Raw genomic sequence first — 133,424 nt, forward strand, 5'->3', positions numbered from 1 at the left:
CTGAGGCAGGCACACGTGAGTAAGCAGTGCCCCTGCGGCTGCATGCACTGAGCTACCTGCTCAGCTAGGCCACATGCCTCTGGCATCGATCCTAACTTAGCTCAGACGGAAACAGGTACACAGGCCTGCATCATTCCTGCCTTACCTCATCAGAGATGGGATGAGTTGACTGGTACCCGATACTCACCTAAAGGTCTACTACATCTTCACAGGTGCTGATACCACACCTTTCAGAAGTCCTCAGATCAGTTTAACACAGTCTGACCTGATCATGTAAACAGTCTTTAAGGCACTGCTCAGACTCTCTTGAGTGAAAATTCCTTGGTCTCTCAGATCGCTGCCTCTCCCCTGCTTCTCTGCCTGAGATGGATCTGGATGGAGGAGGGGAAGCAGGAAAGAGCTGAACTTGAGCAAGTGGTGCTCTGGCCTCCTATACCCAGGGCAATGTGTGCCCTGTTTGCTGCTCACACTGCTGGCAATCATGGCCCGGCTCTGTAGCTGGAATAACTCTAGGAGCCCTCTCAGGCTAAAAACAGCCTGAGTGGTGCCCTGTGGTAGAATACATTGCACTGTCTTCCCCTGGCATTATTTTTCTGAGTCTGGTCGTGATGCCCATCACACCTCTCCGACGTCTGTGTACTGAGCACATACGCAACAGAAACTGTTCCTGTAGTCTCTGCACCAAGGGCTTCCCCGGTGCATGTGAAAATGCCCCACATCTTGGCCTCCAGGGTCAGACATTTTCAAGAAGTCTCACCGATGCCTCTTTCAAAATATCTCTCCACTTAAAGTCTACATTTTCCTCCTATATCTAGTTCCAGGCTTACCAGTCTGTGCCCATGCTCAGCAATAATGAGTGCATGATCAACTAATAATGTCTGCTCTGGATAGATGATAGGGGAGCCACCCCAGGAATAATCGTTAATTTCTTCTTTCTCAAATCCATCCATCCAAATTAATCTGCCCTCTTTATTTGTATCTACCAAAATCCTACTCATCTCTCAGAATTAGTTCAAGCTTTATTTCTTCTATGAAAGTCACCTAGGCTATAGAGGTCTTACCCTGCTCTGAATTAACATCATTTACCTGGTTACTTAATATTAATACTGGTTTATCAAGATTCATAGTAAGTAGCACTTATTACTGATACTTGACGCGGCTTGATGAAAGGTGGTATCACTAACACAGAGCATGACTTGTTCTAAAGAAAATGTGAATGGTTAGCTATAGAGATAGCTGGTGCTCTGGCCACCAGAAAAGAGGTCTAGCTGTTCTCTGAAGATACTATCAGTGAACTCTTTTGGCAAAAAAAAATAAAGAAAGAAAAAAAAAAGATATCAAAAATGGGACTGGACCAAAAAACAAATTGTTTTTGCTTAATTAAAGAAGAGAGTATTGCCCTAGCCAGTTTGGCTCAGTGGACAGAGCAACGGCCTGCAGACCAAAGGGTCCTGAGTTCGATTCCAAGGGCACACACCTTGATTGCAGGCTCCCTCCCCGCCCGAGCCCTCGGGGCTCGTGTAGGAGGCAACCAATCGATGTTCTTCTCTCACATCGATATATCTGTCTTTCCCTCTCTTCCACTCTCCCTAAAAAAAAAGCAAATATGAAATATTGGTGGAGCCCAGCTGGTGTGGCTCTGTGGTTGAGCGTCCACCTATGAACTAGGAGGTGGTGGTTCGACTCCCAGGCAGGGCACATGCCTGGGTTGCAGGCTCGATCCGCAGTCGGGTGTGTGCAGGAGGCAGACGATCAATGATTCTCTCTCATCATTGATGTTTCTATCTTTCTCTCCCTCTTCCTTCTTCTCTGAAATTAATAGAAAGTTTTTTGTTTGTCTTAAAGAAGAGAGCATTAAGGCTGGTCACTATTCCTCAACAGTAACAGAAGCATGAGCTCACTTACTATGACTTTCCACCCTGTTCTATGATGCCACTCCCCACATTGCACTGTAGCTGACTATATGTAGCCTGAGTCCCTTTTCTCAACAAATCAGTGACCCTTTGTGGAAAAAGGTTCTTCCTGCTCTGTCGTACAGGAAGATAAAGTCGTTTGCCAAGGAACTGAAATTCTTCCTTCAATTGAGGAATCACAATAATATTTTCTTGACTTTGCCAATCATACAATGGGATGTTCACTAAAACACAACCACTCCCATTACAATGTAAACTCCACGGAGCAAGGACATTGTCTAGTGTTTTCATCACTGTATTGCCAGCGCCTGATCCAGTAGGTGACTGATATATATTTTACTAACGAATCGTTAATACTCAATAAATAGTAGATGAAGACAATACACAGAAAAGGCTAATGTTTACTAGTATACCCTACTATGTCTGTTTTGAGAGAGGTAATCTTCATTTCAGATTCGTCTTTTCCTATTGCACCTGTTGTGCTGCGAGGAGGAAGTTAAGAAAATGATCAAAATGAATCATAAACATAAAAAGACTCACACATAAAAGCTAAAACTTCTAGATATAGAAGAAAACAGAGGAGAAAACCTTTGTCACTTTGGTGTAAGCAAATATTTCTTATGTAGGGCACAAAAAGCAATAGCCATACAAAAAAGAAGGAAAAAATTAGATTTCACAAAAATTTGAAACTTATGCTCTTCAAAAGACACCATAAAGAAAATAAAAAGGCAATATAGAAGCCATGATGAGACTGAAATATTCACTTTTTAAAAATCATTAAAAATAAAAAGCCGCCCTGACCGGTTTGGCTCAGTGGATAGAGCGTCGGCCTGCGGACTGAGGGGTCCCGGGTTCGATTCTGGTCGGGGGCGTGTGCCTTGGTTGCGGGCGCATCCCCAGTGGGGGGTGTGCAGGAGGCAGCTGATCGATGTTTCTCTCTCATCGATGCTTCTGACTCTCTGTCCCTCTCCCTTCCTCTCTGTAAAAAATCAATAAAATATATTTAAAAAAAATAAATAAAAAGCCAAGCCATAGACTGGAAGAAATATTTTTTTAAATATATGTTTTATTCCTCCTCATCCCCTTTCCTTTCTCAATCCACCTCATCAAAGTTAAGGTCTGTTATCAATTTGGTGTGTTTTCTTCAAATTTCTATACATCTCATTCTTGGTGTTTTTTAAAAATGTATGTTATGTATGTGTACTATAAATAGGATTATATAAAACATTGTTATGCAACTTCTTTTTATGAGATCTGATCTATTTTTTTTTCTAGTCTTCTATTTCTTTGGTATCTTCTCATCACCCCTGATTAAAACTGTACACATAAAAATTCTGCCAAAGTTAGAGTCTAGAGATAGGGTGGGGCTCAATTAATCTCACTATTAGTTGGCCCATTAATTACCCATAATAGGATGGATTTGGGCTCAGCTTAGCTGAACAATGAAGATCCTAAAGAATGTTAACAATGTGTCAGGCTGAAAAGTTCTTTTCAGCAATATGGAGAAGGTTCTTAAAGCAGGAAAATCTCATGATGAAGACAATGTTTCATGAAGAATAACATGGCAACAGTGTATATGATATAGACCAGAAGAAGGAGAGACTGGGTAACAGGGAGACTTGCTCAGTGATGAATAGGAAATAGTAGAGCTGAAGAAATAAAATTCTGGACTGTAGTTGTGGCCAGTGAAATGAAGAGAAACTTTTACTGAATTATAAGAAGGTAGACTAGTAGAGGGGGGAAAAAACAACAAATGATTGGAATTAGAAAAGCTGGATTTGAATTCCAACTGTGAAATTTATTAGCTATGTGACCTTTTGGCAAGGCACTTCTCTGCCCCATATCTCAGTTTGCCTGTCAATAAAATGAAGAACTACTGGGGCCTCTAAGATTATTTTTCAGAACTCTTTTTTTTTTTCTGGAAAAATCTTTTCAAAGCAAGATTGTTCTTACAGAAGCATGGCTAAGCGGCTAATAGCGCCAGCTATCCTTAATTTCACCTCTCAGCCGCCCTTGAGGCATTCCTGAGGAATCGCCAGAGGACTACATTTGATAAATCTCTAAAGACTCCACTCTCAGCTCTAATATTCAATGACTCAAGGGGGTCAAATTAGCAAAGAGAGGTACCCCAGAAAACAGTAATGACTTTAACAGCTGCCACAAAATCATATAATAGAAAGGATGAACTGACTTCCAATAAATTTGCCCACTTCCCTTTATAGACCAAACTCAAATTAATGTCCAAAATCTCATCCAAACCTTGTGCAAATGATAATCTAACCTCTATATAAACAATTCAGTCACAAATAATTCATTGCCTGACATCAGCTCATTCCAATTTGAGGTCCTCTAACTAAAATGTTCTTCCTTATTAAGCCAAATTCTGTCCCCCATCACTATCATCTGAAATAAAGGTCTGTATTCCACCTCTGGAACCAAACCAAATAAATCTAACCCCTTCCACAGGACAGTCTTTCAACTGTTTGAAAAGAGCTATCAAGTGTGCCTTATCAACCTGGATTCTCTCTTGCTCTGACCTGCCATGCCTGGTCCACGCCTACTCCGGTTTTGGATCAATTCAACAGTTTCTAAGCATCTAAATGCAAGTAGATTTTCATTTACTTGTGGATTTAACCAGTTAACTGCCACAATATTTTGAATTCATTTTAAAAAGGTCTGCCGCTTGCATCTATAGACGCTTATGACGTATTAAATAGAGAATATTCCTTTAAATGTCTAGTTTTGTAATGAAAAGTAAATAGAACCCAAATTCATTATACGTTGACTATTCTTTTCTTGCTAAACATACACTGCTCCCAGTGTATCAGAAGTAGATTGCTAAATCTTTGACCCAAAGCAAATTGTAAAAACATCTAGCCAGGAATGCAAAGAGATCCAAGACTCAAGGTCCAATGAAGCAAGTACAAGTGACTCTACAGCTCATAATCTTATCAACTTTCAGGGGAATATAATTCTAACCAGTACAAAACTCAATTATCATCAAGGTAACATGGACTATCAATGTGAAAAAGCTTCATTCACCTTTTTTTTTATTGTCTAAAGTTTTACATAAGTCTTCTTTTCCCCAATTGACCTCGCCACCCCCCAGCCATTCCGACCCCGGGCAAGTCCCCACCGCCCCAGTGTCTGTGTCCATTGGTTATGCTAATATGCATGCATACAAGTCCTTTGGTTGCTCTCTAACCCCTCCCCTCCCCTGCCATTTGTCTCTGGATCTACTCTTGTTCATCAAATTATGTTGATCATTATATCCCACATATGAGTGAGATCACGTGATATTTATTTATCTTTCATTCACCTTTCTTCATCCCATTCATTCCATATTCCACTACCAGGTCTGCAAAATCAGGGTTTGTGACTTGGGCCTAGGTGTCTGCCATACTGTGTAGTTGGAGGATGGAGTAGGAAGTATGACCGAGTCCCCACGGTGAAAGCAAGCGGGAATGGCCACAGCCTGATTCCTTGTGGGAGGGCTGCACTTTTACGGTTTCCTGTGCTCCAGTTGTCCGGGTAACCTGAGGCCTCCCTATTTGTGTTGGCATCATGAGGCCAAGAGCGGAAGCAAAGCTGGAGCACCAGGAAGACCTGCAGGAAAAAAATGTGGGTAATGCAGCAGTTATACCACAGGAGGGTCAAGCCCAGGGCATAAGAATTACCTGTTTGGGAAGGGCCTGGGGGTACTGTCTTGTAAAAATTTTATTTCCAGATTCCACTTCCAGAATTTCTGATTCAGTAGGCCTCGGATGAGATCAGGAACCTGCAATTTTAAGCGGCTCCCTCCTACCAAGTAAGACAAAGACCACACTTTTAAAAATCTAGGCTAAGCAAACAAATCACAAATTGGGAAGAAAAAATATAACCCTTCATCAACTTCAGAAAGGTGATACTCTAGAACAGTAGTTCTCAACAAGAGGTGAGGGTGGGGAAATGTTGCCCTCCAGGGCACATCTGGCAATGTGTGGAGATACTTTGGGTTGTCACAATGGAGAGGGAACCTCTGATGTCTAGTGGGTAGAGGCTGGGGTGCTGCTAAACATCCTGCAGTGCACAGGATAGTCTCCCCTCCCCAACCAAAGATTATCCAGCCCACAACATTATGCCGTGGTTGAGAGGATATTCTGTCCCTCAATCCCATCACCCCCAAGCCACAGAGATCAATGCTACATGCGGTTTTATGTCGCAGTACAGAGACTTATGAGAGATCCCCTGGAAAAAAATGAGGACTCAAAAATGATTTTTTAAAAACAGTGAACATTATAAAAAACATGGACAAGGAGGAGATGAGAAGAACAGACCATAAGGGGGGGTGCATGGACAACAATGGTGAGCAGAGAAGGGAATCAAGGGAAGGAGGGCACTGGGTGGCAGCGGTGGGAAATGAATGCTGCTCCCCCGGTGGAGGCAGCCTAAGCAATGTAGAAGGCTGGTCAAGAGGTGATAAGCTTATTAAAAATAATATATAAACAAAATAATTTTAAAAGACAAATGGATAAAGGAACTGTGAAGAAATAGCTTTAGGACCTGTTAAGCAAAGATCTGGAATGAAAAGATGTTAGAGAAACTTCTGCAAAAGAATGCTGAATAAGAAAAGAAAATGAGAGGACTTCTAGAAGGAGATCAAGAATTATGTGAGAAAGAAAAAGAAGTTATTTACCGTAGGACCTTCTAGCCACAATCGCCCCCAAGAAAGACGAGTCCACACGTTCCCTGGATTTACTGAGATAATAAAAGGGAAGAGGAGCTGGAGAAACACCTAAGGGCTCTCCTCGAAAGGGAAGAGGGCAGACGGGTGCTCACAGAGAATGGAGGAGTAAGGTTCAAAGAGGAGCGAAGTTGTTTGTGAGAAAAAAGAGAAAAGAGAAGGGAGGGATTTGGCAGCCATTATAGAGAGGAACTTTAGGGGCTCTTTCTCTTAGGGAAATAGAGAGATTGAATAAGGAATTTTTAAAATTTTGCTTTGAGTTATGGAAGATGACATAAAACCTTCATCTTTTACCCCTCCTAAGAAAGCGTCAATAAAAAGTGACACTATCGCCCGTCGGCATGGCTCAGGGGTTGAACGTCGACCTGTGAACCAGGTGGTCACGGTTCGATTCCCGATCAGGACACATGCCTGTGTTGCAGGCTCGATCCCTAGCTGGGAGTGCAGGAGGCAGCCATTCCATGCTTCTCTCTTATCACTGATGTTTCTATCTCTCTCTCTCTCCCTCTCCCTTCCTCTCTGAAATCAATAAAAATATATATTTTTTTAAAAAACTGATACTATCAGGACTCTAGAGGTTAGGTTTGTGTTTTTTTCTAGGTTGTGACAACATGTAAGACTGGCCTCCAAACAGAACAAGAGCCCAGTTTTGCGTGTTTTCCCTGTGTTTGAGGTGACCATAAGATTTTTTGGAACAGCCAAAAGACAGCCATGTGACAAAGTACTAAGTTCCAGAGTTTTTAGAGCTGGCTAACACAAGAGTCACTCACCTCATCTAGCTATTTAAATTTAAATAACTAAAATTAAGTAAAATTAGAATTTTCGTAGTCACATCACGCTAGCCACATTTCCAAGGGGCTGGTGGCTAATGATTAGACAGGACGGGCAGGGAACATTTCCATCAATGCAGAAAATTCTACTGGACATGCTGGAGCGGAAAAAAACACAGACAAAATACAAACCCCTTTCAAATCTTTAAAGAGTTGCCACACCGAAAAGAAAGACTTCTATATTTTTTCAAAAAGCAAAACTAAGGGAAAATATGAGATAACTGAAGCTAGGTAGCAGTAGAACTGGCAGCCCCCACTGCAGGAGCAAGTAACGCATTCCTTTCAGGGGAGACAATCAAGCAAAACCTACTTGGTCATCTTTCAGTGATAAGAACTAGACGCATTCTGTCTATTTAGTTTGAGTCTATAACTTTAAGAGCAATTTATAAATGAGATAAAAGTGAGAGTCTCATAAATGGGATTTTAAAAGTCACTACTGCAATAAGCAGATTGTGGAGGAGACAGGCAAAATAAAAGCAAATAGGAAATTCAGTTAAATTAGGGGGCGGTTAATTATGAATGCAAGCAGAAAAAAAAAAAAAACCAAACAGAAAAATTTGGTGAGAATGGTTCCAGTGGTAAGAGGTGGGGTAGGAAAACTTCAATATGGGTCATTAATAGAAACGTAACTATAGTCAAAATCCAAACTACAACCATAGCATCTTTTTATGTTCTCTGCCAGAGAGAACACTGGGCTGTTTGGGTATAGCAACTGTATGTTCTTGAAACTCTGGCCCCTCCATCCCATCCAGCTACCATTCATCACAGCCTTACAAGTCTCTCTCGGCTCCTGAAACACAGCCTCTTTCATGAAGTCTCTTCATCTTCACAGGAATGACTCTTCTCTCATCCTTCTCCAGTCTGAATACAGAATGCCAAACGATGCTCTCTTAAACTTCTACCCCAGCTATAAACTTACCCATCCTCATCTTTCACCCTAAAATACATTTGATCTGATTATAATGTAATATACTAAACACATATTCATAGTCTTTTTTTTTTTTAAATAGAGTCTCTGGAGATGGCCAGACACCACTATTTTTTTTTTTTTTTAATGATTTGAGAGGGAGAGGAAGAGAGAGAAATACTCATCAGCTACCTTCTGCAGGACCCCCACGGGGGATCATGCTCGGACTGGGAATCACACCAGTGACCTCTTGGTGCACAGGATGACGCCCAACCAACTGAGCCACACCAGCCAGGGCCGTATTCATATACTTATATTGACTTACGGTTCTATTATCTGTGCATTTTAGTCTGTGTGTGTGTACATGAGAACGTTTATTCACACACATCAAAACATCTATTATTGGCAAGCATTTAGGAATCTGACACTAAGATTATGAAGTTCATTATACAGTGCCCTGCCCAACATCAGGCTTCAGTCGATTTTACAATAATGGCCATGCTTCTGGATGCAGAATGTGGGGAAAAGAGACTGAAGTAGATGTGAATTTGAAAACTTTTTTTCTTATAGGAAAAACAGGAAACATAAGCATCTTTTGCTATATCTAGAAGACCGTTTAATCACAAAGGGAAAGCCGAAGCCTTGGTGAAAGCAAGCATGATGGAATTTACAAACAATCCAGAATAAGAAGAAAGTGATAGAAGAGCAAAGAAGATAGAAATGGATCATGCAGAATAAATAAAGCATTACCTTTTAAAAATCTGAAGTCTTCCCAAAGAGAAAGGAGGAAAAAAGAGATTTCAACAAGAGTGTTAAAGCTGGAAAAGAGCCAGAAAGGGCTGTAGCTTAAAAAAAAATTCACTGAAGAAGCGGTGGTGTATGTTGGCAAAGAGAAGTGTAGAGGTGAGGGGAGGGAGAATTTATAGTAGAGGAAGTTGGTGTGAAGTTTTCCTTTAAAGATGCCCAGCAGAGCAAAGAAGGAATGAAGGCAAAGGCCACTGGGAATAAGGTAGGGCTGGAGCTGAAACAGCACAGGAGAAAGCAACTGGGCTCGAAGTGGGATTTTTTTTTTTTTTTTAATTAACTGACCCAGATTTTCTTGTTTGGGGCCAAAGGCAACTGCAGGGTTTAAGAATCTTAAAAATAAATTATAAAGATCCTAATCCTTATAATTGCCATTGGCCCAAGATAACGTAAATTATAAAGACCATAATAGAATTAGAATGAGTTTCTGAGACAAACTCCAAATACCATTTTAGAAGAGAAATTGGACTTTATTGCTATGCGGTAGAAATACTGTCATGAATAAGACTGCTTTAGGTCCTAGCCACTTTGGCTCAGTGCATAGAGCACAGCCTGGGGACTGATGGGTCCCGGGTTCGATTCCGGTCAAGGGCACATGCCTGGTAGTGGGCGTGCAGGAGGAAGCCAATTAATGATACTCTCTCATCATTGATGTTTCTCTCTCCCCCCTCCCTTCCTATTTGAAATCAATAAAAATACATATATTTTTAAAAACTGCTTTAGCTTTCTCTCTTTATCAGCCACAGGGAAAATATAGAAACTTTGTAGCAACATACAAAGGCACAGAAGATAGTATGTAACCTAACATAAATGGTAAAGCTGAGTTACTTGTCTTTGTACATTGCAGTCCAGTGCCTCCATCCCAAGAAATGTCTTACTTGGTTCAGGATACATAGGGCAGGTTAAAGGACTGAACAGAAAAAGAAAAAAAATTAAGGTTAAAAATAAAGACCATAATATGAGGGAGAGGAAAACTAGAAGGGCTATGCTACTGATATAGAAAATGGAGACATTGAAGACATGGAATTCAGTCAAATCAGCCAGGGGGAATTGGAGGCAAGACAAAGGAAGACTCAACACTATATAACATCTTGATAGCTTCACTTTGGATTTCAAAACAAATACTGAGTCAAATTTTTCAATTATTAAAAAAATTCAACAGATTTAAATTGTTTGATAAATATAGTCATGTAATTTAAAGTAACTATAAAAAGTTGCAAACCAATGTCTTTTTTTTTTTACAAGGTTATTTGTATCTAGCAGGCAATAAAGCTAGATACAAATAACCGTGCCTTTAAGCCGCTCACTACTCTTCCTACTCAGAGAACAAAACCAAATTCCTCACACCTGCATTCAAAGCCTTTAGTGAGCTGGGCTGGCCTGGCTCAGAGGTTGAGCATTGACCTATGAACCAGGAGGTCACCATTGGATTCCTGGTAGGTGCACATGCCGATCAGTGATTCTCTCTCATCATTGATGTTCCTATCTCTCTCTCCCTCTCTGAAATCAATAAAAGTGTGTGTGTGTGTATTTATTTTTTTAAGCCTTTAATGACCTAGCCACAACGGTACCCAAATAACCTTAACTCCCTACTCCCTAAACCGGCTCTTCACTCTCCCAGTGCACAGGCCTCCTGACCAATCTCTCTCTAGGGGTTGGCCATCCCCACCTGCCTACCGGACATGGCAGTCTCCTTCCACCTACAGGCTCTGGCTGGCCAGGCCTACACTGGCGAGGTGTCGTCCTGCAGCTCGCCCGTCCTCACTGCGCCTCCGCAGCCCTGCAACCCTCCCTACCTTTCCGGGCCTCCCGGACGCGGATCCTCCGATTTGCCCGGGCCCCTTCCCTCCCCACGCGGGGCCTTCTCCCTGTTCCAGGACGTTCTCCCGGGGGCTCGCTCCTGCCTGCCTCCACTCAGGCACAAGCTCTGCGCTCGGCCTCCATGAGGACTTTCCCACCTGGGGCGAAACCGGACCTGGACGTTCAGCACCCCCTCCCCACCCCCCAACTCTCTCGGGTGCTCCCCGCAGCCACCCCTCTGGAACTCCGGTTCCCCAAATCTCCCCGCGGCCGCAGCCAATCCCTCCTATCCGGCCAAGGCGGTGGGGGTCAGCGGTGACTCACCGGAGGGCTGGCCGGCGGCTGGGGGCCGGAATGCGCTCACTTCCTCACCGCGCGCACCTGCCCGGTGCTGCTGGAGCGCCGCCCGGCCGGGCCTCCGGCGGATGTTTTCTGTCCCCGCGCAGGCGGCGCGCGCCAAACGCCCTCGCGCCAACCGAGGCGCCCCCTCAACTGGCATCTCCGAGGCCGCAGGAATCGCGGGGTTGAGCCCTAATTACTAACACTCCTACACACACACACACACACACACCCTCAGAAGCTGGGCCTCCAGCCCCAAGAACCTACACAGATGCGCACGCACACACACCCCAATAGACATGCAAATGGATTCAACCAACACCTCCCCCGCCGCTCCTCAACTCTAGGAGAGGGATCTTGGCTCCGCCCCAGCCTTTCTTCCCAGAAGCCCCCTACTCCTACCTCATCTTCATTACACAGTTCTCACTTCTGTCCGCATGACACCCCATCAATGCCAATCCCCACGGGCCCCCTTCGCCTTCCAGCATCACCGCCACCACCTGCATGCTCTCTAGCTCTCCACTAGTGCGGCCCCTATTAGGCTGGCTGCAGGCTGCAGGAGCGGAAGGTGGTCTATGGCCCAGACTTCAGGTGTCAGCTAGTGTCCCTCCCGCAGAAAGGCAGCAGCAGAGCTCTTGACCACTGACCAGGCTGCTGGGCCCTGTGGTAGACAGGCCTTCTAAGGCACCTGCTCCAGCCAAGGGAGCAGTCCAAGGCCATGCCTCCCACCCGTCAGCCTACATCAGGGCACCCTGCTTCAACCATGAGGCTCCTCCTGTCTCTTGGCACTCCTCTAAAGTGGAAAGGCTATCAGCCCTGACGAGGGTGGATGTGTGTACAGTCTGTATCTCCTTCCACTTAAGCTGTCTCCTTGGAAGAGGACAGAGAGGGAGTTTGAGGTGGACTGATGAGTTGCTTCTGAATAGTGAAGAGGTGAGAGGCAGGGTAACCTTCTACAAACGTCAGCCAGAGTAGTTGTATCTGACCCACTGGGTGACGGGGAGTCTTGGGAGTAAATGGGACTGGAGACTTGGATGGAAAAATAAAATACATGCCAAAGTGATTGGCCCTGTAGGTAGGAGCGGAATACCTGGAATAGGAGCCTGTGGCGTGTAGAAAAATGAAAGAAATCTAGTTTAGCCAGAGGACATTAGTACCAAAGAGATAGCCAGCATTAGAGTGATCAGAAAGGAGAACGTGAGAGTTTGCATGAGTGAGGATGCGAAGAAATGGATCAAAATCCATAAGAGAAAGCAGGAGTACTAAGTAAGCTGGTAGGATAAGAAAAGATCTCTTCCCAGGGTACAAGTGAGGGTACTGAACCAGGGAAAAGAGTTTTATCAGCAACACTGTTGCTCAAACCAAACACTTAGAATTTCAAAGATACAAAGACAAAAACCAAAAACCAAAATGCTCCTGGAGGTAGTTTTTGAAGGAGGTGGTAGGGATGACATGGAGCATGAGTGTGAAAGGGACACAAGTCTATGCCTGCTGATAGCAGAAGCTCAATGTCATTTAGAGGAATATCTACCCATTTTGTCTCTGAGCTCGAGCACCAACCTCAGTAGCTAATATTTTCTGAGAGCTATGTGCTGGGGACAGATAATATGCATTATCTCATTTAATATTCTTAGCCACCCTATGAGTAGTACTATCCCAATTTATAGATAAGGAAACAGGTTTAGAGAGGTGAAGTAACTTGCCCAAAGTCACATAGTTCTTAAGTGGAGTCAGGATCTGAATCCAAGTAGTCTGACTCTGCAACCTTTGCTCTTAATCACCCATCTTGGGTTCTCCACAACCTGCAGGAAACCCAAAAGAGGATGTCAAGGGATGAATCCCCAAGTCCTCACTCCATAACATACAGGAGACTGGGGTGGCTCATACGTTAGAGCACTTGGAGGAAATGTTCCTCTGAAAGAACCATCCCAGTCGGGGAGATCGCGTATCTGCTGTATGTTTGGGTGATGAACAATGGAGAACCCATCTCCGGATGCCTGTGGAAAAGAGACAACCTACCCCCTGACCCCCATCTCTGAGGGGCAGCCATGTCTCTAGGATACTTCAGGGGGACCCTGCCCTAGGGTCTGAGAGAAACATTCTCCACTCCAGGTGCCTGTTTGCTCTCCTGGAGCCTCTGGCCGTCGCACCCTACAGCAGCTCCTCGGTTTGGCTGGGGCACAGGATTAGCCATCCCCAGGAAATGCCTCCCTCCGGTCCAGGCAGGGATCCCAGCATATCCACCCCTGGAGAGAGTGTGTGTGGTATTGTGGGGTGGGGTGGGAGATGGTGGAATGCTTCCTTCTCTCCAGGTCAGAGAAGAGATCTGGGGACCACCTGGGGGCCCTCACCCCTCCCACCTCCTTGTTGGGGGAGTGCCCAGTCCAGTGCCCCTTCCATGGCCACCTCCCTCCCCCTAGCTGTGCAGGGGCATGAATCAGCTCTCACAGCTTGTTAAAGCTGGACCTCTTGTTTTCATGCCCTCACCCCAGGAAACAGAGTTACAGCTTTTCCAGCTCTCCTCAGCAGGGGGCCAGGGTCCTCACTTTATAAACATCTCCAAGCCTGTGAGAGCAGAGGGCACGGAGATGGTGTGAGGCAGGAGCCCAGGGGAAAGACAGACACTAAGACTCAAGGAGAGAAACAAAGAAAAGCCAAGGAGACAAGACCGGAGTAGCCTGACCAGAAGCCAAGAGGGTCCAAAAGGGCTGTGCTCCAGGAATGGCCCTAAGGATGCTCTGGGATGGGCAGGCTAAGGGGGTCCTGCGAGGCTGGGGGATCATCTGCTTGGTGATATCTCTGCTCCTTCAGCACCCAGGAGTCCACAGCAAATGCTACTTCCAAGCTCAAGGTAACGCTGGGTGAGGCATGAGGAAAGGAAAAGGAGCAGAGGGCATTCCCTGGCTGGAGGGGGGCTTAGAGATGATCCGGGGTCACTCAGAAACAGGAGAGACTAAATATGGGGAGGGTGTGCCCTTAGCTCTCTCCTACTCCAGGATGATTCTATCTGCCGCCACCGCTCCCCTGTACGCTGACGTTTCCTGTTCTTCCCTAGCCCCCTGCCACTATGAAGGGAAATATTTCACCCTGGGCGAGTCTTGGCTCCGCAAGGACTGTTTCCACTGCACCTGCCTGCATCCTGTCGGTGTGGGCTGCTGTGACACGTGAGTGACCACACATGGCCAGAGAGAATGGCTCTGATGTGAGAGATGGCCAGGGCGCGGCTAGAGTCTGTCATGTTAGAATGAACAGAACAGCAGTCTGAGGCTGGCTGAACCTGAAGGGAACAACAAGCGTGTGGGAGAGAAAGCTTCAGGCTACAAAGTGAGGGAGGGAGGGGTGGATCTAGAAGGAAAATATTGCTGCTATGAAATGGAAAAAATCCAACTATGGTAGGTGAGAATTTAGTTAGGGGGACCAGAGGGGCCCTAAGGGAGGATGTGGGAGGACTGCTGGGAGAAAGGGAATGTGGGGAGGGAAAGGTGGCCCTTCACGTGCTCACTCCTTCCCCATCCTTTGGGTCCCCAGGTCCCAGCATCCCATCGACTTCCCTGCTGAGTGTGAGGTACGACAGGAGGCAGGAACCTGCCAATTCTCCCTGGTACAAAAATCTGACCCTCGGCTGCCCTGCAAAGGGGGAGGGCCTGACCCAGAGTGGGGCTCGGCTAATACCCCTGTTGCTGGGGCTCCTGCTCCCCACTCCGGCTAAACTCAACTGATCACCCTTCTGCTGACTGCCCACTGCTGCTGCCACTTCCAGGGAAACCACTAGCAGCTGCCAATTTATTCTGAATAAATAAATTAATGCTACAGCTGGAAGCCTGCTTCTCATTGTCCGTGCCATTGGGCCCCAGGTGGGAAAAATGGGCCCTACTAGAGTCCAGGTGCCGAGTTCTCAGGATCCTGAAGAAAGGAGTGCTGCGGTGGGCCGGTCTCAGATGGTTATGGTGCTGGTACTGGGGCCTGGGGCTGCATATGAGGCCAAGGTCGGGCTTGTGGGCAGCACCTTGATGGGGAGGTCCCAGCTGAAGGTGTCCACAGGCACTTGTTCGGGCCCTGTCCAGGTGACAGGCTCGGGCTGTCCCACAGGAGGCAGGAGCGCCAAACCTGGTTCTCGGGATGTTACAAATTCAAAATGCAATCGCCACTTCAGGGACACTGGAATAAAGACATAGACAGAGGCATTAGAAGCTAGAATTAAAAGCCAATGACAGGGTATGGCTAGCAAATTAGCAAAAACCTGTATTTGGGAGGAGGGGGAGAAATCACAGGACAGGGAGCTAGGATGGAGGGGGTTTTTTTTGAAGTAAGCTAGTGTGTTAACCAGAGCATGACAATAAGGACAGCAATGTCAAGAATCTAATAGTCCAAATGTGAGACAGTCAAGATTTGATAGCCTTAAGTAAAGGGACTAGGGAATCAGCGATCAGTGAATCACAGGTCCCGTGAGAATGGGTAGGGAAGGAGAGCTCCAAAGCTGTTAAGCGTTTAGGAGTCAGTGCATCCAGGAAACAGGCTGAAGAGCTAATAGAGCGTTAAGGGTCAGAAATTGGATGCAGGGCATGTCTGAGTGTTAGGAATCAGGATCCATTACATTGTACCTAAGAACAGTATTTTGCTCCCTCTCCCCACCTCCGATAATGGTCAGGGTCTCACCAATGGCAGTGCAGAAGCCTGGGGTGGAGCTGAGAGGGATGGGGAGGGAGAAGCTGGTTCTGGTTGTATGTAGGCAGGACTCCTGGTGCCGGGCATGAGTCACATGGGACACAGAGGGGGCACCCCCTGCCCCGCGGCGCCGCTGGTACTCGGGCTGTACACGCTCCTCGGTCTGCAAACTTACTGAAAACTGGGAGCAAGAAAAGTGTGTGCTAGCAGGCATTGGGAACTGATGACTCCAGGTGAGAGGGCAGCCCAACCTCAACCTGCTTTACCAGAGACCCCACTATCCACTTACACATACCACCCCTCTTTATGCAGGCCCTTCTGCTACCCTAGCCCTTCAGGCCCAGCGTCCCATAAGCCCCTCTCCCTTCTCACCTGCAAACAAGCTACAGTTCCTTCCCCTAAGTTTAAGGTTCCCACCACGTCCTCGCCAAGTCTGTATACAGATTTGAAGATGCCAAATGTCCCGACTTTTCCTCGGCCATCACTGATATTGTATAGATCTGGGGAAACAGGACACTGTAAGCCTGGAGTCCACACTGGAGAATGTCTAGAACTTGGAGCCAGAAGCCAAAAGGTGGGGCTCTTCTTTATAATCTGGGTGAGATATCAGTGGATCCTAGAAGCATGTGGCAGTTAGGAGGACTCGCCCCTGAGACAGGAATACTATGAGGGGAGGAGGGGGTGGGACAATTTTGAAAGGACTCTCACGGAGGCTGCGGCAGGATGTGGCAGCCATGAGGCGCTCCCCAGCCAGCTCAGCGAGCCATGTATCCTTCTTCCCACCTTCATCCTCCTCCAAGAATGGACTGGATGGGGCTACAGCCTCATCCTGGGGAAACCGGACATCCTGAAGGCCTAGAAAGAAAATGAGCAGAGAAGTAGTGCTGGGAGGGAACAGAGGTAAGAGCAGACGTTGGGTTTTGGACTCCAACCTGAGAGGGCTGAAGGTAAGGGGAGACATGGCTGGGGTACACATCTAAACCTCTTCTCCAGAGCCCTCCCGCTACAACCCCCTCGCACCTCCCCTGAGACCAGGAAGCTTCCCTCCAGCCCCTCTCACAAGCTCTCCGAACCCCATTTCTGCTTTGGGGAGGCTCTTCCCTAGCCCTTCCCCCCAGGAACCCTTACTTACCGGTCAGCACAAGAACCCTCAGAGGGACCCTGAGTAAAGTGATGGGTGAGTTGACACGCTGGCAGCCAATGGTCAATTTGTAGACATACTTAACTGACTGACCTCGGAAGGAGGGCGGTCCCTCTATGGGCAGCACCTCGCTGTAGGAGTCTGGTTGGGAAGGAGTAGTCAGGGCAGCCAGAGGCAGCCAGGGAAGTCCTCCCTCCGGGAACCTCAAAACGATGGGAGACAGTCACTTACATGATTTGGACTCGCCAGGGTCTAGCCTCAGGTCACAGAAGAGGATTTTTGGTGGAGTGGAAAGGATACACTGACCCCTCTCACCTAAAAAAGATCAAGACTGCCGTTGAATGACCCCATTGTCCAGTACTGGACGAGGCTAGCACATCAGGTGGGGGCAGTAAGCACTGCCAATAAATGATAGCTCACAGTAAGCTACCCTCTTTTCTTGTTGGGAGATAGCAACAGTCTAACATCCCCAAAGCAACAACTGCATCCCTCCATTCCCCCAAGGCACGGAGACTATAATGACCCACCGGAACAAGTTAAAAGTCACCCTTCGGAGACAATCACCCCATTCCCTCCAAATGCCCCACCTCTAACCTCGGTGTGGTAGAAAGACAGTCTGGCTCTCAGGCTGAACATCTGGCTGACTGGAGTCTGGGGGAGGCAGAGCTACGCGACTCTCGCTGGCATGGAACTGGCAGTGGATTTGTGCACTGGCCCAGGCCAGAGCCTCACTATGGGAGGAAGGAAGGGAGGCATCAGCGGGGAGTTCCTGACCTCACCAAAGCTCTCCCAAAGCCCTACCACACTGTCTAGAGACCAACATGGTTAGGTGCTGTCTTAGGGCCAGGAAATCCAGGACCCCCAAAAGAAACCATTATTACCAGAAGGAAGAGGGGTGGGGAAGGCAGAAGAGGGCAAAGAGCGGATAAATGGTGGCAGAAGGAGACTTGACGTTGGGCAGTGAGCACACTGTACAATATACAGATGATATTGTAGAACTGCATACTTGAAACCTATATAATTTTATTAACCAATATATTCAATAAAAAGAAAAAGAGACCACTAAATAGAGAAGTGCACTGTGGGTAAAAGGGAACGGGGGAGGAGGGAGAACAGGAGAGTGGAGGGCTATGTCAACCCCAGGGGTTAAACAGCCCCTGCTGCAATGACAGCACAATGAGCAGGAAGGTGTGGTGCAGCTACAGGACACCCTGAGCTCTGGCTTCCTCCCAGAGGACCACTTCTTCAGAACCAGCACTCCCACCTGGAGGCTGAGGTGGCGGTGGGGGGCAGGGGGTTGGTGACAGTCACCACGCACTCCAGCGCCTCCCCCGCCAGAAACACAGGACCTCGGCTCAGCTCCGCCACTACTTCGATCATGTCAGCTCCTGAGTCGGACCTAGGAGGAAACAAAGCGGGTCAGAAGTCAGCCCCACGGCAGGGAGGGGTGCCTGCGTGGAGCCCGGGGGTGAGGACGGAAAAGACCGGCGGCCAGCACCACGGGGTCGGGGGGCAGCGCCTGCCTTTGGGTGCGGGAGGCGGATGGGAGGCAGGGGCCAGCTGGCTCAGGCTGCCCAGGCGGAGGGCGTCGCTCCGGGTCCCAGCTGCCCTCCCTTCTCTCAGTACCTGGCTAGTCCCCCGCCTCCCTGAACCCCCAGCCCGGCCTCTGCCCCCCTTCCCTCAAGGCTCCGCGTCCCGGCCCCAGACCACGGACACCCGTCACCTGGCGCCCGCAGCCCCGGCACCTCGCCAGGTGGAAACCGGGGGTCTCGGCGCACGGAGGCCCTCACCTGTCCGCCCCTCCCGGCCCGGCCCGGCCCCGTGAGTGACGGCGTCCGCGGTAGAGGCGGGACTTCCCTTCGGCCCCCTCCCGGGACCGAGCCCCTTCCTGCCGGAAGCACCCGGCGGGCCGGACCGGAAGGGGTTCGTGCCCTGCCGCCGTGGGTCACCTTCCCACGGCCTGGCACCTGGGCGCGGGCGCGGTCCAGTCCCCGGCCGGCGGGACCCGGCGCCCAACCGGGGGGACCTGGGGCCGCGGCCCGGGGACGAGGCGGAGGCGGCCGCGCGCGCCCAGGCCTCCCGGGGGCGGTGCCTCGCGGGCCGGCCCCTCCCCTTCCCGCTGGCCCAGTAGTCGCCCTTTGGCCGGGCTAGCTCATCATCGCGGCCCAATGACGACGAGGCCCGACCCTTCCCGCCCAGGCCCCGGAGAGACGACGACGGGGAGCTCGAGGTGGCTTCACTGCTGTCGCCGCCGCCGCAGCTGCCGCCGCCGCTCCCGGGTTACACGGAGACACCTGCTCACCGCAGCTTCCCCCAGCGGCCCACCCTCCAGGACGGCACCTAACCACAATCGGCACCCGCTTCTGCACTTGTTTGGCGAGATACTTTGTATCCGAAGGCGCGGGACCTGGGGCCACCGAGGTCGTGGGGACCCAGGATCCAGGGAGCATGGGAACCGGAGTCCCCGCCTCGGAGCAGACCAGCTGTGCCAAAGGGGATCCACGGGTTTACTGCCCTAAAGATACCCGAGACGCTGAGGCTGTGCAGGTTACTGACTGCGAGAGCCCCGAGGACAGTCCATCCCAAAATGAGTTGGGCTCCAGCAACCCGGAGGACCCTGGGCAGCTGATGGCTTCCTACGAGGGGAAAGCTAAGGGCTACCAGGTGCCTTCCTTTGGCTGGCGCATCTGCTTGGCTCACGAGTTTGCTGAGAAGAGGAAACCCTTTAATGCCAATGACATCTCCCTAAGCAACCTGATAAAGCATCTGGGCATGGGCTTGAGGTGAGTAGATCTCACTGCCTGGAGCACCGCAGGCTTCACTTTGTTCCAGCACAAGACTTCCAGCAGAAGGGGGAAGGGGTGAGAAAGCAGGTATGTGCCTTGTCCCAGTCAAGTGGCCTTTATCCCCAACATATTCTAAGCCTTGATTTTGAAGAGTAAGACCAGGTCACATCTTGTTGCAACCCTTTACTCCCAGTAACCCGCCTTTTAGTAGGAACGAGCAGAAACATCTAGGCCTGCAGCCAGCCTTTCCCGTTCAGCTCCCTCTCACATACTCCCTCCTTTCCAATGATTGGTCTTTGGAGTTAGCTCTCTGTTGTGGTAGGATAGGAAAGGATAGTGTGGCTGCTGAGGTGCTGACACAATGTTGTTTTATTTGGCAGGGGGTGGGTCTCAGAAGCCCCTGAGCAGCTGAGTATTCTCAGTACCTCACTTAGGCACACCACATTACAGTCCAGCACCCAGCACGCTTTAGTTCCAAAGCTGCCTGCTCTCTCAGTCCTGAGAGGGTGATGAGGGGTGCTGTTCACTCCACTCTGAGGTAGGCTGGCCCTGTGATCAGAGAGGCACTGCCATAGGTGTCCCCAGAGCTCTTAGGAATAGCCCTCCAGAGCCTGCCCTGGTGTCTCTCTCGCCCCCGCACTCCCTACCCACGGATTGCAGACATCCGAAGAGCTTACTCTGGCTGTAGAACTCCTCTAGATCCCTCCATATACCCACCGAATTAAAAAACTAGAGATGAGAGACCAAGACCTATTAACAGGAACAGGTGGATGTGAGGGCAAAAAGCAGGTCATCCTGAGTCATTCTACAGTAAACACAGAGCCATGGAGGGAGGCTTGAAGGCTGTGAAACCCAGCCCTGACATGCTTCCCTACCCTGGCTGGTTTGCTCAATGGTTAGAGTGACGACCCGTTCACCGAAAGGTCGAGGGTTGAATTCCCAGTCAGGGCCCGTGCATGAGGCAACTGATGGATGTTTCTCTCACATCGATGTGTTGTTTTTTCTCTCCCCCTCTCTCCCTCCCTTCCTCCATCCCCCATCCTTTCCTCTTTCTCTAGAATCAATGAAAAAATATATCCTCAGGTGAGGATTTTAATAAATAAATAAATAAATAAATGGATCCTTTCCTTTCCCATTCAGTGCTTTGGGGTTGGGGTGGGGAGTCCATTTACCTAACCCCAGCCCTGGGTAGTGGGAAGGGTCTGCCGTCTAGGTATGCCTCTCCTTTGCTAGTAACTGTGGGTGGTAAGCACCAGAGAACAATCATCCCTAGCTCAACCTTTGTGTCAAAATAGAATGTAGACACAATGTTGTTTTATTTGGGAGGGGGTGGGTCTCCGAGCTAAGGTGCTAAGAGAAGCACTTTGGGGTGCATGTGGTGGGGACATTGAGGTCAAGAACAGATGGTGGCTCAGTGGTTGGAGTATTTATCCTATACACCAAAAGGGTGCAGGTTCAATTCCCAGTCAGGGTACATACTTAGTCGGGACACATATAGCATTGATGTTTCTCCCACTCTCTCTTTCTCTTCCTCTCTCTTTAAAGATGTTTCTCATCGATGTTTCTATCTCTTTATCTCTCCTTTCCCCTTTAAAATCAATAAAAACATATCCTCAGGTGAGGATTTAAAAAAAGAGCAGGTGGGTATCCTACCCCTCTGTCCCTATGTATGAGCTGAATCAGAGGCCTGACGCTATGCTCAGGCCCCTGGACCTTGGCTTCCCATGTCAGGATAGGGTGCAGGCCATTGACACAGGCTTTTGGAATGGGATGAGGTCTTGCACTGGGGAGAATGCAGGGGTGAGACAAGGAAGAATTCTGAGTGATAATTCTTAAGTTGGGGCTGAAATTATGGAAAAGGCCAAATAGGTCAAGAATGGTCGGCTGCTAAATTCAGGGAATGGGAGAAACCTAGGAGATAAATATTTGAGTGCCAGTCCTATACTAGATACTCCTTTGTGCTGCCTATCCTCACATCTTGCATTTCTTCCTCATTGCCCTAATGCCCACTGCACTCTCTTTCCCTTCACCAATCCTTTCTGGCCTCTAGTTTCAGAGTCCAGTTTCCTCTAAGTTTTCAGGAAGGATCATCTGCCTTCCCATCATCTCATCCTTTGTCTTCCCTCCCTTTCCTCCTACCCCCCGGAATGTAGCTTCCCTATTCTTTATGCACATTTCTCCTCCCCTTGCTCCTGTCTGTGTTCATCTCTCTTATGCCTCACTGTTTGTACAATCATATGTAAATTCAGCAAATATTCATTGACTGCAGACCATGTGCCCTGCCCTGTGCTTGAAGCAATGAATAATAATCAACTAGTCTTTGTCACTGTCCCTTTCCCCAAGGAACTTAGAAGTATGTGAGACTCACGTGAGGAACACTGAAATAACAAGACAGCATCTGATTGGGAATTGAGATAGTGTATGTACAAGTAATGATCATACCTGACACAGGTATTCCACTTTATGGCTTTCCTACCTAGTATGTCATTTGCTCATTCCATGAGGTGGGTAGTTTGGTAGGGCAGGCAGATGAGGCAACTGAGGCTCAGAAGGGTTACTTACACAAGTGCATGGTTGTAAGTGTTGCGCTTGAATAGTGAATATAAAATGGCTGGGTAGGGAGTAGAATTGGGAGAGAGACTTGCAGGGCAGGGGTTGCAAGAAAGTAAGATTAGAAGATGGTCTAGGACAGATGTCATTGAATCTCAAACAGAATCATTTGCCTATGGGACACAGAGCTGTGACAAGCCCAGGGAAATGTGGAGGTTTTTTTAAGACTTTACTGGGATATTACAAGAGAGCAAAACCACAAAGCTTACAGCTTAGAAATCATAACTGGCCCTTTCAACACCTCGGACAAAAGCTGCCGGGGTAAGTAAAGCAGTGGCAGTGGAGTTAGAGGTGAGGAAAGATCAGAAAGCTCCTGAGGAGAAGAGAGAAAAGAAACAAAGACAGTCCCACACTGTAAGCTGGGGACTGGGAAGATGAGGGGACCTTGTTCTGTAGAGTTGAAAGGAGGAGGTTTGGGAGCAAAGGTGTTGGATCCCTAGAACATGTGATGGGAAATCACAGCTGGGTGTCCAGAAAGAGGTAGGTGACTGCAGCCAGGAAGGCACTGCCCACAACCCTTCCATTCACACTGCCTCTTGCTCCTCAGGTACTTGCAGTGGTGGTACCGGAAGACTCAGGTGGAGAAGAAGAAACCTTTCATCGACCTCATCAACTGTGTACCCCTGAGACAGATCTATGGTGAGCCCCACCCCAGCTCTGCCCTGTTCAGAGCGGGCGCAGCCTCCAGAGAGGGCACAGAGTGAGGCAAAGATGTTTCCACTTAGGCAAGCTTCACTGCCCCATCCCTTAGGGCCCCCCCCCCAGCTTTATTGATATAATTGACATATAACATTGTGTAAGTTAAAGTGTACATGTTGATTTCATATTCCCATGGTTTTTAGAGGAACCCATCTCCATAGTCTAGAAAGTGAGAAATGGGCTTGCTTCCCTCTACCCATTACCCTAGTAATGGTCCTGATTCTCTTTCTAGGTTGTCCCTTGGGTGGCATCGGGGGAGGCACTATAACCCGAGGCTGGAGAGGCCAGTTCTGTCGTTGGCAGCTTAATCCTGGAATGTACCAGCACCGGACAGTCATTGCTGACCAAGTAAGAGCCAGGTGGTGGAGGAGAGGGCCAAGACAGTACCTCCCCACGCCAGGAAGGGCCTCTTGGCCAGTGTAGGATGTGGCAGGCAGATGTGTAAATGGTTCAGTCCAATAAGTCCTTTTAGGATGCTTTCTGTGTGCCCAGCCCTGTGTACTATAGGAATGAGACACTCACAGAGTACACGTTCCTTGAAAGAGTTGACAGCCCTGGCACCTCTGTGCCCTCCATTTCTCTAATAATGCCTCCTGCCTACGTGCTGCCCAGCTCCACTAGCTGAGCCAGTACTCAGCGACAGAGTGCAGAGAATTCCCAGAGCACTTCACCTGGTTGAAAGAACACATGGTAGGACCAGAAGGGAAAACAAAACCAATGTCTGCAAATGCATGAGGAAAACAGATGCATAGAAAGCACCAGCTGCTCACCCTGATTTGCCAGCCCTCAGCCAGAGGCCAGCTCCTCTGCTGGTGATCACTCTTCTGGTCTCTCTGGCTGAGGGCCTGGGAAGCCCCTCATCTCCCAACGCAGATTTCTAGCCTTCTTCCCTTTTCTGAAGCTTTGCTTCTTTTCCCTCTGTTCCTTCCTGGGCTGAGATTGCCAGAGGCATGTGATCTACTTTTCATCATCTCTCTCTAGTGACCTCTCATGTTGAGTTGTCCACCAAGTTCCTATTTCCTGTCTAAGGGATGCCTTCAGCTTCAGCTCATCTTCAAAGGAGAAATGACTAGCAGACGTTGAGTCCAATTAATGACAGTGCCCTTCCTAGTTAGTTTTACCAACCCTGCCCAATGGTCCCAAGCTTCCTTTCTGGCTCATCACTCAGGTATCCCAAGGGGAATGCCTTCCAGAATCATGACTCTACAGTTAAAGTAATTATTGCATGCTTAACATGTGTTAGAATTTTTGTGTAATATTTAATACTTAAAGACAATCCTATAAGGTCAGTGTATTATTATACCCGTTTACAAAAGAGGAAACTAAGATCTAAAGAAGTTTAGTAACGTGCCCAAGATCATATGGGCTGGTAAAGGGAAGCACTGGATTCAGTTCCCTCTGTGGTTAAGAGCCCGTGGTCTTGCCCAGCCTTTGTGGTTCAGTGTTTGAGTGCCGAACCTATGAACCTATGAAACAGGAGGTCATGGTTCGATTCCTGATCAGGGCACATGCCCGGGTTGCAGATTTGATCCCCAGTGTGGGACGTGTAGAAGGCAGCCTATCGATTATTCTCTCTCATCATTGATGCTTCTATCTCTCTCTCTGTCTCCCTCTCCCTTCCTCTCTGACATCAATAAAAATACATATTTTTTAAAAAGAGCCATGGTCTTAACCATTATCTACTATTACAAAAAAACATAAAACTATTTTATATATATGCTTAAAAATATCAGACATACTCTGCACCAAGGGAAGAGCGATCAACCCTTCATAGCCCTAACCTCCAGAAGCTTAAATCTTTTTTTTTTCCAAGTTCTCACCTGAGGGCATATTTTTATTGATTTTTTTAGAGAAAAGGGTACAGGGAGAGAAACATTGATTGGTTGTCTCCTATATGTGCCAACCAGAGATTGAACTGGTGACCTAGGTATGTGCCCTGACTGAATTGAACCTGCAACCTTTTTGGTGTATGGGATGCTACCCCTACTAACTGAACCACCCGGCCAGGCAAAGCTTAAATTTAAAAAATATATATATATATTATTGATTTTATAGAGGAAGGGAGAGGGAGAGAAAGAGATAGAAACATCAATAATGAGAGAGCACTGATCAGCTGCCTCCTGCATACCCCACACTGGGGATCAAGCCCGCAACCCAGGTTTGTGCCCTGACTAGGAATTGAACCATGACCGCCTGGTTCATAGGTTGACACTCAACCACTGAGCCACACCGGCCGGGCAAGCTTAAATTTTTACTAGGGGAATTTTTATTAGGGGCCTTTGAGGAAATAGACACTGGGAGACCACATCAATGCCAAAATGAGAGAGACACTGAGCACAAAGGGACACTGCTGCAGGCTTTGCCCTTCTCTTCCTACTCATGCCACCTCTGCCTGCCTGACTGGGAGTCAGAGCTGGAGAAGGGGACCTCAGGGAACTAGAGGGTCCCTGCCCTCAACCCATGGAGCAGTCAGAGTCAGAATGTCAATGAACACATTGTCACGTCTTAGAGGCATAGGGGGATACACAGAATGACTCAACGATTGAAGAGAAGAGATGGCATTTGGCCTCAGCCTAAAAGGACGGGGGCGTTTCACCAGATTTAGAATGAGCATGGGCAAAGGCATGGAGGAAATGTAGTGTGCTCCAGGCATAGAGTATTTGATATGACCAGAATATAGGCGCTTCAACGGGTAGTGAGTCTAATGAGCAGGGACAGGCCAGATCAAGGTCTTGAAATCCAGGTAGAAGAGTTTAGTCTGAAGGCCATGGGGAGTCACTGGAACATAAACACGGACTAACATATCTTGATTTGTCTATAAGAAAGATCATGATACCCAGATGAGTAGGGATAGAGGGTAAAAGCAGAGATGGTGAGGGCCTGGCTTACGGCAAGAAGACCACAGTGGTGAGAAGGGAGAGGAAGTCTGGGAGATAGGTGGAGAAGGAGGCCAGACTTGGTGGTGACTCACTGAGCTTGGGGGAAAGGCCTGGGGGTGAGTGAGGCTGTGACGCAATGGTAACCATTGCAGGCTCTGGAAACAGAGGAGCTACTTTGAAGAGAGGGAGACTAGTGTGAAGTGCCTGTGGATCACCAGGTTCTAGCCTCTCTTCTTTCTTGGTTTAGTTCACAGTGTGCTTGCGTCGGGAAGGACAGACTGTGTACCAGCAAGTCCTGTCCGTGGAGCGCCCCAGTGTCTTGCGCAGCTGGAACTGGGGCCTGTGTGGGTTCTTCGCATTCTACCATGCCCTCTATCCCCGAGCCTGGACTGTCTATCAGCTTCCTGGCCAGAATGTCACCCTCACCTGCCGCCAGATCACACCCATCTTGCCCCATGACTACCAGGTGAGATTCCCCCTCTGTGTTTCCTCCATTGTCCTCCCTTCCCTGGGATCTGTCTCTGCTGGAAATTCCATGACCTGTGAAAGGGGTTGGAGCATGAACATCATACTGGGTTTCCAGGACCACTGCCCAACTGGTCTTCTGTCTCCTGGTAGATTGCCTGCCTGGGAATATGGGGAGATGTTAGTGGAAATCAAGAATATTTTGGGAGGCCCAGGCGATGTGGCTCAGTAAGTTCAGCATCGCCCATGCAGCAGGAGTCCACTGGTTGGATTCCCAGTCAGGGCACATGCCCAAGTTGCAGGCTTGATCCCTGGTAGGGGGCATGCAGGAGGCAGCTGATTGATGTTTCTCTCTTATCAATGGTTCTATCTCCCTCTCCTCTCCTTTCTTTGAAATCAATTTAAAAAAAAACATTTTAAAAAAAGAATATATTGGGAGTATTTGAGTCAGGTCCTTGGTACGAGGCTTGATCATGGGGAGTGGGCCCAGGAGGAGCCACACTCGGACCATCTGAGTCTGATCTCTTGCTCCCAGGACAGCAGTCTGCCTGTAGGAGTCTTTGTGTGGGATGTGGAAAATGAAGGCGATGAAGCCCTGGATGTGTCCATCATGTTCTCCATGCGGAATGGACTGGGAGGTGGGGACGATGCCTCAGGGGGTTTGTGGAATGAGCCCTTCTGTCTGGAGCGTAATGGGGAGACCATACGGGGGCTGCTGCTGCATCATCCAACCCTTCCAAATCCCTACACGATGGCTGTGGCTGCACGACTCACGGTATGGAGCAGCCTGTCCTGTACTATACCTTAACCCAAACCCCTACTCCCAGCCGGCCCCAGAGCCCACCCCATCCCACCATGGTCTTCATTTCCTAAACTCCTGAGTCCCACTCTCACCACAGCCCATAAGCCTGTGGAACTTGGAGGAGGTGGGAATATGTAACAAGAGCTAGAGCAATTTGGAAGCCAGCATTCTTTAGAGCTTCCCTTCACAGCGTTTGGCCCTTTAACAGGCAGACACGACGGTAACCCACATCACAGCTTTTGACCCTGACGGCACTGGGCAGCAGGTGTGGCAGGATCTACTTCAGGATGGACAGCTGGACTCCCCTGCTGGTAATGGGGGGGTCTAACAGGGAGGTGGTGGGAAAGAGGTTGTCCCTGTCTTGAGAGCAGGGTGGGAGGCCTGGTAATGAATTGGCCTTGCTCCCATCTTTGGGATCCTTGGGGATGAAGGAGGTTTCTGTGCTTCTCTCAGGTCGAAGCACCCTCTCGCAGAAAGGGGTAGGCATCGCTGGGGCTGTGTGTGTTACGAGTAAGCTGCCACCTCGAGGCCGGTGCCGCCTGGAGTTCTCACTGGCCTGGGACATGCCCAGAATCATGTTTGGAGCTCAGGGCCAGGTCTACTACAGGTGAGGGGACAGAGAGAGTATAGGGATCCAAGGTGGTAGGGTCTGACCTGGAGCCCATGTTCTTATCCCTCCCCTTTCTTCTCACCCCAGGCGATACACAAGGTTCTTTGGCTCAGATGGTGATGCAGCACCCGCCCTCAGTCACTATGCACTGTGCCAATACGCAGACTGGGAAGAGAGGATCGCAGCTTGGCAGAGCCCAGTATTGGATGACAGGTGTCAATGGGGCCCATCCCTCCCCTTTCTCCCAGGCACTCACACTCCAATTAGGACTCCTTAATTCACTCTCCACCCACCAAAGGCAGCAGAGTTGAGCTGGGCTTCACTTGGTGCCCCCACTCAACTGAACCCCAGAGTCCTTCCTTTCCTGGGAGGGCCACACTTACTAGACCACTCCCTCCTGACTCCCCAGGTCCTTGCCTGCCTGGTACAAATCTGCACTCTTCAATGAACTATACTTCCTGGCTGATGGAGGCACAGTATGGCTGGAAGTTCCTGAGGACTCCCTACCGGAGGAGCTGGGAGGGAGCATGTGTCAGCTCCGCCCCCTCCTCACGGAGTATGGTCGATTTGGCTACCTTGAAGGTACGGGCTGCTGGTGGCCATAGTATGGCAGGCCGTATCTGTGAGGCCAGTTAGTGCCCTACCACCAGGCAGGACGGTAAGTGTTGCCTGGCCAGGTCATTGGTTGGGATGAGGGGTAACTGGCAGGTATAGAGCGTGACAGTGCCCCACCCCCAACTCCAGAGGACAAGCTAAGTAGGGAGGGGAATACCAAGAGGAATTCTGGCAACAGTGTGTATCCCTCATTCCTCCAGGACAGGAATATCGCATGTACAACACATATGATGTCCACTTCTACGCTTCCTTCGCCCTCATCATGCTATGGCCCAAACTCGAGCTCAGCCTGCAGTATGACATGGGTGAGGGTCTCTTTTGTGCCTCTTCTGCGACCCTTGAACCTTTGTGGTCCCTCACATTGTCTTTTCGCCCCAAAATATACCTATACCCTGTTTACTGGTTTCCTTCTGGGGTCACACCCACAGCTCTACACCACCCCACGACTGCCCATTCTCTCCCCCGCACAACTTGTATGTTTGCTCCCCCAGCTCTGGCCACACTTGGGGAAGACCTGACATGTCGACAGTACCTGATGAGTGGGGTAATGGCACCTGTGAAAAGGAGGAACGTCATCCCCCATGATATTGGGGACCCAGGTAAAAGTCCTTCCCCCTCAAGGTCTGCTTCCCTCAACTTTTGCACCCTCTACCCTACCACCAACGCAGATAAGCCAGGTTCCCTTCCCTCCTGCAGATGACGAGCCATGGCTCCGGGTCAATGCGTATGTGATCCATGACACTGCTGACTGGAAGGACCTGAATTTGAAGTTTGTGCTGCAGGTTTATCGGGACTATTACCTGACGGGGGACCAGGGCTTCCTGAGGGACATGTGGCCTGTGTGTCTGGTAAGGGATACATGTACAGTGGCCAGTCCAGGAGCATGACTGGTTGGGGACAGATAGCTGGCTGCTGTCTTTCCTTAGGCTCTAGGTCTTCCCTATCTTGGTCCCTCTCTAGGCCGTGATGGAGTCTGAAATGAAGTTTGACAAGGACCAAGATGGACTCATTGAAAATGGAGGCTATGCAGACCAGACCTATGATGCTTGGGTCACCACAGGCCCCAGGTTGGGGGACAGGGATTTACAGGGGGCCTGAGATGGCAACTAAGCACTAAGGGATTGTGGGTCCAAGGAAGGGTGACTCGTTGCCTGTTATATAGCATGGGAATGGCTGGAGCTGCCAGTGTGACCCCTGAACCCATTTTCCTGATCAGTGCTTATTGTGGAGGACTGTGGCTGGCAGCTGTGGCTGTGATGGTCCAGATGGCTTCTCTGTGTGGGACAAAGGACATTCAAGATAAGTTTTCTTCCATCCTTAGCCGGGGCCAGCAAGCCTATGAGAGACTGCTATGGAATGGTGAGTTGGGGTATTCCTAAGGAGTCTTAAGGCAGCTATGGGAACACAAAGAGACTTACTTTTGCCCTTCCTCCACTCCAGGCCGCTATTACAATTATGATTGCAGCTCTCAGCCTCAATCCTGTAGCATCATGTCTGACCAGTGTGCTGGCCAGTGGTTCCTGAGGGCTAGTGGCCTAGGAGAAGGAGAAACTGAGGTGAGAGAGACTAGGAAGAGGAACCAGGTGGGTTTTTCTTGGAAGAAGCAAGTTTAAGAGACCGTGTTTCTGCCTTTGCCCCTCTAGGTATTTCCTACCCAACACGTGGTTCGTGCTCTCCAAACTATCTTTGAATTCAATGTCCAGGCCTTTGCAGGAGGGACCATGGGGGCTGTGAATGGGATGCAGCCCCAGGGTGTCCCTGATAGATCCAGTGTCCAGTCTGATGAAGTCTGGGTGGGCGTGGTCTATGGGCTGGCAGCCACCATGATCCAGGAGGTAATGCACTGTCTTCCCCATCTCTCCACCATCTGTCTCATGGCCCTGCACTTCCTTAGCCCTCAGTTATTTGTACTGCCTAACCCATGCCATCTATTCACCTAGAAAGCCTCCATCTTTTCCCTGGCATGCATTCCATCTCTTGCCTTCAGTCACCTGCCTGTGGGTTAAATTTATCTCCCCCATTAGCTGGGAACTGCCTGAGGGCAGAGACCCCATTGCCTCCATCTGTCCAGTTAAAGAGACCATGCAGGGGGTGCCAACTAATGTGACTGCCATCTCTCCCTACAGGGCCTGACTTGGGAGGGCTTCCAGACAGCTGAAGGCTGCTACCGTACTGTGTGGGAGCGCCTGGGCCTGGGCTTCCAGACACCTGAGGCATACTGCCAAAAGCGAGTGTTCCGCTCTCTGGCCTACATGCGGCCACTGAGCATCTGGGCCATGCAGCTGGCCCTGCAGCAGCAACATAAAAAGGCCTCCAGACCAATAGCTGAACAGGGCACAGGACTAAGCACGGGGTCTAAACTCGGACCAAAGGAAGTCATGGCAAACCCAAGTCCAGAGTGAGCCCCCTGAACTATGGGAGGAAGGCGCTAACATAAATCCCACCTGGCATTTGCTCTTCCCTATCACCCAGTCTTCTGCAACCCTGAGCCACTAGGACAATCATGCCCCCTCTCCCTTCTCCCCACCCAACCACACCAGGAAAGGAGTTGAAGGTAACCCAAGCATCAGAATCACTTATTTATTTCCTCATCCCGTCCCCTCACTGCATGAAATGTTCAAGGTCAGTTGATTCCCCCAGGTCCATTCATGGGGGTGATAGACATACATGGGTACAAATAAAGGACCCAGAAAGATGGCAAGTGTGGTGTGTTTGAGCCCTAAGGCATCCTGACAGGGCACAGAAGCTAAAAGTAGCCTTCTCTTATTAATTTTCATCTAGCCTGAGTATCTGCCCTGCAAGATAACAGATACGGGGCTGTGCGCAGGGAGCCATCCCTCTTCTCTTGTGAGATTTGCATGCAGGGGAAGGATGGGACCCAGGCAGGCGAACTTTGAAAAGGGATCGGGGAGTGGCAATTTCAGAGGAGGCTCTGTGCCAGGAGCCTGAGGCATGTGGGAGGGCAGGCAGCAAGAGTTGCCAGGAGCCTGGAGCTCATGGTCTGAGCTATCCTTTGGTACCTCCGACTGCAGGACAGACAGCTCCAGCTGATGAGGGAGGGCACGAAGCTGGCGGGATAATACTGAGAAGAAAAAGACTCTTTAGAAGCAGGCCAGGCTTCTCCCACTAGTTCACCCATAATATTATCCTCAAGCCCCTCACCTCCATGCTCAGCTGGCAGGCTCCCCCTGGTGCCAGAGGAGTACATAGCAGGTGCAAGGGCGAGACAGAAGGAGAACAGTAGGACCTGGAACACAAGAAAAGGAAATGATGAAGAGCTCTGGATTGCACCCATCCCTGCACCTGGAAGAAGGATCTCCTTTCATCACCATCCTTACCAGGACACAGGTGCTGCTGCTGCTGCTGGTTTTGTTAGAGATCTGAATCACCATGGCCTGGAGTCTCCTCAGCTGATCCAGGAGGGACCTAGAAGATGGAACAGTTAGCAGCCCTAGCCTGGCACCTGAGATACAATGAAACCTTTCTGTTAAGGCCACCCCTCCATCTGTGCACTAGATCCTCTAAAAATTTAAATTTAATAACATGTATACCTCCTGAATACATGAGAGCGACTTAAAAACAGTAATTCTCTTTATGTCCTATTTTTGCAAAAGACTTCCTCCTCTCTGTGGACAAAATGACTAAAGTTCCTCATTAAAACAAATAACACACCTCTGCCCTGCCCTGACTTAAACTCCTTAGCAAATAGTCAGTGGTTCTACACTGCCTAATTAGCTACACACATAACACTCACCAGGCAGTCTAGATTCTCTACGTTCTGGCCCAACTCACCTATGTTAGGGTTCCAGCCAAACTGAACTATGCTGTGTTCTCTCCCTAAAATGCTCCTCCCCATTTATACCCCCAACCCCAACTCCCAGAATCTTATCTATTATTAAATGTCATCTGCCCATGAGGTTTTTCTTACTCTCTTTTTAAAAAATATATTCTTACTGATTTCAGAGAGGGAGAGAGAAACATCCATGATGAGAGAGAATCACTGATTGGCTGCCTCCTGTATGCCCCACCCTGGGGATCAAACCCACAACCTGGGAATGTGCCCTGAACAGGTATCAAACTGTGACCTGGTTCATTGGTCGACACTCAACCACTGAACCACTCCAGCCGGGCTCTCTTGTCTTTCTTGATACTTATCCTTTGTTATGTGTGAATTTATTCCCCATTACTGTGAACTTCTTAGAATCAGAAACCAAATAAGGGCAAAGAATCAGACCTTGCATGTGGGAGCTGGCCGGTTGGAAATCAAGTGTGGAGCAGGAAAAATGTGAGACGGCAGGAAAAGGGGGTGATGTTATAGAGAGGTGCTTACAGATTCTGTTCCTCCAGGATCTGTACTTTGTTCTGTAGCTCCAGATTCTGGGCTGTGTATTTCAAGACCCTGAGGGAAGAACAGGGATGTGGGGATATGGCCTGTATCCTCTCTTCAAAAGACCTCCCACTTTCAACTACTTGTTCCCCCAACCCCAGAGTCCCTCTCCCGTTATACCTGCTCTCTAAACCCCCCACATACACCTTCTTCTTCCTGCGGCTCTCCTGAGCAGACTTTTTATTTCGAATCTTCCTCCGCACTCGTTTCAGAACTTGTTCCTCCATCTGAGATAATACAAGGAAAGGGGGTCTCAGATCAAAGAGTTGGAAGGTAACCGAGTTCAATCATCTTCCCAATGCAGGAATCCCTTCTACAGCTTCCCTTACCAATAGGCACTTCAGTTCTGGCTGAATGCCTCCAAGGACCAGCTGTTAACACCCTCACAAGCCAGACCATTTTTAACAATTTTATTAATTAAACATCTCCCTTATCCTGAGCCAACACCTGCCTTCCATCCATTGCACTTACCTAATACCTAGTCTCTGGGGCCATACAGAACAAATTACATGGGCCTTAGCTATTTTGAGGCACTCAATATTTCCTCAGTTAATCTGGGCAAGAATTTAACTCATTTATCTCAGAATAGACCACATCCTTTTAATATCTGGGCTCAAAACTGGACACTAAGAAGTGGTGTGGCCAGTATAATGAAGAACAAGATAGGAACTGCCCTTCTAAAGGCAATACCTCTATGGATATAGCCTCCAAACCCCATTCAACTTCTTAGTAGCCATAATACTACTAATGCACTAACACTTTTGAATTCTCTTTCAAAGAGAACACGGAAATTGGTGTAAGCTCCACAAAACCAGGATCTGCCCCTGCATCTAGCTAGCATATTAACTACATCCCCCAGTTTCCTAATATCAGCAAATTTGCTAAGTTTCTCACTTCAGTCCTTTTTCAAGTTACTGATAAAATTAACAGAACTGGCGAACTTGGGACTCACAACCCCCCTCCAGCCTTTACTGAACCCAATGGAAGTCCTACCTTAGTGAGAGGCAGTGTTTCGGGCAGAGTAAGCCCCTCCTGCTCCAATAGCCTCTTTTCCTCATCTGTCAGTATCAGCCCAACAATCTCCTGGGGTTAGGAAAGGTGGGCAGCAGAGGAGCAAGGGGATGTCAGAGAGGAATGAGGAATCCGGCCCCACCTCTGCAATGTGGGAATAATCCTCCTGTAAATCAAATTCAGTACCTGCTCTGCCGGGTCCTCCACGTGTAGTGGAGTCATCGGGATCCCCTCTTTTCCACAGCTCCCACTAGCTGCAAAGAGGAAAGTGAATAGCCAGGCCCATGAATCCTCTCCTTCCCCCCAAACATTACTCTTTCATGCTCACCTAGATCTATGGAAACATGTTCTTGTGAGAGAGAGTAGGTGTGGTCATGGTGGACAAGACAGGGATTATTAGAGTTGCTGAAAATGTTCAATGCTGTGGGACTCGGCAGGGAGCTCAGGAAATCCTCTACGTCCCAATCGCTCAGTGCCTGCACAGGGTTCAAATGAACAGTCCTTGACCTATCACCACCCACGCCCCATGAACACCCCAACCGGACTCAGAGCCCCCACCCACCTCGGAAAGCGGCAACTCCCAGTCCAGTGGAGCCTCCAAGACCTCATCGGGCGCCGCCCCCAAATCTCCGCTTCCCTCTAGCAGGAAGCCCAGCAGGTCCTGTTCACCCGGGTCCAACGCCAGCTCCATATGGGAAATCTACCGGAAAAAATGGACATAAACACAGGAGTTCACCCCTCCACCGGGCCCCAACCCCGAATCCCATGCACAGTACCCACCGACGGTCGGACGGCCCCACCTATCCGCTACTCCCTCCTCAGCCGGCTTTCCGCCTCCCGGTCTGGATTATCCACAGCTTCCAACACAGCGGAAGTGACGCGCAGAGCCCCGAGGCATTCCGGGACTTGAAGTTCCCGGTAACGCGGAAGTGGGCTCCGTGCGGCGCCACGTCCCGGGAGCTATGCAAATCGAGGGGACGTCCCCGCCGCCTCCTCACACCCCGAGGGCGGGCATTCTGGGCCCCTGGCTCCGCCCTCGCCCCCGGCTAAGGAAACGGAGGATCAGAGACTAAAGGGGAACTCGGGCGCAGTTCGAGCGCTTCCCCCCCGGGTTGCGCCGCACCCTTGCTTCCTGCTGGGAGAGGTGGCCGCTCTTCGGTGGGATCCCGAGCATCGAGAGCTGGAGCCAGAGCAGCTTCCTGCAGCACCCGCAACCATAGAGCGCGGGCCCAGGGCGCCGCCCACGGGTGGGGGACGTTCCGGGGACGGAAGTGGCCTAGAGAGTGCCGAAGGGAGGGCGAGGCCGGATCTCGAGAGTCACCGGGAGATCGAGCCGGCTAGCGGGCCGGCGGGCGGGGCGTAAGCCAGGCAGCGCAGGTACGTCCGACCGGGCCGAGCGGGAGCTCTTGGGTGGGGCCGCGAGGCCAGGCCCGGGAGGCGGGCGGGCGGGGCCCCTGACTCTCCTGCGCCTCCTGTTTCGGGGCTGGGAGAGGTCAGCGTCCAGTCTATTTTGGCTTGGGCTCGGAATTTAAAGGAGACCCTTTTGCGGGAGCCAGGCCCTTCTGGGAGCAATCCTCTGACTCGGATAAGTTTCGGGGAGGATGGCGAGTGGGGTGACAGTGAGGTGCAGGGCGGGGATCGGCTTTGAGGTTTGCTGATAGCGAGTGTGTGGGTAGGAAAGCTTTGGGTGAACCTGGGATTAGGTGGAATTGCGTTTAGGAATCAAGGTTACTTTATAAGTTATAGAGCCCGGGTTAAAAATTTAGAGTTCCTAGTGTGTCAGGTCGGTTGGATGTATGTAAAGTTTGGATTAAGGTCATTATTTTGTTTTCTAGGATGGCCAGCGTAAGTCAGCGTTCAGGGTCAACAACAGGAATTGGCTAGAAATTCAGTTTTTAGGGATTAGAGGACCATTGGCATGGTCAGTTTTAGGACTAAATAGTGGAGGGATGGGTCAGGAAAGGGATGAATGTCAAAGCCGGTTTTGGGAAACAGGAAACAAATGAGGGTCAAGGTTAATGTTAGGAATTAGGGTCAGTTCTAGGGGTTGTGGTTGAGGTCAGGGTAGATGACCTGAGGGAAGTAAAATTTAAGGAATTGACAGTTCCAAATCTGAGCTTTCCCATCATTTCATAGCGCTCTCCCACCATTTGCACTCACTCATTCATCTGCATACTTCTTAGTCATCTGCTGAATACCCGACACCCAGCCCAACAGAACTAGCAAGTAACCCTGGTCCATGCTATGTGCCATCCCCTGATTCTGAGCCTCCTTAATTTCTTGGTCTAGTTGTAGATCCCCTTCCCCCACTCCCCAAACAGAAAAGAGGAAATGAGACCCAAAGAGGAAACTGGGTCTTGCAGATCCCACGCCCAGCCAGGCCACTGACCACACCCCCAAGTCACTCCCAGCATGACCCTGTCACTGACCATAGCACTATCCCTTACTCAGTCTGACCCAGTCCCTGGCTGCATCCCATCCCCCCTCCACAACTCCAGCTTTACTTAGACACTGCCAGTGTCCCTTCACTCTTCCTCCATCCCAGCCTAATTTAGCCACTGACCACAGCCCCATCTCTTCTCAGCCTTCTGTAGCCTGGCCTAGCCTCTGACCTCACTTCATCACTCCCTGATTTAGCCACTGTCCACCAGGGACATAATTATTCTTCCCCTTCTCCCAGCCTGATCCGGTGACTGATTATCCAACTACCCTCTTCCCCAGCCTTCCTCTATACCTTGTCTTCCCCATTTCCAGCCCGATACACTCACTAACCCCATCCCTTCTTTTTTTTTTTTCTTTTTTTAATTTTAAGAGGAGGTATGCACATGCTTTTGATTTTTATTTTAAATTACAGTTGGCATGTATTAATTTCAGGTGTGCAACCGGGTGTTTAGGCATTTATATACCTTGCAAAGTGATCACACCAATAAGTCTAGTACCCATCTGGCACAGTGCACTAACCTTCTGCCCCTACCTAGTACTAACTAACCACATCCCGGTCCCCTTTTCCCCGCAGCCTAACCACATCCCCTAACCACAGCCTCATCTTCACATTCCCAGCTCAGCCTGATCCTTCCTTTCCCCCTTCCCAGTTTCTCACCGAAACTCCAGCTGCCCCAGCTACTGAGTGGCTGGCTTTTAATGACAAGAAGCCAGGCCCTTTGGGTTCTGGTCCCTGGTGGTTGACAGAACATACTGTCATCAGGTCCTGTCTGTTCTGCCTCTTAAACTTTCTAATGAGTGACATCCTTCTCTCCACTATTCTATCTCTGGCTTCATTACATCTCACTTGTGCAAACGCAGTGTCTAGTTTCTAATCTCCAAGGTAACTGCCAGAGTTGTTTTTCTAAAGCCCAGCCCTGCTGTTTCCCTTCTCTACTCACAGCCTCCCTGAGCCGCCTGCTACCCTCCAGTAGGTCACATCCCTCATACTTCTCTCTAGTCCTCCGTGGCCTTGTCATCTAACCCTGACTTCCCCGTCACTGCTCCCTTGCAGGTACCCTGTGCTTCAGCCAGCCTGTCTACTCACTTCCCTGAATGCTCCTACGTGATTTCCTGCTTCTTCACCTTTTGCTTATGCTATTCTCTCTGCCTGGAATGCTACCCCTGACTCATCGGCGGCTGGTATAGTGGAGAGCTTGGGCTTTGGAGTCAGAGAGACCTGGGTTCGGATCGTGGCTTCACAACTTAGGTGTGTGACTTTGGACAAGTAACCTTGAACACGTGTTTCACGTCTTTGAACCTCAGTTTTATAATCTGTAAAAATGGAAATAATGACACCTACCTTGCAGGGTTGTTGTAAGGATTGAATGAAATTATGTATACCAAGCAATGGACATATAGTAAATAAAAAGATAGATCACTGTTATTTTTATATTACCTTTATTTTTTTAAATCCTAACTTCTAAGGACATTTCTCATGGAGTCTTTTTGGTCCTCCTTCCCTAACCTAAAGGCATCCTCCCCTGAGCACACACCTCTTGGCTTTGACCACATCCTGCCCTCTAATAACAATTCTGTGCTTAACTTATCCACTAATCTGACTGGGAGCCCCGTGAGAGCAAAAACTAGGTAGGGCTTACTCTTGGTTCCCAGGGTCTTCCCTACAACGGGACTTCAGAAATGCTTGCTGGGTGAATGGAGGGAGAATATCTACATAATGGGAGAAGAGATGTGGGGCGACAGTTGTGCTTGCTGATAGAGGTGTGTTTGTGGGGAAGCTGTGTGTGTGGCATGAGGTCTTTATGGGAAGATAATGTGGTTGTGATGGGATCTGTGCAGGGGCTGTGTGCTGGAGATAATGTGTGTCTAGAGACAGTGTAAGTAGCTTTGTGGGAGAAAGCTCTGTGCATAGGCTCTTTTGGGGTATATTTGGGGAGAATGAATGTGCCTGGATAAGGGTAAAGGTGAGGAGAGGCTGTGTTGGGAGAGGTCAGGTCCAGACCTTTAGCTGCCCAGTCCAGCCCTAAATGAGCCTCCAGCAACTTGAGGCCGGATATGTCAGTCTCACCCACAACCCTCACCACTCCCCCTCCTCGCGGTTGCGGACTCAGAAGCCAAATTTGGTAACAGACTGAGTGTTACTCCCCCAACCCTCTTCCATTCTGACTCTGTCTTTAGCTTTCTCTCTCCCTTTGTCCCTCTCTGTAACCCCCTCCCTGTCTTTCTGCACGTCTGTTTGTGGGTATCTGCTCGGACTGTATTCTCCATGTGCCCCAAATTCCTTATCCCCAGTATACTTACATTCCATTCCTTGCTGGGATTTGACCTCCTGTCCTCCATTCCCTCCCGCCCCCCCCTCCACTCCAATTGCCCAACTCCTCTGGAATGTATCTTAGGAATGTCTTGAGGGAGGAGGAGTTCCCTGGGAGGGGGACATGAGGAGGAGGGGGTGTTGTTGCTGTTCCTCCATAAAACATGGAAAGGGTAAGAAAGTTCTCAGGCCAGAGCAGGAACTAGGTATACTTCCAGGGGCCTTGTTCTATGCCCTCATCACCCTCAATTCACTCCTCCGTTCCCTTTCCTCCCCACCCTCTTGTAACTATGTGGATGTCCACTCAGGACCAGCCTGAGAGTAGGGGTAGGCATGACTCAACTCCCTTATCGGGGTCTCACCAGAGGTTTCCGTACTTGAGGAAGAAGGGGGTGCCCATATGTCCGGAGGAAATGGGGGGGAGATGTGCAATTTCAGCTTTGGGTGGAGGGTCCTTTCAGTCTTGCCCTCGGCTCCTCTGACTCCTCCACCAGCTTCGCTCCAATCCTCCAGAGACCCCACATCCAGGTCTGTCCACCTACTGGGAGAAGTGCCCGAGGAATGGGGAGGTGGGCAGAGAGCTGGAACTGGGGAGACTGGGAGGGTGCTCTCTTGTTTGGCAGTAAAGAGAGAGCGAGCCGTGGCTTCCTCTCTTTTGAGACTCTCGGCTATTGAGGATGTCAAAATGGTCCATTAGACCCTAACCCAGGCCCTTCCTTGTCTCCTATTTCTACCTAAATTTTCAGTCCCCTACATCCCATCCTTTCTAACTTCTTCACCCCAAAAGATATACCCCTTCCCAACTTCTCTGGTACTCAGCTGTCTTCTGTATCCCAACACCTAATTCTGCTTCCAACTTTGCCCCTAATCCTGCTATCCCACTTGGGGCTAGCCGTTTACCAGGAGGTGACCGGGCAGCCTGGATGTGCTCAGTCAAGAAGCCAATCCCCTCACGGAGCTGGGTCACATCATCAGCTGCCAGGCAGACTTGTCTTCCCTTCCCGTGCACTGTGCGCCACCTGCCGCCTCTAGTGGCTCCTCCAGCCCACTAAGAATTGGTGCCAGGAGGGCGGTGGCGGGCAGGTTGGGACTAGTATCCTGAGAAGCACTGAAAATACCATCGGGGAGGGAGCGGAGACGGAGGGAGAGTCTGAGGAGGACTTGCTGAAGAGGAGAGTGTAGGAGGGGTTGTGAGGATGTGTTGACTTAGAAGGAGCAGAGACTGGATTAGAAGAACCGGGCTCTTTCTCTGACCTGCCTTGAAACTGCCCCCCCCCCCCACCCTTCTTCAACAGGGTCTGATTTTTTCTGCAAAGTTGGAGAGTTGATTAGATAATTTCTGAGATCCCTTTGGATTAGAGGGTCACTATTCTAGCTTGATTGCCAGGGAAGCCAAATATGGGCAAAGCTCCTTGAACATCTCTCGTTAGAGGAAAGCTGGGACAGGAGTGCGTCTAGGTGGCTTGAACAGCCAGTATTTGGTCTTCCTGCCAGACTAGCCAGAGCCAGTGTTTGCAGGCTTCAAAAGCCCTTCGGAATTATCTAATATAACATCTTCACGTTGTAGAGAAGGAAGCTGACGCTGTGAGAGAGAAGGTCACATGATGAGTCAGGGCAGAGCTCTGAAAATCCCAGACAGGGAAAAGCCAGCAAGCAGGATTCCATGTGAGACAGACAGAAAAAGACTGAACCAGGAAAACGATGAAAACAAGGCAGAGTCGGGCTGGGAAAGGAGCAAGAGAGAGACACTTGAAAGAAAGGAGGCACAGATTCTAGTGGTGAGGACAGGGCGCTGTCCCAGGTAACATGGAATTCCAGACCTGCTCTTGCACCTTGCACACCAGCTTCTCCTTCAGATGTCTTAGAGGGTTAGGACTGGTCCTTTTGATATAACTAATCTTTCACTCTTTAAAGTTATTAAATAAAACAAAAACAGCCTCATTACTATCTGTTTTGGTGAGTCCCTTTCAAAAACACCCCTCCCTGGGACTCCATGTGGGAGACCTTCTCTCCTCCTGTGAGGGTGTCCTAACACCCTGATGCCGTGGGCCAGGTGTAGCCAGGCTGGAGAAGAGAAGCTGCCACCATGGTTGCGCTTTCGCTGAAGATCAGCATTGGGAATGTGGTGAAGACGATGCAGTTCGAGCCGTCCACCATGGTGTACGATGCTTGTCGCATGATCCGTGAACGTATTCCAGAGGCACCAGCTGGCCCGCGTGAGTCTGATTACCCATGTGGCCGGGGCAGGATTGCTCGGTCCCTTCTGTGTTCCCAGGCTCTTGGCCTTGAGGGATGACCCTGTTGCTCCCTCAGGCTACTCACCCCTCAGGTCTATGCTCCATGGTTCCCGCCCTCCCCTGTTAGCCCGGAGTCCCTGAGGAAATAGTGAGGGCAACGATGCAGCCATTCAGCCACTTTGGGGTCCTCATAAGTCTGAGGTGATCCATCCTCTCTTTTAGCCAGCGACTTTGGGCTGTTTCTGTCAGATGATGACCCCAAAAAGGGTATATGGCTGGAGGCCGGGAAAGCTTTGGATTACTACATGCTCCGAAATGGGGTGAGTATCACTTCATCAAGGATCACCAACATCCTCTTCCATCAACTTCCTGGTTCCGCCTCCTATTTTCAGCACTCACATCTGTTGTCTCTGATCCCTCCCATGCTTTCTATAACAAGCAGTCATAATACCCTGCTTTTGAGTGAGCCATTCTAGTCCTTCTTGTAATCTTTCCTCCCTCTGGCCGTGTTAAAAGGAAGTAATGCCTCTAGCTTCAAGCGGGCCCCTATCTCCTATTCCTGCCCCAACAGGACACCATGGAGTACAGGAAGAAGCAGAGGCCCCTGAAGATCCGCATGCTGGATGGGACTGTGAAGACTATCATGGTGGATGACTCTAAGACCGTCACGGATATGCTCATGACTATCTGTGCCCGTATCGGTAAGGGGGCTGAGGGCTCAGGAGGGAGGCTCCAACTCTGGCAAAAGACGCAGCTACCTACCCCTCCCTCCTCCTCTCCCTCCTCCAGGCATCACCAACCATGACGAATATTCTCTGGTTCGAGAGCTGATGGAAGAGAAAAAGGAGGAGGTGACAGGCACCTTACGAAAGGACAAGACACTGCTACGAGATGAAAAGAAGATGGAGAAACTAAAGCAGAAATTGCACACAGATGATGAGTGTAAGCAGAAGTAGAAAACAGGGGGCCCTAGAAATGGTCAGGGTGGCAGGGGTCAGCCATTTATTTTTATTTATTGAACACCTGCTTTTGCAAGCACTGTTTTAGACACTGGGGATGCATCAGTAATCAAACAAAGTCCTATACTCACAGAACTTAGCCTATGAGCGAGAGAAAGTAGGAAATGAAGAAATGAACAGACAAAAAGCCAGAGAGAGCACAGGGGCCATGGGGCTCGGCACTGAGCAGACTCTGTGTCCCAGTGAACTGGCTGGACCACGGCCGCACACTGAGGGAACAAGGCGTGGAGGAGAACGAGACGCTTCTGCTGCGGAGGAAGTTCTTCTACTCAGACCAGAACGTGGACTCCCGGGACCCTGTACAGCTGAACCTTCTCTATGTGCAGGTGTGGAGAGGACTTGCCTGGGGCAGTGGAGGGCGGGAGAGGGGACAGTGAGGGGCACACAACATTCACCTCCTTTCCCTCTGCTCGCCAGGCACGAGATGATATCCTGAATGGCTCCCACCCTGTCTCCTTTGACAAGGCCTGCGAGTTTGCTGGTTTCCAATGCCAGATCCAGTTTGGGCCCCACAATGAGCAGAAGCACAAGGCGGGCTTCCTTGAGTGAGTGACTCACATTCCACCCCCCGTCAGCGCCCAGGACTCCCTGCCTTTGTGGCCCCAATAGTCTGTCTCCATCCCAGGCCTTCTCACCCCACTTTCTCTCCTGAGGTGCCAGGGTTTGACCACATGGGTACCCTTTTAGCTTCTATCAGCCATTTGTCTCCTTCCTGGCCCCATGTGGAATATGAATATAGTTCAGATCTCTTCCCCTGCTGTGTATGTCTGAAGTAGGCATATAGCTTTCTTGAGAGTCTCTGGAGAATTCTACTGCAGTAGCCAGAGGGAAACATAGGGTACATTTTTACTCATCGGGAACATTAGCTTTAAAAAGTCTCCAGTCTTCATCCTCTGGTGTTGCCCAGAATGTAGAGTTGGGCGGCGCCTCCTCAGCTTCCTACAGGTATGGTCATCCTAGTGATCGCCTTCTGCTCCTGGCTCCCTGAAATCATGCTCTTGACCCTCTTTCCCTCAGGGACGGAGCCTCCAACTCGAGTTCCCTCAGCCCCTTTCCCTGTAGGGAGAGACACAGGCTGCATTCAAGAGCTAATGCTCCGTCACCTCGATTTCAGGAACAATTCGGACTCTGTTCCCTCAGAGTCTTCCTTCTCCTTAAAGCTAACACTGTCCTAGACATCTCCTCACACCCCTAGGCCCACAGTCATGGCCCTTATGTCCCTGATGCCATCCATTACATGCTGACCCTCCCTTTTCTGGTGTAGCCTGAAGGACTTCCTGCCCAAGGAGTATGTGAAGCAGAAGGGAGAACGTAAGATCTTTCAGGTGAATGGGGAAGGGAAAATGTTTGGGATGATGTGGGAGCTTTGCTGCTTAATCCTACTGACTAAATGGATCCCTGCCCCCTCCCATCTGCTCCCACCTCGCTTCTGCCCACCACGCTGTGCTCCCACCTTTCCTGTGCCAAGAAAGCAGAAGATTTGGGCTTAAAGTCTCAGCTCCATCACTGTATTTGCCGTGGAATTCAATTCAATATTCCTGTTTTCTTTTGTTTACCTCTAACATGGGATAACAGTATCTACCCTGCGTAGGGTTGATAGGCGAATCGTATGAGATAGGATAGCTGAAATCACTGTGAAAAGTATGTCTTTGTACAAATGTAAGGAGTTATCCCCACTCTGAATATTCAGCCCAAAAGGCCATCTAGTTGACCTACTTCCTAACTATCCATTCACGCCTCCAGAATGTCTGCAAGTTCCTTACCTGTATCCCTTGAACTTTGCTCCTGCAGATCCTTTATCAGCCCCAACGCTTCACCCTCTCATTTCTCATACTCTGCACTCCCTCACCTTTCCTTTACCCCCTAATATTCTCCCTTACAGTTAACATCCCAACCTAACTCCTTGTCTGTGATATTATCCTCCCCATAGTTTGCTAAATCTTTTCTCATTTTATGCTCTAAGGCACACAAGAACTGTGGACAGATGAGTGAGATTGAGGCCAAGGTACGCTACGTCAAGCTAGCCCGTTCTCTCAAGACCTATGGTGTCTCCTTCTTCCTGGTTAAGGTGGGTTATGGACCTTCTCACTGCCCTCCTTGCTTCCACTCTTAAGTCTGGTCCTGCCCTCAGTCTCGTTTCCCAGCATCCTCTACCTTGTGAAAGCTTGCCTGTTGTCAGTTCTCCACCACCACGTCCCTCCCTCCCCTTTGTTTTCCCTCCCTTTCCCTTTTCCCTAAAGTAGCCTTGTCCTGGGCCCATCCATACACACCCTAGTTTAGCACTCCTGCCCACCTCAGCACCCCCTTGTGGTCCTGATCTGAACGAACCACTCACTTGTCATTCAACCTGTGACCTATAACACCAACAACAACCTCCGCCTCACAGGAAAAGATGAAAGGAAAGAACAAGCTGGTGCCCAGGCTTCTGGGCATCACTAAGGAGTGTGTGATGCGAGTGGATGAGAAGACCAAAGAGGTGATCCAGGAATGGAATCTCACCAACATCAAACGCTGGGCTGCCTCTCCCAAGAGCTTCACCCTGGTGAGCCTGGGGGGCTCAGAGGGCAGGGCTCTGGAATTTTCGGAGAATGGGCAGCTGGGAGGTCTTCCCACCTCCCTTGGGGCAGGTGAACTGAATGTGACTCCACATAAAAAGGAGAGCTTTGGAACTATTGCAGAATATGGAGGTTAAAGTGAAGGAGAGACTCCTAGAGAGTGAGGTGACGTTTAAGTGAAACGCACTCTTTAAGATAAACAGCAAAGTTGTAAACATTAAACTGGGATCTCAGGAAATGGGGAGCGGGGAGAGAAAGGTGATAGAAACCATGCACTGTAATATCCCCTCTGGCTTTATATTTCGGTGTTAGGAATTGAAACTGATACCAACTTGACCAAGTGCCCTAATGAGAGAAATTAGTAAATGCTAGTTTTCAATTTTCAAAACTAGTGTTAACCTTCAAGTGTGGTCATTTAATGGTAAATGTTAGTGTCCTTCTAATTTTATTACCCTGAGAGAAAAGAGATTTTCTAAATGGCATGTGTAGCATAAAGACCACTCCTCAGAAGTAAAATATTTCCTTCCAATGAGGAATATAGAGAAATAGGAGATTGATGAAGATGGAGAAGTAGAATGAGGTAAGCTTGTCCTAGAGGGCTGTTGGCGTGGGAAGAAACCCCATCAGCTCGACCTTGGGGCTCCCATCTTGCCCTTTTCCATCCAGGATAGATTACCAGGCTTTCCCCCTGAGTACCACCACCCCCCTTGTCACCCTAGGATTTCGGGGACTACCAAGATGGCTACTACTCAGTACAGACAACTGAGGGGGAGCAGATCGCACAGCTCATCGCCGGCTACATAGATATCATCCTTAAGAAGGTGAGCACTGCCCCACCGGCCTTCTCTTTATCTCCTTTACCTTCTCCCCACGCCGCTCTGTTATAAATGGGGCCCAGCTTCTGGATAATGGCTGATTGTGGGGGGAAAGAGTTTGCCTTTTCCTCACCTCCTCCTCTTTAACTCTTGTTCCTTTTTTCCTTTCTACAGAAAAAAAGCAAAGACCACTTTGGGATGGAGGGAGATGAGGAGTCTACTATGCTAGAGGACTCCGTGTCCCCCAAAAAGTACGAAGGGGGCCGGGCTGATCCCATCCTTCAGGGGCGGGGAAGGCAAGCCTTGACCCCACATAGTGTTGCGGGGTGTGGGATACTTAGAGCGGTCCTGTAACAAGTCGAAGGCTGTCAGGAGACCTCACGCACCACCCAGACCGCAGGCCCTGCGAAGGCGGTAGAGCTGGTGGGAAGGGCCTGAGAGGAAGAAGGCCTGAGTGCTCCCCAGCGTGTCCCCTCTCTAGGTCGACAGTCCTTCAGCAGCAGTATAACCGGGTGGGGAAAGTGGAGCATGGCTCTGTGGCCCTGCCTGCCATCATGCGCTCTGGAGCCTCTGGTCCTGAGAACTTCCAGGTGGGCAGCATGCCACCTGCCCAGCAGCAGATTACCAGTGGCCAGATGCACCGAGGACACATGCCTCCTTTGGTGAGAGCGCCCCCACTGCCACCACAGTGCTAGCCCGCCCCCAAACGCAGCTGGGCCTAGCCCCAAGTTAGGCAGTCTCTGCCCCTGTCCCTATGTGTATTCCCCTCCCTGGCCTCAAGTTCTCACATACCTTCTCTTGGCTCTACGTGTTCCCTCATCCTCCTCTCCTTGTAGACCTCGGCCCAGCAGGCACTCACGGGAACCATCAACTCCAGCATGCAGGCTGTGCAGGCCGCTCAGGCCACGCTGGATGACTTCGACACTCTGCCCCCTCTGGGTCAGGATGCTGTGAGTATGGGATGGAGGAGAGGTCAGTGGTACTGAAGCTGGGACTCCAGGGAACAGGGTTGGGGTTCATCAAAACAGAGCAGATCTTGAGGTGTGTTTCTCTTTCTCTCAGGCCTCTAAGGCCTGGCGGAAGAACAAGATGGATGAATCAAAGCATGAGATCCACTCCCAGGTGGATGCCATCACAGCCGGTACTGCCTCCGTGGTGAACCTGACAGCAGGTAGGCTGCACGCCGAGTTCATTGTGTGGTGGGTTCGGAGGAGGGCGCGCGTGTGCAAGCACGACTACGACAGGCTCGGGTGTGACTGCACCTTGACTCATGGAAGGGACAGTGTGTGACGTCTCTCTCAGGACACGTGTGTGACTGCGTGCCTGTGACTGTGCTCCTTCCCAGCCATCGTCTAGTCTGCCCTGCCGCTCACACGTGCTCCCCTTCCTCCTCTCAGGGGACCCTGCGGAGACAGACTATACTGCAGTGGGCTGCGCAGTCACCACCATCTCCTCCAACCTGACGGAGATGTCCCGTGGCGTGAAGCTGCTGGCTGCGCTGCTGGAGGATGAAGGCAGCAGTGGCCGTCCCCTGCTGCAGGCCGCCAAGGGCCTCGCAGGCGCAGTATCAGAACTGCTGCGCAGCGCCCAGCCAGCCAGCGCTGAGGTCAGGGGCCGCGGGATGGAGCTGAGGAGGACAGAGGGTTCGAGCCCAAGGGAGAGGGGCCAGTTCTAGTCACAGGATGGAAGTGCGGGAGCCCTGAGCACGTAGGACCCATGGGCATGTGGGCAGGGACGGGGCAGCTTCTGACTGGTGTTCACTCTCCACAGCCCCGTCAGAACCTGCTGCAAGCAGCTGGGAACGTGGGCCAGGCCAGTGGGGAGCTGTTGCAGCAAATTGGGGAAAGTGATACTGACCCCCACTTCCAGGTTGGTGACTTACCCAACCCCCAGAACCCCAGCTCCTAGGCGGTGACCTCTGATCCTGAGTCCAGTTCCTAGTCCTGCTGCTCTGAATTGACCCCGCAGAGCCAACCTGAACCTGTTTGCAGGAATGATACCGGGAACCTCCAATCCTTTTTTAGGGGATGAGAATTCAGAACCTCTGAATCCAAACCTAACCTACTAACTGGTTCACCCTTGGTCCTAGTTGATGATATATTTTAGCCACCTGTCCTCTTTTCCCTATCTTTCCCATACATAACCCCGGCCCTAACTCGAGGACATCTTAAACCCCTCCAATCCTTTAGGCCTTACCACCTTGAGGACACTATTCCTCTAGCCCCTTCCCCACCCTATGCCAGTTTCCTCAGTTGACTTGTCATCCTGGATTTCCCATGCAGATATGTGCACCCAGAGGGTCTGGGGTTCGATCTCCCCACGATCCCCCCACGGTAACGGCCTCTGGCCTGGGCCTTCCCAGCTTTGTCCTCTGAGCCGCATACACTCGCTTCTGCACCTCTCCCCCAGCCTCCTGGGGAGCAGGACATGATGGGAGACAGGGAGGCAGGCAGGGATTGGGAACGGGGATCAGGGAGGGTAGTGCAGGGACTTGTTCCCAAGACTCCAGGGTGACTGCTCCCAACCAAGATTGAGAAGAAATGAAGAAAAGAAGCTGGGGATGAGAGGGACCCTCAAAAGTGCCTCCTCTGTCCATCCCACTGTAACAGCGCTGCCCTTCCCTCCCATCGCTGACCGAGTGTATCCGCCTCGCACATTTCTCCTGTGGTGTAGGCTCTGTTTCTCTCGGTGTGGGTTCTGTCCTACTGGGTGCTCAAGGCAGGGGCTTGGGGTAGGTTCTGGTTGCTTCTGCATACTGTCCTGTGATTGGAGTCAGTGGGAATAATGAACCAGCTTACGCCTCTGAGAAGGGTCCAGGGATCCAAGCCTGATCTCAGGCCATGCTGACTGCTTTTCTCTCACAGGAGGTGCTGATGCAGCTAGCCAAGGCCGTGGCAAGTGCTGCAGCTGCCCTGGTCCTCAAGGCCAAGAGTGTGGCCCAGCGGACAGAGGACTCAGGTCTTCAGACCCAGGTTATTGCTGCGGCAACTCAGTGTGCCCTGTCCACCTCCCAGCTGGTGGCCTGTACCAAGGTGAGTCCCAAAGGTTGCTGTAGCCCATGCCGAAGGCTGGTGCTGCCACCCACACAAGAGCCTCTTATTTTATCTCTTTGGTTCCCGTGGTCTCATTACCCAACCCAGTGACCAACACCCCACCTCATGACTCCTTTTCCTTGCCTTCATTTCTGATATTCAGTTTGCCCACAGGTGGTGGCACCTACAATCAGCTCACCTGTCTGCCAAGAGCAGCTGGTGGAGGCCGGACGACTGGTAGCCAAAGCTGTGGAGGGCTGTGTGTCCGCTTCCCAGGCAGCAACAGAGGATGGGCAGCTACTGAGGGGGGTTGGGGCGGCAGCCACAGCCGTCACCCAGGCCCTGAATGAACTGCTGCAGCACGTGAGGGCCCATGCCACCGGGGCTGGGCCTGCTGGCCGTTATGACCAGGCCACTGACACCATCCTTACTGTCACCGAGAACATCTTCAGCTCCATGGGTGATGCTGGTAAGGACACTACTCCTGGGAAGACAGAGAACCCCAGTGAGGGTCGCCAAGCCCATTGGACATTCCCTTGCAGACCTGCCACCTCCCCCTAGGGACTCAGCACAGGAGACTGGGTTCCTGTGCTGCAGGAACAGAGCCCCTGCTCTGCCTTCCGAGGCGCATTGAAGAGTATACCAAAGTGTATATAAAAGCAAATGGAAAGTGGCTTTAGGCACTTTACTCCACCCCATCACTCCGTAAAGCCTTTACAACACGTGTCTCATCCTATTTGCTGAAAATACCCATTGAAGACTGTTTCCCCTCCCATCAAAGCCCACTGGGAAATTTGTTTCTCTCCAAGATCCTAAATCCAGAAAATAATAATGCCAAGGAAATCTCTCAATAATTTCTCCCAAGTCTCCTTATGGCCACAAAAAGCTTCATCTCTGCCTTGTCTGCACCATTGTCCTGCACAGGACAGGGTCCTCACCTGATTGTGCCCTGTCCCCTCAGGTGAGATGGTACGACAGGCCCGCATCCTGGCCCAAGCTACCTCCGACCTGGTCAATGCCATCAAGGCTGATGCCGAAGGGGAGAGTGACCTGGAGAACTCCCGCAAGCTATTAAGCGCTGCCAAGATCCTGGCTGATGCCACAGCCAAGATGGTGGAGGCTGCCAAGGTACAGAGACTTCTGTGCAGACTCCCAGACTGGGCCCTGGAGGGAAGTAGACCAGTCCAGACGGTCACCCTCATCTGATGGGGAGACCCAGGTGAAGCAGAAAATACGAGAGAACAAATACAGGAGCTCTTAGGAAGTAAATATGTCCCTAGGCTGCTGGTGGACGGTGGCCCAAGCTTCCAGCCAGTGTGATTCCCAGAGTCCTTGCTGCCTGATTGGCAACTGTACCCTTTTTCTTCCTTTGAGTCCAAGGTCTGCTCTTTCTCCTTTTCCCTACTTTGCTGCCACCATCTGCCTGGATCCTCTGCTCCCTGGTCTCTCCTGTGAATGCACATAGGCCTCAGTCCCAGGGCCTCCGCTGCTAGCACTGCAAAGACAATGCAGTAGGACACGGGAACACGGTGCAGAGGACCATCAGGAAGAAGCCAATGACTCCACAGTCCCCTGGGCTCGGGGGTGTTTCAGTTTGCAGGAGTAATCAGGTCCCCTGCTTTGGTATTCCTGAGGTCCCTGCTCCAAACTGCATTCTTGTCCCAGAGAGTCCTGCTCGCCCCCATTTGCCAGTGGGATTTTGTAGAGAGTGTGGGGAGGAACATGATCCCTTCCCCAAAGAGGAAACGAAACAGTTTCACCTAAAGAAGGGATTTCAGCATCCCCAAGTGAATCCAGGGCCCACCTCAGATTTCCCATCCCCTTGCCTGAGGGCTCCTCTCAGTGGTGATCACTTTCAGTGGGGACATTAGATAGGATTTCAGGAGAAGAAGTCTGAATCTGGAGAGGTCAGAGCAGAGCTTATTGAGGGTGCCGACTGTCTCTCTCCACCTCTCAGGGAGCAGCTGCCAACCCTGACAGTGAGGAGCAGCAGCAGCGGCTACGGGAGGCAGCTGAGGGCCTACGCATGGCGACTAATGCGGCTGCGCAGAATGCCATCAAGAAAAAGCTGGTGCAGCGCCTGGAGGTGAGGCTGGGAAATAAACCAGGAGCAAGAGGATGCATGCAGTGGGAGGACTGAAACTGGGAGGGACATGTGAAGAGAGTCACTTAATACTTCCTTGGCGGATGGCATGGCCAGGGTAGGCCAGGGACTGGGTATGGGAATGCCTGGGGCTTGTCCTGACTACTCCATCCTCACAGCACGCAGCCAAACAGGCTGCAGCCTCGGCTACGCAGACCATCGCTGCGGCCCAACATGCAGCCTCCACCCCCAAGGTCTCTGCTGGCCCCCAGCCTCTGCTGGTGCAGAGCTGCAAGGTGAGACTCCAGGAAGCATGGGGTGGGAGGAGGTGTGGGAGAAGAGGGACTTTCCCCCAGCCTGGGGATGGGGGGTGACTGTCATGACATTTTCACCTACAGGCTGTGGCAGAGCAGATTCCACTGCTGGTGCAAGGCGTCCGAGGGAGCCAAGCCCAGCCTGACAGTCCCAGTGCCCAGCTAGCTCTCATTGCTGCCAGCCAGAGCTTCCTTCAGGCAAGGCACCCTCTCCCCACCTCTCCGACCAGACCCTTCCCACCCTCCTGTGTCCCCTATAGCCCCCACAATTTAAACCTCTGCCCATAGCCTCTGTCCCAGCACTCAGCCCAAATGCTTACCGCGCCCTGACTATCATCAGTCCTTGTACCAAGCCCAGAGGAAGGACGGTGCCCTTAATCTGCTGACCTATTCCCCTACAGCCAGGCGGGAAGATGGTGGCAGCTGCGAAGGCCTCAGTGCCCACAATTCAGGACCAGGCTTCAGCCATGCAGCTGAGTCAGTGCGCCAAAAACCTCGGCACTGCCCTGGCTGAGCTCCGCACCGCTGCCCAGAAGGTATGGGAGCTGGCTGTCTTTTTGGAAGATGAGGGTGGAGTCCTGGGATAATGGGGAATCTGCAGAATAACCTAAAACAGGAATAATTGTGTAACCTGAATCACCAGTGGGACCTAGCGGTACCTCCTCCATCCCAAACCCCCATGTCACTGTAGGCTCAGGAAGCATGTGGGCCTTTGGAGATGGATTCTGCTCTGAGTTTGGTACAGAATCTAGAGAGAGACCTACAGGAGGTGAAGGCAGCCGCTCGAGACGGCAAGCTTAAACCCTTACCTGGGGAGACAGTAAGTATTCTTAAGATCTTATTCTTACTCAAACCCTGAAGTCTTTCTTCCCACCTATGCCCCAGAGCTTCCCAGAATTTCATTTAACTGCTGGCTGTCCCCAAGTAACTTCTCAAGTTCCCTCTTCCCAGTTCCCCTTGTATCTGCTCCCCCACCTCTGAGACTCCCCTTTTATCCCTAGATGGAGAAATGTGCCCAGGACCTGGGCAACAGCACCAAAGCAGTGAGCTCTGCCATCGCCCAGCTGCTGGGGGAGGTTGCCCAGGGCAATGAGAATTATGCAGGTCTGTGGGCAGGGCCAGAATGGGCATATGGTGAGGGGTACGGGAGAGTAGGAGCTGGATCACGGACGGGGCCTGGCAGAGGAGACGACGGGGACCAGGGCCTGGTGATGAAGGGGTTTTTTCCCCCCTTCCTTCCTCTCCTGTCTTCCCAGGTATTGCAGCACGGGATGTGGCAGGTGGACTGCGGTCCCTGGCCCAGGCCGCTAGGGGCGTAGCTGCCCTGACATCGGATCCTGCAGTGCAGGCCATTGTGCTTGACACGGCCAGCGATGTCCTGGACAAGGCCAGCAGCCTCATTGAGGAGGCAAAAAAGGCAACTGGCCATCCAGGAGACCCTGAGAACCAGCAGCGGCTTGCCCAGGTCAGGTATTGGGAAGAGGCTCCTTCCTCCCTCATCCCCAGATCCCAGGAGAAGACCACTCCAATGGGCAAAGCCTCATCTGCACTGACAGGGACAGCTTCTCCGGTCTGCTCTTGAGATCTGGACCCCGCCCTTTCTCCATCCTAGCACAAGTGTCTCAGTTAGGCTGAGGCAGGGGCCAGCTAAACACCAAGTTTGGGGAATTTGATCGCTGTTACTTGATACCCTAACTTCAGCCTACTCAGCTACAACACCCCCGTTCCCCTTTCACTTTCAGAGGCAGTAGAGCAGTTACGTTTTGTGTCCCATGGGTAGAGGAGGGGATCTCCCAAATGGTTTCCATTTTGACACCTCATCTCCTTCCTACCTCAGGTGGCTAAGGCCGTGACCCAGGCACTGAACCGCTGTGTCAGCTGCCTACCTGGCCAGCGAGATGTGGATAACGCCCTGAGAGCAGTGGGAGATGCCAGCAAGCGACTCCTCAGTGACTCGGTAGGAGGCCTGGGGGATTCTCCTTCCATCTCTAGACCTGTCCTTGAGCCTGACTTCCCAGACCTATTCCCTTTCATTGCTCCCAGGCTCTGGGCCCACCTCCTAGCATTCCTTGACCAAGTTCTCCCTCATATTCCTGCATCTGATGTCTCTCTGACCCTGCAGCTTCCTCCCAGCACCGGGACATTTCAAGAAGCTCAGAGCCGGTTGAATGAAGCAGCTGCTGGGCTGAATCAGGCAGCCACAGAGCTGGTGCAGGCCTCTCGGGGGACCCCTCAGGACCTGGCTCGAGCCTCAGGTCGATTTGGACAGGACTTCAGCACCTTCCTCGAAGCTGGCGTGGAGATGGCCGGGCAGGCTCCGGTATGAAGAGGGTTAGATAAGACACCTGTGTGACCACGGAGTCCTTCCCTGCTCCTGGCTCCCTCCCCTCCCCAGTCTCTAGCAGTACTTGAGTGTGGACAGAAGATACCTTTTAGAGACAGGTAAGAAAGGACTGGACAATCTGTTGACTTCCTCACGTTCAACAGAGCCAGGAGGACCGGACCCAGGTTGTGTCCAATTTGAAGGGCATCTCCATGTCTTCAAGCAAACTTCTTCTGGCTGCCAAGGCCCTGTCCACAGACCCGGCTGCCCCCAACCTCAAGAGTCAGCTGGCTGCAGCTGCCCGGTAAGTAGGAGCTGGGAAGCCCAGCCCTAGGACATTGGAGAGACTGGGAAAGGGGCATTTCACGAGATGTCCCTGGCTCAGAAGTGGTTCCATACAGAAGAGAAATAGCTAGAGACTCCCCGTGTATATAGGACCCAGGAATGATGACCTGTGCACCCATTCACTGAACTCTCTGCTCCTCCAGGGCAGTGACTGACAGCATCAACCAGCTCATCACCATGTGCACCCAGCAGGCACCAGGCCAGAAAGAGTGTGACAATGCTCTGCGAGAACTGGAGGTGGGCGCTTGGCAGGGTTGAGGTTGAGGACGGTGTTCCGGGTTTGGGGTGAGAGAGGTGTCTTACTTGGCTCTCCACCTGCACAGACGGTGCGGGAACTCCTAGAGAACCCAGTCCAGCCCATCAGTGACATGTCCTACTTTGGCTGCCTGGACAGCGTAATGGAGAACTCAAAGGTAAGTGCAGCCGGGAACCCCGGAGGGCAGGGCAGGAATTGGAACCAACCAGGGGCCGCTCTGCCCCACTGATGACAACCTGACTCCCCGGATACCCTCTGTTCCTCAGGTACTGGGCGAGGCCATGACTGGCATCTCCCAAAATGCCAAGAATGGGAACCTGCCAGAGTTCGGAGAGGCCATTGCCACAGCTTCCAAGGCCCTCTGTGGGTTCACCGAGGCAGCTGCACAGGTCATTCTCCACGGTTCCTGGGATGCCCCTGCTTTCCCTACCCCGCCTCCTCACAGCCTGACACACGTTCTGTTTACCAAGCCGACTCTATGGACACGGGTTCTTTATCCCTCTTGGAGTACAGAGATTTGTCAGTAATCATAGCACACCAACAGTTCTGATCAGTGTCACCCCGAACCCTGGTGCTTTGGGTTATGATTACACTGTCCAACACTGGGCCTTTTCCAGCCCTCGCTTTCTTGGTATATACTAATTAGCATATGTCCATCATTTTTCACATAATTATTACTTCATTAAAGTACCATTGACTAAATTTCCAGTTATCCAAGTTACCATTTAACTTTGCCTTTTTCTACATTATAAAATATAAAACAACCTGTGGTAGCTGAGAATATTTAGCTTTAGTATATGAATTCTTAATACTAGCTTAAGAGTTCATCATCTTGACTTAAAAGCCTGCCATCCAGCTCCCTCAATCTCCCCTGGCGACTGTTCCCTTTTGTGTTGGGTGGCCTGCTTTAAAAAATATATATATTTTATTGATTTTTTGCAGAGAGGAAAGGAGAGGGATAGAGAGTTAGAAACATTGATGAGAGAGAAACATCAATCCGCTGCCTCCTGCACACCCCCTACTGGGGATGTGCCCGCAACCAAGGTACATGCCCTTGACCGGAATCGAACCCAGGACCCTTCAGTCCGCGGGCCGACGCTCTATCCACTGAGCCAAACCGGCTAGGGCGGGTGGCCTGCTTTAAATGGCTTGACTTATTCTGGAAGAGCATGAAGAGGAAAAAGTAAAGCTATCATGTGTTGGTTGAAGTACAAACCAAGCCTTATGATAGTTTTCCAAGCATACAAAAATTTTGGCAACCATAACACCCTTTCCTCTCTCCAAATCTCTGAAGCTTGGAGGAGTTGTAAATGTTAATTAGCCTAATGACCTCCATAGTTTAAAGAGGCTTTGTATGCAGGGGGTAGGGTGGGAAGCTTTCTATAATGTCACTATAGTTTACACATACCTTTAATTTGTTAATAACTTATTAGTGATGGTTTAACTTGTTAATAACCACTTCATTAATATTGTTTAATAACTTAAGTTGTGAATACCTAATTTTTATAGTTTATTAATATTTCTACTCACATAGAATCCCAGTCACTAAACTTACTCCTACTCTCCTTTGTCCCCACTATCGCTATTTGATTCCTACCTGAGGAGTATTCTTTATTCCTCACCCCGAATTTCTCTCTCCCCAGGCTGCTTATCTGGTTGGTGTCTCTGACCCCAACAGCCAAGCTGGACAGCAAGGGCTGGTGGAGCCCACACAGTTTGCCCGAGCAAACCAGGCAATTCAGATGGCCTGTCAGAGTTTGGGGGAGCCTGGCTGTACCCAAGCCCAGGTAACTCAAGGGAACAGGTACCATGGGCAAGTCTGGGAAAGGATACTGAGCCAGGATGGACTGGCCCCGTGGGGAATGGGGAGATGCAGGGCATGTGGCGAAGGAGAGGGCGGAGAGCCATCTCTCAGCTTCCACACACAGATTCTCTTTGGGTAACTGTCTTTTCCTGCCACATTTCTCATCATTCTTTCAGTTACTGCTGAGTTCACAATTACTCTGTAGATGCTTGAACTTACTCTCCTACGGACCCTATTAGAATTCCTCCATTAGTCTTCCTGTCTTTTATTTCCCCCTCCCTCACACCCTGTTCATTTTGGGTATCTCTGTCTTCCACATCTTTCCTAATTAGACTTCCAAGGGTATTACTCTCATCCCCCAACCCAAAGTGGCTCCTCCATGAGTATGTACCCTTCCCTCCTACCCTCATCATGGCTCTTCCACGTGTCTGTCTCCCCAGGTGCTCTCTGCAGCTACCATTGTGGCCAAACACACCTCGGCACTGTGTAACAGCTGCCGCCTGGCTTCTGCTCGTACCGCCAATCCTACTGCCAAGCGCCAGTTTGTCCAATCAGCCAAGGAGGTTGCCAACAGCACAGCCAATCTTGTCAAGACCATCAAGGTTCAGTTTGAATTCTCAGCCTTTCCCTGACCTGTCCAGTCTTCTCTCCCCAGAGTCCCCCCACCATCATTCCCCCAGGCCTTTACCAGATCCCTTCTTCCTGAGCCCAAGCCCTTTCCTATTCTTACTGGTCATTACCCGCCTGTCCCCACACCTCTAAGCCCAGGAGGGAGACCTGGGCTTCACCTCCTTTGCCTGTAATCCGTCCTGAGGGCCTCTCTGTCACCCACTTGCAGGCGCTAGACGGGGCCTTCACGGACGAGAACCGTGCCCAGTGCCAAGCAGCAACAGCCCCTCTGCTGGAGGCTGTGGACAACCTGAGTGCCTTTGCATCCAACCCTGAGTTTGCCAGCATTCCTGCCCAGATCAGCCCTGAGGTGAGGCAATGTGAAGGGAGGACTGATGGGCCAGCTGCCACCTCATCTCCTTGGGAGTCATGAGACTCACCTCCCTCCTCCTCCTCTTCCCAGGGCCGGGCTGCCATGGAGCCCATTGTGATCTCTGCCAAGACAATGTTGGAGAGTGCTGGGGGACTAATCCAGACAGCTCGAGCCCTGGCAGTCAATCCCCGGGACCCTCCACGCTGGTCAGTGCTGGCTGGCCACTCCCGAACTGTCTCGGACTCCATCAAGAAGCTTATTACAAGCATGAGGTATTGAGGGGATGGAGAACCGGTGTGATGGGGGGACGGGCACTGTGGCAGAATGGAGGGGTGGGTGCTGAGGTGCCATTAGATGGGATAGTGTCAGGGACACCTGCTGTCGGAGTCAGAGGATACGGGGAGAGATCGGCTAGCTTTGTTTTAGGGGATGTTCTTGGTGGCAGAGCCTGTGATGTGTCTACAGGGACAAGGCTCCAGGGCAGCTGGAGTGTGAGGCGGCCATCGCAGCTCTGAACAGCTGTCTGCGGGACCTCGACCAGGCTTCCCTTGCTGCGGTCAGCCAGCAGCTTGCTCCCCGCGAGGGGATCTCTCAGGAGGTAAGGGAAGCGGGTATGTGAAAGGTTGTGTCTGAGAAGAGAGAGGACAGACTTGAAGACAGGGATTCAGGAATGGGCTTCACTGAGACCTCAAGAGGCTGCAACATGCCAAGGGGAGTTAGTTTGGTATGGAAGGAAGCGTGGGATCTGTGCGAGCAGGGGGTCCTAGTCCAGGTCCCAGGCTAACGTCCGCTTCCTCTCCAGGCCTTGCACACTCAGATGCTCACTGCAGTGCAGGAAATCTCCCATCTTATTGAGCCACTGGCCAGTGCTGCCCGGGCTGAAGCCTCCCAGCTGGGACACAAGGTATCTGGGGAGACACGTGGGAGCTCCGGGGGTAAGGTGGAAGAGGGTGCCTGGCCCAGCTGACCACCATCCCAACCCCTGGCCTCAGGTGTCTCAGATGGCGCAGTACTTTGAGCCACTCACCCTGGCTGCAGTGGGTGCTGCCTCCAAGACCCTGAGCCACCCACAGCAGATGGCACTGCTGGACCAGACTAAGACCTTGGCAGAGTCTGCCTTGCAGTTGCTGTACACAGCCAAGGAGGCTGGCGGCAACCCCAAGGTACTGAGGGCTGGGAGGGAGGGGCTGCTAGTTAGTGGTTAAAGCAGCAGGAACAGGACCGCCCTCCACTCACTCCCTCTAACCCACAGCAAGCGGCGCACACCCAGGAAGCCCTGGAGGAGGCTGTGCAGATGATGACAGAGGCTGTGGAGGACCTGACGACAACCCTCAATGAGGCAGCCAGTGCTGCTGGGGTGGTTGGTGGCATGGTGGACTCCATCAGCCAGGCCATCAACCAGGTTAGCGTCTTGGGGTGCCTGTGGGCCCTGAGGCTACCCTGGGCCAGGGTTCCTGAGCACAGTGGCAGAGACCCTGACAATCTTTCCCCTTCCCTCATTCTCCCCCTCAGCTAGATGAAGGACCAATGGGTGAGCCAGAAGGTTCCTTCGTGGATTACCAGACAACTATGGTGCGGACAGCCAAAGCCATCGCTGTCACCGTTCAAGAGATGGTGAGTTTGGAAGAGTATAAGAGGACTGCCCTCGGGGAGCTGAGTGTGGACATAACTTCACCCTTTCCATTATCACCAGGTAACTAAGTCCAACACCAGCCCTGAGGAGCTGGGCCCTCTCGCTAACCAGCTGACCAGTGACTATGGACGTCTGGCCTCACAGGCCAAGCCTGCAGCAGTTGCTGCTGAAAACGAAGAGGTAAACATGGAAGCAGCTGTGACCTTCCCCCTGCTCCTCACAGAGAACCCCACTGGCATGTCCATGGTCCCCGTCACGTCAGCCTTTGTGGCTGTCGCGCCCACAACTCCCTCTAGTCTTTCATAGAACGATGAACACACCCTCAGGGCCATTTCGCTCAAGAGTCATCAGAGCTTTGTGTGGGGACAGGTTCAGAGCCTTCAGGTACAGGGATGAGGGAGACAGCCTGGGATGTAGGATTTCCCAGTCTGCTGTTGTTGCCTCTGCCAACCCTCTTCTGGGCCTATGGCTGCTGCTCTGTTCTGCTGCAAGTCTGTATGCCCTTCTCAGTTCTTCCTTGTTGCAGAGCCATGAAGCCCTTCCTTCCCTAAGCTCCTGGCTTTCCAAGAAAGCTAGTAATTGGATCTCAGCAAGACACACCTAATCCCCACCCCAAAACCCTCCACAACCACATAGGCCAAGTTGTAATCCATGGCCCTGTGATTTCAAATGCCCAGCATAAAGTGCTTCTCCACTCCTCTTCACTGCTTAACACCATCCTCACCAGCCGGTACCCACGTGCTATTATTATCCATGTGTAGGAGGTGACCTCCTGTCGAAAGGATATGAAACAGGAAAAGTCTGTGCTGCGATGCGTGTTTTCTTAGGTACTTGGTGACTCTTCCAAGCACAGTGGAAATGTCTGTGCCTCTGGTAAAACCCATCTCCCTTCTCCATCTGCTCACAGATAGGTGCCCACATCAAGCACCGGGTACAGGAGCTGGGGCACGGCTGTTCTGCTCTGGTCACCAAGGCAGGCGCCCTGCAGTGTAGCCCCAGTGACGCCTACACCAAAAAGGAACTCATCGAGTGTGCCCGGAGAGTCTCAGAAAAGGTGACAGCGCTCATCCATGCAGATTGGGGACTGGCCTCCAACCCTGCAGCCTTTCCCAGCCCTCTCTGTGCCTTCTCCCAGCACCCAGTGACCTACCACAGTCACCATGTGACACCCCTCCCCTAGGTCTCCCACGTGCTGGCTGCACTCCAAGCCGGGAATCGTGGCACCCAGGCCTGCATCACAGCAGCCAGTGCTGTGTCCGGCATCATTGCCGACCTGGACACCACCATCATGTTTGCTACAGCCGGCACACTCAATCGCGAGGGTGCTGAAACTTTTGCTGACCACCGGTGAGGAGGGAATGGGGTCTCAGGGAGGTAAGGTGGGATGAGGCCTGAAGAGGCTCGAGGGCAGGGGACCTGAGGAGAGCTGACTGGGCTGGGCCTCCCTCAGGGAGGGCATTCTGAAGACCGCAAAGATGCTGGTGGAGGACACCAAGGTCCTGGTGCAGAATGCCGCTGGGAGCCAGGAGAAGTTGGCACAGGCCGCCCAGTCCTCTGTGTCCACCATCACCCGCCTCGCTGATGTGGTCAAGCTGGGTGCAGCCAGCCTGGGAGCCGAGGACCCTGAGACCCAGGTATCCACCTAGCACCCCTAATTCTGGTCAGATCCACTTCCCATTCCCCCTTTTCCTCCCACAGACCAGACCCTCTGTTCTCCCCACAGGTGGTGCTCATCAACGCAGTGAAAGATGTGGCCAAGGCCCTGGGAGACCTCATCAGTGCAACAAAGGCTGCAGCCGGCAAAGTTGGGGATGACCCTGCTGTGTGGCAGCTCAAGAACTCTGCCAAGGTTGGAGAGAATGAGCACAACCTCAGGAGAGGGAATGGATCAAAGTGCTTCCTCCTGTTCCTTAAAATGATCCCCTCCCCACTCCTCTGACACCCCTAGGTGATGGTGACCAATGTGACATCATTGCTCAAGACTGTGAAAGCCGTGGAAGATGAGGCTACCAAAGGCACACGGGCCCTGGAGGCAACCACAGAACACATACGGCAGGAACTGGCGGTGAGCACGCGTCCGGGGCTGCAGGGCCTCCAGTCAGAGAGGGATCGTGCGAGACTGAAGCTGTACCTCACATGCATTCACAGAAATGTAAACAGTCACACACATTCCCCTCGCTCATCGCCAGACTTCTCAAGTGAGCTACCCTCAGGGCTTCCCCTCCTCACCTTTGTACTCAGCATTTTACACCTGTCTTCTTTCACCACCATCCTCCCGCTTTCTCCCGTCACAGTGGCCTATTTGCTGCATTTGAGTGTGGTAATGAGCCTCTCTTTACAATTCCTTCTTCCTTTGGCTTTCGGGACGCTAGTTTTTCTCTTGCCTCTAACATCTCTTCTGTAGTCGTCATTGCATCACCTTCAGCCTAGTGAACGAAGAGGCTGTCCCCACATTGTACAGATAGCCTTCCTCCTCTGTTCTCCTTGGCAAATTCAACCGCTTTCATTATTGTTCTCTAAGAAGTTGACTTCCAATTCTGAGGTTGGTTATTTCAACGGCCTGGTTGACATTGGCACCGGGGAGCAGTGCCTTCCAGCCAGCTCTTCTTCCTGACATGCTGCTTCCTTCCTGTTTGTGGTGGTAACAGCCTCCCAGGCATAAGATTCCCCCAGGCATCTTTGACTTCACTGCCTTAGTCACCATATCAGCCATTGCCAAGTCCTTCCAGCTACCCTTCTCCATTCTTTCTTCTCCAGGCCCAGTCAGCACTCACTCAGCTTCCTGCTCGCCCTCCCTCACTGGGGCTGCTCCATCGGTCTTCACGGTCTCCCTGCCTGTAGTCTCTGGCAGTTTCACCTCTCCTACTCATCTTTCTCGCGTCTGAATTCATCCTTCTGATACTCTGTTTTCATCTTAATTGGAGATGTCCAAATTGAAACTTTTCCCTTCCTGCCTCCCAGACCTGATGATTCCCTTGTCCTTCCCATCTCAGGAAATGTCACCTGTTAGTAACTCAGTTCCTAAAGCCAGAAACCCAGCTTTAATGTTTTTTCTCTTGTTCCCCACATCTAAGCCCATTAGCAAGTCCTGTTAATGCTCCCTCCAGGTCTCATTGTCTCTTTTCCTCATCTCTACCACCACCACCTCATCCAAACCATCATCAATCCTTAGTTATATTTATGCTATAGCCTCAGTCTCATCGCCCTGCTTCTTTACTCACCACCACCCCCCCCCACACACACACACACACACAAGTTCATTTTCTCTACACAGCAGTCAGAATTATCTTTTTAAAATATAAATGTTATCATGTCACTTTACTACTGAAAGCCTTTAGTGACTTCCCTGGCTTCTGTGGTAGATTCACACCCCTGGCTCCTGCTGACTTCCCCAAGCCCATCCTGTCCCGCTCTTCTGTTCTGCACCCCACTTCCACTCTAGGCCCTTGCACTTGCTTCTCTCCAGCTTTTTGAACATTTGGCTCCTTTCAATCCTTCAGGCTTCAGCTTCAATGTCTGTTCTTGAGAGAGGCCTTCCCTGATCACCTATCTGCAATAGGACCTCTTTATTTTTTAAATCATATTTCTAAAAAATACGTTTTTATTGGTTTCAGAGAAGGGAGAGGGAGAGAGAAATAGAAACATCAGTGATGAGAGAGAAGCATCAAGTGGCTGTTTCCTGCACACCCCACACTGGGGATCAAGCCGGCAACCCGGACATGAGCCCTGACCAGGAATCGAACTGTGACCTCCTGGTTCATAGGTCAATGCTCAACCACTGAGCCACACTGGCTAGACAGGACCTCATTTTTATTTCTCATCACAGCATCCGCCTCCTTTCCTTCACAACCCAAATCACAGTCTTTAGCATTTCTGCTTATTTACTTACTTTTCATCTGTATCCAGAACTAGAATATAAGCTGCATAATAATAAGGACCTTGTCTATCTTTTTCCCCATTGCATCCCTAGCACCTCACACAGAATCTGCCACCTAGCTGATCTTTAATAATTGTTGGAGGGACACATAATCAAAATATTTCTTATTACTTTTACATATTATGTAAGATTCTAAGTTCCTTGGTCTGATATTCAAGGCCCCAACACCCTTTTCTCCACCATCTATATAGTCTAGACCAGCAGTTGCCAACCGGTGGTGGTCCGCAGACCACTGGTGGTCCATGAGGTCCGAAAGGTTGGCGACCGCTGGTCTTAATACTGTCCCACTTGATAGCCTGGGTATTCACAGGCTACCATTTACCTAAAATACTCTTTTGTCAGAGAAAATGGGGCCTTTGAGACAGGTTCAAGGAGTTTGCCTGGAACAAACTGCCACTGCCCATTTCTGCTCTGGCTGCAAGCCTCATGGGGTTCCTTAAAGTTTAGTAGATGCATGCCTGTGGGGGGAAGGAGAGGGAGAGGGGGAGGGGAAGGTGCGGGCATGCTCCCAGGAGGGAGAGCGTGCACCTCTGGTACCTGTATCTCTTAAGACCCCAGTTTCTTCTTGCCCTACCTCAGCCACACGCCTTCAAGGTTTCTCTGTAGTTTAGGAATAAAAACCCACCTCAAAAGCTGCTTCCTTAATTTCAAGCAAACCCTCCCCAATCACTCCAGTCAGAAATGATGACCAGCTGCCTGCTATTATATTAGCTATGAATGTGTGAACTTCTCCCAGGACTTGACCTACAATAAGTACTCAGCGATGCTTGTTGAGTGTACACAGGGATGAATGAACCAGATTACCTAAGTAGTACATTGTCTTACAGTCTCTCTGTAAACTTTTTCTTCTTGTTCTGCTCCAACAGGTCTTCTGTTCCCCAGAGCCACCTGCCAAGACCTCTACCCCAGAAGATTTCATCCGAATGACCAAGGGCATCACCATGGCAACAGCCAAAGCTGTTGCTGCTGGCAACTCCTGTCGCCAGGAGGATGTCATTGCCACAGCCAATCTGAGTCGTCGTGCTATTGCAGATATGCTTCGGGCTTGCAAGGTAGTAACCCTGGCAGTGAGGCAGCTTTAGGGCAGAGCATGGTAGGGGAGAAACTACAGGGGTTTGGGGGACCTGAAGCCCTTTGGGATCCTAAAGTTACCATATTACTCTGTGGTATAGGAAGCTGCTTACCACCCAGAAGTGGCCCCTGATGTGCGGCTTCGAGCCCTGCACTATGGCCGGGAATGCGCCAATGGCTACCTGGAACTGCTGGACCATGTGCTCCTGGTAAGGAGGAAGTTTCCTGCTCCTCACACCAGCTTCCCTGAATGCACAGTCCTCGCCATATGTCTCAGTCCCAGCTCTCTAATCTCCTCCCACCCCATCATCCTGTTTCCCAAACCTGTTCTTATTTCCAAGCCTCCATTCCACCGGGGCCCCATCATTCTTAGCATCTGTGGTTCTCCCACTCACCTCTTCCTATTTTTTTTCCTTATCTCCTTTGTTCCCATCTGACTTCCTCCTTCTCTACCTTCATCATCTCTTCTTTCTCCTCATTTCATCATTCTCCTGCTCCTTGCCAGCCGGTGAGTGACATGCAGCCTCTGTCTTTACCTCGTGTGCAGAGCGCACCTGGGTAGGCAGTGTGGTGTTTGAGGGCTGTGGTGTGGAGTGGTTTAGGGATGGTGTTGGGAGGCCACGGTCTGCCCATTTTTAGGTCGGAGTAGAAGCTAAAATCTGATGCTCTCTGCTCCCTGTCCCTTTCTTCCCCAGACCCTGCAGAAGCAAAGCCCAGATTTGAAGCAGCAATTGACAGGCCACTCCAAGCGTGTAGCTGGTTCAGTCACCGAGCTCATTCAGGCTGCTGAGGCCATGAAAGGTGAGGGGTGACCAGGGGCAGGAGGAAAGGGAGACCTTTGTCGTGGGAGAGCCTTGCTCCCGGTTGGACTGCTCTGCGCTAGCCTCTGCCACTAGTCCCCACAGGTACCAGGGCCTGGTGATGCTAACCGTGCTGCCCTGTGCCTCTGGCTTCCCCCTTCCTTCCCCCTTCATCCCTCCAGGAACAGAGTGGGTGGACCCAGAGGACCCCACGGTCATTGCTGAGAATGAGCTCCTGGGAGCTGCAGCCGCCATTGAGGCTGCAGCAAAAAAGCTGGAGCAGCTGAAGCCCCGGGCCAAACCCAAGGTCAGTCCCGCTCCCTCCCTCTGCCCTACCCTCCTAATGGCATAATGTCCCCACCTTCTGCCCTCTCTGACTTTGCATCTCTCTCTGAAACCTTTGTCTCCATTGCAGGAGGCGGATGAGTCCTTGAACTTTGAGGAGCAGATACTGGAAGCTGCCAAGTCCATTGCAGCAGCCACCAGTGCCCTGGTAAAGGCCGCGTCAGCTGCCCAGAGGGAACTGGTAGCCCAAGGGAAGGTAGGTACTTGGATACCTGGAAGTACAGGGATAGCGGCAGCTTTGTAACGGGAGGCTTTTACAGGCCTGGGGAGCACAGGTCTCAGCAGGCTCTCCTCCTTCCTCCACAGGTGGGCGCCATTCCTGCCAACGCACTGGATGATGGGCAGTGGTCCCAGGGCCTCATTTCTGCTGTGAGTGTACAACACCCACTAGGTCTCTCTGAGCTGGAGAGGCTTGACAAGGCTAGAGAGGGGGTGGACCAGGGCAAGAGGCACATTTTAATCCTATCTCCTCACTTTAGGCTCGGATGGTAGCTGCAGCCACTAACAATCTGTGTGAGGCAGCCAATGCCGCTGTACAAGGCCACGCCAGCCAGGAGAAGCTCATCTCATCAGCCAAGCAGGTCGCCGCCTCCACAGCCCAGCTCCTTGTGGCCTGCAAGGTCAAGGCTGACCAGGACTCTGAGGCAATGAAACGGCTTCAGGTGAGGAACCTTAACCCATCCCATTGTACCTTGGGCTGTGCTCCTTTAAATTGCACCCTGAAGACATGCTTTTCTGTGGAGTGACTCTCGGTTGGGAACACTACCTGAATTCTCAACCTCATGCTGCCCAGGTTGCCGGCAATGCAGTGAAGCGAGCCTCGGACAACCTGGTGAAGGCAGCACAGAAGGCAGCAGCCTTTGAAGACCAGGAGAACGAGACAGTGGTGGTGAAGGAGAAGATGGTCGGGGGCATTGCCCAGGTGAGCTCTGCCCCGGGCGCTGTGAGGGACACCGTCAGCAGGGCAGTAACGTTGCCTGTGCTGGTCCCAGCTACCCCATACCCTACGGCACATACTCGCTGAACTGAGTTCCTGATCTCCATCCCTCAGATCATTGCTGCCCAGGAAGAGATGCTCCGGAAGGAACGGGAGCTGGAAGAGGCGCGGAAGAAGCTGGCCCAGATCCGACAGCAACAGTACAAGTTCCTGCCTTCAGAGCTTCGAGATGAGCACTAACGCAGTTGCTTCTATTTAACGCAGACCCAGCCCAGAGACTGTGCCTGCCACTACCAAAGCCTTCTGGGCTGTCGGGCCCGACCTGCCCAACCCCAGCACTCCCCAAAGTGCCTGCCAAACCCCGGGCCTGGCCCTGCCTGGTCCTGCTGCACATCCCCTGTCCCCTCCCAACTCCAAGTGCCTTCATGCCCTAAGGCCCCCTAAGTGCCTGCCCCTCCCCAGAGTATTAACGCTCTAAGAGTATTATTAACGCTGCTGTACCTCAATCTGAACCTGCCAAGGCCCCAGCCCGTTCCACCCTGCCAGCAGCTTCTGGCAAGTCCCCATAGCCTCAGCTCTACTCATCTTTTTTTTGATACTATCCTCCTTCTTGCACCCCAGCTACCTATGGGGGCTGTGGGGTCAGAAGCCTCAAACAGGTCATGCTCCAATAAAGGTGATTCTGCCTGCGACTCTGCCTGGCTTCATGAGGAGATGGGAGTTTCCCCCGAACGCGGGGAGAGAATGGGATTGAGTTCTGTCCCCAGCTTGATCTGACTCGGGAATGGAGTGGGACAGACTATGGCGATCTGCCCTGTGAGGCCCCTCCCTCCTCCTTGCACCCAGATCCCTAAAGCCATCCTAGTCGGGAAGCTGTCCCTGAGAAGTCATACTCCTGTTGTCCCCTATTTCACTGGCCAGCGCCTGTGCCTCCCCAAGTGTCTGTCTTCTGTGGCAGGGACAGCAGCTGCCACTGTGCTTTGTGGCTACCAGGGACACTCTGTCCTTCATAACTGCTCAGAGTATGTGAACAAATCCAGCCTTGGCCAAATCTGAATTTTCAAAAGCTAAAAATAATAAGCCTATAAAATACAAGTATCTGAGCCTAAGAGAATTATGGCCACAGGTTGGGTTGAGGCATTTAACAAACAAAAAAATCCAATGGGGCTGCCTTAGGTAGGTTCTGTTGACTGGGTTGGGGCACTTCTAGCCCCTCCGAGGTCTTGTCCTACTGCCTAGATTAGAACACCAGAAGAAAAGGGTCTGGAAAAGCTTGACCCAGGTGTGAGGCTGTCTAGTTAGGAGCAGAGCTCCCCTAGTGGCCAGGCCGGTGCTGGTAGCCCTGTTCCAGCTGCCTGCTGATCTGGAGGTTCAGTGGAGGAGGTGGTCCAGGAGGAGGGAGGTGAGAGATGGGAGCTTCCACTTCCTTCTGCACTCGCCCCCTCTGCCCACACTGCCTGGACTACCTGGCAGATCCTGTGGGAGTGCCACTGTTCTCATGCATGATTCTGGAACCAACCCTGCTGCCCCATATGTTCCCTTGCTTCTCCTTCCAAATAGAACACAGATCCCACCCAGCTGCTGCTCCTCGGGGCACCTTTCGCCTTCCTGAGGCCCTGGCATCTATTCCCACCCGTTAGAGTCAGTATAAAGAAGACAGAATCACTTTGTCCTCCCCAGGGCAGCCCGTTAAGGAAGGTGCCAACTTCCTACCCTTGCTCCTGTCACCTGTGATTAATTCATTCAATATTTACTAAGCCATGCCCGTGCTAAGCACTGGAAAATAGAGATGTATTATCACCTCCCTGACGCAGGGGACTGGCAACTCCAGTACACACCGCTGTGGCCCTCTAAGCCCAGATTCAATGTCCTAGCATAGTGAGTGGAGGATCTTTGAGCTCAAATCCCTTCTCCAACCTCCCCAGCAAGTGGCAGTCCAGACTGGGAACTCCAGCTATGAGCCCAGGACAGCTGTTCACTCCTGCTACCACTTCCCTGTCATGTTTCCACGTCCCCAATCACACACTCTCACTAGTGATGCCTTGGGGAGTGAATAGCGTACCCATTAAACCAGCAGTTCTTAAAATGTGGTCCTCAGGCATAGGGGTCCCCAAGACCCTTTCAGGGATCCATAAGGTCAAGATTATTTTCATAGTAATACTAAGACATTATTTTCCTTTTTCAGTGTCAACATTTGTACTGATGTTGTAAAAACCTTAGTGGGTAAACTGCCGTAGCACAAATCAAGACAGTGTACTAATAGTCATTGTATTCTCACCACCATGCACTAGCAACTTAACAAATAAATGCTAGTTTCACTTAAGAACGTCTTTAATGAAACAGTGAGACCTTATTAATTTTATTAAATCTTATTCCTGGAGTAACAAGTCTTCAATATTCTCTGTGATGAGCTGGGAAGTGGGCATAGAGCTTCTGCTAGACACAAGAGTATGACGGTGTCTTGAGGAAAGCACTTAGTTTGTTGAGCTGTGAGCTGAACCAACTGCTTTTTTTCATGGAACTCCCCATTGACTTGAAAGAATGACTGATTATGATTATCAGACTTGGGTAGCAGGCCGACCTTTTCTCAAAAAGGAACAAAGTGACTCTGCCAATTCAGAGAAAAACCTGACAGTATTTAGTGCCAATGATAGAATTGGAGCTTTCAAGTAAAAATTCGAATTTTGAAAACCTGTATCTGCTACCATGAGCTTCACAACATCCCAAAACTTGAAAGATACTTTCCTGTTGAAACCACTCCTGATATTCAGAAATGTGATTTAAAAAAAAAATAACATATACTCAAATGTGTCAACATTTGGAACATTTGCATAGCTCAATGAATCAATATTTTCCACATGACCGATGCATGATGTTACAAAATTATCCCTGGGTAAAACCACCCAAGTGCAATACAGACCACTGGACTTTAATGTAAAATAGGAAAAAAGGCTATTGATATGGTTTCAGGCTCCACATTGCACCTAACCTTTGAGAAACTACCATTTGTCAAGTGTTGGTGTGAGAGCAAGAATATCCACAATTACCTGAAAATGCTATATATATACACCACTCTCTTTCTCACTGTGTTTCTGAGACTAGATTTTCTTCATATATAGTACTTCAAACAAACCAAAGTATAGCAACAGACAGAAAGCCTAGTAGATTCTGACAATGCAGCTGTCCTCTATTAAGCCAAAGACTGAGGAGATTTGCAAAAATGTAAAATAACTGCCATCTTCACTAATTTGGGGAGGTGAATATAGTTATTTTTCACGAGAAACATGTTAACATGATTTATTTCTATGAAGTAATACTTAAAATTGTTCTCAGTTCCCATTTTTAATACGGTAAATATTGATAGATGTAACCTACTTCAACGAACGCTTTTTGGATCTTCAAATGCCACTCCACGTCTAAGAGTGTAAGGGGTTCTAAGCCCAATCCACATAGTACTGGTATTTTTGGGTATCTGGGACCCAGTGCATAAAAAAATTCACCTGGCAAATGCTGACCAAGTGCCAACTCTATGCCTGATGCTCTGCTAGGCATGGGGGATTCAGAATGGGAGGACTCACAGACCAGGGGAGGAGACAAACAGGTAGGAGAAGAGTTATAAGAGGGACTTTGATGAGAAGCAAGGAGCCTGCCCCGGGAGCATATACCCATCACCCGGAGGACGTGAAAGAGGAAGGAGCCAGAAGAGCAGACACTCCACCTGAGTCTTGAAGGCCAGCTAAGGGGAGGGCATTTTAGGGAGAGGGAGCAGAATGCACAGAAGGTAGAGGCTTTAAGAAAAGTGTGGCTATTCCCAGCGCCTACGGAGGCTCAATAGGAATGCAGCATGAAGTACAAGCCTCCCCTTTGGTGTGTTGGAGGTGAGGCTGGGGGTGAACAGGGGCCCAGAGGAGTCCTCCCTGGGTTTGGGAGAGCAGGGAGGTGGAGGGAGTTAACAGTAGAGGTCGAGTTGAGCAGCAGGCAGCTACACAGACCGAAATACACTGACGTTCCCCTCCTCCCGCCCCCAGCCCCGGCCCAGGCCGGGCCCGCGGTTCCCACGGTTCCCACCGCCCCTGCGCCCCCGGGGAGCGAGGCTAAGCGCTCCCCGCAGGCGCCCTCGGCCCGGCCTCCCTCCGCCGCTCGGAGGCGGTTCTCCCCTCCTCTCCCCCGCCTTCCCGAGGGAGAGGCGAACGCAGCCCCGTGCCCGCGCCTCCGACTGCCGACCCCCGGCCCCGGCTCCGGGGGCGGTTCCTCGCGGTCCGGACTGGAGGGGGGCCATCTCCCCCGGCCCCCGGCCCCCGGCCCCCGGCAGCTCAGGGGCTCTCCCCCACGCCCCGGCCTGCCCCGTCCCTGTCAGCCCCGCCTCCCCGCGGGGAAACATCCCAAAAAAGGGCAGAAAAGAGAGTTCGGCGTAAACTCGGCCTCGGGGGAAGGGAGGCGAGTCCGCGGGGGGAGGGAGGGTGCGCGGGGCCGAGGCGGGGTGGCTGGAGGGGCGGCCGGCCTCCCGAGCGAGGAGGGGGGCCGGGGAGCGCCCCGGGTGGGGGCGAGGGCGGGCGGCGCGCGTGTCCCGCCCGGCGCAGCCGCGTGGAAACTATGCGGGGCACGTGGGGGCGGGGCGGGCCGGCGCGGAGCTGGGCTCCCAGCCGCCGGGCGGCCGCAGAGGAGGGGCCCTGGCTCTGGGGGCTGAGGCCGGAGGGGGAGCGAGGGCAGGAGAGGTCACGCCCCCGGGCTCGGGGCTCCCCCTCCTGCCTCAGTTTCCCCAAGCCCCCGGGCGGCCCTCCGCGATCCCTACCACGTCGGCCGCGCAAACCCAGAGTCTGGGGCTTGAGGGTAAACTGAGGCACTCGGACCGCGGAGGGGCCCCTCCTCCCAAGAGACATTTAATCTGGGGGGGATTTACAGGAAACTTCTAAATTAAGGTCAGCGGCTGCTACAGCCGAGGGGGGGGCGCGCCGGTCCCTGCGCCCGGGCAGCTGCCGTGAGCTCACGCCCCGAAATAGCCCCGGGGGCCCCCGCCGCAGCTGCCGCCGCCGGGCCGTGCTGTCACTCAAGAGGAAGCGCGGAGCCCCCAGCCCGAGGGTCCCCTCCCCTGCCTCCCCCCCCCGCCGCAGGGTAGGTTTTTTACCGGACAGTCCCCGCTACCTTCCCTTCCGACGGCCTGCAGGGGAGGCGGGGGAGGGCGGGGCGGGGCCGGAGGGGGCGGTCCCGAGGGGTGGGCGCCGGGGGCGACCGCGCCCCCCGACCAGGCAGCGCTTCTGCCCCTACAAGGTTTGGGTCGCGGCGGGGGAGGGTCCCGGCCCCCGGCTCCGCCCGGCTCCTCCCGGCCTTTTAGGCTCCCTCGCGGCCGGACCGTCCCAGTCCCGCTCGGCCCTCCGCGCCCACCGCCCGCACAGCCAGCCCATTTCTCCCGGACCGCACCGCCGCCGCCGGCCGGCCCGCCCCCACCGCAGCCATGGACGCCATCAAGAAGAAGATGCAGATGCTAAAGCTGGACAAGGAGAACGCCATCGACCGCGCGGAGCAGGCCGAAGCCGACAAGAAGCAAGCTGAGGACCGCTGCAAGCAGGTGGGGGGACCCAGGGCCCAGCACAGCCCCATGCCCGCACCCCCCACGAGGGTGCGGTAGGCTCTGCCCTGTGTCCCTCACCCTAGGGACTGCTCTCTGAGGCTCTCTCCCCGTCCAGCCGGGGGTTGGACCTTCACAGTACTCCTAGGGACCTAGCCAGAACCAGACTTCATCGTACCCACCATAACCCCGGGAGCCACAGCCCCCCAGTTTCCATCCTGCCCTTGAACAATGATGAGCCCTGCTTCTTGGGGCTGGAAACTCTCTCTCTACCCCCGCTCAGTTCTCCTGGCTGCACTGTTTCTCCTCTGCTCTCCCTCTTCCTCCCTGACAGCCTCTAAATACCTTAGTACCCCCTCGCCCACCCCTGCCTCCTCCTGGGCCCTGGGCCTGGCTGACGGGGACTCTCTCTCCAGCTGGAGGAGGAACAGCAGGCCCTCCAGAAGAAGCTGAAAGGGACGGAGGATGAGGTGGAGAAGTATTCCGAGGCAGTGAAGGACGCCCAGGAGAAACTGGAGCTGGCCGAGAAGAAGGCCACCGATGTGAGTGTGGACCTGGGGGGCGAAGGGGGGGGGGTTGCACACTGGGAGGGGTCCTGGACATGGGAATGAAGGGAGAAGGGACCTATATATTCCAGCACCAGGACAGAAATGTCTTCCCTCCGGAACCCGGGCCAGGGCAAGCTTGCACAAATAATCCCAGGCAGTGGGTAAATCAAAACCACCTACCACTTCCCCCAGAGGACGTAGCCTTGTAATTCCATTTGGCTCCAGCTCTTTCAACATACAGTGATCAAACAGTGAGTCATCGTGGGGGTGGGTGGTACAAGAATTCACCATCCACCTCAATTAATCCTGCAGCCGAAAATGGAGAGGAGACTTACAGCTACATTTGTGGGGTGTGGGTCTAGGTGCTGTTAGGCAGGGGGAGAGAGAGAGGAATCTAAAAGTGGGGCCTGACTTGAGTTACACTCCCGGGGGGGCATTAGAAATTCCCTGGCCCTGACCTCTGGCTCCGGTAGCCCTGCTGTGCACTGGGGCCCCTTATTTACCCTCATTAAGTTGTCAGCCTCGAGACCATGCCAGGCCACAGGGCAAAGGGACAGGGCCACAAATGCCAGGACAGCTGCTTTGGCAGGCCTTGCTCACTCAGATGTCTCTGCCCACCCCACACTCTCTAACCAGACTTCTCTAGCTCCTATCATTCCCAATCCCCACCTTGAGGTAAGAGAATAGTCATAAGACTTTGGACATGGTTACTTGTACCATTCTCTGCCTCAGTTTCCCCATTTGCCTTGTACCCAGGATTGCTTTAAGTTTAAGATGAGCCTATTGATGTGTTGGTGGGCCGGGGAGGTTAGCATAAGCATGGTCTGAATGTGAGATCAGAAATGGCGTTACTGTTTGTGTTGACCGTTATCCATGTTTCCCAATTCCCTCCCCCCCTGCCCACCCCGGGCTGGTTTCTCTGACCTCCAGCCTTTGGTTTTGGTTCTCCACCAGCCTTGGCACTTGGGAGGGAACTGACCCGCAGCTGCTAGCAAAGACAACCCTGGGCATCTGATACTCTATAAATAACCAAGGCCCAGTGCAGCTGGAGGCAGGACTGGAAACTCAAGGAGCTGGGTGGGGGCTGGAGGGAAGAAGGGTGGACAGGGACAGAGCTGGGGAAGCTGGGCAGCCGTGCCAGGAGTAGAAAGGAAACTGCCCAAACTTATTTTGTGACCTTGAACACAACACTTAACTTACACAGTTCCTCCCTCCACGTCTCCCTTCTTTCCTGCTCTCTGTTTGTCCAGTGGGGACAGTAGTGCCGGGCTGTTGTTAGAAAGCAGCATCCATAACCAAGAAGAGCTTGAAAAGCAGAAAATGGTAAATGGCAGTCCTGTCATGAGGATCCCAGGACTCCCCAGAGTTGTCACCCCACTATCATGAAGAGTTTTCCTTTCACAGAGTCTCATCTCTCTCTAGAGTCGGCTCCCCCACCCCCCGCCCCGCCCCGCCCCGTCCCCATGTCATACTTCCCAACCCCCAGTGCTGTGCCCAGAGTCCTTCCACCTTGAGTCATCCGGCCCTGTGCCCATGATGGGCTCTTGTCACTGTAGGTGGCCTTCAGCACCTGGAGGACAAGCTACTACTTTCTATATATGGTGCTGTTTCCCTCGCCCTACAGTACCACCAGGACCTGCGTTCTACCCCCTCTGTCCCCATTGCTGCCACCCCTCTCTTCCCTCTCACTCACTTCTTCCCCTACACCAGTGGTGGGCAAACTCATTAGTCAACAGAGCCAAATATCAACACTACAAGGATTGAAATTTCTTTTGAGAGCCAAATTTTTTAAACTTAAACTTCTTCTAAGGCCACTTCTTCAAAATAGACTCGCCCAGGCCGTGGTATTTTGTGGAAGAGCCACACTCAAGGGGCCAAAGAGCCGCATGTGGCTCACGAGCCGCAGTTTGCCGACCACGGCCCTACACTGATCCTTTCTCCTCTCCAATCTTAAACCTCAGGGTCCCTATCCTATGTCTTTGTGACTGAGGAAGCACCAGGGATAATTAACGTTTATGGTGTGTGGACTCTGCATAAGTGTCCACACACCATAAATGTAGGCAATGTGTTCACGTGTTTTTTGCATATTATTTTATTTCCCCCAAATCATCAGAATTGCTTAGGAGCTTTAAAAAAAAAGGTGGGGGTGGGGGGATTTTCAAGTTCCTGCCCTGGAGATCTCCGTTTAGTGGATCTAGCAAGGAGCTAGAGAACCTGTTTAGTTATATAAGCCCCAATTGTCCTGTTGATTAACAGTCTATGAAGAAGGATCTGCTATTGTCAACTCGGATTTTAAGAGGAGAAAACTGAGGCTTAGAGAGACTAAATAGGTTGCCCAAGATCACACAAGTGTTGAGTGGCTGAGCCGTGGCTCCAGAGAAGAGTCTAACTCAGAGCTGATGCTCTTAATTCCAAACTAGACTGCTTCTCTCATTTTCTTTTGTTGGAGCTCTGCCCTCTCTTTTTCTCAAGATATCAAGTTCCCATGGAACTTCTCCAAAACCTCCATGTTTTGCCGCTGTATTTTAGGATCAGTGTCTGAGTACCCGGCACTCACACTGCCCTTGCACTGCCCCCAGTTGCCTCTTCATCTTGCCAGGGAACCCCTTGCTACAGCCCTGGATGTCCCATACCGGTCTGGCTTTCCTCCAGAGCCCCTTGCTGGGAGTCTGCCTGGCAACTGGTGGCATCACTTGAGCTTGATTCTATGATTGGCTATTTGTGGCAGCTTTATGTTAGGTTGGCCTGATTCTTCTCCACTCCCTCACCTTGACCGGCCTTGCTGTGGAGTCAGGGCTGCCTCAGACCTGGTCCCAGCACTTGGAGTGTTCTCTGAGGGGACAGAGCTGCATGCCTAACTATGCACAGTGCCTGCATTGGCCCTGAAGCAGAGAGTGGAGCTTGTCAAGGAATGCATATTTGGGGCTGGGGCATAGAGTCTGGGCAGAAGATAGATGGTTGGTTAGAGGGTAAAAAATAGGAAGACAGAAGCCTAGGTTCTTTCTGATAAGAATCTTACCATCCTCTGGAGCCTCCCTGATCCTCATCCAAGGTAGACAAAGCCTGCCTGATCTCTCACCTTTGACCCATAGGCCGAGGCAGATGTGGCCTCCCTGAACCGCCGCATTCAGCTGGTAGAGGAGGAGCTGGACCGGGCGCAGGAGCGTCTCGCTACAGCCCTGCAAAAGCTGGAGGAGGCTGAGAAGGCAGCTGATGAGAGCGAGAGGTGGGCAGGGGGTCCTCAGGGTTGAGCCAGGGAAGGGGGATGCTGTATCGGCTGGTCCTGACCCCACCCTCACCCCACTCTCTGCCTCTCAGAGGAATGAAGGTCATTGAAAACCGAGCCATGAAGGATGAGGAAAAGATGGAGCTGCAGGAGATGCAGCTGAAGGAGGCCAAGCACATCGCTGAGGATTCAGATCGCAAATATGAGGAGGTGACAGCCCTGCTCCGCTTCCTTCTCACTTCCAAGCTCCACACACCCCCAGTCATTCACCAGGGATCTAGTCCTTCTCTCTCCTGCCTCACCTCAGGTGGCCAGGAAGCTGGTGATCCTGGAAGGAGAGCTGGAGCGCTCAGAGGAAAGAGCTGAGGTGGCTGAGAGGTAAGGTTACCCTGGGGTGGGAGTGAAACTTAGCCTGAGCCCATGACTATGGGGCACCCTGCACAATGGGAAGCAGTTTCTCAGACTTGGGGCCATAGGGACACGTCCTGTCCTCTGACCCCTACCCGCTGCCCCCAGCCGAGCCAGGCAGCTGGAGGAGGAACTTCGAACCATGGACCAGGCCCTCAAGTCCCTGATAGCCTCAGAGGAGGAGGTAGTGACCTCTCTGGACCTTTCTGGGCAATAGCGCCTTCTCTCATCTCACCTTCCCCTCCATCTCAGGCTGCTCTCTCTCATCTGCTGGGGTGGTCGGGAAGGGCCTGGGGCCTCCAAACTCTGCCTGCTGTCACTCTCACAACTTTGCTCTTCTCTTCTCTCCTCCCCCTCCCCCGCTGTGCCATCTCCACTGTCTCCCCCCACTGTGCCCTCACACCCCACCCTGCCACACATCCCCTGCAGTAAATGTGGGGACCTAGAGGAGGAGCTGAAAATTGTTACCAACAACTTGAAATCCCTGGAAGCCCAAGCAGACAAGGTAGAGGGGGGTAGAGGGGCAGTGAGGATGGGGTCCTGCAGGGGAGGGAGGCGATGGGCCCAGGCAGGGTGGGGCTGGATGGTCCATGGAGACGAGATCATGAGTAGCCTGCGGGGCTCAGGAGAAATGAAGGATTTGTGGAGGCAATCTACTAATGGCATGTGTATGTCCCTAAAAGTATTCCACCAAAGAAGATAAATATGAAGAGGAGATCAAACTGCTGGAGGAGAAGCTAAAGGAGGTGAGAGTCCTTCCAGTCCCCACCTCCCCTTCAAGCCCCACAGTCCCTAGCAGAGACTGCCTGTAGCAGGGAATCTGGAGGTCGGGATAGAAGAAAAGGTTGACTTAAGTGATAGTGTCTGGGAGGGCCTCATTTTTTGGTCATTTCCGCATCTTGCCTTTACTCCCAGGCTGAGACCCGAGCCGAGTTTGCCGAAAGGTCTGTGGCAAAGTTGGAGAAAACCATCGATGACCTGGAAGGTAAAGGAGGTCGACCCTCTACCCCCAAACTGCACTCCCTGCGACTGTTAGCTCATCCCTTTTCTTCACCTCCCATTATATCTGTGACCGATAAACTAGGGTTGTTCCACCTGAGACTCCGCACACTCTGGTGCTCAGTGCCTACCGGTTAAGCACTTGGAACCAGCTACCCCTCCAGTGCTTCTTAAACTTGAGCGTGCTTGAGAATCCCCCAGAGGTTTTAAAAGGCAGATGTCTGGGTCCTGCTCCGAAATGATTGCTGACTTTGGGCTGGAGAATTTGTACATCTGACAAGCTCTCTGGTGAAGCTGATGATGCTGCTTGGTCCTCGGACCACACTTTGAGTAGCACTGATGTACTCTGTGTCCAAGTGCAACACACGAGAGCTATATCGCAGAGACGTCTTTATGGCATAGAGAGCTACTTGGCTTACTATCTAGGTGTGCCAGACAACATTGATGTAAAGTACTATTTTAAGCTAGATTTGGTGTAAACAATCATGCAGGTATTTGCTAGTCTAAGGCTATTTCTCACTGTCACCAACATCGTGCCTAGAACTGACTTTCCTTCCTGTCGTACGATAACCCTTCACTTTCACAATTCCAATTTCTCTTGCTTCCAGCCTTCTCAGGCAAGCCTCCGTTTTTATCTCCAACTTTGTAAGACTTTAGGTCTTTCTGGCTTGAACGCTCTTCCCGTGAAGCGAGCACGCCTGCTTATCAAAAGCACTGTGCCCCCAGGGCCCCAGAGGAGGCAGCAACTCCTGGCAGAAGAACCAATTTAGGGTTCAGAGAAGGACAAGAGAGACAGGGGTACAGAGAAGGGAGGGGGGAGCCCTGAGGACTGTCTAGCCTGCTCTCTGGCCTCTCTCACTCGTCTTTGCCCACCTCTCTCTGATTCTCGTTCTCTCTTTCCATTATCCTCTCTCCTGCCTTTCCTCTTCCCCTCTGTTCCCTCTCCCCACACTCCCACCCATCCCTGGACCCCCTCCAGACGAAGTCTATGCGCAGAAGATGAAGTACAAGGCCATCAGCGAGGAACTGGACAACGCACTCAATGACATCACCTCTCTCTGAGCCCCTCACCAGTGTGGCCCTCTCGGCCCCTACTCTCCTCTCCTTTCTATTCTCTCTCTGAGGAGGGATCAGGCAGGAGGAGAAAAATGGCCAACACTGCACAGCCAGGCTGGGCGCAGCCTAGGGGAGCGCCCGTCACGCGTGCTGCCCACCCTGGCACTTGCTTCTTCCTTCTACCCATCACTCCGCCCTCCAGCCTCTACCTCTCTCTGCTGCCTAATAAACTCAACTTGGTCTCCGTGCTGTTTTCCTGTCCTCCAGAGAGCACTTCCTTTACCCCCACAAGAGCACTGCTGAGACCTCGGCTCTTATAGATACCCCAATCTTGTGACACCCACAAAACGCTGTGGCCCACACCAAAATCCCCTCTGCATGGCACGCACAGTCTGTCACTCTGTCACTGCTGCATGTGGGCATGGTATGACTCCATCAATCACCCTGAGCTCTCTGGTGCCTCTGCAGACCCAGGCCTGCCACTGACCTTGGAGCGCTAAGCTGGGGTTCCAGGATCTCAAGGAATGACCAGAAGGGAAATGGGTGGTGACGTGCAGGGGAGGGGTAAGAAGGTGGTGAAAGGTCTGAGATGAAGTTTGGAAAAACGTTGGATGCCAGCAACGTGGGGTTTTCACTGCAGGTCTGTTTTCTGCCTCAAGTCTGTCTGTCTGTCTATCCCTCTCTTTCCTGGCTCAGTCTTTGTCCTTTCTTCTGTTTCCAACTCTCTTAAACCTTCTAAAGAAGAATGGTAAATTAGTTTATGACTTAGGCCTTCCCATCCCACCTCCATGACCCCAGAGTCTTGAGTGAGGCATCCATGTCCGTCCGTCCTGGTCAATTCATCCATTTGCCCCTTCCATGGGGTCCCCAGATCCCTGAATGCTGTGTCTTCATGTGCCTCCAACCCACTCCATGTCTATTTGTCACACCCCCTGTCCATGCCTCCCCATGTCTGTCCCCTAGTGTCCCCCCTCCCCCTCCTCATGTGCTGCTTCCTCTCACAGAGACCTTGGCCAGTGCCAAGGAGGAGAACGTGGAGATTCACCAGACCCTCGACCAGACCCTGCTGGAACTCAACAACCTGTGAGGGTTGGCCCTGCCTCCAGCCAGGCTATAGTTGCCGCCCAACCCAATAAAACTGATGTTACTGGCATCGCAGGGCCCTTTAAGCCTTTCTTTCGTGTTGGCAATGGTGGTGGTAGTTTTCCAAGGTGGAGAAGGCTGAGATGATGCCTGAGGGGAGCAATGGAGTCGGAAGGGCCCCTGAGGAGCAGGGCCTGGTTCTATGCTCTGTGACAAGACTTCCTTTTTGACGGTAGCCAAGGGGTGGGGCACTGCGCTCATTTAGGAGGGGTGGTGAACAGGCTGTGTGAAGCAGAGCGGCCCAGTCGGGCTGGGGTTACATTCTGGCCTTTACTCCCCAAAGGGCAAAGGAGCTGCTATCAGCACCACTGCCCCCTTCCAGCAGGTGGCTGAGCCAGACAACATAATCTGAAGACAAAACTGCAAAGCTACACAGATTTTACTTGAACAGGTGAAAGCCCCAAAGCCTCAATGTGATTTTAAGCCTAGACGCTGAGCCTGCCCTACTCCCAGTTACATACACTGGTCTACATACATGTGTGTGTGTGCGCGCGCACACACACACACACACACACACACACACACACACACACACGATCATCTCAACAATCTCAGTCATTTCTGCCCCCTTCCTGATAGCAGAATGACCCCCACCACCAGAGATGTTCACACCCTAATCTTGTGAAATGTTACTTTGCATGGGAAAGGGACCTTGTGATTAAGCTAAGATTTTTGCGACAGGGAGATTATCCAGGTTATCTGAATAGGCCAGTGTAATCACAAGGGTCCTTAGAAGAGGGAAGCAAAAAAGGTCAAAAGTGGATGCAGGAGATGTGACAATGGAGTAATGTGATGCAGGGGCACAAGCCAAGGAATGCTTGGCTTCTAGAAGCTGGAAGAGGCAAGGAAACATTCTCTTATCAATGTCCAGGCCTGCCAACACCTTGGCTTTAGCCCTTAAGATTCATTTTGGACTTCCCGCCTCCAGAAGTCTAAATGAATAAATTCACATTACCATTGGGTTTGTGATAACTTGTTATAGCAGCAGTAGGAAGTGGATGCACTATCCTGATTTGGGGAACAAAGCTACCTTCCACATATTTTATTAGAAACATTTATTTAAAAAAAAATCTTTGGTGATTGAAAAGGAAGTGGTGTAATAGGCAGACAGACCAAAGTCCCCAGCTCCCCTCAGATTCCTCCGGCTGGCTTCTCTGCACATTCTCCAAGTTCCAGGCCTCTAGGCCACGGTCTCGGTGACCTCTGCTGGATGGTAGCTAACGGTCCCTTTGGTCCCACTTGGATGTCTACACGACAGGGAAGCCTAATCAGAAAAGTGGCCCCGGATCAGCTCATTTGTGTGCAATTTGCATGAAGCTGTTCTGGGCTCTACACAGGAAGTGGGGGTTGTGCCTGAGGGACAGGGTCAGTACAATACATACTTTTGCTGCCTGCTCATGTGCACAAGGAAGGCAACGCTGGTCACAGCGAAGAGGATGCCAAAGACCAGGGCCAGGATGTCACCTGTAGGGAGAGGAGAGACTGCCTCAGGGTGTGAGAGCCGGGAGGGTTCCCTCAGGGCCCACTTCCCTATGCCTGTATCCCCAGCCCAGCCCTAAATTCTCCAGCTGCCCCAGCAGATCAGAATCTAGAAGAGCCCAGCAAAGGGATGGAGATGGATACACAAGAAGGGGGGAAATAAGCACCTTTTTTCCTCCCTAAAAAATGAAGTAAAAGAGGTCATTTGGGAAGGACATGCTAGATTTTTGGAGCTTCATTCTGACCAACTCTTGCCAATAAAGGACCCCCCCCACTGTGATCTGACACTGTCCTATCGGGTTTGGAGGTCTGTTCTGCAGACAAGGAAGGGCAGTAGACTTGATCCTGACCAGCCCCTGGGACTAAACTGTGCCCAGGGTTGTCCCCAGCATCAGGAGCCAGAGGGGAGGCGCAGACTCACCAGCAGCGAGGCAGGAGTTCAGGTGGACTGAAGAGAAAAGGGAGACATTAGAGCCGGGGCTGTGACCACCAGCGACAGACAAATGCGGGCACACGGGAGGATGAGGGACCTGTGGCTGGGCAACAGCAACATGGGGTACCAGACGAAGCCGCACCTGGCTGGACAGCCTCGGCGGTCCGCTCCACTCCGGTAGGGAAGGAGGCCTCGACCGTTCGCCCATTCAAAGGCTGCGTGGCTCGGAAGTTCAGCTGTAGCCGCGAGTCCTCAGGTCCCCACAGGGAGTCAGAGAGGGAGTGGAGCTGTGGAGGTCATTAGACAGAGGAAGGAGGGCCCATGACAAGGAAGCGGGTTAAAGGCCTGTTCACAGACGGTACCCCAGGTCTCCACCCTCCATGCCCCCCCCCCTCTCCCACACCGCCCTTTCACTATGCCTCCTCTTTCTGGACCCCTTCTCCCACATCGCCACGTCCCCACATGTTCCAGCCCCCACCTGCTTAGCACTCAGTCTCACGGTCTGGTTGAAAACAGTCCAGATGACCCCTTGGGCACAGGGGGGTGTGGTCAGAGACCCCTCATATCGGAAGTAGCGGCTGAGATCGGAGGGCAGCAGTGCAGACACGTCCAGTCCTGGCACCCGAGTCTCTGAGTCTGCGGAGAGGACCCGTGCTGGAATCTCACCCAGATGGCCCCCCTCCAAGCTCTGGGTCTAGGGATACAGTTTCATATCGCGGAAGCCAAGCTGGCTCCGTTCCCTGAGACCACTGCCTCACTAAGTGCATCCCTTCCCCACACTCAGCACGAGACAACGGGGAGAAAGCAAAGGGCTCTGGAGCCCCGCAGAGGGCGAGAACTGCGCCTTAGCTGCTCCCCGTGCGGGGCGGGCAGGAGGCAGCCGGTCAATGGTTCTCTCTCATCACTGATGTTTCTCTCTCTCTCCCTCTCCCTCTCCCTTCCTCTCTGACCTCCATAGCTCCACACCCTCCGATTCCCTGTGGGGACCTGAGGACTCCTGGCTACAACTGAACTTCCGAGCCATGCAGCCTTTCAATAAAAAATTAAAAAAATAGCCCTGACCGGTTTGGCTCAGTGGATAGAGCACTGGCCTCAGACTGAAGGGTCTCAGGTTCGATTCCGGTCAAGGGCATGTACCTTGGTTGTGGGCACATCCCCAGTAGGGGGTGTGCAGGAGGCAGCTGATCGATGTTTCTGACTCTCTATCCCTCTCCCTTCCTCTCTGTAAAAATAAATAAAATATATTTTAAAAAAATAAAAATATGTGATGCTTACGAAGAATAGATAGTTCTCAGAAAAATTTGAGCTCCCCAGACTCAACCCCAGAAGTCTCAAACTTTTTGGTCTTATTTGGTTTTTGTCTTATTTTGGTTTTTTATTCGGTGTTTGGTTTTAAACCATAAAACCTGTGGGCAGAAGTTTGCCTTTGCGTGCTTGCCTCTGTTCAACTTCATCGTTATTATCAAGATCATAGTCATCCAGTTCACACATCAACCCTCTCCCTGTCGGGGAGCCCCATCTCCATACCTTCCTCAGCGATTTCTTTCAAATGAGACAGCAACTGCTCATAGGCACTGTTTTCTTCCGGGCCTTCCTAGGAGATGACAGTGCAGGACAGGTAATACCTGTATCAAGGGCCAGGACTAGAGGCCTGAAGGTGAGGTGGGGTTCCCAGAGTCCTCCCTCATTTCTCAACTTTGAGGATGCTGGAGGAAACACAAAATCTTATGTATTATTACTCAGAGCTGACTTACTCTGCAAACTAATCCAACAAGCTCTGCAGGCTAGTTTGCAATGGCAAATTGGAGGAGGAGGGGGAGGAGGGGGAGGAGGGTGGATCACTAAGACACAAGGCCTGCATGACCTGGGCCCCACTCCTGAAAACCATAATGACCTTTGTACTCATGTTAACTCTGCATTCACCTTAATAATCCATGTGATTGACTTGGAGCAAGGACATGTTCTTTCTGAGGCACTTCTCTGAACTTTGTGCTTTGAGGCTAGCGTTAAGGAGTCAGTTAGGGTGTGAATGAGCCTAGCACGTGTCTCAAGGTCTCTTCATTTTACCAGCTTCCTCTAATCACTGTGTATGTAGTCTTAATCATTACAGGTCCAAAGAAAAGAGGTCACTAAATGTTTCTTGAGACTTGGTTGCATTTCACAGAGGGGATATTATTGTTATGGAGGCATTAAAGAAATTACTCTTCCTGATGTCCACATTATTGCATCTGTCATTCCCTGAGTGGGCCATATTCTGAGTCTTTGCACATAACCATTTGCTCTGCATGAACATCTTTTCTTTCCCACTAGTGAAGTCTTCAAGTTTCACCTCCTCCGAGAAGCCTTCCCTGACCACCTCTTTTACTCTGTCCTTTGTGTATGTCTACCTATGGGCCACCCGTCACTGGTCACTGGCTGTGGACTCGTTGGAGACAAGGACCCACAGCTTCTGAATCCTTTGTTAGGCCCAGTGCCTCCCTCCTAGCGGTGTTGAATGAATGAACTAATGAGTGAATGAGGATAAGCAGGTGCCAGGGTGAGTGTGCTGCGATGGGTCTCTGGGGGGAAATACACTGAGCCTGGGGGCATGGGGAGGACGGGTGTGGGGGACGTCCAGGGCTCGTACCTGCAGAAAGGCGGCCAGCACGGCCAGGCCCCCTGGGCGCCCCAGGGCCTCGTCAACTGTGGCAAATGCAGTGCTGAGGTGAACCACGTGGACCTGGAGAGGACAGGTGGGTAGGAATGGGCAAGATCCCCCTCGCCGGCGCCCCCCTTCGCCCCGCGGCGGACAGCTGCACGCTCACCTCGGCAGGGAAACGGTGGCCGCCAACCGTGTGCTCCGAGCCGGGGCGACCGGCAGACCCCCAGTGCAGATGCAGCTGCAGGGCGCGGTACTCCCGCCCGGGACCCAGGGCCATCTGCAGCCCGGGGGGCAGAGTCAGCTGCACTGCGAGGGAGAGCCGGGGAGCCGGTGAGCGGGCTCCGGCCCGGCCCTGAGAGCCAGCCTAATCCCCGAGCCTCGCATCGTGGGGACGGTCCCTCTCCCCCAGGCCCCCCTCCCTCCCCCGTCCCCCATCCCGGAGAGCTCCCGCCCCTTCGCTGAGGCCCCGCCCCAGGGCCGCCTCACCGGTGTGGCCATTGTTTCGGAGGCGCAGCTCTGGGAGGGGCGGGAGCTCAAAGCCCAGGAGTTGCGGGGGCCGCAGGGCGGGGCTCAGGGCCGTGTGCTCCGGGCGGATGTCCACCGGGGACTGGAAGCGGCCGGCGCAGGTGGGGGCCACCTGGGGCCAGGGCGGGTCGCCTGCGGGGGCAGAGTAGGGACCGGAAGTCCAGGGGTAAGATCAGGAACTCCTAGGGAGGTGGGGCAGGGAAAGTGAAGAGGTGGAGTCCGGAGACACTGGGGCGGGAAATAGAAATCGGGCGTCCGGACGGGCCGAGGTGGAGGCCGCGGGTGGGACGCCCAGGACTAGAGTTCAGCGATGGCTGGGGGTCCGATCAGCAGGCGTGGGTGCCCAGATTGGGCCTGTGCGGGGGGCGGTTGTCTCACCTCCATAGCGCCAATGGCTGTGGTCGTCCCCTGCATGAATGAGAAGGGTTAGGAGTGCGATCTTGGAGCCCAGACCCTCCCCGCTGGCCAGAACGAGGTGCCCCCCCCCCCCCCGCCCCCACTAGCCGGGCTTCACAAACCCAGACGCCTTACAGAGGCACAGCCGGTAACAGAAATGCCTAAAGCTGAGATCCTACTGGCCCACCAGTTTGCAGCCACTGTGCTAGTAAAATGGGGGGACGGGGAAGGGGGGGTGTGACTCAGTCCCAGGCCCAAATCAGTAGAGCATCTTTCCTTTCTCCCTTACCTGTCCCTCCTCCCCGCTCAACCCTCTTTCCTTTCTGGTCTCCAACTCTTTTCCCAAAGTTCCTGGCTTGGGAGTCAAGATACCAGGGCCCCTACTGGCTGTTTCCTTCTTCCCAGGCCCGTTTCCTCACCGGTAAACTGAAGATGAGGTGCCCTCCACAAGCCCTCCTGCACTTCCTCCGGGGCCCCCATCTTCCCTCTCCGCTCCCCTCGTCCTCTTACTCCTCTCTACCCACGTTTTCTCTCTTTTTTATGTTTCTAGTATCTTGCTCCTCTCCAGCCTTCCCCTTTCTTTCCCGCCTCTTCCTACTCATCTCTTTCCATCTGGGCCTCATTGCTGTCTCCCCATCCATGCCCTTTCAGCTCTGACAGGGGGAAAGGGTCTGGTATCACCGGGACCCCTGGGGCTGGGGTTGTCAGAGTACAGGCTGCTCTCCCCCGAATGATCCCTGCCTGGGCGGCAGTTTGGTGAAAGGAAGCACAGACCTGGAGCCTAGATTTGGAGGGCTGATGGCCACTTACCTTTGTTCCTGTGGGTGTTGCTGGGAGCGGCAGTGGGTAGATCCTCTGCCTTCAGAGAGTCCTCTTCTGGTTCAGTCTTCATGCCAGGCGTGTCCTCCTCTCCAGGGAGGTCCTCTTCACTGGGCAGGTCCTCCTCGCCCACTGGATCATCTTCCCCAGATGAATCTCCTCCCATGGAGGGAGTCCCCTGCATCCGGGATGGGCTCTGGGGATGGGTAGGTACCAAGAGCAGCAGCAGCAGCAGCAGCTGCACAGTGGGGCCTGGAGCAGGAGCTGAGATCTGCAGAGGGAGCCAGGGCCGGGGGCACAGGGGAGCCATGTGGCTGACTGTACGGTGTCCCAGACACGGTGTGTACGGGGTGTACGTGCATTGGAAACAGGAGCTGGGTGGGGGAGGAGCAAGCCTGGAGGGGAGCAGGCTGACTCACAGAGCGCCCTTTTGTAGGGATGGAGCCAAAGTCCCTCCGTTCTGCCTGGCCCCGTGCCCCCTCCTCGATACCATAGCCTGGATTGGGGTGGGGTGAGGGCGGGTGTGTGCGCAGGCACAAGGTTATCGGGGTCAGGGTGTAAGCCTGGGACGTAAGGCACCACCTGGCACTGCACAGGCTTTCCCTGGCACCACCAGGCTGCCTGCCAGCCAGCCTCGGCTAACCCTGGCCTGCCTCCCAGCCCCAGGCAGGGAAGGGGAAAGACAGGGAGAGGGGAGCAGACCTTGTGGGCATCCCCTGCCCAGCCAGGGAGCAGGGAAGGGGGAGGGCAAACTGCTGCAGGAGCGCTGGGAGGGGGTAGGTGGGTAGGTGGGAGGTTAATTTGAGTATGAATGGAAAACTGAGTATATGTATGAGAGGGACTCTGATGGGTTTAAAGTAAACTTGTTTTTCATCATATTACACCTCTGCTCAAAAACTTTCATTGACTATCAAAGTATCTTCCATCTGCCCATCTTCTCCCTTTAGCTGACTTCCACATCCCTGCAAAATCTTACCCAAGATACCTTCCCATCTTATCTCTTCCTACTGTCCCTCATATTCCAGCCAAATTAAACCATTCATTTTCCCCCAAAATAACCGCCTTCCTTCATATAGTTCTCACTACTGGGAATGCCTGCCATTCACACCTTTTAAAAAATTTTTTAATTGATTTTTTAAAAATACGTCATTATTGATTTTTTAGAGAGAGAGGAAGGGAGAGAGAACCATCTACGAGAGAGAATCATTGATCAGCTCTCTCCTGTACGCCCCCTATTGGGAATCAAGCCCGCAACCCAGGCATGTGCCCTGACTGGGAATCAAACCGGCAACCTTCAAGTGCACCAGGAGACGCTCAAACAACTGAGCCACACTGGCCAGGGCAGCCATTCACTCTTATAGGTAACAAATATTTATTCAGTATATAACATATGTCAGGCACTGGTCTAGAAGTACCACTGAGACACAGCTGCTGTCCTGAGGAGCTCACTGTCTAGGGAGTGAGGGCAAACACTACCATAAGATTTAGGGGAGAGAGATGAATTCTGCCTCAGAAAGTAAAACAGAAGTAGGAAAATTTGGTCAGGGCTGTGAAGAAGTAGAAGTTCAATTCAGTAATAACAATGGGGAGGATGGTCCTCTGGGCAAAGGGGAGGCATCAAATATTTTGGGAGAATGACAGAATGTAATTCCCATATTAGGTCATGTTGAGGGCTGGTGTGGAGCATGGATTGGAAGGGGAGAGTGGGTGCTAGGAGACAAATGAGAGGACCCCAATATGGGCTTGGGGTTCCCAGTCTCTGCCTACTCAGTTAACGAACACTTATTGAGCCTCCTCCAATCCTCCAGGTACCGTTCTAGGCCCCAGGGATACAGCGTTGGACTGGAAACAGCTCTACTGTTCTGTAGCTCACATTGTAGTAAGGCCCCTATGGCTTCGACAAACCAGAGTAAGGCCATCTTAGAAGGTTCATAACTGAAACTAACATTCAGTAGGTATTGTGCATCTGTATGATTATAAAAGGTAATTAAATATATTGAACTATTTCTAATTCTGTTGGTAACTAGCCCCTCACTCCAGAGTGCTCCTGCTACCCCAGCTCCTTCCTGGGGACTCTCCCAACCTCCTCATGACCTCTTATCACAGCAAGGCTCCAGAATCCCACTAGAATGCCTGAGCCAGCTTCCACTCAGATGGATCAGTGTGTGTGCACCCACTACCATGTTAAATAGTCTTACTATCTCCCCTGTCTAAATCCCTTCTATTATTCAAGGCTCAGCTCAAAGGCCACTTCTTCCAGGAAGTCTTTCTTGATTAACTCTGCACTATAGGAGAGATTTCTGGTGCCTCAGCCCCCACAGTGCTTTGTCTGCCCTCGCTAATAACCTTGCCCACCATCTAATTCATATTAAGATGATTTATGACATTTTATCTGTTCTAATACCTTAAGCTCCATAAAGGCAGGGTTCAGTATTTGATTGATTGAGTCATTCTATTATTCAACAGCTATTATTGAGTATTTTTCTCTCGGCAGATCACCTTGCCTAGACCTGAGAAAACCCAGTTGACTAAGCTGACTTCCTTGCCCTTGGGGAAAGGAGCTCGTTGTCCATGACCTGTGCATGTTGAGCCACAACCGTTCCAGGAACATGATACCACATTTTTATGGCACCCCGTTTTATGCCTTGTCAGAGTGACTGCTATACTGTACACCAAAAACTTACATGGCTGAACAACAGCTGTCCTTGAAGCAATCATTTTAGAAAGTAATTAGTCTAACCCTCTAGATTGCCATTTCTGGAGCCAAAGTAAGAGCCCTCCATCGATGGCAATTTGATCCAGTGTGCACACTGGATGATCAGCTCATTGATTTGGTCAGCTGTGTTGTCAGCACCCTGGTGGGCCCCTGACACATGGAAGGTCCATGGTAATATCTAAATTGAATGGACCTACCTGGACAAGATGGAATGTGGAAACAAGTTATCTAGTTGAGGGGGAAGAGGTTATGGGAAGCACAGGAGACAGAAACACCATGCTAACTGGAGTCTGGGGTCCTTGTGCCTGGGCATCTTTCTTCAGCACTGATCCCAGCTTCATTTCATTTTCCCTCTTTCCAAATGGTCTGAATGTTTCCATCTTTTTCCTCTTTAGGTCTCTGTCAGGATCTCTTTGTATATTTCTGTGTGTCCACACATCTCCCTGCCCTCTCTGCTGCTTTCTCTCAGTGTTTCTGAGTCCAGATCTGTGTCCAGGTGCAGGTCTCCCTTTGTTTCCACATGCCATTCTGCATGGTGCTGCCTCTCTCTCGAGTTCTCTGTCTCTGTGTGTGACTGTGTCTTTGGTCTGGGTGGGGAATGTGGACTGTGACCTGGGATCATACCTTCCCAGCTGGGAGTCTGCCAAACTCCAAAACAGGTTTGAGCTCCCAGAGTCTTGTTCCCTGAGCCTCCCCAGGTTGGGACAGAGTGTACTCAGGACTGATTGACTGGGGCACCCCCCACCTGGTGCACAACCTTATTTAAGGCCAAGTCTTTGGTCCTTAGGGTCTGTTGGCAGAGGAGGGAGCTATTCGCTGGTGGGGAGGAGAAAAAGCCTCCCATTCCCCAGCCAGGGATTAGAAGCAAAGACCGATCAAAGCCCTTCTGGGGCCTTGAGGCCGACCTCATCATCTGTGTTATTTCTTAGGACTTCTGTGACAAACTACCACCAACTGAGTGGCTCAGAACAACAGAATTTCTCTCTCTCTGGAAGCCAGGAATCTGAAATCAGAGTGTTAGCAGGACCCTGCTCCTTCTGAAAGCTTTAGAGCCTCTTCTAGCTTCTGGCGGCTCCAGGAATTCCTTGGCTTGTGGCTGCATAACTCTGATCACTGCCTCTAACGTCATAGGGCCTTCTCCCTGTCTCCCCACGGTGCCTCTTTTCGGAACGTGCCATTGGCTAGAGTCCACCAAGATAACCCAGAACAATCTTATTTCAAGATTTTTTTAGCTTAATTACATCTGCAAAGACCCCTTTTCCAAATAAGTTCATAATCACAGGCTGCTGGGGTTAGGGTATGGACATATCTTTATGGGGACCACCATTTAGCCCACTGTGACATTAGCCATTTTAGAACTGATATTAGCCATTTTTAGCACAGGATGAGAAGAAATGGGCTTATGTTGGAAATTCTCATGCGGTCAGCCCTTATCCCTCTTCATATTCTTTGTAGGCATTTTCATCCACTTTCATGGTTTCTACAAGCTCATGACAGACACGTATCCCAGGGTTGGACTCTCTTCTCCACGTCAGATCCAGAAGCACCTGCCTCATTAACATCCTACATCCTTGGTGATATTATTGAGTTGCTGGATTAAGCTAACCCTACGTGCATCTGGACTTTTCAGTTGCATAAGCTAATAAAATATCATTTAGCCACTTTGAGTTTACTATTACTTACTTATGACATAGTCTTACTGGTATAAATTCCCTCCATGGCTTGGCCTCTCTCTGTCTCTCCGGTCTCCTTTTTCATCATTCTCTCCTTTGCAATTTATGCTCTCTTACTGAACTTCTAGCTGTTCCTTGAATGCACTGTGCGTGCGTGTGTGTGTGTGTGTGTGTGTGTGTGTGTGTTATCTCCAAACTTTGTTCATGCAGTTTGTCTCTCTCACCTCTACTGCCAACCCTGCTCCACCAAGTTTTACTCATTCTTCAGGTATCAATTCACATTGTTACTTCCTCCAAGAAGCCTTCCCTGACTCCTAGATGGGGTCACTCCTGCCCGCATAAAAGCCTATGCATCTTTTGTAATGTTTATCTCACTTTATGGCGACTCCTTACCATGTCTGCCATGCTAGACTATCAGCATCAATAACAGCAGAGGCCATATTTCACTGTCCATTGTTTCATCTCCATGCCTAGTACAGGATGTGGCATATAAGAGGCATTTAATTTTTGTGTAATAACTGATAATTGTTGTTCAAAGCATCCCTAGGGCTTCTCCAGCATCCAGTTAGTTGAAAGCAGAGGTTGAGGGTAATTAAAGAATAGAGAGGTTGTTGGCTGCCTCTGACCTTCTCCCACTGGTCCTGCCTTCCTTTGGCTTTGGGGATAACGTTGGGAGTAGAGAGTCTGTCTGTTCCAGGTAGACTATGGGGTGTGCCTGACTTGCTCTGGGAGAGACGTGGTCTCCAGGAAATCAGTTGTCTGTAATTATACTCAGTGTGTCTTCACGACATTTCCCTCTTCTTCCTCCCCCGTCTGAGCTCACAGTAGGCTCTATAAAGCACCCTCACACACTGGCAGCACACCCAAACACACCCACCACCACTGCACCCCAAGGTGCTGTGCTGTTCTCATCACCTGGGCTCACGATGATACCCATGGGGTTATCTGTCCCCTTCCTCACTTGAGATCTTGGTGCAAATGGTCCCACATTCTCTTGAGACCAGGCTTCCCACTATACGGGATCACCAGTCTCCTTGGGACCCATTCCAAAGTACAGTCTGACCCAAACTCTCTCTTTCCTCCACCAAGCCCATTAAGTTGTTTCTCCCCAATCAAAGACCAGCATTTTTCCTTTCTCAGAATGTTTAGAATGTCAGAGAGCTAGAGGAGACCTCAGATCCCTGACAGTAACTTGGTTCTTGGCGTGGGGCCCAGATTCCTAGGAGTCCAGAATAATAGGGATGGGGTCTAAAGTCTGTTTAAAACCTGAGTTTTTAATATATTTTTTTCTGATTACAAAGTAATGCATGCAAGCTCAAGCAGAAAACCTAGGAAAGGCAGAAAAGTCCTATTCACCACCCCTTTAATCTCAATGATCCCGTACCTGGCACTGAGTAGGTCTTTAATAAATTATTCTCAATCTCATCACCAGAGATAAAAACCACTGTTTTATCCTTTTAGTCATATATATTATACATAAATGAGATCATCTTGTGCAAACAGCTGTATAGTCTGCTTTTGTTCTCTCAGCAATACACTATGTACCTTTCTCTATATTGATAGCTTTTTAACATCATTTTAATGCTTTCTTATTATTCCTTTAAATGGCTGTACCACATTTTTCCTAGCCAATTTACTACCTTTGGACATTTAGGTTATCAGTTGTTACAATGTTGTGCTTCACATCTTGGCACATATAATCTTGTCCACATATCTACTTCTTTAGAATGCATTGCTAGGCGATTAAAGGCACACTTTAAAATTTCGCATACATACTGACAAAAAGGCACTGCCAATTGACCCTCCAGAGCTAAAAAAGGAAAATCTGTTATATACTGTCTTTGACTAGGTATCACAGGCTAATCAACTGCAGGCTTGCCGTTGGCCATAATTAAGCAATTCAGAACCATTGTGTTAGTTATTGACACCTGCTGACTGGAAGCTAATTGGCTGTAAGTTTTGGAATAAGAAACAAAGTTAGTAACTTAAAACCTATAAACTTTTAAATATATATACATATTTTTTTTTATTGATTTTAGAGAGTAAGGGGGAGAGAGAGAGATAGAAACACCAATGAAGAGAATTACTGATTGGCTGCCTCCTGCACACCCCACACTGGGTCGAGCCTGCAACCCGGGCCCTGACCAGGAATCAAACCGTGACCAGGTTCATAGGTCGACACTCAAACACTGAGCCACGCCGGCGGGGCAAAACCTATAAACTTCTGTCCGGAGGCCAAAATATTTCAAACTTTTTGACGAGAGTCCCTAACTGTAAAGAAGCATTGGAAACGACTGAACCCCAGCGTCTGGCATGGGCCCAGTGCAGAATATGTACTGCAGCTATTGCGCCTTTCCCAATTCTACCGATAGGACACAGGCCCTGCCAGTGTCTGCACCCCCACGTCTGCTGGCTCAAAGTCTAGGCTGCTGCCCCAATTAGACCCACTCAGGAGAGTCCCTCACTTGCCCCACTCGGCTGTTCTCCGACGGACGTCACGTACCTACAGCGCCGCCCTGGCGGTGGGGCGAGGCCCTCGCGGAGACGGGACGCTGCTTGGCAGGTTCCCGCGCATGCTCCGTCCTGCGCGTAGCCTCCCGGCGCCAGGGGGCGCGCTCCTCCACGCTGCCCCGCCCCTGAGCGGTTGGCATTTGAATCTCCGGCGGGCTGTGGCCGGAAATGTCCACCGGTCAGCTAGGCATGGAGAACCCGGGCCCCAGGGCCCGGTGCCCGGTGCAAGAGCAGCGTGCCCGTTGGGAGCGGAAACGCGCCTGCACCGCCCGGGAGCTGCTGGAGACCGAGCGGCGCTACCAGGAGCAGCTGGGGCTGGTGGCCACGGTGGGGGCCCCGCGTGCCCTCTCGAACGGGGCGGGGAGCCCAGGGTGTGGGAGGGTCTCTGCGAGGTCGGTGATCCCGAGTACGGGGGTCTTGCTCTGTCCTCCTGCATCTGGGGGCTGCGCAGACTTCTGCAGATTCTAGCCGCGCCTTGGCATTGCCTCTTTCTGCAGACCATAGGCCGGTGTTCTCTCTCCGCAGTACTTCGTGGGGATCCTGAGAGCCAAGGGCACCCTGCGACCGCCCGAGCGCCAGGCCCTGTTCGGGCCCTGGGAGCTCATTTACGGCGCCAGCCAGTGAGTGTAAGGGGCGTGGGGAGGGAAGGAGGGAGCGCCTTGGCTTCTGGCCCTGCGCGGGGAGACCCAGGCTCATATTCCGAGGCTGCCAGTGACCTCACCTGTGGTCTTGGCCCCGTGCCCCCGTTCTCCACCTGTAAAATGGGGTAACAGCACTACCCACGGGTCAGGGTTAGAAGAAGGAAATGCGGTGCTTGAGCAGTTCGTTGGCAGCTCTTTTATTGTCCGCACCCACGCAGAGAGCTGCTTCCCCGCCTGGAAGGAGGGCACTGGGGGCAGGGGCTGGAGGGCTTCTGCCCCCACCTGGAGCTCTACACCCAATTTGCTGCCAACGCAGAGAGGTCCCAGACCACCCTGCAGGTAACTTGAAGGTGACCTCACGTCCTTCCTCTCTTGCCCCATACATTTCCTCTCCATCTGGAGACCCAGACTTCAAACGGTCCCTGCATTTATAGAGCCCTCTGGGTGTCCCGTTCTGTGCTAAGTTCCCTGTAGGGAGACAGGGGTTCTCTCGGGAGCACACGGCTTGCTGCGGGCTGGGGATGTGTACACAGGTGAATACAATGTCAGGAGAGGCTTCTCTCTCTGCTGCCAACCCTTCCCCCCCTCACTCCAGGAACAACTAAAGAAAAGCAAACGTTTCCGGAGGTTCGTGAGGCTTCAGGAAGGCCGCCCCGAGTTTGGGGGCCTTCAGCTCCAGGACCTGCTCCCTTTGCCTCTGCAGAGGCTTCAGCAGTGAGTGAACTCTCCCCGACTCAGCCAGCTTTTCTCAGTCTCTCACCTTTGTGGGACTCATGGGGTCTATCCCAATGCCTCTCTCCTGGGACAAATTGCTCCCCAAATCCTTTTTGCAAGAGTAAACGAGAACCCACTGGAGTACCTGGAGTCTGCAGCCTCAGCTGGGGCTGTGGAACTCTGCACTGAAGCGCGGGGGCTTGCAATGGGTTAGTGACACAGGACTTGGAAGAATTTGCTGAGATGAGAGGCTGGTCCAGTTTAGAATTTCTGAAGAGTCTGCTCCTGACTCTTCAGGGTGGGATGGGAAAGGGTGATGTGGTGTGAGGCCAGGTTTTGAAAGAGGGGATACAGAGCCAGAGCAGATCTTTCCTGGCTTTGCAGTGGAAGTATGTGTAAGGGGTGATGTGTGTGTCAGGCAGAGGGAATGTTTCCCAGCTCCACGTCCCCTCATAGACTTCAACTGTCTAATTCTAGGTATGAAAACCTTGTTGTTGCGTTGGCTGAAAACACAAGTCCCAACAGCCCTGACCACCAACAGCTCACACGTATGTTCTTGCTCTGCCAAAACTCAAAGACAGAAGGCTGCCTTTCTTGTATCCCTTTTGGGTTGTGACCTCCAACAATGTCTGGTATGACCCTGTCTTCCTTTGACATGTACATGATGTTCCTGTTGTCCTGCCTGCTCTTCAACAAGTTAGACCCTCACCCTGGTTCCCTAGGGAGGAGCCTTTCTCCACCACCAGTCCCCAGAGTCAAAGATGTGCTGGGAATGGGGTTGGGGATGTTATTCCAGGGGCTGCTCGGCTGATAAGTGAGGCTGCCCAGAGAGTTCACACCATTGGTCAGAAACAGAAGAATGACCAGCACCTCCGGCGTGTCCAGGCCCTTCTCAGCGGCCGCCGGGCAAAAGGGCTCACCTCAGGTAGTCTGCATCCTTCCCCTTCGCCCTCAACCTGCCCTTTTCTTACTCACCCCTCTTCCGCTATATTGATTGCCAGCACGTACCCAGTTTCCTCAGCCTCCCTTTCCTTTTATGCCCACGGATCATGGTCCTGGAGCTGCCTTAGAATAATAACAGCTTTCTCATCCCCCAGGTCGCTGGTTCCTACGCCAGGGCTGGCTGTTGGTAGTGCCTCCCCGTGGGGAACCTCGGCCCCGAATGTTCTTCCTGTTCTCTGACGTGCTTGTCGTGGCCAAGCCTCGGCCCCCATTGCACCTGCTGCAGAGTGGCACCTTTGTCTGCCGGGCCGTCTACCCCATGGCCCAGTGTCAACTCCAAAGGGTCTTTGGCCACTCGGGGGGCCCTTGTGGTGGACTGCTCAGTGTAAGTAATAAGGTGGGAGTCCTAGGGAAGGTAGGAGAGGCCGAACATATACCTCAAACACCTGTGCACCTGTTTATCTCCTTGGCCTGGACTCTTGTCATAGGAATTGGGCCAGCTACATTGAGAGAGGATACCTGGGTCTTCGGGTTCATATCTAGTTCTCACATGAGTCCTGAGTGACCCCATGGGAGCAGCAAGGCCTTCAGCTTTAGCCTGGACCTTTCTGAGCCATGCATTAAGAGGTGGTCTCTCCCCAGCTGTCCTTTCCTCATGAGAAGCTACTGCTTATGTCCACGGACCAGGAGGAGCTGTTGCGCTGGTACCACAGTCTGACCTTGGCCATCAGGTAGGTTGTCTCTCCTTGGTAAGTGTTGGGATGAGGCCCAGGAGCAGGAGATGAGCAGCTCTGATCCTGTCTCATGTCCTACATCTGCGGGACACCACCCCACCACCCCTACCCCGTAGTTGATCAGAGTATGACTAGAGTGCTCATGCCAATACCTGAACTGTCTTCTCTCCACAGCAGCCAGAAGAACTAGAAGAATCTTATGAATTCCAGAACCCAGGATACTTCAGGGATAGGTCAGGGTCAGGAGCACAAAACTAAACAAAACACAGAACCCTTCATGTTTTGAGAAGGGTCGTTTTGTGTTTGCCTGGGGCTGGGTTATCTGACCAGCTCTTAAGAATCAGGAAACCAAGTCTGACCCATGTGAACCTCCACTGCACCAGCCCCTCCAGCACAGATGAGGGGATTCGGGGCTGATGAGCTTGGTGCTATGTCTATGGCCAGTCGTTTATCAAGGCGATGGTTTTGCAAATGTGGCTATTTTTATAGTTTTATTTTCCTACTGGATTTGAGTAAAGTTTTTTTGTGTCTTTGGAAAGGCCTGTTTCAGCTGTGTGTATGAGCAAAGGGATGTTTGTGCCCGGAGGCTGGCCTGACGGGGCCTCAGGAGTATGAGGAAAAGGACTGGAGCTCCCTCTGTCTTCTCCGCTCTCACACTGGGAGGCAGCATCGTTTTGTCCTAATAAGGGAAGCTTTTCAAGAAGGGCCAGTTGTTCCTAGGCACCTAGTATGGGTGTGTGCGTGAGCAGCTGGGATGAAAAAAGCACACGGGAGCATCCAATCACAGGAACAGACTCTGTTTTACTAAACCTTCCCGGAGGGGGCTGGGGCTGGGGCCCTTTGCCGCAGTCTTGCTGCATCTTCTCCTCAGCCCCTGCTCCACTCCCCAAGGAGTAGCTAGGTTCCTTGTCTCTGTGCTCCAGTTTAGGGGCTCTTCCCCAGCCTGAACGTCCCCAGCCTCCTCGTCTTCCTCCTTCATACGTGAGTCCTCAGCAAAGGGCAGGCTAGCCTCTGTGAGGGGAAGGTCAGGTGTGTTCCCGTTTCAGATACTTTGTCTCTACCCCCACCAGACTCTCACCCCCAGCCTGTTACCTGGCTCTGGAACCTCCACACCCTTGCTGGGCGTGTTCTTTTGTAGCAGCTGGTGGATGGTGTGTAACTTCATGTTCAGAAGCTCCTGCTGTGCTCCGGCCAGAGTAGTCACGCTGTGGATAGGTCCCCTCAGAGGCTGCCCCGTCTATGTCCCCACTTCTCACCTGCCACACATTGCTCTCCTTACCGCTCAAAAAGGGGGTCCAGCTGGGCCATCAGATTGTTCAGGTGTTGTTCCGTCTGGGCCAGCTGTTGTGTCAGCTGGGCCAGCTGTTGCTCTGGAGGTGAGGGAGAGGAGGAGGGCAATGGTTACTCAGCTTCTGCTGCCCCCCAACTCCCTACCAAGCAAGACTTCTGCAAAACCCACCTGACTGCAATGATTCCTTCTTGCCTGCCTCTTCTTGGAGAACAGGAGCCTCATTTTTCTCCTGCTGCACAAGGAGGAAATGGAGATGCTGCAACAAGGCTCCCCACCCCTTGTCTCCAAAGCCAGTAAGAGGAGGAGGAGGAGAATTTGAGGTAGAGAAAGCTATTGGATTTTTACTTCAGAGAATCACAATCCCATCTAGTCCAGCTCCTCACCCAGGACATGAAGCAGCCTGTCAGTACGCCCTCACTAGGTCATTCAGTCTACTCTAACACCTCCAGGAAAAGAGCAGCTCCCTCCAGCTTGATAAAGTTCTGGTTGTTAGTTTATATACAAAGCCAAAAACTGTCCTTCATGTCTCTACTTTTCACTGTGCTGATAAGAGACTCCCAAAATCATGTCTTTTCAACATGATAGCCCCTTGGGAATTTGAAAACAATGGTTATTCCCCCCACCCCCACCCCACCCCTGCCCTCTCACTTCCCCACGTCCTCTCTGGCTTAATATCACCAATCTTTTTCAGACTGTGCTCATTTGACATGACTTTCTCTGGTTGCTTTACTGAACTTGAGCTCTTAAATCAGTGCCCCAAAAAGAATAAAGTTCTCCAGGAATGTTCTGATCATAAGATAAACACAAATGAACTTCATTAGCCAATCAATGAACTGCTGCTGTTATGTTTCTTTTAGACTATATTTGGGCCCAAGAATAGAATTTATCTATTCTTGTTAAATTTCATCATTGAATTCAGTCCTTTATCCTAGCTTGTCAAGTCTATTTGGAATCATGATCAGCTGTCCCTTCTAGTTTTACATCACCTCCAAATTGCTCTGGAGCCCTCTATTTCCCGGTGCAATTGAGTGATAGGGCCAGGGCTGGATATACAGCCCTGGGAGGTACTACTTTCCATTTCAACAGTTTCCATCCACCAAAAGGTACTGTCAATTCATATTTCAGTGCCTCCTTCCCAAGGACATGAGCCTGCTTGGTACCTTGAACTCAAAAAAACACCTGACTACAGTAACCAACCTCTTGTACCAAGGTTGGAATCTCACCAGGAACTCCACACTTGCTGGGTTCAAATCCCAGCTCCACTAGTTACTGGCTCTGACCTTGAGCAAGTGACTTAATCTCTTCATTGGCTTGTTGCGAAGACTACATGTGATGTTTATTTACAATTTACCATGTGCCCTTCACATCCATCACCTCGCTGGATGCTCGAAATGACCCCCTAATGCTGGAAAGCCAAGTAACTACTGTTCAGTTCATAGAATGACCGGAAGATGTCTCTTGTTCTTGGTACCATAACGCCCCCAGGGGAAATTCAGGCCCGGGGCATCCCCACCACTGGTCTTCGCGCACCTGCAAACACTTATAGAGCACAAAAGCCACGACGGCTGCGGTGTACAGCGCCCCCAAGGGCCACGCCCGGGCCCGCTCCTGCTGGTCCTTGGGCGGCGGCGGCCGCCGGGGTTCCGTGGCCTTAGGGCTGACCTGGGTGGCGTCCCCTGCGGAGGAGGGCAGAGGAGGGTCAATAGGGCTGGGACTCCAGGGCAATCCCAGCCTCCCCCCAGCAGCCCTCGCTGGTACCTGGGTGTGCCCGGAGGTCGGGGCTGGAGCGGTCTCCGAGGACCCCGGGCAGCGCAGACACAAGCAGGAGCCCCACAACACCCGCGGGCGAGACCGCGCTCGCCATTGCAGGCCGACAGACTAAGGCCCCTGCGGCGCTAGGCAGCGGAGCGCCCCAGTGCTCATGGGTAGGCGCGCCGGCCTCGCTGGGGCCGCCCCCAGAAGGCCACGCCTACATAGTGTGGGCGGGGTCACGCGCTATTTGCATAGGACCATTGGCCAAATTTTCCTAAATTAGTTAATTTCTTTTCTATTTATTCTAATCTATATTAACCAGAATACCTCCGGAAGTATTAGAAGATTATTCCAGAAAGTGGTTTTTATTTCATAAACCACCAATCTTCTCACCCTAAGTAATAGGTAGATTTCTTGATGGACCTATAAAAGGGCCGAGTATTCGGCCTTTTTCCCGTAGTTCGCGCTGAAGGCCTGTTACCTAGGCTACGGACGGAGGACTCGGTTCCTCATTTGCACCTAGGGGAAAGTCCCCGGACCGCGGGCAGAGAGTGCCGCGTGCGCACGCACGTAGACCTCCCCCGCTCCTCGTTGTCAATCCGCCAAGAAGCGAAGAGCTGAGCGGGCGTGTGGCGGGGGCGGCGTCCGTCATCTCCTCTAGTTACGCAGGCGGTGCGTCTCCGCGCACTAACCACACGGGGCTCATTCTCAGCGCGGCTGCATTTTACAAATCTCTGCTGATTGACAGGTAACTGACAGGTAACAGCTACAGATGTCAGCTCAAATGCCTCAATGCACAATACAACTTTGTGTATTCATTAGCCACTATAGTACCACTATTATGTCAATTATATCACAGTAAAGCTGGAAAAATCCTTTTATTCCTATAGCCTAGCACAGCACATGGCTCTAGCAAACACTCCTTTTTTAAAAATTAAGTTCATTGGGGTGACATTGGTTAATAAATTTGAGTGTTTACCTTGCGCAGGGGCCATGCTAATTTCTGTATCTTTCCAATTTTAGTATATGTGCTGCCAAAGCGAGCACTCAAAGAATCCTTGTTGAAGGAAATTAATGTTTTCAAACGATCCAACAGTTAAATATAAGTAAGCTCTTTTTAAAAATGAGGAAACTCAGGTTCGTGAAGGTTAAGTGTTGTTGATCAGGTAAGAGACTAGGCGATTCCAACCATTTTCTGCTTGTCTCCATATCTTCTGTCTCACGTCACCCCACCTCCAGGCCTTCCCACTTCTTGCCGACCCTGACTTCTCCAGGCAGACTTAGGCAGTCTCCCGCTGTTCCACACTATCTTTTATAACTGTCTGGGATATAAAGGGTCATCTTCCTGATTAGACCAACAGCTCTTTGAAGAGGAAAGAAGCCATTTCTCACTCACATTTGTATCTCCAGAGCTTGGCACATAAGTGATGGGTACTGGTACATGTGTATTAAATGAATGAAGTACACGTGTTAAATAAATGAATAAAATGCGGTGTATCTTCCTGTCTTTCCAGAAAGGAAGGGGGCACTGCAGGGAAAGACCCGAACCCAGGGGAGTTACCGTGGTCTAGTTGGCCACCATGAGGCAGCCTGGGTGTCCGAACAGTGTACTCCAAGCCAGTTGGTGTAGTCAATGTAAATAAGTGGTTCCGGGAGGAGGAGAAGGGGACAGGGGTATAATATGATAAATGGCTGCTAACTGATAGTTGCCTTCAGAGAATTTGGGCCCACTATTGCCAGATATTCTGATTTCTACACCTCCTCACCCCAATTCAACAAATTGGGATTTTTAAAATTTGAAATCTCTGTTGTAAAATGTTAACAAGGAATATTTGGCATATTTGACACCTGTGTGGATCATGTTTTTAAAATTCTCTTCTATAGGACAAAATTATTTTCATTAATAATCAGGAAATGAAACAAATAATAAGGACCACAAAATAAACTAACAATAAGGGTCAGAAATTCAGACTGAATTATTTGTATAACTGAATGTCTGATATAATCATGACAGTATAAAACTATATATAGTGCCCAACCAGTATGGCTCAGTGGTTGAGCATCTACCTATGAACCAAGAGGTCACAGTTTTATTTCTGGTCAGGGCACATGCCCAGGTTGTGGGCTGGATCGCCAGTAGGGGATGTGCAGGAGGCAGCCTTTAATGTTCTGCTCTCACATCAATGTTTCTTTCTCTCCGCCTTCCTCCCTCTCTAAAAATCAATTTAAAATTTTTTTAAGTTTCTTCATATTAAGCAACAAACATGCAAACAGTTAGGGAAAGAGTAATCATAAGGATGTTTGGCAAGGATTTAAAAAATTCCATTTCACAATAAATCCCAGAAATTTTCAATGTAAATAAAAACTCTGAGAGGTCACCTGGGATGACATAAAGTAATTCAAGTTCAATTTCTTTGACTTTACAATCATTGTGCTACTTATTGTTTATTATAAACCCATGGGCTAACTATGGGAATATGTACTATCATAGGAGTTGGAGACAGAGATTATGCTCAAAGAGAACTTGAACAACTCCAAACTGTTAGGAACTAATTCTAGATTTAAACACACCTAGATGAATCTGCTTATGTCAGGGGCCAATTGTGTAACTGGGAGTTCTCTAGATGAACTTCCAGGTACATGACAATGTTTTCTAAAGGATAGGTAATACAAGTGTGCTAATTTGAAGCTAGTATATTATGAAAGCTCATCAGTAACCACAACAATGTAGAACTTGGATCTATAAACGTTTTTTCAGAGAGGAGTACTTTATTACTGACATTTTTTAGGATTGCTGGAACATGGTGGTAATAAAATGGAGACCAATTTTTAGTTGGTTTTGTCTTAAAATTCTCTACAGATGATAACCCTCTTATTGCCTGCAGCTGGAGGATCAGACCTCTAATGCCATTCCCCTCCTTGGCACACTACTGCAATCTTTAAAAGTTAAAAACAAAACAAAAACATTGTATGGGACAGACAAAACATATTTCTGGCTCCTGGTCTAAAGTTTAAATTCGGAACTTAAACTCCCTCTTCCCACATCAATAGCCTCCCACTGACTGGGCTGTCTCTGGGCGGGGCAGGTACTCTACTCCCTGCAGTGAACATGTGCAAAGACAGGGCTCAATATCCAGGACAGCACCGGGGCAGAGGTTTCTTTAATTCAACTACCTTTTGAGATTGACAGTTCTTAAGGACAATTTGGATGAAGTGGGTCGAGAGGGAGGAAACTACCTTTTTTGTGCCCAAACTGTTAAAGCAGAACTAGAGGCCCACTTTATATTTGTATCTCCAGAGCTTGGCACATAAGTGATGGGTACTGGTACATGTGTATTAAATGAATGAAGTACATTCATTTAATTAGGAATCACCCCCATGCACCAAAATTCGTGCATGGGGGTGATTCCTAAGCCTGGCTGGCGATCGAAGCACAAGCATCTGGCATGGAAGGGCAGGTCCCAGCTGACCTCTGGGCCCTGGGCAGCACCCGGGCCCTCGGGCCCCCACGTGCCCCCCTCTGCCTGAGTCACAGCACCCGAGATGCAGTGAGTGCGGCCAGACGTCACGGGCCGGAGTGCAGCGTGGGCCTCTGGGCCGTCCAGCGGCGCCACACGGAACCCAGGTGGGCAGCACACTCTCTCCCGGCTGGCCTCGCAGACCGGCTCCTGTGCGAACCCACGGGGAGCCTGACTGGCCCCTGCGGTCCCGGGGGCTGCAGCCTGGCCCACCCAGAAGAGACCGTGTGGGTGCGGGGCGGGCTCCTCATGGGCGCCTGGCACCTGAGTGGGGGCGCAAGCCCTGGCGTCCCGGGGGAGGGTAGCAGGGGGAGTGAGAGCAAGCTCAGCGGACACCCTGCATTCTCACCACACCTCCTCCATCCCCATCACCCCCTCCCCCAGGTAGCCGGCGAGAGGTCACAGTGGGTCACTGATGCCCACCATGTTCCACACCACCCCCCTGGCGGTCAGTGCATGTCATAGCCAGCGGTCAAACTCATGGTTGAATGACTGCCTGAGGGGGCAATTTGCATATTATAAAAGGCTAATATGCAAATTGTCCCCTTGGGACTTTGACCAACCAGGAGTTCAACCGCTCACTATGACGTGTGCTGACCACCAGGGGGTGGCATGAAACGAAGGCAGCCGGCAACCAGGGAAGGAAGGCCTCGGCCGGCCCCGGCCGGCAGCCAGAAGGCCCCGATTGGTCCTGATCACCGGCCAGCCTAGGGATCCTACCCGTGTACAAATTTCGTGCACTGGGCCCCTAGTATAGGATAATAACGACAATGGTCATCCTAACACGTTCACCTTGGATCAGCCTTAGGGTGTGGTGAGAGGGTACATACCAGGAGACCTCCCAATCCTATTCCATGTTATAGCATGTTCATCCAGGAGCACATTCTCCTCATGAGACTCAGAACTGGAGAGAAAAGTCAGGTGCCCTGTGGCATAAGGAGATCTCTGTCATAAAGCCTGCCTTCCTTGTCTCGTGGGTCCTGCCTCATGCCACTTCTGCCCCCCTTGGGAGTCTTCATGGGCTCACCTACACAGTGGCAAAGCCTTCTTCTCTCTTCTCTGGCCAGAGGGGGTACAGGGCCAAGGGCGAGGGGGCGTGAGGTGGGGAGCTGCGGAAGTTCAGGAGTTGCTGGTGGCGCAGGTGCAGGCACTGGGCGGTGTCAGTTCTTTCACTCATCCCTCCCCTCCCCCTTCCTCCCCGGAAACCAGCGACTTTGCCACCACCAGTATTGGGGATGATGAGCTGTGGGGGCCAGGCCCAGGGACGGGTGGGAGTAAGGGGGGCTGCTGCGGCTGTCAGACCATAAGCCAGGCGTACGCCTAGGCTCAGGGCAGCACGGTCGATGCTTGCAGACTTGGCTCCCACATCAATAGTCATGAGCAGCGGTGCAAACTGCACGGATCAGCTAGGGCCCGGTAAGCTGGGCGGGGCAGGGACAGGGGGAGGGGTCACGCGGCCCCAGGTCCCATCTGCTGGGATCTGGAGGGCTGGGCTGGGCAGTAATACCCACCCCTCTATTCTCTCACATCCACAGGAATTCCCTCCTTCACCAAGGCCTGGGGATTGTGGGCCCTCTTAGGGGCTGTGACGCTGCTGCTTCTCCTCTCGCTGGCTGCACACTTGTCCCGATTCCGTAGTGGCTGGAGGAGGAACCATCCAGGAAAGGGACAGTGAGTGGGGGGAAACAGAAATGGGATAACTGACAATTTCTCCCTAACGAGAGGTCCCCACTGACCCCCTAAACTTTGTGTTGCAGTTCTGGAGGGTCTGTGGAAGAGGTCCCCCTGTATGGGAACCTGCATTATCTGAAGACAGGTAGGAAACGGGCAGAGGGAGAGGCACAGAGAACAGGTCCTGGGCGGGTGGGATGAAGGGCTGCAGGAGGAGGAACAAGAAGTGACCAGGTTTCTGTTACCTGTCCCAGGACGACTGTCTCAAGAACCAGGGCCAGACCAGCAGGATCCAACACCTGGAGGCCCCACCAGGGTGAGTCCGTTGTTGCTGAGGAAGAGGGGAGGGAAGGAAGTGGGGGGCGCTTTTTCAAGGGTCCAGTGAACTTCTAACAGCCTTGCGTCTCCAGGCTGCAGAGGAGGCGATGTGCTATACCAGCCTGCAGCTGCGGCCTCCCCAGGGCCGGATCCTGAGCCCTGGAACCCCCATCAAATACTCAGAGGTGGTGCTGGACGCTGAGCCGAAGCCCCAGGCCTCGGGCCCGGAGCCGGAGCTCTATGCCTCCGTGTGTGCCCAGACCCGCAGAGCCCGGGCTTCCTTCCCAGACCAGGCCTACGCCAACAGCCAGACTGCACCCAGCTGAGATGGAGGGCCTGGCATCGCCCCGGCTTCCTCTGTTGCAGGGGTTACTGCTACCCTGTTCGGGTTGTGACTATTTCCCAACAAACCCCCAAAGACAGTCAGCCATTACCGGGTCACAAAAGGTGATGTTCCCCAAACCTCCTATCTGACCCGAGGGAGATATCTCAGGGGAAAAGCAGGCCCCCCCGTTTCTTGAGGATGGAGAAAGCAGAGGCTGTGGCCCCCTCCTCGCTTCCTCCTCCTTCCGGAGTTTTACCAGGTCCTCCCCACTATTGCTCTCATACAGTGTACCCCTGACACCTCAGTGTCTCCTCAGACACAGGAAGTGGGCAGTGGGGGAGGGGGTAAGAGCCTAAGAGGACCTGGGTGGGTATACCCCTGGGGAGGCCACGGGCTGGGGGGGCGAGGGAGGAGGGGAGGAATCCTGGAACCTAGCAACCTGAAGAACCCAAGCCTGGCTCTGGTCTGAGAACCTGGCAGGAGAATACCAGTCTCTATCCTGCTGCCTCTGTTGTGTCCCCAAGTTTTTAAATAAAATTCCTCAAAAAGTGTCTAGACTTTATTCAGTGGGCCACAGACCTGCGGTAGACCCCACATGGTGGGAGTGTGAGCTCTGCTGTCTGCACAGAGCACTTCCCAGGGGAGCCTGACTGGGGAAGAGGGCCCGAGAGGGACAGCCTCATCCACAGGGCAGGGGTGGGTGCCAGGGGAGGCCGGAGCTGCTAGGACGTCCCCAGAATTGACACTGAGGACCGCCCCAACTCCCATCACCTGGAGCCTGCAAGCTCAGCAGCCCCTGCCCCACTCTCCATGGGCTCTGTAACTGTGCTGCACCCCCACACCTGGGGTCTACCATCTCCTCCCAGGGCCTCTGGAGAGGCAGGTCCGACAGACGTGAGGTTTGAGGGGCAGAAGAAAGGGGAGCCTGAGGCTTTCACCAAACCTCTCTCCTTCCTAGCGTCCCAGAGAAGGCAGAGGCCGGCCTGGTGGTGCCAACAAGAAGGGGCCTCCTCTGCACACACACAGACACACAGTAACCCAGTGCCCTGGGGTTCCTGGACCCGAGCACCCCACTGGCGCCTCCCCAGAAGCAGCCGGGGCCGCGGTTAGGGCAGCTGGATCTGTGTGGGCGGGAAGGTGGCTTTGGGGCGGGTACCGGATGCGGGAGCCGCCCGCAGCGGGATGTGGGGCTCTGAAGGCTGCTGTGCACAAGACGCTCAACGTGTCCGCGGCCTGGGGCTGAGGGCGTCACCACTGGGACTCGCCGGCCATCGCAGCCGAGGCCTCAAACGACCCCCGACCCAGACCGGCTCTCCCACCGGGCTCTGCGGCTCCCGCCGGTGCAGGACCGAGCTCCGAGCGCCCCCGCGCGGCGGGACGCGGCCTCGCCACCACCTCTGCGCAGGCGCGAGGCTGCCGGGTCCGCGGCATGCTGGGAGGTGAAGTCTCCAGGCTCGCCTCCCCCCCCCCCCCCCCCCCCCCCCGAGTTTATAGGCTCCGTCGCTCCCGGAGCATCGGGCGCCTCCCGCGTTCCCAGAACGTAGCGGGCTCCCTCCGTGTGGAGCTGGGTATGACTTGAAGTCTTTCCTTCCAGTCTCCGAAGCCTGGATCCTCTGCTTTCTTTCTCCCCTACAACGCTTTAGTTTTTACCTTCTTATCTTTTTTTTAAAAAAATACATATATATATTATTGATTTTTTACAGAGAGGAAGGGAGAGGGATAGAGAGTTAGAAACACCCACCAGCTGCCTCCTGCACACTCCCTACTGGGGATGTGCCTGCAACCAAGGCACATGCCCTTGGCTGGAATCGAACCTGGGACCCTTCAGTCCGCAGGCCGAGGCTCTATCCACTGAGCCAAACCGGTTAGGGCCTGACCTTCTTATCCTGTCTGTCACTGAAGGCTCATGCCCTAGCCTAGGATCTCGACTGAACGCCAGGTCTGTGGCAACTTCCTAATCTAGGAAATAAATAAGGTTAATGTGGGGCAGCCGATGCACCTCAAACACCTTCTGAGGGCCCCCTTGCCACATCTCTCCAGCTGCTTGAGGGCCTCACTTTACCAAATACCTGGGAGTTTGCTCCCTTCCAGAGCTCCAGGTGCTTCCCTTGGGGCCCTCCCTGCCTCACTGGTGTTTGTTTCCAGCCAGAAGGAGTGCCCTGTCCCAAGCAGAATCCCAGGGGAAGCCACAAGGGCCCTTTGGGGATCCCGTTCCCCCCCTCTTCCTGAGATCCCAGCGGGGAGGATAGGAATAAGCCCAAGACCCAAAGACAAAGGGTCTGTGATTGTCAAAGGTTCAATGATAGGAAGTTCTTAACGAATTATTTGTAGGTGGGGAGGAGCCTCAGAAGCCACCCCAAGCCACCCAACCAAGGCCCCTCCATCTTTGGCTTGCACTGCACTCTGTCAAAAGGAGTCTAACTTTCAACTTGGTTTTGGCTCCAAGGAGGGTAACAGAGCTGGGACATGGAGAGAGACCAAGTCTTAATGACTTCATTTGAAACCTTGGATCCAGCCATGCCCAGAGCAAGATCTGCTTCCTGAACTTCTTGGTTATGTAAGCAAGCTAATAAAATCCTTTTTTTTGCTTAGTCAGTCAGTCTAAGTTAGACTTTCTATCTCTTGCAACTCTTGAGTTCTGACCTCCTAATAATGGCTTACGTTTTTACTAGTAAGTCTTTTGGTGATTATCACTTTGTCAGTAATACTTATACTACTTAGAGTGAGGGGATTCTGCGCATGTAGCAACCCTATGAAGACCTCCCTCCTCACACTCCCTCTGATAACTCTCAGCTATAGCTGAGGAACTTTATTTTATTTTTTCTTTTATTAATTCTGATCCGAGGATATTTTCCCATTGATTTTTAGAGAGAGTGGAAGTGCGGGGGAGACAGAGAGTAGTAACATTGATGTGAGAGAGACAGCCAGATTGGTTGCCTCCCACAGGAGCCCTGACCAGGGCCTGCAACTGAGGCACGTGCCCTTGACCAGAATCAAACCCGGGACCCTTCAGTCCACAGGCTGATGCTCTATCCACTGAGCCAAACCGGCTAGGGCTCCATTTATTTTTTATTTTTTTAGAGACAGTGGAAGGGAGGGGGAAGAGACTGAAAGAAAGAATACTGGTGTGAGACACATCAATTGGTTGCCTCCTGCACGTGCCCCAATCGGGCCAGGATCCAGCTTGCAACCGAGGCACATGTCTTTGACTGGGAATCAAACCTGGGACCCTTTAGTCCACGGGCTGATGCTCTAACCATTGAGCAAACTGGCCAGGGCTAGGCGGGGAACTTTAAGTGGGCTCTGCTGAGCTCTTGGCAGAGAATTTGAGGACAAATTTCTGGAGAAGAGCCTCAGAGCCAAGAGCAACACAGCAAGTCCCAGAAACAGTCTGCTTTCCAGGAACAATCAATGGCTTTGCTGAGCCTCCCCTACTCTCCAAAAAGACCAGTGGAGGATTGAATTTGTCAGCCCTTGAAGCTGGGAAAGGCAAGCCAGAGGGCAGAGAGATCTGCTGGAGGAAGCAGGTGAATCTCTGACTGAAAAAATGTGTAAAGCTCAAACAAAAAAGATTTCCCTGAACTAGAAAATCAGAACCCAAAATTTCCATAGACAAATCACAGGAGAGGATGTACTGCTAAAACCTGAAAACAGGTCTAGAGAATTAAAGATGAAGTATCTCAAAAATATGGAGATGCAAATCATGTGGTTAAAGATGGGAGATCGGAGCAGACCCAGGAAACTTCACTTCTGTGAGTTCCTTCAGAATAAGGAACAGGAGAGGAGAGGTCATCATTAAATAATAGATTCAATTTCCCTGAGCTAAACAAAGACTTAAGTTCCAGACTGGACTGATAGGAAAAGACACACACTTAGCCACATGAAGGTTAAAATTCATAAGCTCATAAGGATATGGGGAAGCTTAGCACATTTTCAGGCAAAAAGAAAGTTCTTTCTTCTTACCTGCTACCCTGGAAGTTAAAAGACCAAAAAAAATTGAATGTGAGTCAATGAAAGAAAAGGCCTGTAACCCAGACCCAGCCAAAGAAGAAAGAAAGATAGATAGATTTTATCAGCACAGAAGTCTTTTTTATTTTTCCCCCACTCACCATGCCATGAATTCACGGGGAACGGGTCCCAGAAGCTCAGGCTCCTTCCCATGGGTTCTCACAAAGCGCGCTTCTGTGGGTGGAGCAGGCTGACGCTTCAGTTAACCCAGGTACCCTTCTCTCTGGCTTCCTTCTGTTTCTGATCATTTTCCTTCACACGTTTCAGGAGGCTGTCTCGGCTGTTAGATGCTCAATATGCTCAATACCTACATTCATTCTCTTGGCAAGAATCTTGCCCTTAACTTGCTCGTTCACAACAATGCCCACTGCATGCTGGGTGACAGACTCTTCCAGTGTTGCCGTGGTGACAGTTGTGGGCCTTCCTTTTTGAGCAGCGCCCATTCCCTTGATGTCCACAATGTCACCTTCTTGTAGATTCGCATGTATGTGGCCAAGGAACGGCTCCATGCTTCCTAAAAGGCCTAGAGGACACACAGCGGGTGCCTCCCTCTTTCCCTTTGTGTTAGTCATTTTGGCGAGTTACTGGAAGATGGCGGTTCCGGCCGAAAGGAAGCGAAAGATAGATCTTAAAGATTTGCAAAAGTCACCAAGTATTTCACCTAAGAAATACTTATTGTTATTATTATTATTAATTTTTAATCCTCACCTGAGGATATTATTCCATTAATTTTTTTAGAGAGAGTGGAAGAGGCAGGGAAAGGCAGAGAAATATCAATGTGAGAGAAACACATTGACTGGTTGCCTCCTGTATGTGCTGACCAGGGCCCGGGCGGGGAGGAGCCTGCAACCCAGGTAACGTACTTGCCCTTGACCTGAATCGAACCTGGGAACCCAGGATCATTCAATCTGCAGGCCTAGGCTCTATTCACTGAGCCAAACTGGCTAAGGCTTTCTTTTTCTTTTTTAAAAAAAATATATTTTATTGATTTTTTACAGAGAGGAAGGGAGAGGGACAGCGAGCTAGAAACATTGATGAGAGAGAAACATCGACCAGCTGCCTCCTGCACACCCACTACCGGGGATGTGCCCACAACCAAGGTACATGCCCTTGACCAGAATCAAACCCGGGACCCTTCAGTCTGCAGACCGACGCTCTATCCATTGAGCCAAACCGGTTTCAACCTGGCTAAGGCTTTCCATTGATTTTTAGAGAGAGTAAAAGGGAGGGGGAAAGGCAGAGAGAAACATTGATGTGAGAGTGCCAAACGGGCTAGGCTGAGAAATACTTTTAAGATATTAATGAACCCTGGCTGGGTGGCCCAGTTGGTTGGAGCATCGTCCTGTACACCATAAGGTTGTGGGTTTGATTCCCAGTCATGTCATATACTTGGATTGCAGGTTCAATCCCTGGTCAGGATGCATAGGGGAGGCAACTGATCAATGTTTCTCTCTCTCTCTCTTTTTCTCTCTCTTTTCCTTTCTCTCTAAAATCAATAAAAACATATACTCATGTGAGGATTTTAAAAAAAAAAGACTATGCCAAAACCGGTTTGGCTCAGTGGATAGAGCGTCAGCCTGCGGACTGAAAGGTCCCAGGTTCGATTCCGGTCAAGGGCATGTACGTTGGTTGCGGGCACATCCCCAGTGGGGGGTGTGCAGGAGGCAGCTGATCGATGTTTCTCTCTCATCGATGTTTCTAACTCTCTATCTCTCTCCCTTCCTCTCTGTAAAAAATCAATAAAATATATTTTAAAAAAAATAAAAATAAAAATAAAAAAAAAAAGACTAATGAAGCAACAAATGAATCAGAACAGAGACTTGAACATAGGGGAAGATGAAGAGGAAAAAAAGCAGTGAGGAGCAATGAGCCATGAACTATAATTTCTATCTATAGCCCTATATATTTATAACATGTAATGTAAATGCTAAATAAGGACTCTTGGAACAGATGGGACACACTGTAAGGGAAATTCTAATAAGTATTAAATCATCTCAATGGAACTCTGGAATCAGCTGGAGAGCAGAAGGGGAAGGTAAGTGCTCCAGGACCTAAGGTAGGGAGGATGAGCGAAGATGGGGGAAGGGCAGTGAAAGTAATTTAAGGCCATATATATTAGGGTGGAGAGGAAGTAGGAGATAAACAGAGCATGATGGAAATAGTTGTTGTTCTGTGAAACAGTACGTTTCACATACTAGAAGAGTCATATGTCTAAGAGAACAGGGCAAAGGATGGCGACTATTAATAGAATGACAAACTACAAATTAACAAGGGGGGGGGGGCGCATGGGATGAATAGCTATTCATTCAGTCCAGCAAAAGAAAAGAAGAGTTCACAACAATGTTTAAAAATTTAAAACCAACTAAGATGGAAATAATAAATCAAATACATCACTCATTACAATAAATGTGTGTGGGCTGAATTCTTCCATTTCCATTAAAATATTGTCAGATTTTTTTATAAATCAAATTCTCGTCCATATTACTTAAAATAAAAATACTTAAAAAGTGATAAAGAAAGATGCAAAATAAGGGTGTGGTAAAGATACACCAGGCAGCAGAAGTGCTAACACTGATATCCAACCAGGGCAATAAACGGCAGGTGAAAAGTGGTGTGAGGATCGCCTGCCAAGAAGTAGGCAGGAACCTCAGGGGCGATGGCCACTTTTTGGTCAATTTTAAGTGTACAATCCCATGAGTCTGACAAAGATATGCAATCATGTACCCACCACAAGGTATTGGATGTAAGCTACAATATGTTAAAGCTGGTTTTAAAAAATAACAAAACTATCGTGTTCACAAAATTTAAATGCTGAATGAAAAAGCAGTGTAATACCAGAAACCTTCTCAATTACTCTGTATTATATATTCCTGAAATGCCATAAAGATAGCAAGCTTTAAAAAAAAATAAAGGAAAAATAGAGGTAGTAGTTATTTCAATAAATTTTAAAAAGAACAAGAAAAGAAACAAAAAAATAATCAGGATATAATAAAAATGGAAATGAATGAAATGAAACACAAATGAAAGTATTAAAGAGCATAAATTAAAAAATGTTCTTGCCCAGCCAGTGTTGTTCAGTGATTGAGCATCGACCCATATACCAGGAGATCACTGGTTCGATTCCTGGTCAGGGCACATGCCCAGTTTCAACTTCGATCCCCAGTAGGTCTGAAGGAGGCAGCCAATCAATGTTTCTATCTCTCTCTCCCTCTCCTTTCCTCTTTCTCAAAAATCAATGAAAACATATTTTAAAAAAATGTTCTTAAATAGGCTAATAAAATTAACTTCTTGCAAGCCCAAGTAGGGGGGAAAAGAGAGTAAAAACAGACAAGATTAGTTATGAGAACAAAAACATCATTACAGATATGGGAGAGAAAAAATGATAAAGAAATTAAACTTAAAATTTCTCATCAACAAATTTGAAAATTTAGAGGAAATGGATACATTTCAGGAAAAATATAAATTACCAAAGTTGACCCGAGAGAAATAGGAAAGCTTTAAGAGTTCAACCTATCCTAGTAAAGACTAGAAGATTATTAAAGATCTACTTTTTTAAAGACTGCATTCAAATGGCACCACAACTGAGTTTTATCTAACCTTAAATAATATTTTTCATGCCAGTTAAACTAGTTAAGACTATAGTAAAAGAAGGAAAGGTCACATACTTAATATATAGAGCCAGAATAACTTAATAACATTCCTAAGAGAAACTCTAAGTAAAAAAGAAAAAGAGGAAAACTGCTATTATGTAATGAAGACTTTTTACTAAAACCTAACAGTAAATATTGTTAAAGTAAACAAACCAAAATAAATTATTGTTATTTTGCCTATCATCATTATTATTTAACATATCTTGGAAGTTTTACCAAATTCAGTGACAAGAAAATGAATTGTTATGATCATCTGAAAAATTATAACTATTTTTTTGCTGATATGATTGTACTATCAGAAAATTCAAAAGACTATAGTAAAAAACTCTAGTAAAAAAAACCTAGTAAAAAGTATAACATATAACAAACATAAACTGCTCTTTTCCTACTCTAGCAATAAGCATCTCAAATTGAAAATCAGAAAAATATTCAAATTACAGTTACAGAATTATAAAGTCTTAGGATAACAACAATTATAGTCACCATAATGCTATACACCATTGTAAGCACTTTGTATTAATTCAATCATTCCTCACAACACCCTCTTGAGATAGATCACTATTATTATTCTTATTGTACAGAAAAGGACCCTGAGGAACCGAGAAATTAAGTGATTTGCTAGCTGGTAATATGTTGAGTTGGGATTTGAATCCTGGCAGTTTGGCATTGAGACTATCCTTGTAATCACTGTGTTACAGTATGTAAAATTTTTAAAAATTGGATATAATACATATAACATATTAGTTTCAGGTACACAACATAATGATTCAATATTTGTATATATTACAAAATGATCACCACCACAAGTCCAGTTAATATCCATCACCTCACCTAGTTACACATCTTTCTTGTGATGAGAACTTTTAAGATCAACTCTTTTTTTTAATTTTTATTTTATTGATTTTTTACAGAGAGGAAGGAAGAGGGATAGAGAGTTAGAAACATCAATCAGCTGCCTCTTGCACACTCCCCACCGGGTATGTGCCCGCAACCAAGGTACCTGCCCTTGACCGGAATCGAACCTGGGACCCTTCAGTCTGCAGGCCGGTGTTCTATCCACTGAGCCAAACCGGTCAGGGCAAGATCAACTCTTTTAGCAACTTTCAAATATGCAATACAGTATGAGTAACTATAGTCACTATGTTGTACATTACATCCCTAATAACTGTAAGTTTTACATGTGAATTTAATCAAGAAACACATAGTATTCATGAAGAAAGCTATGCAACATTATTCAAAGACCTAAAGCAAGATTGGGATAAACAGGAAATCAACCATTTCCTTCGCTTGGAAGATAACGTATCATCAAAAAATGATTCTCCAAAAAATCAATTCTCCAAAAATTAAAGAATGTATGCAGTTAAAATATTTACAATTAACACCTCAAAGAAGAGTCAAGAACAAATATTTTTAAGAGAAAAAAAGTAAGATAATTTTGCCTTACCAACTATCAGAACATACTATAAGGCCACTTGATCAAATCAATAAGTGAAGGGAAAACAATTGATGAGTGGAATAAAACAGGAATCCAAAACTAGGTGTTTGTATATACGAGAACATGGAATTTAATTCCTTGGGAAAAGGAAGGCTCACACACTAAATGGTCCTGACTGAGTGCCTACGCGGTGCTAGGACTGTGCACTGGTCGGGCTCGCCTTCCAGGGAGCCATGGAGCCTCCCCTGCAGGACGTTCACGTCACCAGAGTTGGAGGCAGCGTGAGACTGACTCGGGTTCCAGTCTGTCCCCATGGGTCCTGGCTTATCCCCACTCCCCCACTTTCCATCTGCCTCCCCTTCCTGCCTGCCTGCCCTGCAGACCCCAAGCTCCAACATTAGAAGCAAAGACAATGGCCGAAACCGGTGTGGCTCAGTGGATAGAGCGTCGGCCTGTGGACTGAGGGGTCCCGGGTTCGATTCCGGTCAAGGGCATGTACCTTGGTTGCGGGCATGTCCCCAGTGGGGGGTGTGCAGGAGGCAGCTGGTCAATGTTTCCTCTCATTGATGTTTCTGGCTCTCTATCCCTCTCCCTTCCTCTCTGTAAAAAATCGATAAAATATATTATTATTGAGGTATAATCGATACATAACATTGTGTAAGTTTAAGGTGTACAACATGTTGATTTGATACATTTATATATTGAAATGATTACCACCATAGTTAACCAACCCCTATCATGCCATCTAATTGTCATTTCTTTTATGTGGTGAGAACAGCTTGATTGAGTCTTGACTGACATACTAGGTCAGTGGTCGGCAAACCGCAGCTCGAGAGTCACATGCAACTATTTGGCCCTTTGAGTGTGGCTCTTCCACAAAATACCACGTGCAGGCGCGCATGTACAGTGCGGTTGAAACTTCGTGGCCCATGTGCAGAAGTCGGTTTTTGGCCTGGGTGAGTCTATTTTGAAGAAGTGGCGTTAGAACACTCAAGGGGCGAAAGAGCCGCATGTGGCTCGCGAGCCGCGGTTTGCCGACCACTGTACTAGATGAAGGACATATAAATAATCATTGTTATTCTTTCAATTTTCCTTTAGGCTTGAAATGTTTCAAAAATAAGATTGTGGGTGGAAGAGGAGAAAAATATGTACAAAGGATCTAATATTCCCAGAAGAGCAAATCCAACTGGCTAACAAACATGAAAATATGTTCAAATTCACTAGGAGTCAGGGACATGCCATTTAATGTACTAGTAATAATGAGATACCACTCTTTAAAAAAAATACATTTTTTATTGATTTCAGAGAGGAAGGGAGGAGATAGAAACAACAATGATGAGAATCATTGATTGGCTGCCTTCTGCACGCCCCCCACTGGGGAATGAGGCTGCAACCCAGGCAGGAGCCCTTGACCGGAATCAAACCTGGGACCTTTCTGTCCGCAGGCTAATAGTCTATCCACTGCGCCAAACCGGCCAGGGCGTGAGACACCACTTCATATTCAGGGTGGAAAACAGTCTCAAAACCGTTGGGGAACTCAGACCCAGTGTATCATGAGTTGTCCCCACCCTCCCAGCAGGAGCGAAGTTACTGGTGTGTTTACACCAGTTCCCACCAGTCATTGGTTGAGAGCTGCTCTGGTGAGGCCGATTTTGGCTGGCGTGGGCTGGGGCAGAGCCGCTGGCAAAGAAAAGCTGCAGGCAGAGATGCTGGCAGTTGGAAGTCAGGCTGGTGTGTACCGAAGGGTAAGGCCTGAGGCGACAGGGATGGCTGAGGCACCGAGTGCTCCGGCATTGCTCAGATCCACTCATGCCCCTCGTCAAGCTCAGGCTGTCGCTGTTTCTTTGAGGTGACAATTTCTCAAAAGAGAAGGAGGAGTGGGGAGAGGAGTAAAACGCACCCCAGGAGGGACAGTGGGACAAGCTACAGGCCCACTGCTGCGGTTGGTTCTGAGGCTGCAACCGAGAGCCTTCCTTTTCCTCCTCTGCCGTCTCCTCACTCTCAGGCAGCGCTAGATACTGGTCTAGATGGCCTGGCTGGTGGCTTACCCGGACTTTCATTTCTTTCTTTTTAATTGATTTCAGAGAGGAAGGGAGAGGGAGAGGGAGATAGAAACATCAATGATGAGAGAGAATCATTGATCGGCTGCCTCCTGTACACCCCACACTGGGGATTAAGCCCACAAACTGAGCACGTGCCCTGACCAGGAATCGAACTGTGACCTCCCGGTTCATAGGTCGGTGCTCAACCACGGAGCCACGCCGGCTGAGCCGGACTTTCATTTCTGAGCCCTGAGTACTGCACCCTTTACAGGCTGTGGTGGCTGCAGCTGCCCATGTGTGGACAGTGAATCACCAGGCATGGAGCACCAAGAGGCACCCGTGAACCCCCTGGCAGACATGCTACCTGCTTCCATGATGTAGCAGCGACCCTATCTCCTCATGATAACCAGGTTCGATTACCCTTGCCGGTAATCCCCTCCAACGTGGGAGACATGGGAGCCAGGCACAGTGCTGAGTGTGGAGGACTCTACTCCGTGGACAGAAGTAGGCTCTAGGCAACCTTTCACCTTCAGCTCCCACTGTGAACTGAGTGGTCATCTCCATATTCTCCCATTTAAATTCCTGAGAGTGAAAATTCTATCATTCTGACTTCCAGGCCAGGCCACCCCCTAGGCCACAGGCTTAAGTCAGTTGCCCAAACACCTGAGGTCAGAGGGGTTGGGGGTCACATCATACAATTTTGGGGGCCTAAGGCTGCCTCATCAGCAGGAATCACCCCCTTCAAAGGGGCTGGTAAGTGTGGCTGGCACAGTGTGTGACATATTTAGTAAAAGTGCTGTAGTCCTGCCTGGCCAGTGTGACTCAATGGTTAAGCTTTGACCCATGAACCAGGAGGTCACGGTTTGATTCCCAGTCAGGGCATATGCCTGGGTTGCAAGCTTGATCCCCATGTGTGCAGGAGCCAGCCAATCAATGATTCTCTCTCATCATTGATGTTTCTATCTCTCTCCCCCTCTCCCTTCCTCTCTGAAATCAGATATATATATATATATATATATATAGTTCAAAGACTCATGTGATTGGGGGGTGGAGGGGTGCAGGGAGAGGTCAATGGGGGGAGGAAGAGGATATATGTAATACTTTCAACATACATATATTTAAAGTGCTGTAGTCCTAAGGGACCACCTTTTGTCACAAGCCCTCCCTCATAGGCATGAGGTTAGTTCATAAGTAACTTACAGCCTACTGAGCCCAGTTTCTGAATTTGTGTGGTAAGTGGGTTGGGCTCACTGTGACCCCTTTGAGCTCCAAAATGCCCGATAACTGCCTTTCTCCTCAGACCTTGTACATAAACTTTGTTAAGCCAGACCCCCTCCATCCCGTGCTTCTGTAATTTATTTTTTGAACCCCAAATTTCATTTTTAAATAAATCTATCTGTTATTGTTTATCTTTATTACAGTTTGTTCTGTGGTTTGGAACCATCATTTTTCCATCTTTTTTTTTAAATATACTTTATTGATTTTTTACAGAGAGGAAGGGAGAGGGATAGAGAGTTAGAAACATCAATGAGAGAGAACCATCGATCAGCTGCCTCCTGCACACCCCCCACTGGGGATGTGCCCGCAACCAAGGTACATGCCCTTGACCGGAATCGAACCTGGGACCTTTTAGTCCGCAGGCCGACGCTCTATCCACTGAGCCAAACCGGTTTCGGCCTGTCTTCTTCTTCTTCTTTTTTTTTTTTTTTTAATAAGGTTTTTATTGGTCCTCACAAAATTCTGATTCAATTGTAAGCTCTTTTTTAAATTTTTATTTTTATTGATTTCAGAGAAGGAAGAAGGAGAGATAGAAACATCAATGATGAGAGAGAATCATTGATTGGCTGCCTCCTGCACGCCCCACACTGGGATTGAGCCCACAACCCCGGGCATGTGCCCTTGACCGGAATCGAACCTGGGACCCTTCAGTCTGCAGGCTGACGCTCTATCCACCGAGCCAAACCGGCTAGGGCTCATTTTTCCCTGTCTTAATGTTTGAATCTTGAGTTTCCCTTTGGTGTACTCGCTTTTTGTTTGTTTTGTTATAGCTCCTAGGTCCATACCTCAACATCTATAATGTGCTTTCTGTGTCACCATTCAAGACAGGACCAAAGAGAGGCCTGGGCCAAGTCACTGGAGACCTACCGACACACGTTGGCTTCAGTGATCCAAGGGCTGCAAATCTCCTTCATGGTGCGAGAAGATGGCTCACGGGTCTCCCTCTTGACTTGAAGTTATCGAGACTTCTGAAGACGCTTTTGCTACATCTACACCTACTATATAGGCAGCAGTCACATCCTTGACTTATGTCAGACACTGTTGAGACAATCCCATATTTTAGATAGAAATTTGTGACTTGCCCAAAGTCACCTACAGTGGCCAGGGCTGTCTTCTTGATCCATAATAGCATGATCTCTCCTTTACATCATGCTTCTTCTACAGTTCGGGAAACTCATCTATTGCTGCTGTAATAAATTACTACAAATTTAGTGGCTCAAAAAAGACAAGTTTCTCATCTCCTAGTTCTGTTGGTCAGAAGTCTGACAGGTCTCACTGGACTCAAGTCACGGTGTTGGCAAGCTCTCTGGAGGCTCTGTCAGGAAACCTGTTCCCTCTCCTTTTCCAGTTCCTAGAGGCCACCTGCATTCCTGGCCTTCAAAGCCAGCAACTTGGGTGGAGTCCCTCTCATGCCAATTCTCCGCCCCTTCTTCCAGGGCCGAATCTCTCTCCCCAGGGTCCTGAAAGTGTCTCCCTTTCAAAGACTCATGTGATTGGGGGGTGGGGGTGGGGGCGGGGAGAGGTCAAAGGGGTGGGGGGGGGGGAGGAGAGGACATATGTAATACTTTCAACAAAAAAGATTAAAAACCCCCACAAAGACTCATTTGATTAGATTGGGCCCACCAGGAAAGACAGGATGGTCTCCCCATCTAAAGGCTCTTCCCTGAAGCAAACTGCCTTTTGTCAGGTGAAGCCGCAGATTCACAGGTTCTGCGATTGGAGTGTGAACACTCTGGGGAGGCCGTTATTCTGCCCACCATGCCCTATCCATAGCTTGGGCGTCCTGGAGCCAGTGGGTTAAGGTAATAAGACAGAGATAACGTGACTTCAGGGTACCGAGAGGCTTCCTTGACTTCCTGATGGTGGCTGCACTTCACCAAAGTGGATCCAGATGAGCCCCTTTAACACAGCAGATTCTTTCCGGACGCCCTCATCGCTGGCTCCCTCCTCTTGTCACCTTAGCAACCCGCTCCCTGTGATAAGCAGCAGCGGTCAGGAGAAGGCAAGAAACGGGCTTTGGCGTTTGTCCTCTGGGGCGGCAGGTGGTTTATGGTCCTGGCAAAGCTGTCCGGCACTGGCCCCTCAGCTCTTAAAAGCCCCAGGTGTTGCTGACACGTGGGCAGGTGAGGTGCAGCTCAGATGTTCTTTCCGGTGTCCAGTTTTGTAAGGTAATGCGTGTCAATCTTGCAGAGACCACGTGGGGAAAGAGAAGGATCCTGGTCTCATCCCTGTTCACAACAGAAGGCCACCAGACAGTCTCGGATGGAACGGAACGCAGACTGTCATCAGGAGATGTATAACCGTCACCAAAAGAGCCGAAGAGGAGAGGGACCTAGGCCAAGCCTCCCTAAGGCAGCCAGGCCACTGTGGGTGCAGGTTGGTACATCCTGGTTCCACTGGGCACTCTCCCTTCTGAAGCCCCTCCAAGGGTTAAGTGAGGCAGCATGCCCATTGATTCTTTTTTATTAAGTATATTTTTATTGATTTGGGAGAGGGAGAGGGAGAGATAGAAACATCAATAAGAGAATCATTGATCGGCTGCCTCCTACTCGCCCCCTAGTGGCAAGCGAGCCTGCAACCCGGGCACGTGCCCTTGACCAGAATCGAACCCGGGACCCTTCAGTCCCCAGGACCCTTCAAAGGTCCCCAGAATGACGCTCTATCCACTGAGCCAGGCTGGCTAGGGCCCCACTGATTGTTTTTCAAGCACGTACTGGAAGCTTGGTTTTGGCATTTTACCCGGCCTCCAAGCCATGTTCCCTGAGTTTGGTTCTGAAAGCTGGAACCCTATCTGTAGTTTATAGCACTTCTGCAAGTGTGCCCGCCACTGGTTTATCCCCACACGCTGGCCCGCCCCCTGTACACCACAGACTCAGTCCCCTGACTGCACCCTCCCACACGCAGCCAGCAGCTGCGCTGCACTCCCACTCACTCCCACAGGCCTCCGCGGCCCCCAGGGAGTCACCAGCACACCGCTGTCTGTTACCGGAGGGAGGCCCCGACCGGGTGTCAGGGGAGGGCACGGGGTTGTTGGAAACTTTAACCAAGCAGGGACAGTTAACAGCTGCAGGGACACCGTAGGAAACGGTGAGCCTTAAAAAGGAAATATTTGTAGAATCTGTCCCCACGACCTCTTAAGACTTTTCTGAAAACTCCCTGCGGTGGAAAAAAATAACAGCTAGCTCAGGCACCCGTGAGCCCACAGAATCCTCCGTGCTTAATCCTCCGGGCCAGCTTAGAGGCTCGCCGCGCACAGTCATCCCTAAGAGACCACAAAGAGCCGGGGTTGTGGTGCCTGCACTCACACACTCTCATAGACACACACACACACACACACACACACACACACACACACACACACCTGCCTCTCCCTGAGGCACAATCCTCGGGTGGCAAGTGTGCCGTCCGCCTCAGTGGGCAGTGTCTGGGCAGGCTGGGAGCCCCTGTGAGAGCTCTCCACAGACCCACAGGCCCCTCACCACGCTCCTCCACGCACCACTGACCACACGACAGGCTGTGAGCATGCGGTGAGGAACTGTCGCCTTCCCCTTTCCTCCCGCAGCTGCAGGGGGTGTTTCTGAGGGGGCGGATGTCACCCACTAGGGGTGGGTTTTCCCCACCCATACCTTGTCTTGTCCCAACTTCTTCCCACCCCCATAAGTAGGCCCTGTGGGGGTCACATTCTAAGTCACAACCGTAAAAGAGAATCAGGGAGCACCTTTGAACCATAGCTCATCAGCCGCCTCCTGCTCCCCCTGGTTTCCCTCTCCTCCATCCGCCCCTGGTCTTCCCCAGAAATGCCCCTTTTTCCTCGAGGATGGGTGTGAAGGGACAATGTTGGGACTTTTTAAAGGAAGAAGTTACTACTAAAGTAAGAAAGAAACCAAAACCAAGCCAAGAATAATCAAAACCTCACCAGTCCAGCGTCTGCACCCGGCTCTGCTTCTTTCCTTTGCCTCCCATTGTCTAAGAAGCTGCAGCCCTCCGGGCCTATGCAACTGCGTTGCTGCCTGCCCCCTGGTCCCCCACAGGGTGCGTGAGTGGTTAGTGCTGCAGGCTTTTCCAGGGGTGCACAAGGTGGGGTTGCCCTCATCCTCACCCCAGCCCAGTCCGAGCTCAGAGCCCTTGCCTCAGGGACAGCTTGCTGGATCCCGCTCAGATGCTGGGACACAGGAGATGCCATGAGCCCAGCAGGGGGCAGGAGGGGACCCAGAAGGGGCTGACTTGCCTCAGGTGTGATCAGTAGGGCAACAAGGGTGGAAGGGGTCAAGGAAAGGCTGTGGAGTCTGGGGTGCCACAGCGGGGGGGGGGGGGGGGAAGTGTGGTCCCAGATCCTCTGCATCCTCCAAAGACTGCCGTTCCCAGGAAGGGCTTTGGAGTGAGACGCCCTGAGTGTGGGACACTCGGCAGCTCTGTGGACCCCCAGCAGGAGGGGAGCTGGGTGCACCCTGGCAGTCCCCAAACTGATGAGGAGATCAGTCCCCAAAATCAGAGACTCCTTTCCGGGAACTGATACCTACTGGGAACCCCAGGATGATGAGCTAGGGCTCCATACGACAGCCCCCAACCTGATGGGGAGGATGAAGCGCCGCCTGGAGCAGTGACGGGAGATCCTCCGGGTCAGTTGGGCACAAAAGAGCTCTGACTACACAGAGGAAGCCTCTGGACCGGCAGCCAGGGGAGGAGGCACGGGACACGGCAGGGGAGGTGGTCAGAGGAAGGCCATTCGGAGCTCTGCACTGCCCAAGCGGGTCTGGGCTCCATGACGGTGGAACAGAGAGAGGGCGCAGGGGCAGGCCTGCGTGAGCAGCGGTCCTGTGACGTCCCCCCCCCCCCCCCAGCCCCAGCCCCATGTGCTGGGCCTCAGTCTCCCCTCCCCTGCCCCTCTGGTCAGCGCTCAGGATGCCATCTGCTTCACTGAACCCATCTGCCTGAGACTTGCTCACACCTTCCTCTTTTGTGACTAGAAGTCACAGGGCAACGCACTAAGCCGTACAGTCACAGCGGAACCCCAGAGCCTAAGAGTGTGAAGGGGCAGAGGGCAGAGGGACAAGGGAAGGGGAGAAGGGAGACGGTGGGGCAGAGGTGCCCAAGACCATGGCCGAGTCTGTCACCTACGCAGACCTGCGGTTCGTGAAGGCTCCCCTGAAGAAGAGAGTCTCCAGCCAGCTAGGACAGGGTAAGGGCCGAGGAGGGGTCTCCTGGATTCTGCATCCGCAACCTCTTTCGTGACCCCACCCCACCCACCCCTCAGACCCCCATTCCCACCTCCCACCTTGGCCCCTCTTCTCTCTTCCACAGACCCAGAGGCTGACGATGACGGGGAGCTCACCTATGAGAACGTACAAGTGCCCACAATCTCAGGGGGGGCCTCCAACTTGGCCTCTTCTGGACTAGGGGACAAGGCCGGTACGGAGAGCCCAGGGAGGGGAGGGGTGTTTGTGGGGGCGCTGTGCCTTGAGCTGGGGAGTCCAGAGTAGTCTTGGAGGACACTGTCCTTGGGAAAAGGAGGGGGTTCCCAGGAAAGAGAAGGAGCCCCGGATAAATGGCAGCAGGGGAAGGTGGATCCCCTGGGGAGAGGTGGGGCGCAGGGCAGCCCGGCGGGGAGAGGCGTTCCAGGGGAAAACAGGGAGTGGGGCCGGGAGGGGGGAGGGGGCAGGGCTGAGAGCAGCCGGGGAGCGGGGTGGGGCGGGCAGACTCCGGAGGGCGGGGGAGGGTCTGGGGGAGGCGGGGGAGACTCAGGACCCGCCGGAGAGAGTCCGGGGAGCCGGACGGGAGGCGGGAGAGCAGCGCCAGGCGCGGGGACCCGGGGCCTCCGCGCGGTGCAGGGAGTGGGCGGGTGGAGGGGCAGAGGGGCGTTCCCGGGGCGCCCGGCTCCTAACGGGACTCGCTCACCGGCGCAGGGGTGCAGTCGGAGCCGCCCGCCGCGGCCTGGAGCTCCGTGACGTCACCCGCAGCCTGGCGGCTCCTGGGCGGTGAGTACGCGCCCTCCCCGCGGGCGGCGGGCGGGGCGCGGCGCCGGGGATAGTGGGGGTGGGGGTGCTGGCGGCCCGGCCGGTGGGTGGTGCTGGGCCCCCGTGGGCGGGGGGCGGGGGGAGTCTGGTCTGGTCCCGGGCAGCCCCGCGACCCCCTCCTCTGCCCCCTTCACTCCATCTTTCTGAGGGGTCGACCCAGATCCTCTCCCCACTCCGCACTCAGGATGGTCCCCATTCACGTACGCCCTGGGTGCCTCCGTCTGGGCCTGGGGTTTAGGGGCTCCTGCCAGGTAGCGCCCCCCATCCTCCCCCTGTAACAGCCCGGCCCTTACTCCGGGCTCCTCCCGCGCCGCCTGCGGAGCCCGCTGCCGCCGACCACCGCGTCCTCCGAGGGAGGCCCTTTCCCAAGAATACCCCCCCGCCCCGGGTTTGTAAGCTCGTTCCTGGGCTCACTGCGCCTCGTGCCACTTTCCCACAGGCCGTCCCACCTGCTCGAAATACCTCCTTCTGGGCCTGCTCCTCACCTGCCTGCTGTTGGGGATGGCTGCCATCTCCCTGGGAGTGCGCTGTGAGTGTGCCCCCCTCCCCCTCCCCAGACACCCCCCCCCCCTTATTCCCCCAACAGCTGCCCTCCCTCAGCAGGGGCCGGAGTCACCACCACCACCTCCTAAGCTTTGGGTCTGGTTTCCAGCCTGGTCTTGCTCTAAAGTAACCGCACCTAGTCCAGTCACTCCTGCAACGTCAGGCGGCCAGAGCTTACATTTCAGCAGCAAGTTGCCAGCAACAGAAACAGGGTTGACGCTGGGTCGCAGGGCGCCAGGGCACGGCTGAGGAAGATGCCACCCAGATCTCTCTTTCTGGCCCAACAGACCTGCAGGTGTCCCAGCAGCTCCAGCGCACCAGCAGGGCCCTGGAGGCCACTAACAGCAGCCTGCGGCAGCAGCTGCACCTGAGGAGCGCGCAGCTGGGGCAGCGGGAGCGGGATCTGCAGGGCTCCAGGCGGGAGCTGGCCCAGACGCAGGAGGCGCTGCAGGTGGAACAGCGGGACTGCCAGGCTGTCAGGGAGCAGTCACAGGCCAGGCTGGCCGGCTGGGAGCAGGCAAAGGAGGCCTTGAAAAGTGAGGAGACGCAGAGGAGGGCCGTGGAGGAGAGGCTGAACCGCTTGCAGGATAAGCTGAAGCCGCTCTGCCTGCCGGAAATGCTGAAGCCCGGCTTGGAACACCACCACCCCTCAGGTATCTGCTCTGGGAGGGGAGAGATGGGAGGGTCTGCTGTGAGGGATGGAGATGATGTGCATACACCCCTAGCCCCCGTTTTATTTTTTACTCTTTCTTTTCCTTTTTCCATTTTTTATTAAGGTATTACACATGTACATATCTTCCCATTGCCCCCCCACCCCACTCCCATACATGCCCTCACCCCCCAGTGTCTTGTGTCCATTGGTTATGCTTATATGCATGCATACAAGTCCTTCGGTTGATCTCTTATCTCCCCCATCTCTCCCTAACCTTCCCGCTGTAATTTGACAGTCCGTTTGATGCTTTATTGCCTCTGTATCTATCTTTTTGTTCATCAGTTTATAATGTTCTTTATTATCCACAAATGAATGAGATCATGTGGTATTTTTCTTTCATTGACTGGCTTATTTCACTCAGCATAATGTTCTCCAGTTCCATCTAGGTTGCTGCAAATGGTAAGAATTCCTTCTTTTTTATGGCAGCATAGTATTCCCTTGTGTAGATGTACCACAGTTTTCTGATCCAGTCATCTGCTGACGGGCACCTAGGCTGTTTCCAAATCTTAATCTCTGTGACCCTCAGTTCCATGCCACGCTGCCACCCACTCCCACAGCTGCACCTGAGCTCAGCATCCCAAACTGCTCTTCTGCTGAAAGGACGGTTTCAGACCTCCACTCTGACCACTACTGCCTGCTCCATCCAGGCTCCCCACACTTCCTCAGCCTCACTGAGTTCTCCGCCCCGTGGAGAACCCTGCCTCCTCCTTTCCTGGCAGCTGACACCTGTCCTCACCTCTCTCCCCCTCTTGCATTCCGGGCCGTCCCTTCGATCACTCACTCCTTTGTCCCACTGTCCTGGTGCACCTGACTGGCCATCTCTCAGCTCTGGATGAACGCCACTGCCCACCTTGCCGTGCGTGCACCCAGGTGTCACATTGTGCAATCATTCTGCTCGGTGCCCTTGAAACTCTGGTTTCAGCCTCGGCTGGGGCCTCAGTGCTGCCTGGCAGCTCTGCAGTGGTCGCCTTGCTCTCCACGAGAACTTACCCTACTGCGCGTTCCCGCTTTCAGCAGAAGCCCTATTCCGTTAGAGAGGAATGCCCTCCATTTCCACCACCCAGTCTACATATCCACTTACATTTCTGCCCACCCCCACCTCTTGCAAGGATAACTGCAATAGCTTGCTGGATGTTTCCCCTAAACATCCCCCTACACCCTCATTCCACCCTTCATATTGCAGCCAGGGTAATCCTTTAAAAACAAAAATCTGAGCGTATCATCCCAGTTAATTAATTAATCAAAGGTTATGGAATACATACTATATGTCCAGCACTGTGCCCAGGCATTGGAATATAGGCAGTGAGCAAAATTCCTGTATGTAAAACCCCACACTGACTTTCTCTTCCTTGGAATATAAAAATAAAAAATCCCTGCCCTAGCCGGTTTGGCTCAGTGGATAGAGCGTAGGCCTGCGGACTGAAGGGTCCCAGGTTCGATTCCGGCCAAGGGCACATGCCCGGTTGTGGGCTCGATCCCCAATAGGGGGCGTGCAGGAGGCAGCCGATCAATGATTCTCTCTCATCATTGATGTTTCTATCTCTCTCCCCCTCTCCCTTCCTCTCTGAAACCAATAAAGAAATATATTAAAAAAAAAATCCCTTAACATGGCTTTCAAGGCCCGTGCCTACCTTTCAGCATACCACTTCTCCCCTCACCCTCTTCAGTCTGACCAGACCAACTTTTTTTTTTTATTATTCCTTTAAATTACTGATATACTAGGGAAGAGGGAGGGTGGAGGTGGAAAAAGGTGTATGGGGGATAAATGATGGTGGGAAAAATAATTAAAAAATAAATTACTGATTTACAAAGGGCAGTCTGGTGGTGGGGCAAGGACTATAATTCCAGAGGGTAGTTGAGTGGGCACATGAGGAAATGTAGACAGAAGAGAAGGAGCTAGTGGAGAAGGAATGGTTTTTGAGTGACGGGGGTAGTACTGATGGAACAAAGCAGGGAGAGGTGGGCTGGGGTCAGGAGCACAGATTGAGGTGTAGGGTGTTAGGGAAAGTGGGTTGTTTATTTCTTATGGATGGTCAGGAAAAGAGGAATAGAGAAGAGACACATTTTGAGGTGGAGGGAAGGGAGATGGAGAGAGTTCACATCAAGGTCTGACAATTTCAGCAAAATGGGAACCAAGGCTGTCTACTTGTGGAAGAGCGGAGATGGCAGGAGGTTGGCTGGCAGCTTGAGGTGTGTTTGGGAATGGTACTGCTAGCCCTATTAAAATAAACCTCCTGGATTGTTAGGAGTAAAGTTGTTGAATGTTAAGGCTTTTACTAAGTATACGCAAGTTTGGTACTTCCAGAAAGGTTGCAAAGATCAAGGACTAGAAGTCAATGAAGGGGCTGAGAGTAGACTGGAGACCACTGTTAGCAACTAGGTCACTGAGTAACACTTTCATTCCAAGTGTTGAGATCTCCCTCTGGGTCTGTGCTGTGCTGTCACACTCTTTCTGTTTTTTAGACACCTGCTGTCCCCTGGGATGGATACTGATGGCGACGAATTGCTTTTACATCTCACTTATTAAAAGAAGTTGGGAAGACAGCCAAAGCTATTGTAATTCTCTGTCCTCCAACCTCGCCAGGATTGAGTATTATTCAGTAAGCATACCTTTATTTACAGACAGCCATGGGTACTATTAGGTAAAGGCACATATGTCATCCGTCAGGAATGGCAGTGCACAATGGCATGCTTCCTTCTCTGGGCAGCTTCTCAGCACAGTGCTTCAGGCAGCCCCCAGGATGAGCGTTGGCATGAGAGTTGACTTATGAGGCATCTTTACTTTTGCCTGTTTCTCATTTCAGCTTTCTGGGCTGCCTAACAAAGCATTTGACTGTTGTGACCCCGCAGGCAGAGGCCCAGACCCGGTGGGCTGGATTGTAGGGATTGTTTCCTTGTGGCCATAGCAGCCCCCAGAATGACTGCCTTTCACAGGCTGGCAGAAGTTCTTCCCCAGCTGGGAGGGGGACTGCAGGGTGAGCCTGCATCTGCAGGGTGGCACTTGGAGGATGCAGGGGAAGGTCACCAAAGATGGGCACAGTTCTCTTGTCAAAGCTCCTAGGTTGCCCTAGCTGGTTTGGCTCAGTGGATAGAGCCTTGGCCTGCAGACTGAAGGGTCCCAGGTTTGATTCCAGTCAAGGGTACTTGCTTGGGTTGTGGGCTCAATCCCTAGTAGGGGGTGAGCAGGAGGCATCCAATCAATGATTCTCTCTCATCATTGATGTTTCTATCTCTCTCTCCCTCTCCCTTCCTCTCTGAAACATATATATATATAAATTTTAAAAAGCTCCTGGGTTTCCCTATTTATTTTCTTCCATCAGCTCAGGTTCCCTCTTTTACACCCCGCACCCCCCCACCATTCCACTATTTCTCATCACTCTCCTCCACACATCTCTGAATCTCCCCTCAGGGTTTTTATGGCAGCAGCTTATATAAGGTGTTGGAACAAGTTGATTCATCTGACTCATACTGGATTGACCACAGGTTGAAGGACAGGGACGGGACTGATGCTAAAAGAGTCTCTGGGTAAGTTTGTTAGGACTTTGGGGATCTTCAACTTTATAATCCCTTCAAAAAGACATAGTAATGAGATCTCCCTTTAGGTCTGCTCCCAAACCTTTCACAAATCAATATTGAAATTGCCTGCCTGTCCATTTCCTCTATTACAAACTCTTTAGGGCATTCTGTTCTTTATTCTATCCCAAGAGCAGTCCCTGGCACGCACTTTATTTTTATTAATTACTAGACTGGGACCCCTGTCATTTTTCTCTCAGAAGCTAGGGCTTCACAGCCGATAAGAGCCTTGGCGTTCTCACTCCCGTGAAAAGGCTACCCAAACGGGTGTGATTTCTCAGTCAGGACCACTTGGGGCACAGAGTTGCTCCAGGGGAGTAAAGGGGCAGTGAGGTAACTTTGAGGACCAACCCCAGGGACCCTGGAACAGGATGGTCACCTGTTCCCTAACTGGAATTTCCATCTTTAAGACCTTGGGTGATTTTTTCCCTCCCCTGGTCCTAAAGGCTCTTTGGGTTGGAGTCCAGACATCTGTCCCTGACCCACACCCAAATGTGGCCCTAGGTAGGTAGGGTGAGTTGGGACTTTGGGTAAGTTTTATGCAGGGAAAGGGGAGAGGAGGGAGGGGAAGGGTGGGGGCCAGAGCCTATCCCAGTTCTATCTTATCACTCTTTAGGTATCATGGTCAGAACAAAAAATGTCCCTCTGTACAAAACAAGTGGTCAAGATACCCATACCAGACAGAGTGTGCTACTTCTCTTCCCTGCATCTGTGAGATGGCATCTATTAGGCGTTCAGATTACCACTGAGCTGAGTAAGTGTGAGGGTTGAGAGCCTGGGAGGACAGGGGCTCAGAGCAGGGGTCCAGCTGCTGGGAGGGGGTGGGGCACATGTTTCTGGGAGTGAGTCACGTCCACAGACTCCAGGAGCTTGGTACACTTGTGTAAGGGGGTGTTGCACAGGGAGAGGGGCAGGGAAGGCCTGGAACTGAAGGGAGGCTGGTGATGTGACTGTCGGGGAGCTGGATGCGGGTTCTTAGTGGAGCTCATTGATCTTTTACTCTTCCAGATCCTCATGCCAACAAGAGCCTGTGCCCTTCATCCCTAACCTGCAGCCACAGGCCCTAGGATTCTCTCTCCGGCATTTCCTCAATCTGCCTGGATAGTGCCCGGCCAAGGGCTCATCTGTGCCCACCACTTCTAGGCAGCCTGCTGCCTGCTTGAAATCCTGTCCCAGAAACTGGACTATTCCTGGGAAAAGGGTACAGAAGAGATTTTGGCCTCCAAGAACCTCCCGTAGTGGAATCGGGGGCTGAGGGGAGGAGGGCGCACGGGCTGAGCGGATGGGGGCAGCCCGGAGCCAGCCAGGCAGTTTTATTGAAATATTTTTAAATAATTTGCACGTGTTAGTCTCGTGTGTCAGCAATGCTGTGTGATCCCCCTGGGACAGCAAGCCCAGGGTTGGAGAGGAAATGTTCTGTCCCTTGAGTCCATGCTGAGGTTCCCCTATACGAAGCAGCTGGTCAGCCCATCAGGGGCTGGCACTGTCGAGCATGTGCAGTCCTCACAGGGCATCCTGAAGGCCGAAGCTGGAGGCCCCACTGCTAAGAGCGTGCCCCAGGCAGCTGAAGGCTGGGTGTGGGTGGCTTGGCACGGTGCCCTCGATGGCAGAGGAGACTGCCCGCCTCACAGTTCAGGTTGCGGTAGCGAGCAACAGCTGGTGTGGGGCGGGGGCACATGGACAAGAAGCCAAAGCTGAAGGGGCCCAGGCAGCAGCCAGGGCAGGGTAGCCCCTCGTCGGACTCCCGAGGAGCTGAAGGGGGCGGCGAGGGTTCTGTCCGCTCCAGGGCCGCTGCCCGGGGCAGGCTATGCTGGGCCCGGTTCCAGGGCTCCCCGGCCCAGCCCTGTGGGGAGTTCACCACCACAGCTGGGGGGTTGTTGTTAAGGGGAGGTCCTGATCTCGGGGACCAGGGCTGGGAGGTTGATGAACAAGTGCTGATGAAGTTGTCTGTGGCCACAGCTAGGGGCAGCTGGGGAGCTGGGGGTTCTGGCTCAGGGCTACTGCCCTCACACTCCATTCTCTCTTCAGCCAAGGGACCCACCGAGGGAGGGCCAGGACCTGGCAGGACTGTCTCCATGCGCCGGGGGAGTTCAGGGGACGATGGTAATGAGCGGCAGCGACGGGCAGGTGTTCCAGGCTGGAGCAGGGTCTCTGGAGTCGTCACCAAGGGCAGCCGGGTGGAGGACAGTGGTGATGGTGGCACAAGGGGCAAGGGGGCGACTGGCTTGCTGGGTGTGTCCAGGAGCTTGATCTTGCCACCCCTGAGGTCTTCCCGCAGTGAGAAGGGGTTGACTCGAGTCAGATTGTCCCCCCAGTTGGGGGGTGATTCTAGTGATGGGGGCAGGAAGAGGTCTGATCGGCTTCGGGAGAGCCGAGGGTCTGGCCTGGGAAGCGTGGCAGAGGGACCCCCTCTTGGAACAGACCCTGTCAACAGAGAAGTCTGTGATCACTCTTCTCAGTATTGATAGCTTCTAGAGCAGGGGTGGGGAACATCCGGCCCGTGGGGCATATAAGGCCCACGAAAACATTAGGTCTGGCCCTGCCAAGCATTAAGGGTGAGTTAATTAAATGTTTGACCAAATATAGCAGGCTAATTTTCAAGTTGATAATTTTGCATGGCTGTCGAATGATGTTATAAATATCCAAATGGCCCTTGGCAGAATAATGGTTCCCCACCCTTGTTCTATGTCTCATTATTCACTAGGAGGCTGGTGGGACTAGAACTTAGAAAAGGGAGTCTGACGGGGTGCTTTGGAAAGGAGACGTCACCTCCAGCAGCTTTTTACCTTTTTCCTTCCTTAAAGCTCTAGAATTAGAAAACTATCTTCTTTGAAATGTCCTTTCACCCCCACCCTTATCCCCAGCCTTCTCAACTAATAAATGCACTCAGTCTCCCCCAGATAATTCCCTGAGTTCTAAGGAGGAGAGAGGCAAAAGGACTCCAGTTGGGTCAAGGTCATGCTCACTTACCCTGATTGTGCATCAGGGGAGCCCTGGTGAGGGGGGCTGGCTCAGGCAGTTGCTCCAGGATCCATTCCAGGTGCTGGGTGATTTCGGTGAAGGGAGCACGAGCACTAGGTTCCATCTGATGGGTAGAGACAGGGGCAGCTTCACTCAGTGCTCCAAAAGCGGGTCCCTGAGTTCTCCATCCATCACCTGGGACAGGACAGCCTTGTCAGCTGATGGGTGGGGCGGAGGGCGGGGAGGGTGAGGCTCTTACACTGCAGCAATGGATGGCCAGGAGCAGGAAAGGTAGTGGGCAGTCATCCCCTACCAGGGTCCGGAAAGCAGGCACATCCAGGCCGAAGTCCTGTGGGGACAGAAAGGAAGGGCCCCCAAGTCAACTTTCCTTGGATTCTCCTTCCGCCCCCAATCAGGACCTCAAGTTCCAGGGAACCCTTCTTGGTTGTAAGTGTCCCAGTCTGGAGGTCCTCCTTTTCAAACCTGGAGACATCATTCACCTCAGTACGGGGTAGGTAGTCAGGGTCTGCAGGTACTCGTGCGATGAGCTCACAGAGGACAATCCCAAAGGCAAAGACATCGGCCTGGGGTAGGAGATAATGTTAGGGGGAGGAATTGCCAGTTTTCATGTCAGAATTTAGTTAGAATATGTCAGAATTCACCGGGGAGTCTTGACAGTTTCCATGTGTTTGAGGGGTGCCTGTGAGGGGCAAGGGGGTGTCTTGGGGGCCTCCTGAATATCTGGTAGGGTTGTTGAGGAACTTAGGATAGGAACTTATAAGAGTATCTCAAGGGTCTCTGGAAGACCTTGGGGATCTGAAGGGTTGATATCTTACCTTTTCATCATATAGCTCACCCCTCAACACCTCTGGAGCCATCCAGTACGGGGAGCCCACCACAGCCAATGGCTCCTTCCTTTCCCCTTCCCTGCAGGGCAGGGGCAGAGTGGTCAGAAACATCCCACTCAGACATCCTCCCCAAACAAAAAGAGACGAGGCCAGCCCCCTCTCCCCACCCCAGGGGAAACGTCCCAGGGGGCTTCATTTAGATAGGGGCCTTCTGGGAGGTTTGGGGGGACAGAGGCAGGAGCTCACCTGTACACAGGAATCTTCTCAGCCAGCCCGAAGTCACCCACAACAGCTGTGAAGCTTCGGCCTTCCCGACGGATCAGACAATTCTGACATACACATATAGTATCCCACACACCTATCACCTTCTGCTCTTCGACCTCCCAATTTATAACCCAAACCTCTGTCACTCCAGAATAACCCCAACCCTCTCCCAGTTCTCCAGTGCACTCCGATCTTGCAACATCATCTATCACTCCAAACACAGCATGGTGCTTAGCCCCTCAGAGCAACCCCCTCACCCAGTCCCCCAATGTTTTGCTACTCTAACATCCTACCATACTTATCCACATTCTAACATCCACAGGCTAGTTACCACCCAGAAGTCTCAAAACCCCCTTCATGCCTCCACCTGTCTGGCCAGCCTACCTTGGATGTGAGGTCCCGGTGGAATACTCCTTTGGCATGAAGGTACTGCAGGCCCTGAGCAATATCCAGAGCCAGGCGGAGCCTGACAGGCCAGGAGAGGGGTTCAGGAGAGCTGAGCAGCTGTTCCAAGGTTCCCCCATTCATATACTGGGCAGAGTGGGAGGAGAAGGGGCATGGATGTCACGGTTTCAGTCTCTAGTCTCCCACTTATAAGCCAGGGGGCACTCGGGAGGATCACAAAGGTCAGAAGGAGTGGGCCTGTGCTCTAGGGTTCCAAATTCATATTCTAGGGCTGTCCTATCCAACACATGTGCAACTACTTAAAATTAAGGTAGTGAGTTTAAATAAAATTAAAGATTCAGTTTCTCAGACTAGCCATATTTCCGTGCTCACAGTGTTGCACAGAACAGATACAGAACATTTTCATCACCAGAAAGTTCTACTGGACAGCACTGTTGGAGGAGAGGATGAGGACAGCTGGGGCCTCTGTGGTTTGCCCAAGGGGAAGTTTAGGGAAGACTCCCTGGGAGGAGGTCCTGCTGCCTCTCACTGTTCCTCAGCAGAAGCACAGGCCTGATCTCTCTCCCCTTGGTGGCGTGGGGGTCCCCCTTCCTGGCCCATTCTCACCTCTGTAAGCGCGTGCAGCTGCCCCTGGTGCACACAGACCCCCATGAACCTGTTAGAGGGGAGGGAAGGTGGGAGGGGAGGCTGTAAGATACTCGGCCTCTCCGCAGTCTCCACTTTTCCGGCGGGATCTTTCCCCTTATCCCAGCAAGCCTCCCAGCAAGCGGCTGGGGCCGCTCACCTTAGGATGTTGGGGTGCTGGAGCTGGTTCATCAGCTGCACCTCCCGTAGCGTGTTTCCCCGGTTACTGGGGAGCCTGTTCATTTTCAGCACCATGACCTGCCCAGACTGTCGGTGCCGCACCTGGGGGTGTCAGGGGCCGGCGAGTCTCGCGCGGGTGGGACGGGTCGCCCCGTCCGGGCCCCCTAGCCCCAGCCTCCCGTCGGAGGCTTGGTCCCGCCCCTCCGCCCTCTCGGCCGGTCCTACCTTGTAGACCTCCGAGAAGAAGCCGGCGCCGATCTTCTCCGCGCAGTGGAAATCGTCCACGCGCGCCAGGCTGGACACGGCGCTGCGGAGGGCCCGGTAGGAGGAGGGGCGGCCCCGGCCCGGGCCTCCCCCCGCGCCCGCGGGCCCCTCCCCCGGCGCCTCTCCCGGCCCGGGCCCTGGGCCCCGCCGCGGGGGCCGCTCCCCGGCCATGGCCGGGCCCCCAGCCCGGGCCTGCCTCACATGGCCAGGTCCCTGGGCCCGGGGCAAGCCGCGCTGGCCATGGGAGTGGGCCCAGCCGGGTCCGGGACGCCGGGACTCCCGCTCCCGCCTCGGAGAATGGAAGATCCGCCGAAGATCCCGGACCCGCCCCCGCCGTGCCGGCTCGCTGGGCCCCGGGGACGCCGCTCCGCTCTGCGCAGGGCCGGGGCCTGGGCCTGGGCCGGGCGGCGGCGGCGGCGGCGCTCCCGGGCGCCGGCGGGCAGGCGGGCTCCCCGCGGGCGGAGGCGGGCGGCGGCGGCGGCTCCGCGGCTCCGCTGGGCTCAGGCTCGCGGCCTGCCGGGGGCGGGGCCGAGCGGGCCTCCGCTTAACTCCTTGGAGCCCGGCCCCCGCGGCGGCCACGCCCCCCAGGTGCGCACCCCCTACGGTGGCGGTGACGCCCCGGGCGAGGGGTCTGGGCGCCCGGATTCGCTGAACAAACTCGGGCCAGAGCCGAACAACCGAAGGCGGCTGCGGGCTGGTGGTGCGAACGCGCAGGTCCGATGTCTCAGCCGCCCGGGCGCCCTGTCTCCGCTCCCACCCTCCGGTCGCTGTCAGCTGGGGGCCGGGCTCGGGAAACCGCTCGCTTCCTGGGCTCCATGGACCGACAGGGCAGCGTATTAAACCCTCACGGCCAGCCCAAACCTACGGCAGCCCCAGTGCATCTCCCCGGCCTCCCCCCCTGTCTCCAGCCCGCACCTCAGACCTCTGGGCTCCCGGGACGTCCTTCCTTCTCGGGCTGCAGGGAGCCCGTGCCCAGCCCATCCCCCCTGTGGCGCCAACTCCTCCTCACTCCATGCCGGCGCCCTCGGACAAAGTTCAAATTCCAGAGCCTCCGCCTAGTGACACACAGGCCGGACCTTCGCACTATTCCGTCCCCAGGACCCTTCTTCTCAAAACAGAGGTCTCCGCCTGCAGGGGAGCCCCTCCTTCCGCGAGACCCTACCCCTCGGCCAAACGCCGCCCCTCCGGGGGCCCTGGCCCTCAAAGACCCCCGGCTTCCTCGCCGAGACCCCCTCCCCCGCCGAGGGGCCTTCCCTCAGCATCGCCCTGCTGACGTCAGTGCGCCCCGGCACTTCTCAGGGGACACCCCTCCTCAGGGTGCTCCGGCCACGCAGCGAGACCCCACCTCTCC

General features: G+C 51.7%; 12 protein-coding genes, 1 long non-coding RNA gene and 1 pseudogene across 26 annotated transcripts; 7 read left to right on the forward strand and 7 right to left on the reverse strand.

Annotated features, from left to right (window-relative positions):
* Positions 1-449: 449 nt before the first annotated feature.
* LOC307110999 lies at positions 450-11,143 on the reverse strand. The gene is made up of 2 exons (XR_013814526.1): positions 5,591-11,143; positions 450-5,519 (listed from the first exon to the last, which is right to left on the reverse strand). It is a non-coding gene; the product is annotated as an uncharacterized lncRNA (long non-coding RNA).
* Positions 11,144-11,172: 29 nt separating this feature from the next.
* MSMP (microseminoprotein, prostate associated) lies at positions 11,173-15,025 on the forward strand (the record flags this gene model as incomplete). Its single annotated transcript, XM_079790658.1, has 3 exons — positions 11,173-14,167; positions 14,372-14,480; positions 14,845-15,025. Exons 1-3 carry the CDS (start codon positions 14,038-14,040, stop codon positions 15,023-15,025), a joined length of 420 nt encoding a protein of 139 aa, XP_079646784.1. The 5' UTR covers positions 11,173-14,037.
* A 53-nt stretch (positions 15,026-15,078) lies between these two features.
* On the reverse strand, positions 15,079-19,048 carry RGP1 (RGP1 homolog, RAB6A GEF complex partner 1). 2 transcript variants are annotated; one of them, XM_079790653.1, is made up of 9 exons: positions 18,913-19,048; positions 18,387-18,521; positions 17,717-17,853; positions 17,354-17,437; positions 17,114-17,263; positions 16,690-16,836; positions 16,354-16,481; positions 15,973-16,162; positions 15,079-15,474 (listed from the first exon to the last, which is right to left on the reverse strand). In XM_079790653.1, the coding sequence occupies exons 2-9, from the start codon at positions 18,500-18,502 to the stop codon at positions 15,251-15,253; spliced, it is 1,176 nt and encodes a 391-aa protein (XP_079646779.1). In that variant the 5' UTR covers positions 18,503-18,521; positions 18,913-19,048; the 3' UTR covers positions 15,079-15,250. The 2 variants fall into 2 exon arrangements, with proteins under 2 accessions (XP_079646779.1, XP_079646780.1); XM_079790654.1 differs by having other exon boundaries at positions 18,846-18,927.
* A 399-nt stretch (positions 19,049-19,447) lies between these two features.
* GBA2 (glucosylceramidase beta 2) lies at positions 19,448-31,083 on the forward strand. Its single transcript, XM_079790652.1, has 17 exons — positions 19,448-19,905; positions 23,066-23,157; positions 23,450-23,565; positions 26,344-26,562; positions 27,097-27,336; positions 27,572-27,674; positions 27,817-27,970; positions 28,061-28,186; positions 28,383-28,555; positions 28,789-28,893; positions 29,080-29,187; positions 29,285-29,436; positions 29,549-29,655; positions 29,805-29,947; positions 30,029-30,144; positions 30,232-30,423; positions 30,715-31,083. Exons 1-17 carry the CDS (start codon positions 19,571-19,573, stop codon positions 30,988-30,990), a joined length of 2,757 nt encoding a protein of 918 aa, XP_079646778.1. The 5' UTR covers positions 19,448-19,570; the 3' UTR covers positions 30,991-31,083.
* Positions 31,084-31,154: 71 nt separating this feature from the next.
* On the reverse strand, positions 31,155-34,903 carry CREB3 (cAMP responsive element binding protein 3). Of its 2 annotated transcripts, none has more exons than XM_079790656.1 (10): positions 34,767-34,903; positions 34,549-34,686; positions 34,315-34,462; positions 34,173-34,240; positions 33,969-34,058; positions 33,120-33,202; positions 32,919-32,987; positions 31,927-32,014; positions 31,751-31,835; positions 31,155-31,670 (listed from the first exon to the last, which is right to left on the reverse strand). In XM_079790656.1, the coding sequence occupies exons 2-10, from the start codon at positions 34,675-34,677 to the stop codon at positions 31,366-31,368; spliced, it is 1,065 nt and encodes a 354-aa protein (XP_079646782.1). In that variant the 5' UTR covers positions 34,678-34,686; positions 34,767-34,903; the 3' UTR covers positions 31,155-31,365. The 2 variants fall into 2 exon arrangements, with proteins under 2 accessions (XP_079646782.1, XP_079646781.1); XM_079790655.1 differs by having other exon boundaries at positions 33,096-33,202; positions 34,767-34,902.
* Positions 34,904-35,049: 146 nt separating this feature from the next.
* Positions 35,050-65,919, forward strand: TLN1 (talin 1). Of its 2 annotated transcripts, XM_079790645.1 has the most exons (58): positions 35,050-35,363; positions 40,793-40,955; positions 41,199-41,296; positions 41,548-41,677; positions 41,766-41,918; positions 42,179-42,321; positions 42,413-42,540; positions 43,260-43,320; positions 43,959-44,063; positions 44,382-44,537; positions 45,270-45,371; positions 45,540-45,616; positions 45,847-46,027; positions 46,202-46,315; positions 46,428-46,536; positions 46,763-46,971; positions 47,136-47,234; positions 47,648-47,698; positions 48,230-48,397; positions 48,572-48,866; positions 49,359-49,525; positions 50,355-50,483; positions 50,660-50,776; positions 50,879-50,992; positions 51,196-51,330; positions 51,486-51,614; positions 51,796-51,898; positions 52,051-52,259; positions 52,632-52,751; positions 52,917-53,114; positions 53,282-53,421; positions 53,606-53,699; positions 53,786-53,875; positions 53,985-54,107; positions 55,362-55,505; positions 55,963-56,124; positions 56,361-56,501; positions 56,595-56,776; positions 56,970-57,102; positions 57,307-57,408; positions 57,497-57,667; positions 57,757-57,906; positions 58,017-58,118; positions 58,198-58,317; positions 59,045-59,191; positions 59,318-59,484; positions 59,588-59,771; positions 59,861-59,986; positions 60,086-60,202; positions 62,941-63,126; positions 63,247-63,354; positions 63,841-63,946; positions 64,128-64,252; positions 64,361-64,486; positions 64,597-64,659; positions 64,770-64,952; positions 65,084-65,212; positions 65,342-65,919. In XM_079790645.1, the coding sequence occupies exons 2-58, from the start codon at positions 40,826-40,828 to the stop codon at positions 65,465-65,467; spliced, it is 7,677 nt and encodes a 2,558-aa protein (XP_079646771.1). In that variant the 5' UTR covers positions 35,050-35,363; positions 40,793-40,825; the 3' UTR covers positions 65,468-65,919. The 2 variants fall into 2 exon arrangements, with proteins under 2 accessions (XP_079646771.1, XP_079646772.1); XM_079790646.1 differs by lacking the exon at positions 47,648-47,698.
* A 3,939-nt stretch (positions 65,920-69,858) lies between these two features.
* TPM2 (tropomyosin 2) lies at positions 69,859-78,183 on the forward strand. Of its 4 annotated transcripts, none has more exons than XM_079790458.1 (9): positions 69,859-70,793; positions 71,210-71,335; positions 74,434-74,567; positions 74,660-74,777; positions 74,875-74,945; positions 75,405-75,480; positions 75,659-75,721; positions 75,891-75,960; positions 76,954-78,027. In XM_079790458.1, exons 1-9 carry the CDS (start codon positions 70,680-70,682, stop codon positions 77,034-77,036), a joined length of 855 nt encoding a protein of 284 aa, XP_079646584.1. In that variant the 5' UTR covers positions 69,859-70,679; the 3' UTR covers positions 77,037-78,027. The 4 variants fall into 4 exon arrangements, with proteins under 4 accessions (XP_079646584.1, XP_079646582.1, XP_079646583.1 ...); XM_079790456.1 differs by lacking the exon at positions 76,954-78,027 and adding an exon at positions 78,035-78,183 and having other exon boundaries at positions 70,410-70,793; XM_079790457.1 differs by lacking the exon at positions 75,405-75,480 and adding an exon at positions 75,084-75,159 and having other exon boundaries at positions 70,420-70,793; positions 76,954-78,023.
* A 1,037-nt stretch (positions 78,184-79,220) lies between these two features.
* On the reverse strand, positions 79,221-91,509 carry CA9 (carbonic anhydrase 9). 5 transcript variants are annotated; one of them, XM_079790898.1, is made up of 12 exons: positions 91,363-91,509; positions 84,458-84,737; positions 83,630-83,659; positions 83,213-83,383; positions 82,890-83,032; positions 82,712-82,804; positions 81,613-81,679; positions 80,564-80,721; positions 80,228-80,372; positions 80,074-80,100; positions 79,556-79,637; positions 79,221-79,420 (listed from the first exon to the last, which is right to left on the reverse strand). In XM_079790898.1, the coding sequence occupies exons 1-12, from the start codon at positions 91,504-91,506 to the stop codon at positions 79,354-79,356; spliced, it is 1,407 nt and encodes a 468-aa protein (XP_079647024.1). In that variant the 5' UTR covers positions 91,507-91,509; the 3' UTR covers positions 79,221-79,353. The 5 variants fall into 5 exon arrangements, with proteins under 5 accessions (XP_079647024.1, XP_079647023.1, XP_079647026.1 ...); XM_079790897.1 differs by having other exon boundaries at positions 79,221-79,437; XM_079790900.1 differs by having other exon boundaries at positions 79,221-79,437; positions 91,321-91,499.
* On the forward strand, positions 91,509-95,046 carry ARHGEF39 (Rho guanine nucleotide exchange factor 39). Of its 2 annotated transcripts, none has more exons than XM_079790903.1 (9): positions 91,509-91,693; positions 91,892-91,986; positions 92,226-92,346; positions 92,603-92,721; positions 93,199-93,269; positions 93,518-93,646; positions 93,819-94,048; positions 94,306-94,394; positions 94,575-95,046. In XM_079790903.1, exons 1-9 carry the CDS (start codon positions 91,535-91,537, stop codon positions 94,585-94,587), a joined length of 1,026 nt encoding a protein of 341 aa, XP_079647029.1. In that variant the 5' UTR covers positions 91,509-91,534; the 3' UTR covers positions 94,588-95,046. The 2 variants fall into 2 exon arrangements, with proteins under 2 accessions (XP_079647029.1, XP_079647028.1); XM_079790902.1 differs by having other exon boundaries at positions 94,572-94,905.
* A 2-nt stretch (positions 95,047-95,048) lies between these two features.
* CCDC107 (coiled-coil domain containing 107) lies at positions 95,049-97,608 on the reverse strand. Of its 2 annotated transcripts, none has more exons than XM_079790907.1 (6): positions 97,447-97,608; positions 97,219-97,364; positions 95,857-95,917; positions 95,677-95,767; positions 95,490-95,602; positions 95,049-95,408 (listed from the first exon to the last, which is right to left on the reverse strand). In XM_079790907.1, exons 1-6 carry the CDS (start codon positions 97,550-97,552, stop codon positions 95,179-95,181), a joined length of 747 nt encoding a protein of 248 aa, XP_079647033.1. In that variant the 5' UTR covers positions 97,553-97,608; the 3' UTR covers positions 95,049-95,178. The 2 variants fall into 2 exon arrangements, with proteins under 2 accessions (XP_079647033.1, XP_079647032.1); XM_079790906.1 differs by having other exon boundaries at positions 95,857-95,920.
* Positions 97,609-102,244: 4,636 nt separating this feature from the next.
* On the forward strand, positions 102,245-103,596 carry SIT1 (signaling threshold regulating transmembrane adaptor 1). The gene is made up of 5 exons (XM_079790946.1): positions 102,245-102,374; positions 102,494-102,629; positions 102,716-102,774; positions 102,884-102,945; positions 103,040-103,596. Exons 1-5 carry the CDS (start codon positions 102,302-102,304, stop codon positions 103,271-103,273), a joined length of 564 nt encoding a protein of 187 aa, XP_079647072.1. The 5' UTR covers positions 102,245-102,301; the 3' UTR covers positions 103,274-103,596.
* Positions 103,597-106,739: 3,143 nt separating this feature from the next.
* Positions 106,740-107,852, reverse strand: LOC307111152 (large ribosomal subunit protein eL21-like; annotated as a pseudogene). The gene is made up of 2 exons: positions 107,382-107,852; positions 106,740-106,752 (listed from the first exon to the last, which is right to left on the reverse strand). The product of its transcript is annotated as a large ribosomal subunit protein eL21-like (transcript).
* A 12,930-nt stretch (positions 107,853-120,782) lies between these two features.
* CD72 (CD72 molecule) lies at positions 120,783-127,683 on the forward strand (the record flags this gene model as incomplete). The annotated part of the gene is made up of 9 exons (XM_079790660.1): positions 120,783-120,864; positions 120,987-121,094; positions 121,589-121,660; positions 122,139-122,228; positions 122,530-122,895; positions 125,418-125,554; positions 126,364-126,479; positions 127,144-127,281; positions 127,536-127,683. 8 exons carry the CDS (start codon positions 120,783-120,785, stop codon positions 127,274-127,276), a joined length of 1,104 nt encoding a protein of 367 aa, XP_079646786.1. The 3' UTR covers positions 127,277-127,281; positions 127,536-127,683.
* Positions 127,684-127,812: 129 nt separating this feature from the next.
* On the reverse strand, positions 127,813-132,922 carry TESK1 (testis associated actin remodelling kinase 1). Its single transcript, XM_079790659.1, has 10 exons — positions 132,035-132,922; positions 131,790-131,911; positions 131,612-131,660; positions 130,985-131,131; positions 130,583-130,665; positions 130,325-130,415; positions 129,989-130,072; positions 129,748-129,837; positions 129,498-129,612; positions 127,813-128,951 (listed from the first exon to the last, which is right to left on the reverse strand). Exons 1-10 carry the CDS (start codon positions 132,242-132,244, stop codon positions 128,071-128,073), a joined length of 1,872 nt encoding a protein of 623 aa, XP_079646785.1. The 5' UTR covers positions 132,245-132,922; the 3' UTR covers positions 127,813-128,070.
* Positions 132,923-133,424: the final 502 nt, after the last annotated feature.

The sequence above is a fragment of the Cnephaeus nilssonii genome, assembly GCF_951640355.1.
Source record: "Cnephaeus nilssonii genome assembly, chromosome: 14".
In the NCBI taxonomy this organism is placed as follows: domain Eukaryota; kingdom Metazoa; phylum Chordata; class Mammalia; order Chiroptera; family Vespertilionidae; genus Cnephaeus; species Cnephaeus nilssonii.

What these genes read in the sequence shown, in the direction of transcription:
- CCDC107 (XM_079790906.1), bottom strand. Translation starts at nt 97,552, where the DNA reads ATGGCGAGCGCGGTCTCGCCCGCGGGTGTTGTGGGGCTCCTGCTTGTG. An exon ending in CGACCTCCGGGCACACCCAG is followed by an intron (nt 97,365 to 97,446) that starts GTACCAGCGAGG and finishes CCTCCTCCGCAG; the next exon opens with GGGACGCCACCCAGGTCAGC. An exon ending in TGCTCTATAAGTGTTTGCAG is followed by an intron (nt 95,921 to 97,218) that starts GTGCGCGAAGAC and finishes CTCCTTGTGCAG; the next exon opens with CAGGAGAAAAATGAGGCTCC.
- SIT1 (XM_079790946.1), top strand. Translation starts at nt 102,302, where the DNA reads ATGCTTGCAGACTTGGCTCCCACATCAATAGTCATGAGCAGCGGTGCA. An exon ending in AACCATCCAGGAAAGGGACA is followed by an intron (nt 102,630 to 102,715) that starts GTGAGTGGGGGG and finishes TTTGTGTTGCAG; the next exon opens with TTCTGGAGGGTCTGTGGAAG. An exon ending in CCTGCATTATCTGAAGACAG is followed by an intron (nt 102,775 to 102,883) that starts GTAGGAAACGGG and finishes TACCTGTCCCAG; the next exon opens with GACGACTGTCTCAAGAACCA.
- TPM2 (XM_079790458.1), top strand. Translation starts at nt 70,680, where the DNA reads ATGGACGCCATCAAGAAGAAGATGCAGATGCTAAAGCTGGACAAGGAG. An exon ending in TGGAAGCCCAAGCAGACAAG is followed by an intron (nt 75,481 to 75,658) that starts GTAGAGGGGGGT and finishes TGTCCCTAAAAG; the next exon opens with TATTCCACCAAAGAAGATAA. An exon ending in AACCATCGATGACCTGGAAG is followed by an intron (nt 75,961 to 76,953) that starts GTAAAGGAGGTC and finishes GACCCCCTCCAG; the next exon opens with ACGAAGTCTATGCGCAGAAG.
- ARHGEF39 (XM_079790902.1), top strand. Translation starts at nt 91,535, where the DNA reads ATGTCCACCGGTCAGCTAGGCATGGAGAACCCGGGCCCCAGGGCCCGG. An exon ending in TGACCACCAACAGCTCACAC is followed by an intron (nt 93,270 to 93,517) that starts GTATGTTCTTGC and finishes ATGTTATTCCAG; the next exon opens with GGGCTGCTCGGCTGATAAGT. An exon ending in CTTGTGGTGGACTGCTCAGT is followed by an intron (nt 94,049 to 94,305) that starts GTAAGTAATAAG and finishes GTCTCTCCCCAG; the next exon opens with CTGTCCTTTCCTCATGAGAA.
- TLN1 (XM_079790645.1), top strand. Translation starts at nt 40,826, where the DNA reads ATGGTTGCGCTTTCGCTGAAGATCAGCATTGGGAATGTGGTGAAGACG. An exon ending in CAGCTGGCTGCAGCTGCCCG is followed by an intron (nt 53,422 to 53,605) that starts GTAAGTAGGAGC and finishes CTGCTCCTCCAG; the next exon opens with GGCAGTGACTGACAGCATCA. An exon ending in CTGTCACCGTTCAAGAGATG is followed by an intron (nt 58,119 to 58,197) that starts GTGAGTTTGGAA and finishes CATTATCACCAG; the next exon opens with GTAACTAAGTCCAACACCAG.
- RGP1 (XM_079790653.1), bottom strand. Translation starts at nt 18,502, where the DNA reads ATGATCGAAGTAGTGGCGGAGCTGAGCCGAGGTCCTGTGTTTCTGGCG. An exon ending in GAGGGTTCTTGTGCTGACCG is followed by an intron (nt 16,837 to 17,113) that starts GTAAGTAAGGGT and finishes TTTTCTTTCTAG; the next exon opens with GCCTTCAGGATGTCCGGTTT. An exon ending in CACATCCTGCCGCAGCCTCC is followed by an intron (nt 16,482 to 16,689) that starts GTGAGAGTCCTT and finishes CTGTTTCCCCAG; the next exon opens with ATCTATACAATATCAGTGAT.
- GBA2 (XM_079790652.1), top strand. Translation starts at nt 19,571, where the DNA reads ATGGGAACCGGAGTCCCCGCCTCGGAGCAGACCAGCTGTGCCAAAGGG. An exon ending in TAGGAGAAGGAGAAACTGAG is followed by an intron (nt 30,145 to 30,231) that starts GTGAGAGAGACT and finishes TTGCCCCTCTAG; the next exon opens with GTATTTCCTACCCAACACGT. An exon ending in CAGCCACCATGATCCAGGAG is followed by an intron (nt 30,424 to 30,714) that starts GTAATGCACTGT and finishes CTCTCCCTACAG; the next exon opens with GGCCTGACTTGGGAGGGCTT.
- CA9 (XM_079790897.1), bottom strand. Translation starts at nt 91,506, where the DNA reads ATGCCAACCGCTCAGGGGCGGGGCAGCGTGGAGGAGCGCGCCCCCTGG. An exon ending in CAACACCCACAGGAACAAAG is followed by an intron (nt 83,660 to 84,457) that starts GTAAGTGGCCAT and finishes TCATTCATGCAG; the next exon opens with GGGACGACCACAGCCATTGG. An exon ending in CAGCCATTGGCGCTATGGAG is followed by an intron (nt 83,384 to 83,629) that starts GTGAGACAACCG and finishes CTGCCCCCGCAG; the next exon opens with GCGACCCGCCCTGGCCCCAG.
- CREB3 (XM_079790655.1), bottom strand. Translation starts at nt 34,677, where the DNA reads ATGGAGCTGGCGTTGGACCCGGGTGAACAGGACCTGCTGGGCTTCCTG. An exon ending in ACATGTTTCCATAGATCTAG is followed by an intron (nt 34,241 to 34,314) that starts GTGAGCATGAAA and finishes TCCTCTTTGCAG; the next exon opens with CTAGTGGGAGCTGTGGAAAA. An exon ending in AAACACTGCCTCTCACTAAG is followed by an intron (nt 33,203 to 33,968) that starts GTAGGACTTCCA and finishes GTATTATCTCAG; the next exon opens with ATGGAGGAACAAGTTCTGAA.
- TESK1 (XM_079790659.1), bottom strand. Translation starts at nt 132,244, where the DNA reads ATGGCCGGGGAGCGGCCCCCGCGGCGGGGCCCAGGGCCCGGGCCGGGA. An exon ending in AGCTGCACGCGCTTACAGAG is followed by an intron (nt 131,132 to 131,611) that starts GTGAGAATGGGC and finishes CACTCTGCCCAG; the next exon opens with TATATGAATGGGGGAACCTT. An exon ending in GAGAAGATTCCTGTGTACAG is followed by an intron (nt 130,416 to 130,582) that starts GTGAGCTCCTGC and finishes CCTGCCCTGCAG; the next exon opens with GGAAGGGGAAAGGAAGGAGC.